Raw genomic sequence first — 144,179 nt, 5'->3', positions numbered from 1 at the left:
CCCCTGGATCCGCCCTTGACTACATGCTCCCTAATTTAACAAATCGCATTCCTATCTGGTGGATATATTTCTACTGTTTTTCCGAATGAAAATCATGCAAAAATTAAGAAATTCGCGCACCGTACCGTTTTCTAATAATTCTTCTTGACAAGCCCCAACTACAATAAGTTTACAATGTAACTTAGTGTTGGTAAATGCGTTACGGTTCAATTCCCCGGAATTTCTTCAATTGATTTTTCATTTACCTGCACGTAAACGAATGGTAAGGAAAGTTCCCAGACGTGTTACACGTCCCGCCATTCTTGCAGTAGGTTGGTGCACAGACTACTTCCCCATCTGTCATGAAAAAACCCAAAATTATCATTGATATTTCACTTCGGCCATTGAAATAACAGAGCAACCAACAGCCGCAGGATTAAAGACAATTGCAGTGGTCAATTGTAATACATATATACAAAGAAGCCGAATGATTAAGGACAATTGCAGTGGTCAAACGTAATACTTATAAACAAAAGGGATAATGCACATCCAGTCAATTTTTAGGCACTCACGGACACTCAACTAAAACGAATAAGACCGAAATTCAGATATATGGTCTGCACTGTGCTGCAATCCAGGACTACATTCTTGAAAAGCCGCTACATACATGGTTAGACGGTTAATGAAATGTACAATAAGAGGTTAATACGAAATGCATATTTAAGATCAAGGCTGCAATTTGCATAGTCCTTAGTCCTCAATATGTTTGTCTACCTGCCCCTTGAGGCAGTATTCGTTTCACACAAGAGGGCGGCCTTCACCCCCAGTCCTGGTTTGTATACATGTGTATTACCGTTTACGATTACAGAATCACGGTTGATGTCGATGACTGTATTGCCGTCACTCAGTGATAGACTGCTTGACATGACTTCCTGTATGGCGACGTTTGAGGGCGCAACGTTTTCAAATGAAGCCACAGACCTCACGATAACACTGCCTTCCTCCATCCACGGGACGTGCACTGACAATACACCGTTGGTAGATGGATGCTCCTTAAGCCTCATCAAAATCTGGAGGAAATGTTTACATACACTGGTCACACTAAAGAATCTCCCTGTCAGTTGATTCCTCAAAAGATGTAATTTTCAAAGTAATGGAAATTATTGTTATCAATTAAGAATGCCTCAGAATTTGTATACAGAAATTGAAAAATGCAGAAACGACAATAATGGGTATCCCTGTTTTATTTTTAAAAGACCAAATTACATTTAGATACATATAGATCGCATATTTTTTATTCCTGAGGCTACGGCCCTCTTTTGAATTTCAAATCATTCACAATAACTTTGATCAGTTCTTCATTTGATCGGCGTGATCGCATCTGCTTTGGCACTTGTTCAGCGTTGTACTTTAAATTGAAGTCCTTTCTTTAGTAAACTGTTCACACCCATGTAATGAAATGATCGTACTTTTGTTTCATTCCTGAATAGAGATCAGAACAGATTAATATTACCGCTCGTTCAAACACAGCAGCTAATCTCTGGAATGCACTTGATGTTGGATTTTTGTAGGTCTGGTTGAAATCCAAATTAGCTGTCAACACAATCTGTTTAGACGGAAGTTCTGTACAGAAAAAAAAGACAACAAAATTAATCATCAAAACACATCATTATCTACATGTGATTTGATCTCCTAATAAGTTAGTTTATCTGTCTTTCTTAATTTTGGAAATCATCAGTGTAATTTTTTTTGTGCATGTATGTAAAAAATACCCTTTAAGCTTTTGCCTTTCAGGTAAAACCTCCATCTTTACTGACTCCATCTACAATGACTTCTTGTTCTAATGGGTTTTGATATTTTGGTTTTGATGGAGATCAAAATGCTACTGAGATTGGAAGGAATTAACAAGTGCGAAATGTACCAAATGCTTAGTAATTTGAATGAGTTGGTTGAATAAAAATAGGTCATGGAGGTTTGCAGGATGTTGGAGGTTTGCGAGTACAGTGTACGACATGATGCGTTCCACTTATGACAGTTTTGGGCTAAAACAAATAGCATTTCCTTCAAGTACTTTGTGGTAACAAATGGCACAAAATCAACTTACGTTGACAAGCACCATCATCTTGCGGGAAAGACCCGTTGAAAACATTGCAAATGCAAGTGAAGCCATCTTGGTTTATATCTGGTAGACAGTAGTGTTGAGCATCAGGGCATCTATTACTAGAGAGACACGGATTCGCATCTGCAAAAAAAAAACCAACGAATGTTTAGGTGATAAAACCTCTAATTGTAGTCACATTATTGATCTTTGAAGACATTCATTGCAGGCAAGCTGAAAAAGTATAGCGAGAAGAACTGATTTGAACGAGTGACGTATACCAAATAGTTTTTGGAACCACCCAAAGCTGCCATCAGTTGCAAAATTACATACACAGATATGTTGGTTGTTGGTAATTAAAATTCTAAGCAGTAGGCAAACGACTGTGTTTTTAGCTTATAAAGAGGCCGCTTCTCTAGGAGTTCTCAGAAGAACAGAATCGTTACGTCACACCATTTGGCAACATTCATGAGTGAGGACCATCAGCAAGAAGAATTGTTTGGAAATATCAACATTCTTAAAAATACTTAATTATAAACAATATTTATGTTACCAGCACATGTTGCTCCTGAATGAGTAAGTGGGCAAACACACTCGCAAAACTCAGCATCAAATGTCCCTCCATTTAGACAGCTGAAGGCCGATAACTGGCAATCTAAACAATGGGCAGAACAAAAAAACAAAAAGTTTTGAAGTTTGCGAATCGGAGCACTTGGTCACTGGACACTCACGGGCCTCAATCAATTAAGAAAACCACAGAGCACGCTACTGTACAAAGTAACTGCCCCAGAGGATTATCTGAACAATAGCTGGCGCAATGTCTTCGCCATTGAAGGGGGCCTTCGTGATAGAAGTGACAGCGTGCCCGGATTGGTCTATAGGATACAATTAGATACAAGATGTCTCGACTACCATAGTATTGAAACTAAAAACAAGCGGTTCCTCTCAGACAACGAATAAAGGAAATAAGCTTCTTGTAACATAGGCTGAAAGATCGCAGCCGAAACCACAAACGAAAACCAAGTATGCATCCTGAATGTACCACTGCATGATATGAGACGAGTTCTATCGATTAAATACCTTCTGTTGTAGGTTCTGCCGAGGTGCGAGCGGTTGATATTTTACTTGTAATTCGCTCAGTCGTTGGATCTAAAAAAAAAAAGTGTTCACAATGTAAGATCGTTCATTTAACAAATTAAAGCAAGTAAAAATGATGAAACACTTAGAAAATTCAATTCTGTGAAATTACCTGCAACTGGTTTTGCAGTTGTCATTTTCGCAGTCGTGCGCGGTTGCTCTGTAAATAAGAAAAGGATTCTTGTCAATACCCGACATTGACTAAGACTGAAGAAATCTTCAAGTAACCTACAAATATCATAGTATTGAAACTGAAACAAATCTATCCCTCGCAGATCGTCAACAAATGGCTATTTACTGCTTGTGATATGTTCTGAAAGATCTCAGGCCACACTGCATTCGCCAACTGACAATACAATTTTGAATTCTGAATCTGCATCAATCTTTTTGATAGTGGATGAGATTTATCGACTCAATACCTTTAGTTGTAGGTTCTGCCGAAGTGCGAGCATTTGAAACTTTACTCGTAATTCGCTCAGTCGTTGGATCTGAAAAAAAAATCGTTCACAACACAAGTTAAACCCTTTACTTGACCAATTAATGCATCCTTTAAAATATAAAAAAAAATGAGACTTAGACAATTCAATTCTGTCAAGTTACCTGCAGCTGGTTTTACAGTGGTCATTTTTGCAGTCGTGCGCGTTTGCTCTGTAAAAAGAAAAGGATTTTTGTCAATGCCCAACATAAACTCAAGACGTAAGAAATCTTTAAGTAACCTACAAATATCATAGTATTGAAACTGAAACAAATCTATCCCTTGCAGATCGTCAACAAATGGCTATTTACTGCTTGTGATATGTTCTGAAAGATCTCAGGCCACACTGCATTCGCCAAATGACAATACAATTTTGAATTCTGAATCTGCATTGATCTTTTTGATAGTGGATGAGATTTATCGACTCAATACCTTTAGTTGTAGGTTCTGCCGAAGTGCGAGCATTTGAAACTTTACTCGTAATTCGCTCAGTCGTTGGATCTGAAAAAAAAATCATTCACCTCACAAGTTAAACCCTTTACTTGGCCAATTAATGCATCCTTTAAAACATAAAAAAAAATTGAGACTTAGACAATTCGATTCTGTCAAGTTACCTGCAACTGGCTTTGCAGTGGTCATTTTTGCAGTTGTGCGCATTTGCTCTGTGAATAGAAAAGAATCTTGTCAATACCCGACATTGACTCAAGAATCTTCAAATATCCTTGGATTGCAACTGAAAAAAATGTCCCTCGCAGATCATGAACAAAAGGTCATTCACTGCTCATTATATGTTCTGAAAGATCTCAGGCCAAACTGCATTCGCCAAATGACAATCCAAGTTTGAATTCTGAATCTACATCGATCTTTTTGAAAGTAGATGAGATCTATCGATTCAATACCTTTAGTTGAAGGTTCTGCCGAGGTGCGAGAATTTGAAACTGTACTTGTGATTCGCTCAGTCGTTGGATCTGAAAAAAGCGTTCATAAGTTAGACCCTTTACTCAACCATTCACAACATCCTATAAAATTTGAGACTAAGACAATTCAATTCTGTCAAGTTACCTGCAACTGGCTTTGCAGTGGTCATTTTCGCAGTCGTGCGCGGTTGCTCTGTGAAAAAAAAAAAAATTATCGACATTGACTCAAGACTTAAGAAATTTTATAGTAACCTAAAAATTATATCAAAGTATTGCAACTGAAAAAAATATCCCACGGAGATATTGATGAATCACTTCTTGTTATATTTTCTGAAAGATAAAAATAACAATCCAAGTTTAAATGCATTTAACATTGAGAAATACAAATAAGGAAACATACCTCCAACCGATTTTGAAGTGGTCATTGTCTCAGTTGTTCCTGATTGCTCTGTGAAAAGAAATGAATCAAGTCAATTCCTAAAAATTACCATAAAGTTATTTGAGTGTCTGTAAACGTTAATGGCCTACATGCAGAGAACGATGGAAAACTGGCTCTTCCTGTGATCTACATACCTTTAGTGGTTGACCTAGTGGTCGAACCAGCACTTGTCGGCACCCTACCGTCAGAACCTGATACTGATACGGTTGCAAAAAGGGAAATGTTCCATTTAGTTTTAAAATTGTTCTACAGAGCAAAACGTGAAGAAAATAGAAAATACTTATTATATAATATTATATTATATAATATTAATATTATATTATTTTAATTCAACAAGCATTCGATGGAAGAGTTTATACGACTGTGGTGTATGAACACAATATTCGAAATCACACGGTACAAGTGATATACCGAGGAGAAAATTTATCGTCGATTCGCAGCTCCCGCGATTTTCTACAAACCGTCCAAACATGTCGAAATGCGAGTCGGAAATCTGCCCAAAATTCCTAAAGATTTTATCGGAAAAATCTTTGTGTATCAAGGAGCTTACATTTTCCTTTTCAAAATGCACATTGTCCGAAATTATTTTTTTTGGAGACTTATCCAAAGGAGGTAGGTTTTTATTTGAAGCTATCCGGAACTAGGAAAAATCCGGAACTAGGAGAACGACTGTACATACTAACAAAAACCCGTTCAATTACCAGATGTCGTTTCTGGAAGGGATGCTCCTGGACTGGTAGTTGGTATTGGATTTGCGGTTGTTTCTAGAAAAGATTGAGATCAAGAGATTCAGGATTATGCAAAATGGTCTACTTTCCACTTTCCTTTATCACAGAGATGAAACTGGCCTTGGCCAAAAAAATCTGAAATTGGACCTTGGGTCTGAGCTGCCACAGCGTCGCGCAGTGCAGTGCAGCACATCAACGTGGGACCCTGTTAATTTGTCCATGTCATAGGTCAGTATGTAACCTTTTCTCCAGCCAGAAAAGGATCTGATCAGCATTGGTCTAGGTGTTTCTACCGTAGAATCACTCCATTCACGACTGGTAAAAGATATTAAAACTACTACACTTGTGAACATTTTTACATGCAGTTTTCATCGACTTTTCATGGACTTTTTTTTGGGAAATTAGAATGAAAAACAAAAATTGTGGAAAAATCATAAAATAATAATTTTTGTGGGATCGTTAAAAAATCTGAAATTTCATTGGAAAGGTTTTAAAAATCTGATTTCAGATTAAAATCTGAAAAGTTTCATCTCTGTTATCATTAATAGAGTTTTGCATAATTTCTTAGGCTGTAAACAATCCGTGGAACAAAAATTTTTTTTCTGTGACTGCTTCTATTTGTATACAAGACCCTTGTCAATATAACCAAAAAGTATTCAACTCTTTCTTGCTCTTAATGGCACATTATAAATGCTTCCTTTCGCACATTATATCAAATCGAACCTGTAGAAGTCGATTTCGAAGTCACTATTGAAGTCAAACCTGCAGTTGTCGTTTTGGAAGTCGCTGCTGGAGTCGCAGCAGATCGCTGAGGGGTCGTTGATGGAATGCCTGTTTAACGGTAAAAAAGAAAGATGATTTTAAAATTAACACTGGCAACATCACAAATGTATTACATGCATTATGTGGATCTATTAAAATAAAATGCATTAGAAAAGGCAAACCTGCAGGAGAGGTGGCCGACCGATATGTCGTTGAAGCTGCAGTCGACATCGGAGCAGTCGGTGATGGCGCTTCTATTGTAAAGTAACACAAAGGATATCGAGGAGCAAATTCAGCAACATTGATTTATCGTCACTGCGGGAGTCATACGACCAGCATCGTACACGCTCAATAATTATTAAACATGTTAATTGGAGAAAGAGGTAAAAAGAAAAGAAGGTCTGCAAGAAGCCAGGGGATGCGGGCAGGACAGACATCAATGGAAGCAGAGCGTGGTGGCCTTATGTGCACTCCCTAACCTAGCTTACAGGGTACGAAGAGGATAGACAGGTAAGGTAATCACCATGAACCACATGAAAGGAATACCACTCTTCTAACTCGATAAACTTAAAAAAATTAATTAATTGGTTTCCAAGACAACAGTTATGACTAGGTCGAAACATAATCGGGAAACACTTATATAACATGTGCCTCCTGTTACTGTTATATGGGATCCGTCAATCGCAGACTAAACAGGCCACAGCAGGGTTTTTTTCTTTCAGGGAATGCAATCGATAATAAAACCGTCTATCTAACGCCTCAAACCTGCGGTAGTGCTCTTCGGGGGATAAGTTGTTGTTGAAGCTGCAGTTGAGACAGCAGCCATAGTTGCAGGTATTTCTGTGAAAAAAAATAACATAACAAAAACAATGAGGGCAATATTAGTGACATCTCCTTTGGGTAATAGAGTACATGTATCTCCGATTGCCCTTGATGTCGAAGAGTTTGTTACTTATTTTTACTAACACGTTTTTCAATTTGCCCGGTAGGTTTATAGTACACGTTACCAGTGGCGTCATTCCGATAGACGAACAACACATCATACAAACTTATTTGCTTTGTGAATGCTTTTTCTCCACATTACACAGTAAATTCAACATTTTGAAGCAATATCAAGAGTTATACACGCAGTGCAGAAGAGTGCAGGCATCATGCGACCACATCCGATTTTGGTAAACATATGAATGACATGGTTGTTCAAAAGGCACCTGCTAAGATAGAAAGTATTTCGACCAAAAAAACCCCGCATTTTCCGGCATGTACTTTAACACCTACCGATGCACCGTCTGCCATCCTCGTGCAGTAAATATCCAGGATTGCAACTGCACGTGAAGTTCAAGAGGATGTTGTCACAGTTTTGATCACAGCCTGGTCCGCCACTGCTAGCTGTTTGGTTTCTGTACAACTCACACTCGTTGATATCTACAGATACATATCAAGACAGTGGACAAAAACAAATACTGTCTCATTCATTGGTGATGACATACAGAATTAAGGAAACAATTTTTTTTCATGTTTACGAAATGCATTCATTGAGTGTTGTTTCTAATCATTGGGGCCTTCAGATTCATACCATCACCTCCAGGTCTCAGAGGATCGGTCTTGTCATATTGGCAAAGAGCTTGCCTTTGATATCTACCCCTTGTTCGATAATATTAGTGAAGCCCGATACCTCATTCAGAGAATGCCCAGAAATGGGTCTATGTCCGAATGTCCAAAAAAAAAAAAGCATGGGGCTTTCAAAATCCCAGACCATCCACCATTCTATATGAACAAACAAGGGAGTTGAGCCGAGTGTCTTGGGTCGTTGCTAGATACAGACTTGAACATTTAAGCGGGGAATGCTAAAGCTTGAAAGCTTCCATGGGGAACATATGGAAAGTCATTAAGAGTGATCTCCACCCTGTTTATCTTTGCCAATGTGACCACTGAGCTAACCATGCGAAAACACAAAGACCTTACAAAGTAGTTGGCGTGTTGTTACCAAAACCTGGCTTTAAATGCCAGCAGCAGCAGCAGTAATAGTACTAGTAGATGATGGCGACGAGGCCAACGAAGACAAATAACAGACAGATAGATCATTTACCATTTACTCCCATTTTGATATTAATGTCAAGACTTATACCTTGGCAGCTCCTGCCGTCTCCCTCGAGTCCTTCAGGGCAAAGTCCGCAGGTGCTGTTGTACGATGGCGGGGCCTCATCAGTGCAAGCCACACCCGTGAAACAAGGGTTGTCGGCGCAGGCGTCATAATCCATATCGCAAGACTCACCAGTGAAGCCCATCTGACACTCACACAACACCACCTGATGAAGATTATTCATAGTCCCTTCATTTGTATGCCGACCTAATTGCTTAGTTATAAGTATTGCGCCAATATATGGGTCAAAATAAGCTCATTGGTTTGCCATACATATCTTGAGGCCAAATTGTCATACTTTAGTATCGGTGTTTAATATAATTATGCAGCAGATTTCTAAGTGGCGCTTTATAGCATATGCAAGGCGTTTGGGCCTGTATTTGCATGTTGAAACCAGATTGTAAAATGCCCTAACTGTCAGAAACTTAAAGGGGCTTAAACAGCTTATACACATAGGTAGCAGTTTTGTCCTGTTAAAAGACCAACGATTACCACAAGCTTTATAATCATCCACACTCATAATACAAGGATTAATCTTTTTTTTTTTTTTACGAAACGACATGTTATTGATGGACAGCAGTTGCAAACAGCTTGCCACTGAGAGTCAGAAGTCGCAAACGGCTTGCCATTGGGGGCTACCAGTTGTAAACAGCTTGCCATTGGGCTACCAGTTGTAAACAGCTTGCCATTGAGGACTGCTAGTTGCTAAAAGCTTGCCATAGAAGGTTACCAAATGCACACATCTTGACACTGATGGCTACTAATTGCTTGCCATACAGCAGCTTGCTGTTGAGGGCCAGCATTTAGAAACAGTTTACCTTGGAGGGCCAGCAGTTGTGAAAAGGTTGCCATTAAGGGCCACTAGTTGCAAAAAGCTTGGCACTGAGGCTATACCATTTTAGTTACACACATCTTGCCATTGAGGGCCATGCAGCAATTGCTTGACATTGAGGGCTACCAGTTACACACGTACACACATCTTGGTACTGAGGGCCAGCAATCGCATGACACTGAGGGAATTAGCATTGGCAAACAGCTTGAAATTGAGGGCCAGCAGTTGCGAACAGCTTGCCGGAGGGCTACCAGTTGCAAAAAGCTTGCCATTGAGGGCTACCAGTTGCACACACCTTGACATTGGGGCTAACAGCTGCACACATCTTGCCACTGAGGGCCAGCAATTGCTTGTCATAGGGGGCTAGCAGTTGCAAACAGCTTGCCATTGAGGGTTACTGTTAAAAGCAGCTTGCCATTAGACCTATAACAGTTGCACACATCTTGCCACTGAGAGCCAGCAATTGTTTGCCATTATATTGAGGGCTAGCAGTTGCAAACAGCTTGCCATTGAGGGCTACCAACTGCAACAGCCCGCCACTAATGGTTAGCAGGCCTGGACCTTTAGCTCATTTCAGTTCATACTGTCGAATGCTCTTCAACAAGAAACATCAGGTTTACTGCATCAGCACATTCATGAAATTACGGACAACTGGTTGAAGAATGTTTTGTAATGAGAACTTACCCCGAAGCGATCCTCCACAAGGTTGGTTCCACTAACGAACTGATCAAACAGACATGTGCCATCATTCTCACAATCACAAAGCTTCACAATGGGTTCAAGCGTTGCATTGGCTCTACCGTCTGTGGCTAGGAAACCAATCGAGACCTTGGACCTGTTTGTAGGAGTCCATGTGAAAAGACCGCCTGGGAAAAGGGGCAAAGATAAAAATTAAAATATATCACAGATGTTAAAGGGGACAGAAGTTTGAGCTCCCTTGTAAAGAAGAGATCAAGCATTTGCGTTCAAATAATAAGACAAAGGTGTAGATTTGAATCAAAGATAGGAATGATATGGGAAAAACCTGTAGCTTTTTCGGAATTTGTTTATCTCCATTTCTTTATTCACATTGTTTCAATCACGACTTCGTTTATTATGGTCACGCTGAAGGACATCAGGGTCTGAATCTGTTTTCGTTCAGCACAAATATCTCGAGAATGATCCTAGCAGAGGTTAAAGGTAATCTTAGTTGATCATGCATGTAACATATGACTTATTACAATGATCTGTGGTATCCATGTTACAAAACCGTATAATTAAGTAGGCTTTGGTATGAAAAAGTGGTAGACGTTGGCAAACGTCCCAAATGAAGGTTCAACCATTGCCAGTAAAAAGCATTGCAATATCAGACGGAGTATATAGTTGTCAAAATCCACCCATGCACACATAATTATTGAGACACAACTGGATGGTATTGGATCTTACTTACCATCTGATGAAATTGATGCCCCTTCTACCGTCTGAAGCAGGTGGTATGTGATATTATCTCCATCTGGATCAGCTGCTTCTAACTGCAAGGTAAAGGTCTGCCCTACAACAACCGCGATGGTCTCCACAAGCGTCAGATTCGGCGGGAAGTTGGCTGTAAGTATATTTCATGCATAAAAGGCTTCAAGTTATAACAAGAGGGGACGCTTTTACATGTAACTTCAACTTCTTTGCTTGGTTGCACTTGAAAATTTGACAACAATGCATAATAACATTCATGAATTTTGTATTTTCACTTTGTTTACTACTTTAAAATACAAGCTGGTCGCTCGATTTTTCGGATTTTAATTTTGTTACTGAGTCGCTTTGCCCGACACAGAAGTAGATAGAATGATCTATCAGAGTAAGCTAAGTACCGCCTACACCTCCGAATAATGATTGCACCAAATGAAGATGGACAAGCCAAAGTTCAGAAGAGAATGTGAAAATAACCCAAATATTTGCTGTTAAATGTTACCTTGTAAACAATATGACTCTGTATGCAAAAGAAATTATCTCCTGAAAGCTGACGTTTGACTTACTTGACAACGCCATGTTAATGGTGTTCATCTCATTGAGTACTAATGTAGCCATACCGATGCTTGTATCATTCAGGGCCAAGGAATCGTACAGACACGCTTTGCTGGACCCGCAGACTGCTTTGGCCTCGTCGATTTTGTCCTGCGGTAATCTGTCAAGCAAATCTTGCAGAAAGTCTGGATTGAAGTTAGGGTCGTTCAAGGAGTCGTAGCTTTCATTAGGAAGCAGGTAGTAGAACAGGGAGTCGGCATCAGTAATGCGCCCTGAAACAGATCACATTATTTACTTGAATTTACTTTGAGTTTCTTTCTAAGATTTATCACAGCTGCGATTAAAGTTTGTTTCCTCAAATGTTCTTTGAAATATAATACTATTTTCTGATTTCGCCGTATAGCATTGACTGCTGAAATTATTATTAAAATAATATTGCAGTTATAACGACCAACAAAGGTGAAAACGTAGGTGGTGGTGAAGAGTTGTTTTTTTCTCTATGACAGTAAACACTTGATGAAAGGGTTTATAACTGGCTTAATTTTATATACAGTTATCTTATTGATAGAAAATGAAACAAGGAATCAGCCAATAAAGAGTGAAAATTATTCAAATGTAGGATTTAAATACTTTGCAAAAGAATCACTCTAGTGAGAATTATTTAAGACAGTTTAAAGCCGATTTTTGTCTTTTCGATTAAAGGCTTATTTCACTCTGAAGCTCCTGCATGTCCCCAATGTCAGTCGGTGGGGTTAATTTTTACTCCATGGAATTTTCGCTCTTTTGCAAAAAAAGAAAACAAGTGCGAATATTGTCTTACACGTTTCGCCAAATTCAAAGAAATCAATCTCCAGCAACTCTCCATTGTCACCAGAGGCTGATTGCAATGTGCCATCACGCCTCAAAGTGTCATTGCTTGGGTCATCATCCCACACACCTAAAGGATGACACATCGGTAAAAATTATTAGCAATAATTCAGCTACTTCCAAATTGAAATCTTGTTACAGCTCAACATTCATTTGAAAATGCCTACAGTGCCTCGTCTTCTGTCATTGACAACTAAATCATACAATAACATTTTCCTGTAAATTACCATTAAAGAGACACGTTTTTCTAAAAAAACCAAAAACAAACGTTATGCACCTTTTAGGAAGACAAGGCAGATTAGGAAGACATTTGAATGTCTGTCTAATGTTCCAAGTTCTGTTTCTAGGCACAATTTACTGTTGCACATAGTCTCAATCGTTTCCGGCTGATGTATAACCCAAATTTAGTAAGTTTGTTGAAGGCAGGGTTTGGGTCACTAAAGTTAGGAATTTGTAAGCACATATCTATGGGAGTGCTTCTATTTGTGCTTGCTTCTGCGTGTATGCTGTACACAACACCCTGTTGACTATCTTGGTACAGTGGGATAGTCCAACAGGGCATCTCTCCCAAAGATACCAGTTCCGTATCATAACATGGAAACATTAGACCAGCGAATTTATCCCCCAGTGTTGGAATTAACAGAGACAGACCATAGAGCAAGGCACGTACATTTTGTAAAAAAAGCTAGAAAAGGTAACATCTGGTGAAGAACAGATACCCACCTAGAAGTCCCTTAGTTCTGCCTCTGAAGTCCTGGTTGAAGAGGATGGTTATGTCGGCCATGCTGTTGTTAACCCTAACAGTAAAGGTGACATATTCCGCGTATATGACGCTCACTTCGATGGGATTATCCGACCTCGTTAGACGAAGACTGTTGAACAGCAATCCTTACGGAGAGAAAAAAAAGGAAATCATATTGGTTCAGGAAACAGAGCCAAAAAGTACCATATTGCCGCACACTATCTGTACAACCTGTATACGGCAATAAGAAGAAGGTCTTACCTTCAGCTGTAGGTGTGACAATATCACCATTGACAGTCGTCACTAAATCCATGGCATCATTACTTAATTTGATCTCAACCTGTATTGAATAACAAAAAAAAAAAATCAAATTAGACCCAGGTGTCAAAATATTTTGATGAACTAATACCATATTTTCGTAGTCACAGAACAAATCATATCTTGACCAACTTAAAATCAAGGATCAGCCTTATTAGGGCATGCCCATATCAAAATGTGATAAAAGTGAATTGTTGTAATGTGATGGAATTTTTTGTTGGGAGGAAATAAAATTTGAACATAGGGTGTTGCCCTTCTTCGATGTATCTTTATAAGCACATGTATATTCAGTGTTGTGCGAATTTTGAAAGGAAAACTGGACAGAAACACGTGACTATGCTATTTTTGCAAAATATCGGACAGCACTGATTACCCCCCAGAGAGTACGATTCCTCGGTGACGTCAAAACCTAATTTAGAGGCCGATTTCAAACATTCGCCATTCTATTTCACTTTTACTTTAATGCCAACGGCACCAGATACAATTAGAGGTTTCTTTTTCATTAACCGTCAATCAAATTAGCTTTTCCTGATATCAATTTGGAAAAGGTATGCTTGCGTAAATGAATGCACAGGTAGGCCTAACGTAATTGGCCGTCTGTTTCTCAAAACCGAATGCACGGACAATGAAAACGATTGAACTTTCGTTGAATTGAAGTGGGATTAAAGACGTGCATTCAAATTCAGACGAAAATGAAAGACCGATTTTCAAAAGTGAATGAACATTTCAGGAAATTGGCCGGGGAAATACTATATTTAAATATTGATATTGTGGAATATTTATTGTAAAAAATAACCGAAATTGGTCTGCAGAAGCATTGCAAGACTGCTTTTCTTTAAATTTATACAGACCCTTCCTTGTCCTGTGTACTCTGCAGCGAAACCAGAGTAGACAGTGGCCTGGCTAAGTTGTCCTGTCTCTGTATCCACGGCCTGTCGTGTACGACCTTGCAGCTCAAAGACTCGTTGTCCATCACCATCTTCGATGAGTACCAGTGTATATTCTCCCAGACCATTGAAGGAGTACTCCAATCCATCGATGGTAACGATATGGGGGTCTCCCCAGCCCCACACTATTTGTAATGAGTAAACAATTTCAAAATAAATTAAAATAGCAGATGTAGACTAGCTGCATTTTGAAGAATTTGTTTTAGATTAGGCCTAATGTTTTTTTTTTCTCTCCTGAAGACGGTCAGAGCATACTGACCGGAACGTCGAGTTTATACCTCTGGTTCTTTTCAGAACCATTCTCTTAGTTGAGAAATTATTCGCACATGGTGTTTCCGCAAACCTTTCATTATTTAGTATCTCCACCATGCAAAGCCTCAAATATTACTTGGTTTTTTTTCGTTTAATTTCGGATTCTTAGAAATCCCTCATAACAGTTTAACGACAAGAAGTAGGAAGAAGAAAGTACAGTAAAAACTTTTTTTATTTTTTTCTACCGAAAGATCATGTTTGTTTTTTTCAACATTCTGCAAAAAGTAAAAAACTATCACAATTCAAAATAATGACCAGATAAGTTGACCAAACTAGGACCCAAAAAGTGGCGTAAGTAGGGTCCAATTTGCAGGGGAGAACGTCAGGGTATAATTTTCTGTAGGGGGGTTTACAGAAGACATCTTACAAATAGCTATACACAAGGTTTACAAAGGTCATTTACCTCTCAAGATGTCACCAGAGGACAGGTGAATTGTACCCACATCTTATCAAAATTTTCATTGTGGACTTGGGTCATAAGAAATTGAAGTTTTGAAGAATAATTGCTAAACAAAGAATATGAAAAGGTCATTGACGTCTCAAAGTTCACAGAGGTCAAATATGACATTCCTCTATATCTGACAAAAAATATATGACATGAAGAACCATCATGCAATATTCATGCTATTATCACAAAGTGCACAATTCTTGGAAATATTGGGACTATGCCGCTCCAGTATAAGAACAGCGTGTAAACAACAACCTTCGATGTTCCCTTTTTAAAACTTTGCTTTGATTTGAAATGCCAACATTACCCCAGGCAAGAGGACGGTACGACCAACAAAACATGGGAGGGCGCCACTCTCTGTACAGATGGCAAAGATCTGATCGCCCACAGCAATAATAGCGAGCCCACACCTCCTCGTCTGAAAAATAAAATGAAATGAATAATTATTTCTTATGGATTTATGAACATCCAAGTTTCTTTTCTATACCTAGTCATACCAGGGCCAGATTAAGTGTTTCGTAGGCCCTTGGCACCAGTGTTCCCAATGCCCTACATTGCCCTATGTACCAGTGCTAATTGCATGTTGATGCTAGGGTATATTAATACTCCAGTAAGTATTGACAAGCCCCTTGACATTTTAGTTAACAGGCAACTTTTGGTGGAAATGTGTTTATTGGGGCCCACAAATCGACTCAAAATGTATAAAGAAAACCGAAGTGACATACACCCAATATGCAGTGCTAAAGCCGCAATTGTTCTTCAATGGGAAGGATTTGTTTGGTCATTGCTAAAATGAAGTGAAGTTTTTTTTATGTAAAGTTTGTAGGGACTATGCCCGACATTGCCCTTTGTACCAGTACTAATTGCATGTTGATGCTAATTGCTATATTAATACTCCAGTAAGAATTGACAAGGCCCCTGATATCTTAGTGAACAGGCAACTTTTGGTGGCAATGTGTATATTGGAACTCACAAATCGACAAAAAATGTATAAAGAAAACCTCCATTGTTCTTCAATGGGAAAGATGTGTTTGGTCATTGTTAAAATGAAGTGAAGTTTTTAATCTAAGGTTTGTAGGATGTTAAAAATCAAACTGTGTCTGGTATTTTCTATCTCCTAGATGCTAAACTCGATTTTAAATTTTTATTTCTACAGTAATCTCTCTGAACCGAGTTAGTAGGATACCCCTACTCCCATTTTTAGTAACATTTCCATGGCAGACAAAACTGGTAATACACCTCTGTGAAAATACGTGACAAAATTCAGAGTAGCATTTCAAACAGAAATACAAAAACTTAAAAAGTTTCTTAAATACTTAAAATCTGGAAAGGGAGATGTTGACAGCAACTTAATCTGTCTGGCTATTATAAAATCAAATTGATATTGATTCGATTAAACTAAATGCATAACTGAGTATGTGGTCATGCAGTTACTACTAATAATTTGCTACGTGCGTTTCAAATGTGTTTTTTTTCCAGGAAGCTGCCATCCTCTCTTCCCGTTTTGGAATCTGATCAACTCAGGTTCACCCTGCATTGGCTAAGCATATGTTCCATTGTTCCAACATGGGCATCTGTAATTGGGTCACAGTAAATTTCGATTTTTTAAGAACTTAAACATTATAGTTCCCCAATGACAAAATCAGTTGAAATTTGTGTGTGTTCATTGCAACCATAAATGATTTTTTTAAAGTGAAAATTTGGTGTTAACTAAAATGTTAAGGTCGGGTACTTCTTACTGGACTATAAGCAAGCCATTCCACACTGATATTTTTGTGGGCCCTCAAGTTGTTCGTAGGCCCCCGAATTTTCCGCAGGCCCTAGGCACAGTGCCTACTGTGCATATTGGATAAACCGGGCCTGTCACAAACCCAGACAGAAATGTACAGTGCGCATGATTTTGCATACCTAGCCACTGTTGGTACAAGTCCTCTGTGTAAAACGCTGGGCTGAGTGGGTAGCGCTCGAAGACTGAAGCGATTCTTGGGCTCCTTACATCGTACAGGAGATCGCAGGTAAAGGTATTGTAGCAACACCGAGGACCTGGAGTTCCAGGCACTTGGAACAGACGCACGAAACAAACAACAGCTGAAATGAGTCAAAGAATAATGAATATCTTTGTCAGTGTCAATGAATTTCTTTGTGGGTAAAAGTGTAGTCGATGACCCTGTTCCGCATAAGGGAACAACAAGACTCGCACGTCTCTAACTGCTAAAACAAAGTCGCCTTTTTTAATCAATAGTTGATCTAAATGAAAAAGTCTGCACGGTTGAGGCTGCAACAGTAATTTCGGAATGGAGTCTTTTGCAAAAATCATTTTTAAAAAGAATTAGTAAAATATAAATGAGGCGTCCTCAATTACACTTTTAGAAGTATGTTCGATAAAGGGTTGAACCATTTGTTGGCCCCAGTGGATATTTGGCCTGCCCGGCTTTTGTTTAGCAGGTGTAAATGTATTTGTTACGGAGGTTTTCTCTGATTGATTCATATAGAATTAAGTCATATTGAAAGTAACGTTATTTGAGGTCGTCCTTTATTCCGCCAGTAAACTACCGTTCACTAAAAGAAAGCCGGCTGAGCCGATATGACGTAGGTTCTCATTATATATCAGCCAATCAGAAACAGCCTCGGTAAAAATAACTTTAATTAACGGCGGCAGCCAACTATCCCATGCATTCATTTTTCTGCAGATCATGGGTCAGAATCGATCATTACATGAGCACATTCATAATTATGCTTTCCTTTTCAATGTCTTTCCTATCGTCAAAATCGTTTTGCTTATATTGCCTGTACCTGACTCATAGGTACAGAATAGAATATGCAATTTCAATTCCGATATAAAAATACAGCCACTCCAACAAAATACATGTACAGTGAATGGGAGGTTTGCGGTAACACCATGTGAAAGATATCTCTCAGTAAGTTGTGTGGTTCTGAGAAGAACCAGTTGGTTTAACTCGACGTTTCAAACAGTATGCTCTGCTGGTCATACAAGTAGGTATATTACATTGAAGGCAATGAGGCAATTTTGTCCATGACAATTGGAAAGAGGAGCTACTTACGGAATCCCGAGTCAAATTGTAGTTCCCAAGGCACATTGTAGGCTGGAACCTCTATGAATCGCCTGTCAAACGAGGCACTCTGCAGACTGCAAGGGCAAATGTCCTGGAAACTAGGAAAGTAGTCATCAAATAAAGGGTAAGGTGACTGGCGATGGTACCAATCGTGGCACTCAAGACGTGGATTGACGAAGCCCGGGCTTGGTGTGTTGAGGCGGAACATCCAACGTCCTGTCTGACCCGTATTGCCTTCGATGTTACCGGGGCGGTACAGCGATTCACTTGGTATGTCCACGTAGACAGACTGAGCGAAAGTCCCTCTGCAGGTAAAGCCCTGGATGACATTCCTGTTTAGTAGGAAACTGAAGTCCCAGTTGGTGCCGCAGGGATCGTAATTGAATATCACAAAGCCATGGATTCCATCCGTTGCCAGCACAGCTTGGAATGTGTTTGTCCCCTGAAATTTACACACAAGTTAATAGTAAAGGTGGTTCAAACAATGCGGTTTATTGTATCGTACCAAATCTCATAGAAATGATTTGTCATTGTGAATTTATGATTTGATATTGGATACCAGACCAAAACTGCCCCTCCCACCGCGGTTGTATGCGTGGCCAAAAGAAACCCGGTTTTAGTGTTAACCAATACGAAATTCCAACACTATCAACCATACCTTTTCTTTCTAAATATTGTCAATGCACTTATATTTCCACAAAATGAATGGTCTGTCTTGAACCGTACAAATCATCAAAATTTGAAGTCTTGTTATTTCTTACATCCGATAACGTAGACGCTAATTTAACGTTACTCCAGGTGACTACGAGTGCCCAGTTTGCTGAAAATGTGCCAAATTTGGTCGACACAGCAGCGCTGATGCTGTCCAACTTGTCCTGGTTGACATTTTCGTCGTACTGATCATACACCTGTCAAAATGAAAAAGACCACAAAAGTAGGGTTATCAATCAATAAAAAATGAAAAGTTGATTCTGTTTGAAACTCTTGAAAATAATCCCTCTTCCGTTTAGAGGGAAAAGATGCTCTAATTACCAGTTTAAAATTTTAGACAACAAATACACATATATTGTTTAATTTACTACAACCTTGTTATGGACCGGCCGTGTACTATGGATTTTTTAAAAATTATTTATCCATGTTGTTTTTATTGCAAAATTTATAAAATCCATGTTACACTACAAAAACACATGTACCCCTATATAAACCTTTTATGTGATGAGTATAGTTGTAGCTACGAAAGCGTATGCACACTTTCATTCTAGCTAGTCGTTTTAAGTGCTACCTTATTTTTCCATTTAATACTACAAAAACAGAAGTATTACATTTAACAAGGTGGTATCTTTATTGGACTACCAGTGCACAGCATTTCCACCAGTCCTATATAGTTCCAGTGCTCCAATAGTGTTAGATTCGACCCACAATATTTGCAGTGTAGTGACAAGTGTTCAAATTTTACCTGCTTAGCTGGGCGCATAGCATACACCTACATGGACACACAAATTGCTGTGCGCGAAGATATATCATAAATAATTTCCTTTAACGGCACTTTAAGCATTCGTGTTTTGCAAACTTTTGAAGACAGTTTAGAACGTTTCTTTTCGTTTTTCAAGTCAGACTGAAGTATAATGGCAAAAAAATCAAGCCAAAAACACTATTAATAAAGGAAAGCAGACCGTAAACAGGACACGTTGATAAAAAATTACCTGCCAGAAAACGTTACTGGTCGGGGTAAAGGCATCGCCTTTAACATCGGCCCAAAATGGCGTTATCATTGCCTCATCGCCAGTGAAGAAAGGAAGTGTAGCACTCGAGAATGCACGTTTGTCCAGACGTCGATCGTTTGAGAGAACAATCACGCCATTGTCAGTGAACTGCAAATGCACAAGATTAGAGTCAGTAATGTTGATTCAGTGGTCCTTGCCAAAAAATTGCCTACGCCAGCCAAATCGCAAATGTTCTTGTAATAGAGAGTTTTGTGGCCCTGCATTTGACAGTTTGTGTCAATGAAGGATCACACTTCTGCATCGGTCCTTGAATTTATTTCAGAGAAATTAGGGATGAAAGGGATCTGAATGTCGCTCTGTTTTGCAATGGAATGGAGGATCATTTTCGACATTGCGACGGACTTCTAGACTACTTTGAGGGTTGAACTTTGAAGGAGAAACTCTCCAAAATGTCCGGTTAACTTTCAACAAGTCGCACTGCAGAAAGTGAAAGAGGGTGAATTAAAGCTTTAATTTGATGGATATCTTAAACACTTGTAAGAGTTGTGAGTATTTTCCCCCGACTTTTTAAAGTGTCATTTATCATTGGTGTCTCTGTGATGTTGTTTACTTCTCTGTACCTCTATACATGTTTTGCCGTGGGTCATGCTCAGAAAGACTGGCACTACATCATGTTTCTCACAGTTCATGATTTGCTAGGTGTGAGTGATGCGTCTGGTACCCAGAAGAACATGTTAACAACATGGTAATAAGATGGGCAAATTACAATGCTGTATGTTTATCATGTTTTACACTATTCTGTGCAATATGGTATCAATCAAAAGAAACAACCAACAAGATCACCATAAACCAATATATAAATATATGGAAATATTAGCTATGGTTATACTTACATACAGTTTCTCATAAAGTTCTTGGCAGAAGGGGAAGAAATTTGGTGGGGAGATGGTGGGTGATATCAAGTCTTTACTTGACAATTGTGGCTGCAAGACAAACGTGAGGAAAAAGATTCAAAATGGTCAGAATGGAGAAAACAATATATCAACTTCAAATGACAAAAAGTCCGCTGATTATTAAAAAAAAACCAAGAAATGTTGTTATTAACAAAGAAATTGACTGGACTGGGCCGAGGTTTCGGCCTGTGACCTCTGGATCACCCGTGCTCTACCAACTGAGGTATCAAGCTCTATGCTGGCGGTTCCCCATTTTGTCAGTGTCTTTGTACAAGGGGCGCTGGTCAGAAGCCATAAACCCGTACATGCCTGCAGCCAGAGAGCATGCCCAGAGTCATGATGCTAGCAACATTAGCAATGCTGCAAACCTTGAAAATAGATAATGTTGATCATTCAAGTCCCGCTCTAGTGAACTCCGATTTTCAACTTTAAATTATAATGCAAGTGGTTTCCCTTTGTGGTTTTTTTGAAGATTTGTATTACCTCTGATGACTGATGACTTGTTTTTATTGACTTATATCAACTTGTCTTTTTCATTATTATGTGATCAGATGGGACTTTTAGCAAGCCATTTGCCTACTCATTAGCTTATTATCTTCTAAAACTGAAATTATTCAGGCCAAGTTATCATTTTTTCCGAGATAAAATGTTTGCACTAAACCAAAACTCTCATAATGGAACCTAGCGAGAAACCACTCGAAAAGAATCGTCCATGCTCTTTAATAGAGTGGAAGTTTCTCTCTTTGAGAGTAAAGTTTTTATCTTCTAGACTGGTTATTCACCATTATGCATTGTGAAAAACTAATCTAAAAACGTAAAACTCCCACTCTTATAATGAGCCATATGGCGGACGACTCGTTTTGAGTAGTTTTTTACTCTTTCGCATTTAGCGAGAATTGGTAAAACATAGTAAATTTGACCTACCTGCTGGGGTACATTTGACAGGAGGAAATCACCAACCTCGGCACCAAACGTGAACAGATGATTCTCTATAAAAAAAAAAAACCAACAGAAAAGTGGTTCAACATCCTCAACTAAGTAAAGTTTGAATGGATTTACATTCAGGCATACTGATATCAGAATACGTAAATACGTAACCAATACCAAACATTGTTCTTCAATGCAATACAATGTATGCATTTGACTTACTCAAAACAGCTCTTTTGCATAAACAACCAACTATACAGCCTAGATCCTATTGAATGCTTTTTCAATGCTTGTATATTTGGGATCCTTAAGGCAATATGTGATTTGTTCCCTGAAAACAGGCTCTTGTCGGCAAAAACTATTTTACAAATCTGGATGACGGTAAAGAGGGCTAGTTCCAGTTGTAAATGGGTAGCCTTCAGGAAAGGTTTTACGCACAGGGGAAAAACATCGCCCATTGACTTGAACCGCTGACACGTAATCCACGCACTATTTTCAATCATGAGAGGTTCTCAGCTCGAAATATGTGTTTACGTGAACAATGAATACCCTACAGAATTAATGTCAATATTAACATCTTTCGGAAAATGATAAGCAAATCTGGTAGGGCCTAATTCTGCAGCAGAGACATTTGCGTACGTTTTCATCGACCCGTACCGTTTTTTTTTGTCGTCGTTGTAAAAAATATAACAGTAAAAACCAGTCATAAAAAGTGTTTACATGTTTGTACCTAAGCTTCTGTGTGGTACAAAAAGGGTCGTACTTTGCGCAAAATTTAACCAGGACAGCAAGAACTGATCCTTACTGTATAGAGTGAAGGTGAAGTTCTTCGAGGTCACACAGCCAACGTCATTGGTAACGATACAGGTGATGGTATAGTTCCCCACTCCAAATACACCTCCTGTAAGATCGACACCGATGCCATCACCAGAATCTGTGCAATCGATGGTGACTTCCCCAGCGTCCATGGCATAAACCTCACTCCATGTCACTGTAGCTGTGTCCATGCCTGGGTCCGTACACTGAGCACCCACTTCCGGTACTGCGAGTCTTGGATATGCTGTATAGGCAAATTTAGTTAATGTTTCGTGAAAATACCTAGTAAAATCTGTTAAAGACTACTCAAGGAGCGCACTTTTAATTACAGGTCGCCAACCACTGCCATTTTTTTTTAAATTAATGGACAAAAGGTATCTGTTCAGATTTTGCTTGAAATGAAATAAATTCTGATCAGCAGGATTCTTGCGAGACGTTCAAGAGCAAAACACATTGAGGGATGACAAGCTGTAATACAATCAACATTATGCCAATTCCGTGCTTCTAAATTATATTGCTATAAAATACTAACTTTTAGCAACATGATGAGCGGCTTAAACAAATGAAATCAAACGGTTCAGAATTCGAGTGCCACTATCTGCCAACATTCATTAAGAGTACATGGGATCACTTGCTTGTCGTGAATGTTTGTGTTGGAAGCCGCTTGCTTAAAGGGAAGATACAACATTTGCAAACATCACAAAACGAAATGATCAAATAATCACGAAATACCTCACTAGATCATTAGGGAATGACAGTCTAAAGCATCCTGTAAAATTGTGGCTCCTGGTGTGCTGACATTTTCAAGAAAAATTGTATTTTTTCAATGCTGGTCGGCCGACCAGCGTTGGAGAAAACTGGCTGTTTTCAAAAACTGATTCTAACTTGTCATAATTAGTTATTCCGCGTTACCTTTACAATTGATTACACACCTGTGAAGGGGTACAAGCCTGCTAGACTAATTCTCTGACCTTACAATTTCCCAAAGTCTTGATTGCTTGGTTTCATCTTAAGTGGGGTCAGGGAACCAGACTACAAGAACATGATTGGTTTTCATGGTTTTTCCAGCATCTACAAGCCCAAACGTGAAACAGGTCATTTCAACAATATTTGCTATAACATACTAATCCTCCAAATCCATTTATTTCTGAAAATTGCAGCATAAACAAATGTTGTACATTCCCTTTAAAGTCTTTTTATAGAGTGCATATTGCAGCTTTATGGATACTGTATATATCAAGAAAATGGAAACAACCTATTTTCTCGTAAGTTTTTATTACAAGCACTCGGGACCGAATTCTTATTAATTCAATTAATGTATTTGAAGTCGAGAACCAAGTGGATGTGTATAATCCTCGCTGTATTCAATGATTAAAAACATACATTTTCAATATCACCTTTGAAGATTATTAACTTCCGAAGGATAGTTAAGAAGCCCTTTTTTCTGTCTTTAAGCCACCAACGGTACCAGTATATATAGGCACAGTCTGGTTTGCGGTTGCGCTGAACTGGTTTCCTTTGTCTGGCCAATAGCACACGCCCAGAAACAGGTGCTATCAGCCAGAAGTTTCTTTTATTTCTTTACGCGGGAAGGATTTGGCCATACGACGGGGCGGGCAATGTAATACATTGTATTTAGGTAAAGTCTGATGGAGTTGCTGAGAAGTCAGCTTTTTCTTTAGTTCGAGAGTTGTTGGCTGAGGAATAAAACAATTTTTATTCTGAGAGTTGGAAATCCTGTGTCTCCGTCTCTCCCGTTAGCGTTTCGCTCCACACAGAGACAAAAAAAACTCACTTTAGTTCACGATACAATACCATTTACGGCGGAATTACATCACAATGTATATGGTACCAGTCCTAAACTCACATCGTGTCAGGAAATGTTTTATTCTCATTAAATCAGTAGGTTCATTTTGGGTTATGTTACCACGTGCATTTAAATGCTAACAACATTTTCTACTCTTTGCATTTTTATGCCTTCACGTAAAAGCTACACCTGGTTCCTTCATAGTAAATCAAAATCATTGTTTTATTTCGACAACCAATACTCATTACAAAATTCACTTACATGAAACACTGAACGAAATGAGGCAATCTGCAAAGGCACCAGCATTTGACGAGCAAACCACGTGGTGTGGCCCTATTCCAAACACTCCACCTGTGATATTCACTGTGGCTCCATCAGTCAAGTCTCTACAAGTAATATCATCCGAACTTGGGTCTAAGTCTGCCGATAGTGTCCAACCGACTGACACTGATGAAACCCCTTCGTCAAGACACGTGTTACCAACCTCGGGACACTGAACTGTGCTGTCTGTTTGATTAAAATAACAACAAAACATTAATTTTTACTTCAAACATTTTCCTGACCATCTGTTATAAGAAATTTCCCACAGCGGGATTTGAACCGGCAACCCCCAGAGCAACGTAGTGGCGTTATAGAGGAATCTGAGCACGTACTCTACACTGCCTCCTTCAATGGCGAAAGCTTCAGTTTGTGCCAGTTAGTGTGTAAATATACTGCCCCATGACGGATTATCCGAACAATAGCTAAGTCAAGGATTTTGCCATTGTTATAAAAATGACAGCGTGCCTGGATTGGTTTACATCTACTGATGAGCTACAGAGCCCTATGTTGGCGGTCGCCAAAAGTTATCAATGTCTCATTTCAATGTTTCATTTCATTTCATCCACAAAGCATCGTGTATTTTGCTTATTTAAATGATGTACAGAGTGTTAAGTATTCTGATTGTTCACTTTACAATGTTGTACAGACCTTTGACCTTTACTGATTGCTCTTGAACCTAAGTGTTTTGTTCAATACTTGCCATGGACAAGTCTAGGCTTATTATGGGTTTTAAACAATAGTATTAGTTATATGTTTAGTCTGTTCCTACTTTTTCTTTTGCTTCTTTTTCCTGCAAATGTTTTTTTATTTTTTCTTTGATTTCTCTCAATGTACACGCTTCTCGATTTTATTTAGGTTTTGCTTCAATAGAAATAATTAATTAAATTGAATATATGCCTTGTAGCTAAGGATTACGCCCAAAGTCACAAAGCTAGCTGCAAATAAAACCAAACAAACTTGTCTGTGTGTAACGGAGAGAGGAATATAATCACGAAAAAAAATTAGACAATACCTTTTGAAATGCAAATCTAAACAAAAACCAAAAGAACTTAAAACAAAGTTAAATGTTGTCATTGTTTGAGAAAACAATCATTAAAAGCCTAGAAAATCTGACAAGTAACCACATCCAGAGAATGCTGTCCAACTCCATTTTTCCGTGCTTTCAGTGATTCGTGGTTTTTCAGTATATGACAGTAAGACAATGATAAAACTAATATACACAATTGATTTCAATAAGCAGAATTTAGGGCTATAAAATTTGAAGAGAGCAACCCTAATCTGAACAGCGTGTTCCTAAAGTGACATAAAAGCAACAGCGCCCCTCAGTTGTCAGGAAAAGCTGACAATTTTTTAATCTTTACAAATTAAAGTGTTCTTTGCAAAAATTTATACCAAAAATTGATGCCTCCTCTTTTTTTATTTGATTCGCTATATTTGCTAGAAAATATGCTCCAGTGTAAAATTCATTCGATGGACAATTTAAAAAATCGCACTAAACTCACCGGCTTCACAGCGTGGCCCCGAGTGCCCTGGATTGCACTCATCAATGTCTGTGCAATTAGGATAGGGCACAGCTGGACCAGTGCACTCAACTCCCTCGGCTGACTCTGTTCAACAAAGTGGACACATTGCGTTACACATTGAAAACATAATTTCCCCAATCTTATTTGTAAAATCAAATAAACATGTGTGTATGAACATGTATTTTGACTATATTTGTCCCGAAGGTCGGAGTTGAGTTTAAAGTTTCAATGCAAGTTATCATGAGGGCGTTGTTTGATACCATTTGCCAAACAATAAAAGTATCACAAAACAGGAATTTTATAAACTTTACTTCAGTCCAAATTTAAAGTCAGAAAAAACAACAACATTTTTCTTTTTTTTTTAAATTAAAGCAAGACACAAACGTGCGAAGGTGACGTCTGAAATGGCGACATCGCAGGGATCTAACTGGCTCAAATGTATGGCCTTTTAAAATAAGGGACTAAATGTGTGCTTCGCCGGTTTTAAACAGTTTGCTTAAGTTAGGTATTAAGTCTGGACACTGATATTGACCCAGGCCGAAGGGAAGTGTTTAAGACCAAGCCGGTATTTTATCAATCGTTTAAGACCGGCCACGTGACAGGCTCTCAACCAATCTGAAAGGGTAAACTACTGTGTTAGGTATTAATTTTATGAATCAAGATTAAAATTTGATTCTCTTTCCCACGTTTGTCATTTTCAAAAGGCAAAAGCTACATTTTTTTAAGTGTCAACTTACGAGAACAATCATGTCCACAGTACCCCGACGAGCAATTGCAATACGGTGCGTGCTGGGGCAGACATATGCAGTTCGTGGGGTTGCCCGTGGCAGTACAAAATGAAGCATCTGTTTATATGGAAACAAAACCGTCATTATAGACACAACTATGTTTGATGAGGCATTTTATCCGTAACCTATCACATGCTTTGCTTGCAGAACTTCATTGTTTGTGGCTGTAAATATTGTATACATGGAATCTATGTCTAGGTCTAAGAATTCAAGTGTCAGAGAGTCACACTTAACACAGCAAATCATCCACCCTGGATACTGCAAAAAATCATGATCGAGCAAAAATCAACAGAAACAAACAACAGCCTTTTCGTTCATAGGTGGATGTATGGAGTTGGCCATTGCAAGACACGTCTGCCCAACCCCTCAAAGAATAGCAGGACAAGGCAAGTCTAGTGAAGTCGGTCCATATATAGCTAAATATATATTACTGGCTATTCACTGGAAGTCTTTCATGCATTTGTGTACGCCGAATTTCATGCATCTGTGTTGGCCGAATGTAGCGCGTCCATTGACTTTACCAGGTAATCCTATACAAAAAGACTGCCCGGCTCCAAGTGACGACACAACGCTGGCCTCTTTGTGACCAGGAAAAAGAAGGTATCCTCTTATTTTTATGGGTCTCCTTTTCACAGCAACAGCGCTAGTTTTCCAAACGCTTGAATGCTTTGTAACAAACAAAACTGTACAAAAAAGCTTGTATTAAATTAAATCGCTCCTGTCTATCATCGCTTCATCATTATGCAATTTAAACATCATAATGTGAACATAAAAGTGGAGAACCTGGTTCATCAGCAACTGTGATGCTCATTTCACACTCTGCATAATTGGCGGACTCATCAGTAGCAGTGTAGCGCAGCAAATGAGGTGAGGCCGAGAGGTCGAGGCTGACGGTGACGGAAGCCTGATAAGCAGACCCGTCCACATCAATCGAGATGGAATATACTCCTGAGTTGTCCGAAGCAAAATCTGCGTCCGGTAGTGACACTGTTGAATAGGTCTTGCGACAGTTTGTGTAAACTGTCTGGTTAGCGGGACATGTGATGTTTGGCGACTGGACATCTGAAGAAAAAAAAACCAGTACAATTGAAATTTTTTTTTAACAATTCAGTGCAAACCTACTAAATGTGTAGAAACAGCCTTTCAGATAAATACTGTTAGGATGGTCACATACTAGTACTGGAATGATGGTGCTCTCTAAATAAGTCTGAGAATTGCTCTCAGTTTGGACTAGAATTACAGCAAAGATCTATCCAATGTACCAATGGATGTTGATTTATAAGCAGCCAGGGCCCGGCAGCGATTTCAACTTGGGGACCGTCACGCATAAGGCTCTCACACGAGTCGCGCGGTTCATGCATGCTACCAAAGATATATGTATATGGCCAAAAAACAAAAGTCTCCGGTTTCTGGTATGGAGCTTGCCCAAAAAGTGGTGCGGCGACGCGGCTTTTTTTTTTTTTACCTGATTTTTTTGCTTCATATGTCGGCTGATGACTGAAAATGGTGCCCGACTAAACTTAGCGCAAATATATGGGAGTCCAGAGAGGCCACATAAAGCTTATTCTCGACCATAACCCAATCTAAAAACACGTTAAAATTGTGCAGCAGCAGGATTCCAGTCAAACCAGTGAGTTTGCCGGTTTTGAGACATCATCTTTCATTGAAAAAAAAACCTTTTTTCATTTTGCCGACGCGCATGGCTACGACGACGCGCGCGCATACCAGAAACCGGAGACTTTTTTTTTTGGCCTATAGAATTTACTTGTTCCAATCTCATGTTCCTCACCTGTACAAAATGTGCCGTTCCCAGCATATCCAGCCGAGCAAGTGCAGATGAAACTATAACGCGTGTCGCTACAAATGGCATTCACATCGCAGTTATGTGACGGCGAAGCTGGATCGCATTCGTCGATAACTGAAATAAGAAATGGAAATACATTCTGTCTTCAGTTATAACCGGCAAAATAACACTAATCACAAATGACTTTAATAAAGTACTCAAGGAATTCACTTGACTATAAACCAAACTTTCAAATCGAAAACTTTTCAATATGTCCAGAATGCATTATGCAATCTGATAGGAAATTATATAAGGGCATTTAATCACCCTTTTCAGCTGACTCTGCTGCACAGACACTGCAAAGTAAATTTAAACTTTAAATGTTGTAGCTGCATGGGCCGCTCCCGGGAATTGTCGCTACTGTAACAGCGTCGACAATCAACCGAATGTTAACATTGCCAGTTACCAATGTTAACATTACCAATGTTAACATTACCAATGTTAACATTACCAATGTTAACATTACCAATGTACCGTCAAATGGGGTAACTTCGGTCATTTTTTAGACATATTTAACTATTGCTTTTTTTTAACAAACAAGGTGAATTGGATTTTCCCAAACATTTAGAACATTTCGACTAAACTCTCTACATTTTGGTTTTGTTTGGTTTCAAAAATAGTATTTAACAAGGGGATGGGGCCCCCCCCCAAAAAAAGATGTGACCAAAGTTGCCTCCGTCCATGGCAACATTAGCCAGCCCTAACAATTGCTATGGACAAAAAATGTCACATTTTTAAAATCGTTTCCTTCCAGGTGAAAAGTAGATAAAATTACCATTTGACCCTTGATTCCTAAACAAAAACCCAATTGTTTCCCCCCAAAGGCCTCCTTAATGCCATTTGCCATTTGACCTTCTTTTTCCTTGACCTCTGACCTCTTGAAATTTGACCTAACATAATTATCCACTTCAAATCCACAAGTGCATTAAACTTTGCATTGGCATTATTCTGAAACTAATCATATATAATTTACTGAGGAAATGTTGTTTTACAAAGAGTTATCTATTTACGTATTACTAAAATATAGGTGCTGACCAAAGTTATCCTACTGACCAAAGATCTTATGGTAAAGTCTCTGACGACACTTCTGTGTTCAGAAAATAGATACCTGCAGCCACACATTGTGGTCAAACATTTTAACGCTGATTTCGATGTTGAATTTTAATATAGCCTTTATTTTTTACTAATAGTCGTCACTTTTCAGGCACTTTTTATTTATAATTCACTCGCTCATAAGCCGCTCCAAACATTTGTTTTTTAACATTACTCTCTCTCTCTCTTTTCAGAGGGAGTTTCTCTTTAACTCCCCAAAATATTATTCAAATGAGTAAATTTTACATTTGCATAATTTTTAGCCTACAGCTATATAGTACCTGGAGGTGTTGTACAGTTGACACCTGTGTATCCATTGACGCATAAGCAAGTGTACATTCTAAAACCATCAGCACATATCCCACCATTCTCACAAGGGTCGGGGTCACAATCGTCAGGGTCTGTGTTTGAAATACAAATTCCAATCATGAAAACAGAGAACATACATAAGAATTACTGAACTATATATTAAAAAAAATACAGTTATCAACAAACCACGTGCATTACAGGGTTGATCAGTAAAGAGGATAAAGAGATTTTTATTACCGCTTCATATGTACCCAAATGATGCAGTTAATTCGAAAATTCAGAAGCACATGTGCAATTGTTCTTTCCATTACATACCGGTATGAACATCTTCATCCCTTAAAAATTCATTAAAAGTCCATTTCTCTATGAAAAGAATCTTTAAGAGATGTTTCACGGACATTTACATGGGGCTTTTATAGGACTAATCCTGTAAGGGTATTTTCACGTTTTTTTAATGACCCTGGCCACTGAGGATTATCATTGGTTAAACATAACGGTACACTGGGTCTATCTCCATGGGTAAACAAAGGACCTTCTTAAGGGTGTTTTTACGGACTCCTAATCTGGCTGAATATGTTGAAAAATCCGTGAAAATTTAGTTAACTGTAATTTCAAGGGAAAATGGCTCTTTAACAAATTTTTAAGGGATGAAGATGTTCATAGTGTTAAGAACTGACTTATTGGAGGATAAAATCATAGCGTACTTAAAAATGTATCAAACACAATACATACCGTGCAATATCTCGCATCCTTGATCGATTTCGCTGATACTGTCAATGCGAAACAAAAAGCGCCCTCTAGTGCCGATGTTTGTCTGTAGGTCAACGTCAACGATCGCATCCGTTCTGGATTCGGGAAGACTGCAGTAATTGACGCCGTCACCACCATTGAATCCAACCTACAATTATTAAATTTAGAGTTCATTGAACAAAATATACAAACATTTATTCTAAAATTTAAATTAAAAAAAATCGTTGGAGAGCCGAACTTTTCGATATACAGCAGAAACGATATGTAGCAGGAAATTAGTCAAAGACAAAGTTGAAATCCACTTTTTATCAGGAAAATTGCTGACGTAAGAACGGCAAGAAAATTCTCCAAACGTTGCTCGGGGAAGTAATCCTTTTGAGCAAGGGGCATGAATCTTTGACAGCATGAATATCAAGTTCCCATTGACGACTATTAGATGTAATGTTAAGCTGCAAAGTTACCATTATTACCGTACACTAATAATAATTACCCTGGATTGGATATTTTGGAGACATCCCCATAGATTTGAGCACAAAATTTTTTAAACTTCAATGTGCCCTAACCCAATATTCCCTTGTCCTTTTTCCACGAATTTCGATATGTTAACTAATTAGACCACGATCAACAAACATAACCTAATACGGGCGATTCACAATAGTGCGCCTCCAAGAGTTTGCAACGCGTTGGCCAATCACAAGGCGCAAAATCTGTTGACCCAATGCGCGTTTGGAAAAGGTCGACTGATTTCGCGCACGGTGATTGGCCAACGCGTTGCAAACTCTTGGAGGCGCACTATTGTGAATCGCCCGTATTGCGACGGCAAAATTGTTACTCTAAAGGGAGCTGTGACATTAGGGAGACATGAAACTGCTACCTAATGAGAGATGTCTCCCATCGTTCGAATAAATTACGATAACGTATACTCCATGTACATGTAGTATACTTTATACCTGAGCTGGGGTACCGCCCCGTCCAGTGGAGCTGCTTCCACCGCTTGCTGTGCCGGTTGTCCAGCGAATGTCCTCATAGTTGTAAATGGCAAAGGAAAGGCTGCCATCGGTCACGAGCACAGCCTGAAATGTGTTGGTCTATGGGAACAAAAATTGTAATAATGGCTTCACATTGTCTTCAAACGCAAGTGCTTAAATGACATTTTAACACATTTTAATTTCATTCACTGAAATAAAATACATGTCATAAAATAGGTATACATATCAATGCCAAAATTCAGGCTATTGATCGGTTTTGTATAGAGCGATATCTGAATCGTAGAGACCTCAACATTGAGGAAAGCTCTAAGGGGCTCCCTTTTACCTGTGCCGTCTGGGTTTAATCGAATAAGAATGCAGGTATCAGATGACTTTGTATCATTACATGTTTGTTAGTTAATTTCAGAAAAGCCCAGAGTTGAATTCATCACTTTATAACTCTGCGGGTCGTCATGATTCTTTGGCTGTACAAGAAGCAAGTGTGGATGAAAGTGGCTCCACAATCCCGTTTTTACAAACCAGTACGTCAAAGTTAACTTCCTGCTTAAATTCACGGCTATTAGAGTGGCCCGTGAGACTAACACCCCTGTGACTAGTTGTTAATAGTATAAACTTGGAAGACTATTATTTCTTATTTAGAAGTATCAACAAAAAAGGGATGTCTGCTATGTCCCGAGTTTTAAATTTATCTAACAGACCAAAGTAAATTTACAGAAAGCTTTCTCTTTTCATATCTTTCTATACAGAAACGTTCAATCAACTGGGCCTACCACAGAAAGTTTACATGAAAAAACTCGCTAAAGTTAGATACAACTGACAGATTCGTTTAGTAAACTGTTGTGTTTTGCTCTGTTCAAAAATATCTCTGTTAAGTCTTCCTTCTCATACGTAGCTTCTTAAATTTACTTACTATTTCACGTCCTGCAGCATTGGCTCCATAAAAAGGTACTTTGTTCCACGTCGCGATGAACATCGAAGATGCTGAAAACCGAGAATAGTCGCTTGAAGCCTGTCTGACGATAGTTTCTGACCAGTTAAATAGCTCCTGGGTGCTGATATTACGATGAAGTTCACGGTAAGACACGCTGCCCCCATACCTGATATCCACGTCTCCCCAGAATACCGCCACCAAGCGTCTGTCTCCGTCCAGCGGGAATGGTAACGGGGTAAACGTCGAGACTTCGACCAGGAAGGAAATCACACCATTTGTGTTCACCTGGAGATCAAACAAAAGTATAGTCATCTTTTTACCTGACAGACTCACCGAATCACTGTCACTGCGAGCTAGGTATACGCAAGCAGTGCTATCATATAGGTGTTGGCGGGATTACGTCAGCTGGTGAAAGCATCTTGCAGTTGCACACTAGTTTTTACCGGTTGCGGTGAGTTACCATTCAACACTCCAGGCTACAGATTATCAAGTTTTAAGTAAAAAGGTATTGGAACTAGCTAGATAAGGCAATGTAAGAAGCTCCCCGATGTTCGCACTCACCAATGGGAATACCCCCTAACGCCAATGATTGGGCTAAATCTGGCCCACTGGGTACACAGATATATGAAATACTTCCGTGTGAATGGCCACTCTGAATCAGAGTTGTAATGAGTCACTGATTTCCTGATATACGCTATCTGGTTTGGCTTTGGGTCTAAAAATGTTTTCCCTGATCGCTGACAACATCAAAACCAAATTGCATTTTTCAAAACTGTTTCTGATTATTTAAAAGTGGGCATGTATCAATTAATTTTTTAAAAGAACAGTCGACATTTAGTCGACATGAAGAGCTTTATAAGAAATCGCCCAAAGCCAATGATGAAAGTCGAGTCGAGTATACTGAAGGGGGCTCGAGTCGAATCGAGTCATTTGCTCGCAGTGACTCGAGTCGAATCAAGTCATTTACTCTTAGGGACTCCAGTCGAGTCACCAAATTTGTGACTCGAGTCGGACTCGAGTCATTAGAACTCTGGTTTAGTGGGGCAGGTACGGGAAATATTTGGGGGAATCGTGCCTTTAATGATACAAGTATGGAATTTGGCACACAGTCAGACTATGTCATGAGAAAGATATTTGGCTATAGGGCCATCGCAGATTTGTCTCTTGAAAGATAAAAATAGGTAGAATAACAAGCAATTTTCACAATTTTCAAACTGGCTGCCATTGCTTGTTTTTCTGCCTATATTTTATTTTGTTTGTCTTGTCTTGTTTTCAAAAGAAGACATCAAACAGAAAAAACATACAAAAGTGGAATTTCAAGTGGGGAATTGTGCATAAAAATCGGAGCAAAATAAGAGAAACATGGCACTAGTTTGCAAAAAAGGAAACAATCCACTAATTTATTACCATACTTACAAAAAGAGAGTTATGGTTGTAATTGTACAAAGGAAAGCTTGAAGATAAAGGAATAGTTCCAGAACTCCTATCGTCATTGGGTGGAAGAAATGTGTCTCCTTCCACGACTCCAAAGGGAAACAAAATCCCTGTCAGGTGAAGCAAAGTCACAATGATACTTAACGATTAAGTTACTCATGGCTTCTTCACTATTTTAACAAAAGTGACATTTATTTAAACATCTTTTTTAGATAGCTCAAGTGCATAAAACTGTTACAGACAATAAATGGTGAGCAACAGGGTGACCGTAAGGTAACAGGCAAAAGCCTGCAAGATGCACTTCACAAATCTGCTAGATTCAACAAAAATCTGCTAAATTGCTAAAACATCTGCAGATGTTATACAATTCCTTCAACAACAACATAAATCATAAATTTCCTTTAAAAAAAATTAATTAAGGCCCCCCCCAAAAATATTCGGTCTCTGGTCAGACCAAAGTTCCGGAATTGACGCGGCCACGCGGCTTTTTTTTTTTTTTTTCAAGCTTGGATTGTACAGACAAGGTGGGGTACTATTTTGCCTTTTTGGTGTCCTCATGTACATTGGTGTCCTCCACATTTTGCCTTGGTGCTTTCGATCATTTGCCTTTGTGCAATTTCCCATTCCATGAGGAGGTGCGGAAATAGAGGGCGCTGTTGGAGCTACCGCGGAACATTTTGGAAAAAAAAAAGATCGACGCGCATGATTAAAATCGACGCGCGTGCTGACCAGAGACCGACTTATTTTTTTTTTTGGCTTAAGATATGTTTTTAAAAAATTGCACGTGTATATAGCCTGGCTTGCAATGGTCTAAAGTACTTTACTGTGTACCAATAAAACAGTCAGGGAACCTCAACTTGAAGCTTTTTTCAAAACTAATCTGCCATATTTTTCTGTCAGATCACCAATTTTACAGAATTCGTCGAGAAATTTGCTAAAAGAATTAATTCTGCTTAGTTTTCTGTCCAACTCGTATTTTGTTCGAAAAATTCTGCAAAATTTTGCCGAAATTCGGCTCAAACGGTAATCCAGATGAGCAAAGAAAGCAAACGTAACCAAACGAATAAATTACTGGTCCTTTATCTTAAAAATGTGACCCTGGATAGTCCTACGTAAGTTGGGCATCCCAATTACGAGGCAAAGGCCACTCAAAGGTGTGGATCTATGGACTACAAACTAAGAAGAACAGCTATGAAAAGAAAAAAGTCACAGTGAAAGAAGGCATCTATTCAAATTTCGCTTAAATTGTGAAAGATTAAAAGTTGAAGGCATAGCATGAGACATTTCCAAAGCAATTAAGGACACGGGGAACTAGAGCAACATTCCAATGCCAGCTTTATTGAGACTGAATACGACTATATAGTTTGGACGATTCCAACTATATAGTTGGGACGAAGCAATAGTTGGATCGCAACCAATCGTCTTACCAGGGTTGGTGGTGTTCATGGAGGTTTGTACCGGAAATGTTGTTGACAATGGGCTGGTTGTTGGTTGTTGTCCTGATGTTGGTTGTCCTGATGTTGGTTGTCCTGATGTTGGTTGTCCGGATGTTGGTTGTCCGGATGGTGGTTGTCCGGATGGTGGTTGTCCGGATGTTGGTAGTCCGGATGGTGGTTGTCCTGATGTTGGTTGTCCGGATGGTGGTTGTTGCGTAGGTGGTAGTTGTGTAGATTGTGTTACAGTGATGATCTGTTCTGAAGTGCTGGTTAATTCTTCAGTTGTAGCTGGAATCGCTGTAAAAATAAGAAGCCACTATTGCAGTCATTCTATTTTTGTGGTTTAAGTTGTAATTTGCAGTTATCTTTATCCCATAATAGCAGCGCTATGGGTTACTTTTCGCATTGTAAAGTCTGCTTTATAAATAATTTTGAAGGTCAAAAATTTTCTCATAAAAAATATACTCCCTCTCCCTCTCTTTCTAGTTACAGTTTCTCTTTAACTCCCCAAAATATTAACAAGAGTAGATTTTTCAGTTGTATAATTTTCAGCTACAGTACCTGGAGGTGTTGTACAGTTGACACCAGTGTATCCATCGATGCAAAAGCAAATGTAGCTTCTGAATCTATCAACACATATCCCACCATTCTCACAAGGGTTGGGGGCACAATCGTCAGGGTCTGTGATTAAAGTACAAGGTTCAATCATGAAAAGAAAGTACATTCACGGGGAGTCCGCTGTGACCCGCCTGGGTGACAGTCCCTACCTTATTCCATGGGTTTTCCTCAGAATATTCCTCTGGGCTTTTCCTCCCACCACTTAAACTGTAATTTCTTCTCATTGTTTTCTCTCTACAGGTTTCTTCAGGCTTTCGGCCTACAGTGCCTTGGGAACTTTTGAGGGATATCCTTGGTTTCATCACCAGAAAGAAATAAACTACATGAAAGCGCTGAACATTGCGAAAACCATTCCACAGCTATTATCAACAAATGCAAGACAGGGTTAGTCAGTGAAATTGATCGAGAAAACAGTGTGTAAGCATGAGGGACTTCCCAGTCACGTAACATTAGAGCTATATTTGCATATGGCATTTTGACCCACACGTACTGAATAGCAATGTTCTCGATGACACTCCCGTCGGCCGGATATGGCTTACATTGTATACATTGCACTTGCAAAGTCTTGCACGTTTTTGGAGACCGTTCCCACGCCTGATATGGCCTTTGGGGTTGCCCTTTCTCTTTCTATAATTTTTGACAAAATGATATCTAACCGTATTCACCCCTAAGAAACATTCAGGTTGGCAACCAAAAAATGATGAGAAATCAGTTGGAAATGGGTAAAAACTAATTTATTTACGACATTTCACATCCAGATGTTCATTCCTATGTCTCCCTGATTGATCACGTGTTTTCAAATCGCGTAAAATGCGTGACAACAAAAATAATAACGACGCGAAGATTTACATACCTCCATCTGATGGATTCTATGTTTACTCGGGCTTGTGTGAATCATGCTTGAATACAGTTCCTATCAACGGTCTTTTTAGATTTGTTTGAAACTGAAAATCATTTTTTCAAGTTTGTTAATTCAAAATTGTGTGTTTCAGAAGACATTTTAGTCTCCTATTTAAGTTAAAAATTTTATACGATGACCGTAACAATATTAGTTCACAAATTTTCATCTTTGTTATTTTGTACGAGTCTACCGAGCTCCACTAGGCCACATGCTTTTTAGATTTTCGGAAGTGAGAGGCCAATTTTTGTCACTATATTGCGTTTTCATGTCATGCGATTGTTCAGTTTCATAAATTGAGATGCAACTAGCAATTTGACAATGGCCTTTTGTGAGGCTGATTTTCTTAAGAAATCAATGTACTAAAAATAATTACAAAAGAAATCCGTTCCAGGGATCCGGAAGCGCGCCACCCTGTGGCGCAACCAAGGCGATTTGTTTTTTAACTCCTAAACAATTTGAAAAAAATATGTGAGCCCCCTCCAAATCCCAAATCCTGGGTGCGCCACTGGCGCCACCATGCAGGAGTCAACTTTCAGGCTACATACCGTGCAACATCTCGCATCCTTGGCCTTCACTGATTTCGCTAGTACTGTCGATACGAAACAGAAAGCGCCCTCTTTTGCCGATGTTCGTCTGTAGGTCAACGTCAACGATGGCATCCGTTCTGGATTCGGGAAGACTGCAGTACTTGAAGCCGTCACCACTATTGAATCCAACCTAAAATTATTCGATTACAATTTATTTATTCAAAATTAAAACCCAAGATGAATATTTCAGAAAAATCACATGGTTTTTCACGGAGTTGCTTGGAACAAGCCACCACGCCCAAATTCGACATGTAGTCCAGCGGATATATGACAAAATAGCGATGAATTGTACACTTCTTCATAAAAGCGTGAAACTTGGCACAGATGTTTATAATCATGCCAGAAAATGTTTGAGATGTGGAGCCATCGCAAATTTACCGTTTTAGGGGTTGGACAGCCATTTAAAAAAGGGGGGATCGACTCATCATGCCCGCAGTGAAAATGGTTGTTCCCACTTGTCACTTAAGCAGGAAACTACACAGAGACATAAGTATATAGATTATACATGTTTCAGATGTGGAGCCACCACATAAGCACCTTTTGTGGGGGCGTGGAGGCCATTTTAAAAAAGGGGGATTTACTTATTATGCCCACCTTGGAAAAAATTGTGCCCACATTTCATAAACGAATGAAACTTTCCACAGACATTTATATTCATGAGAGAAAAATCCAGATGTGGAGCCATCTCGAAAACACCCTTTTAGGGGCGTGGCAACCGTATTAGAAAAAAGGGGCGGGGTTTTCATTATGCCCGGCCACCATGGAAAAATTGTTCTCACATTCATTGAGAAATGAAACTTCCCACGGACATCGACATTCATGAGAAAAAAAATCGAGATGTGGAGCCATCGCGAACACACCCTTTTAGGGGCGTGGCAGCCATTTTGAAAAGGGAGGGGGTCTGGGTTCACATTATGCCCACCATGGAAAAATATTTGCCCACATCTCATAAACAAACGAAGCCTCCCACAGACGTTTATATTCACAAGAACAAAAATCAGACGTGGAGCCATTGCAAACACCCCTTTTAGGGGCGTGACCGCCATATTAAAATGGGGGGGGTGTATCATATAAACATATGTGCCAATTTTCACGCTTTTATGAAAAAGTGCAATATTTTGTCACATATCCGCTGGACTAATGGATCTGTTTTATAGCTGTCCATTTATGATGATCGCAGGGGCCCATAGTGTCCTCATGCATCTCCGCCCCCTGACTGACTATAACTTAGTGTCCATTGTGAATTAGACTGGTTATCTATATCATTGACTGTCACTTGTGAATTAGACTGGTCACTTATCTCACTGAATGACTGTCACGTGTGAATTAGACTGGTTACCTATCTCACTGATTGACTGTCACTTCTGAACATGGTTAGCTATCTCAATGAATGACTGTCACTAATTGTGAATTAGACTGGTTACCTATCTCATTGATTGACTGTCACTTCTGAACATGGTTACTTAATCTCAATGACTGACTGTCGCTTGTAAATTAGACTGGTGATCGATGACCTATCTCATTAACTGAATGACGCTTGTGACACAGAGTGGATACCAGCTTACCGACTGACTGACATTTGTGAGTTAGACTGGTTCCCTATCTCAATGACAGAATGTCGCTTGTAAATTAGACTGGCTACCTATCTCACTAACTGACTGATGCACTTCCAGCACATATCATCCTCCACCGTCGTAACCATTCTCTATACCAACAACCAAGCTCCAATGTCGATGCCTATGCCTACTCTTTCTATCCAAGAACCATCAGGATATGGAACAGACTTCCAGAAGCAGCCGTGTGACTGCATGCACCCTCCATCCGTGCCTTCAAGCCCATAGCACTAAACACCATCAGTGCTATGTCGCCACCGGCCAGCCTGAGGACCCTCTAAACCAGTCTGCTTGATTTTTTTTACTCGCAACTAAGTTTTGATGTACAGCACCATATTTGTTTGCCCCGCACCGACTGTGAGGTCACAGTCACCGATCCAGTTTAGCTCAGAGAGCTGGTATTAGGAAGTCAACCACTGAAGACTGAAGACTGAAGTGACACACAGTGGATACCCATCTCACTGACTGACTGACATTTGTGAATTAAACTGGTTACCTGTGACCGACGAATGACAATCAGTCCCAACTGAGTGGCTGTCACTTGTAAGTGCTGACTTGAGGATTGTAAACAACAGAGACCAATTCAGAATATAAGGGAAAACTTACAAAAACAAAAGTATGTCGGTATCAACCAGCAGGTTAGTTGTGATGCCGCTATATTAAGGATTTTGCGAGTTTTGGCTGCTTTGACCGAAACAAGCACAAAACGACAACGATTATACCTACCCTTAAAAGCTGCATAGCTATCGCACTGCGTAAATTAAACTTCATACCTGAGCTGGGGTACCGCCCAGTCCAGTGGAGCTACTTCCACCCAAATATGCGCCGGACGTCCAACGAATGTCCTCATAGTTGTAAATGGCAAAGGAAAGGCTACCATCGGTCACAAGTACAACCTGAAATGTGTTGGTCTATAGAAACAAATAAAAGGAGTCATATTGGCTTCATATTGTCTCCAAATTCATGTGTTTATAATATATGACATTTGAACACAGTTTAATGAAGTTCACGGCAATAAAATACACATCAGAGATGGGACGGTATATACACTCAGCCAAAAAGGAAAGTCTCTCCACTTAATACTTTTTGGCTAACTCAAAACCTACTTGGCACATCTTGCTCAAATTACAACTGACCAGTACAGAAATTCCTTAGCAATCAAGCCATACTCTTTGTTTGGCCCAATTAACAGTGATAATGTATACAAAATTATGCAATTTAGGACAAATGGTACGGAAACAAAGTTGCACTTTTGTATACGTGCAAGGTGAGTGTGAACCACAACTTGCATGTATACAAACGTGCAACTGTTTTCGGTACCATTTGTCATAAATTGCATAAATTCTAAGGATGAGTCGTTATTTGAGCGAGGGGTGCTAAAGTAGGTTTTGAGTTAGACAAAAAAGTATTGCAAGGGGGACTTTCTTTTTTTGGTTGAGTGTAGTAAGAGATATGAATGCACAAACGATGTTGATCAGTTTGTATAGAATGATATGTCTGAAGAGATGCATCCCTGCGCTATTTTCGAGCTTTTCGTGCTATTTTTAGCAATACGAATTTCGTATCGGCCCTAGTTTAGTTATTGCATATAAATATTACTTTTCAATTTCCATTTTTTGGCTGACAGACTAGAATTATCTTTCTCGGACAGGCTGGTTTCCGCCCCACAATCGGTATCGATCGATGCCAGTGTGCTCGCAAAGATGATCTTCCAAAAGAGGTTTACAGAACTCAAAAAAAGGGGAAAGTGAGGTTTGTTGGTTGGGAAAAATTAATTTGAAAATGTATTAACAGAAAAAAAATTTGAAATTGCTGAAGAGCATGCGGAATCAACTTTAAAGGGGAGATACAACATTTGCAAACATCAAAAAACGAAATGATAAAATTATCACGAATTACCTTACTGGATTGTAAGGGAATGACAGACTAAAGCAGCCTGTAAATTTGTGGCTCCTGGTAAGCTAACATTTTCAAGAAAAAAAATATTTTTCCAACGCTGGTTGGCCAACCAGCATTGGAGAAAACTGGCTTTTTCAAAAACTGCCTTGAAATTTTCATATTTAGTTATTTCGCATTTTCTTTGCAATTGATTACACACTCATGGAAAAGGTACAAGCCTGCTAGACTGATTCTCTGACCTAACAATTCCCCAAAGCCTATGAATTGCTCCGTTTCATCTTAAGTGGGGTCTTGGTTTTTCCAGTATCTACAAGCCCAAAACGTGGAACAAGTCAGTTTAGCAATATTTTCTATGACATACTAATCCTCCAAATCCATTTTTGTCGGAAAATTGCAGCAAAAGCAAATGTTGTACATTCCCTTTAATCATAGCGGCTTGTGCATTGAGGACAGCTCCAACGTGCTAATAACCTGTGAGGCATGGATTTAATCGAATTAATCGCACGACTTTTGTATGATGAGAACTTTGGTGTGTTTTCTTAGTTTTGGAAAGCATAGAGTTGACATCATCACTTTATAACTCTACGGGTGGTCTTGATTCTTTTGATTGCACAACAAGCATGACAAGAAGCAAGTGTGGATGAAAATGGCTCCAGAATTCTATTCTCATAAAGGAATGTATACAAATCAATATAGGCCAAGTGGGCTTGACAGCGAAATTAACGGCTACTTTGTGGGGCCCGTGAGATTGAAGTCGTTGTACCTAGCTTTTGGTACTTTTGGTTTTGGAGTATCAACAAAAAGGGATATCTGTCAGGTGCTGAGATTTAAATTTATCCAACCTACCATAGCAACACTAGAAAGCAGAAATGTTGAATCAATGATAAAAAACACGAAGCTACCGTTACATGTTGATGCAAGCCTTGAGATTCATGTAGTTAACTGTTGTGTTTTGTCCTGTGAAAAGACTCCTTATTTAATCTTCCTACCCTCAGGTAGTCCAAGTAACTTGGACCCAACTTATCGCCTTTTTAACATTTGGACGTGGTCTGGCGATAGTAAGGTCCAAGCTAATAATAGTTCGAGCTGGACAACATCATCCTGTCACTGTCCCAAAAACCAACATTTTCCAAACAAAAAACATCAGATTTCACCCTCAAAACGGCCTCCAAATTACTAGATATGCCACCTGAGGTACAAGTAGACATCGATGATTAAGATGGTTGTACTGAAGTTTACTTACGATCCGGAAGAAAAGTGAAATTTCCCGTTCAATTCTGAGAGCTCCCCTCGTGATCTTGAACACGTATCGATACGGGGACCATCGAATGTACGCTGGGCATGAAGAAGAAATCGCGACGTTCAAACATTAACACGAGTCGGAAATTTAACGTGTTCAAGATCGCGAGGGGAGCTCTCAGAATTGAACGGGAAATTCCACTTTTCTTCCGGATCGTAAGTAAACTTCAGTACAACCATCTTAATCATCGATGTCTACTTGTACCTCAGGTGGCAAATCTAGTAATTTGGAGGCCGTTTTGAGGGTGAAATCTGATGTTTTTTGTTTGAAAATGTTGGTTTTTGGGACAGTGACAGGATGATGTTGTCCAGCTCGCACTATTAGCTTGGACCTTACTATCGCCAGACCATGTTAAAAAGGAGATAAGTTTGGTCCAAGTTACTCCGACTAACCCTCAGGTAACTTCCAAAATCTGCTTACTATTTCACGTCCTACAGCATTGGCTCCATAAAATGGAACTTTGTCCCACGTCGCGATGAACATCGACGATGCTGAAAACTGAGAATAGTTGCCTGAAGCCTGTCTGGTGATATTATCTGACCGATCGAATAGCTCCTCGGTGCTGGTATTACGATGAAGTTCACGGTAGGACACGGTTCCCCCATAGTTGGTATTCACGTCCCCCCAGAATACCGCCACCAAGCGTCTGTTACCACCCAGCGGGAATGGTGACGTGGTAAACCCTGAGACTTGGACCAGGAAGGAAATCAAACCATTTGTGTTCACCTGGAGATCAAACAAAAGCATTGTCATCTTTGTACCTGAATGACAGACTCACCGAATCACTGTCACTTGTGAGCCGGGCAGTGCAATCGTATAGGTGTGGGCGGGATTATGTCAGAAGGTGAAAAGATCTATTCATTTGCACACAAGTTGCGATACTATTCAATACGAAGTCCGGTCCTACAGATCACACCGGACCCCCTCACAATATGTTTATTTATACAAATATCGCCTGGGTATCCTTATGTTTAAATTATGTTTAAGTTATGAAAAATATCTGCTGCCCTGTGAAATGAAATCATTGTTTCAGAGGCATACTATGATAACATAATACCAGATCAGCAGCTAAGTTTCACATCGGCAAGAACTACTTTATTTATTAACACTGCACGACATCAAGGCCCGTTGCTATGGAATAAAATCACTCTAGTACCTTACTTTAGAAGCATGCATGGTTTTTAAAAGTACCTAACTTATTTCCAGTGTAATACAGTTTTGTTTTATCCCCTAGCATTTAGTACATGTATTATATTTCTATCATTATTGTAGATATTACTGGAGTCATATTACTTAGAGTTTTTATTCTCGAGTTGTTCACGTTTTGCATTTAGTCCTTGTTATATTCTGGAATTCAGGTGTACTTTCAGTCAGTTACTTTTTGTATTTTTCCCCCCTTTTCTACCTTTATATAATTATAGGTGTACATGTATATTAATGTGTTTAAAGGGAATATACAACATTTGCAAACATCAAAAAATAAAACTACCAAGTTTTTACGTCTACCTTACTAGGATGTTGGTAAATGACAGTCTAAAGCATCCAGTAAAATTATGGCACCTGGTGTGAAGTCATTTTCAAGAAAATGGTACTTTGGTATACATTTCCAACGGTGGTCGGCCGACCACCGTTGGAAAAACCGTATTTTTCAACTACTCCTCCAACTTTACACTTTGTTCAGTCCAAATTTTGTTTGCTATTGGTTACATGTTCATGAACGGGTGTAGGCCAGCTAGACTGGTTCCCTTACCTTACAATTTTCCGGCATCTATAAATTGATCCATTTTATCTTTAGTGGAGTCAAGGAACCAGACTACTTGAACATTTTAGTTTTTCTTGGTTTTCCAGCATTTTCAAACACAAAACTTCAAACATGTCAGTGTAACAATATTTGATCTATTATACTAACCCCTCAAATAGTTCATTTCTGAAAATTACAGCAAAAGCCAATGATGTACATTCCCTTTAATAAGGAACCAGGCCACGTACAGGCGTGTACTGTTTGCCAGGTATCCACCATTAATCGACACCTGTGCATTTTGTTAACAGCTGTGCTACATTATCTATTGTGTGGTACATGTATTGAAATAAACAATACCATACGATTACCAAAAAGTATAGATAGGTATGGGAACTAGCCTGACAAGACACTGTAAGAAGCTCCCGGATGTCTGCGCTCACCAATAGGAATAGGCGTTTGTGAATGGGCTAAATCCACCCATATTGGGTAGGCATTACATTCACTGTGTGGACTTCCGAGCAAAAGAGGTCCACATAAACCAGGTAGAGGAGACGTTGTGTGGACTTGGGCAAGTCCACACAGTGTTTCCCCATTTCTGGAAAACAGGTTTAGAGGTATTTTTTGGTTAGGTTTATCTGTGGCAAAATGAAGAGAAACACTTAAGGGGATCATAGAAAAAAAATGGGCTGAAAGAGTTTTCACAGTTTGAGAAAAATTAGTTTTTTTCACTGTTTTTTTTCTTAACTACACGAAACCAAGGGAATGTCCACACTTGGTATGTAACGTAAACATGCGTGCGTCCACAGATGGAAGAAGTACTTCCGTGTGTGAATAACCACCTGAATTTTGTGGACCCCAAGACTAGTTTATTTTGTTTATCTTGTCTTGTTTTCAAAAGAAGACATCAAACAGAACAAAAATACAAGAGTGGAATTTCAAGTGGGGAATTGTGCTTATATTTTCGGAGCAAAATAAGAGAAACATCGTGCTATTAAAGCTTGAAAAAAGGAAGGGGAACCACCCATTATTTTACCATACTTACAAAGAGAGAGTTATGGCTGTAATCGTAAAAAGGGAAGCTTGAAGATAAAGGAATGCTTCCGGTGCTTCCATCGTCACTGGGTGGAAGAAACGTGTCTCCTTCCACGACTCCAAATGGAAACAAAACCCCTGTCAAGTGAAGCACAGTCAAAGTGATATTTACGATTCACTTACTCATTAAATTGCTCATTGTTTTTTTACAAAATGTTAAGCAATGTCGCATACACTTGAATAATCATTTTGAATTACATGGTTTAAGTGTGTAAAACTCCCACATACAATGTGAAAAGGTGACCCTCAAAGAAAGAGAGGAAACTAAAAAAAAACGATTCTCGTTGTTCATCTTAAAAACTGTCACGACCCGAATATGGCAATGGCCCTTTAGACCTTTATCAAGCTGCCACCATTTCTTTGCAAAAAGGAAACAGATTTTTTTCCTTCCAGCATCACTTTGGTTACGTTGATGTTACGTTAATTGGGACAAAATCAAGATGGCCGCAACTAGACAATGGTCTATAAACATTTATCATGCTGCCACCGTCATGTTCCCTGTATTCAAATAACAGAACTGAGTGATAATGTGTTTTTGGGCAAAAAAGAACAGACCATTTTCCCCTTCCATCCTCGCTTTGGTTATGTTGATTTAAATGGGGAAAAAATCAAGATGGCCGCGACATGATAATGGTCTATAAACATTTATCATTCTGCCACCATTTCAGTCATGTTCCCTGCATCCCAATCACAGTACTGAATGATAATTTTTGTGTGTGCAAAAAGAAACAAGACTATTTTTTCCTTCAAGCTTCCCCTTGGTTATGTTGATTTGAATGGAAATAAAAAATCAAAATGGCAACATTTTCATGGTCCATAGACCTTTATCATTCTGCCACCATTTCATTTAAATGCTCCCTGTATCAAAGAACAGTTACTGAATGAAAAAAAAAATTGTATGTTTTCCTTCCAGCCTCGCTTTAGTTGTGTTGATTTGAATGGGAAAAAAATATGATAATGGTCTATAGTTGGGACCAATGTCCCAACTTAGTAATCGGGACGATGCCTTAGTTGGGGGCGTAACAAAACCAATTTTGTATTACCAGGGTTGGTAGCGGTTGGCACCGGAATCGTCGGCCGAGTAAAATTAGAATCACCGTACAAAGCCTGAATGCCGGCGATATCATCTTCGTGGAGACTGAAGTTTGGATCGTACCCAGGGTAATACGGATACATCACCGCATCCGTAATGTTACTATGCAGCAGACCCAGGCTATGGCCAAACTCGTGCACTGCTACAAACAACAGGTCGATTCCTGTTTCAAATCGAAAATAATAATAATAATTACCCTGGATTGGACATTTGGGAGACATCCCTATAGATTTGTGCACAAATTGTTTCAAACTTAAATATGCCCTATACTAACCCAATATTCCCTAGTCCTTTTCCACGAAATTCGGTATGTTTACTAAGTAGACCACGAACAACAATAATATATTAATTGCAACGGAAAAAATTGTGCCTCTAAAGGGGGGCTGTGACATTTGGGAGACATGAAAATGTCTCCCTAATGGCCGGTGTCTCCCATCGTGCGAAAAAATTACGATAACGTGTCTCCTTAGTGTATATACCTTTACACGTATATAATAATAACTGTATTTTTATACATGTAGCGCCTTTTTCCAGAGGATACAAAGCGCTGGGGAGAATGCAACCAAAGACAGGTAAATGAAGTATATGAACATATAAGACCCATTATGTAGCACATTTTTGCTAGATCGTTACTATCAATAGTATACTGCTCCTTTTCTCACTTTGAAAGTAAGTTGCTAAATTATTTCGAAAGTCTCAATTATAAAAACGAACAAAATCATTACTCGTGTAAGAAAACAGAATGACCAAAACAGAATGACCAAAACGTGTTGGCGCACGGAGCCCATTAGGCTAGAAGCTCAACTTTGAATGAAACATCGAATGTTTACCTTTGGTGTAATTACTTAACAAAATTTCGAAGTATTTGCCGGCTGACAATCATTCAGTTCTCGCTGGGTGCACTTGTTCTCCCTCCCCCCACCCCTTCAGTATTAACTCTACTCGTAGGGCGTATCTGCGTTATAACTGGAGCTTTTTCAATTGGTTTCAGACGCCTAAATATAAAAGGTATTTTTTTGGTATTGCATAAAGTATTTATCCATTTACCTGGCAGGGGCGATTCATTGATGCTCCAGGTTTCATTGTCATCAAAAAATGATCTACCATCCTCAGGCAAATAGGCGAAAGCCAGAACCCCTCCTGCCCCATCGGACTCTATGTCTAAATCATGGCCCTCTCCATAGAAGTTAATCACGAAGTCGGCAGCTTCGTCCCAAGATGCATTGGTAAATGTCAGTGACGAGACTTCAGCCCAAACCTTAGAGGCAACAATGACAAAATTGAATACCAAATTGCAGGAGATAAGTGGTAAGAGACTGAGGAGTGCATTTATTTTCCATTAACATATGGGGTGCATATGATTCGGCATGTACCGGGTCAGATGTGATCCATAGCCGGGTTTTATTGGCTCTGGTGTATTATATATTTGCCCACTTTTGAAGGTTTCTGCCTCCTTCGGTTGCGGACGGATATACAGACTGACTGGGCTAATACCGCTACATACAGGGTGGGAAAAAAAGAAACCCGTCGGGAACATTGTTTTAGTGAAGTGCTACATGTAGCACTTTCAAACTCTAGGATGTGAAAGCCCAATTCATAAGCTTTCTTTTAGTACACGAATCATTCAAATCACTTATGTACTTTTCAAGTTACGAAATGTTAAACACAACCACCGTCCACGGATCACAAGAAGGTGTTCTTTCGGCAAAACGAAAACAAATCATACAGGGATGTTTGTAAATTGTTTTCGTTTTGCTGAAAGAACGCACACAATTTTTGAGATCCATGGACACAACTTTAAAACGGTGCTTGTGCCTAAAATTCCGTAACTTGAAAAGTACACGAGTGATTTGAATGATTCTTGTACTTAAAGAAAGCTTACGAATTGGGCTTTCATATCCTAGATTTTGAAAGTGCTGCATGCACAATTTTACCAAAACAATAGTCCCGATATTGGGGTTTCACTTTTTTTTGACTCAACCTATATAGCTGATATTATTCTACGTCGTTTCGTTGTCTATCCCCATACCTTTTCCTTATCGCAGACGCCATATAATTTTCAGGGTTTTTCAGCGTCCCTATAGTACATGTACTCACTCGAAGGGCATTGGCAAAAGTGTCTTTCACATGTGATGGGTCGGGAATATCTGGTGTCACGGAGTCGATGCGATAGGTCAAGTCCGTCTTGGACCATTTTGTATGAAACAGCACGTAGCGTTTCCTTCTCTTTGCGTCCATATCGTCATCGAAATCTGGGAAACCACATCGAGGCTTGTTCATCATCGCCTTCGTTGCTGCATCACACTCGCCTGTTTTAAAAGTAAAACGAGATATAGAAAGTTTAAATTTTAATTATCATTCTGATATTGTTTTTGTAAAGCAATATGCAAGGGCTCTGATTAAACAAAATCGATGTTAATTGTTGGCTTTTTTTATCATTTCTTTCTTCTTTTTGGGGCTTGATGATTTTAGTTTCTTTTTCTGTTCGGGTGTTTTTTGTTTGTTTATTTGTAGGTTGTTTGTTTGTTGGTTGGTTTATCGGGGTATTGAGTTGATTCTTTGTTTGTTTGTTGTGTTGGGGTGTTTGTTTATTTGTCTGTTGGGGTGTTGCGTGTTTGTTTGTCAGTTTGTTGGGGTGTTTGTTTGTTTGTTTTGTTTTTCCATGGTTAGACAAGACTACTATCCGATTTTTTCTTAAATAACTTTTGCCTGATTGTAAAGATTCAAGAACGAAATAAAGCGGCACGATATTATCACGTTCAAATAATCACACCTATAATGGGTGCACAATTAAATATGCTAAAATGAATATACAACAAAATGATACAGACCCAACTGTTTATAGAAACCTTTCAAAATATTTCCTCCTTTAGCAGTTGCTCAAGTAATTCAAGATCGAGGGGTTTCAGTCCGATGTCTTATAATTCGTGGAATAATATGTGGGTCAAACCTTTCAGAATAGACCAATTCTGCCTGAGGATATTAAAGTATTTGCAAGCTCGGTAAGCACGTATACTCTTTGTTACTGGTTAACAATAGTACAACCTGGCGCCACGGACAGCCTATAGTGGCGACAGTTTTCTCACAACCCAGCTATAATTACACGCCAAAAATAAAGTCTGATAAATTGATAAGACGTTAGTACGTGCCCCATGGTTTGGATTCGTTCTTTGTCATAATAAGGGAATTTCTATGACCAATTTCACGGCAACAGGTTCGTCGGCCGGCCAACCGACGGATCAAGTAAGTGGACAATGAGACCCTTCAAGGTGTTTGGACGATAAGCCCTAACGCACAATGTTTCATTAATTTTCTTGCCGAATTATTCTCCGAGGCGTTTGGATGAACTTGGATGAACTTGAAGCTTGGCACAAACAACCCTAATGCCCAGGTGTGCATATTACCCCCAACGAGAAGCCATAAGGTATCAAATTACCGGCGCCGTTTATTTCGTAAAAAGATAACTGATGAAACGAAGCCTGTTTTTATGATTCTCATTCTGACTGACAATATCTTCATAAACATATATTTGGAAAGTCATTTCACCTTAACCTCCGGAGTTAACGGAAGGACGAATTAATTGAAATTGAAACTAAAAGCCTCAAATCAAACTCAAAATTTCTTCCAAACGGGTACATGGAATGAACATGAAACACGGTACGAACATAACTCTGATCTGTGACGTCATACCGTGTCGTCCTAAATAATTTTATTTTAAATGTACAAGCAATATAGAACAAGCCATCTCCCCTTCGGTGCGCCAATGCTCGTTATGAGCTGAAAAAAAGTTTTTTTTTCAGACTTAAACGGTAGGTTGACAATGTTACCTTTATTTTTCATCATACCCGGGCAAGGCCGAATTTTTAAGTATAGTGGGTATTCGAAATTGCGCAGCTAAAACAATTTGAATTCGGGTTGGCGACATTATTGCTACTATAGACAAACAACCACCATAATACACTGTACCATTATTCAACAAGAATATTACAGATATATTGAATACAGGGGGAGTTAAAAGAAAAATTCGAAACCAAAATGTCGGGACTATTGTTTTAGTGAAGTTTTGCATGTAGCACTTTCAAAATCTAGGATATGAAAGCCCAATTCATAACTTTGTTGTAGTACAAGAATCATTCATATCAAGTATGCACTTTTTACGTTACGGAATTTTAAACACAACCATCGTTTTAAGGTTCTGTCCATGAATCACTAAAAATTCAGTGTTCTTTCAGCAAAACGAAAACAAATCACTTAGGGATGTGTGTGAATTGTTTTCGTTCTGCTGAAAGAACACACACCTTTTTATGATCCGTGGGCAGAACTTTAAAACGGTGGTTGCGTTTAAAATTCCGTAACTTGAAAAGTACATTATATGAATGATTCTTGTACTAAAGGAAATCGTATGAATTGGGCTTTTATATCCTTGATTCTCAAAGTGCTGCATGAAGAACGTCACTAAATAGATAGTCCCGACATTTGGGTTTCGGTTTTTTTACTCACCGTGTAGAGTTCGTATATCGCACGACGAAGAGAAATTTCGGGTTTTCCTAAATCCTCAAGATGTAATGTCAGTGCTCTTTTTTGTTCTCCTAACAAGTTTTCAACATGTTTTTTACCCCCCCCCCAAAAAAAAGAAACCCTACCTCTTTTCATTTTGGTCGACAGTGCAACAATTAGGAAAAAAACCTTTATTTTGGGTTGCTTTTGCAACATGCATTTTCCGCATTGCGAGTAGACTGGCTTCCGTATCCTACACTCATCGATTCGGATAATGGGACGGTAACCAGTCTACCCTGCAAGGACACAGTTTTTGTTTGGCCTTAAAATGTCTCATTCAAAAGAAAATCAATTTTGTAGATTGCTAGAAAAAAAAAATATATATATCATTTCAAAAGGAATTCAATTTTCGGGATTAAAAACGGATATAAGATCATTTGCCATTGATGAGTTTTGCTCATTTCCAATACATAACACCACTCAAACTCCAATGGAGCATGTTCAACACCAAATCCGTTGAGGTTTTAGGCAAGCTGGTATAAAACTTTTTATGGAAGTTTCTGTTCATCACTCTTTTAGAGGTTTTTTGTCATTAGGCCAATAAAAGTGGGGGGAAATAAATCATGTATACCACAAAATCTAAAATGAAAGCTTCCACGCATTTGTAGAGCCATTATGGTGGACAACTCTTTTCACTCTTTTACATTCCTGATATTGTAAGGCCGCCTCTGGATCAATAAGGTAAGTTCGCCTCTGGCAGTCAGGATATTGCAAAGTTTGCAATTAGGGAAAAAGGACGTAGACCCTATAGACTCTTTGTTACCGCTTCACAATGGTGACGCCGACTCTGCACGTGGGCCATTGTGGGCGTAACTTTATCTTCTGGAAATATTAGGGTCATTACCGTGAAACCAGACAAAACTAGGTCGAAAAGAATGCATTCAAAAACAGACTTTACAGTAGACTCCGGAGGTTCTCATGGGTTTGGCATTTTGTTCTGTCATAATACCGGATTTGGCCCATACAAATTTCAAAGGAAAACTATTGCCAATGAACTTTACGTGACAAGTTAGTAAGTTCCTGACGCAGGACAGTGAAGGGATTTTCGGTGTTTTTTTTTATTTCACTTGTAACCAGGATTGAAGCAAGCATTTTGCATGTTACCTTTAGGGGATATAATAATTATGGACGAAAGCACATAGTTTAGGTAAAATTGAATAAGTACAAATTTACCCCAACCAAATACATACAGTATAGCTAAAATCAATGGCAAATATTCAATTGACGCTACTTGCATACTTAAAGGGAAGATACAACATTTGCAAACATCACAAAACGAAATGATAAAATTATCTCAAAATACCTTACTGGACTGTTAGGATATGACAGTCTAAAGCATCTTGTAAAATAAATCGTGGCTCCTGGTGTGCTGACATTTTCAAGAAAAATGGTATTTTTCCAACGCTGGTCGGCCGACCAGCGTTTGAGAAAACTGGCTTTTTTTCAAAAACTGCTCCTATTTCTTCATAATTAGTTATTTCGTGTTTTCTTTGCAATTGATTACACAACTGTGAAGGGGTACAAGCCTGCTGGACTGATTCTCTGACCTTACAATTCCCCAAAGTCTATAAATTCTCCGTTTCATCTTAAGTGGGGTCAGGGATTCAGACTACAAGAACATGAATGATTTTCTTGGTTTTTCTAGCATCTACAAGCCCAAAACGTAAAACAAGTCATTTTAACAATATTTGCTGTACCATACTAATCCTCCAAATCCATTTATTTCTGAAAATTGCAGCAAAAGCAAATGTTGTACATTCCCTTTAAATAACACAGTTTAAAACAATCATAATAGCCTCACGTAGACCGTGTATGAGGCGTATTTGGAGGTAAATGCCTCTGAGTGCGTTCGATTACTTCCCCCTCGCTTACTCGTGCAAGCGCGACAGCGTTAAATCGAACGCTGTCGCGCTTGCCTCACGTGACTTCTCGCGCTTTCACGAGCCTGGCCCATGTAACCGACTCGCCGAGCCAGTTACTTGGGTAAGTATTCCATAAGGTAGCAGACCAGTAAATAAACTTCCATAGACCCCAATGGTAAATGCTCCCACTTCAAAAATTCGGGAAAAATACTCACAACTCTCCAAGGTGTTCGAGACACACATCAAATTAAAGCTTATTTCATCATCTTTCATTTTCTTTTCAATTTTCGGGGAGTCAACTGATGACTTTTTGGAGAAATTTCCATCTGAAGATGATCACCCCTGAAAATAGTCCTGAAGCCCATCGCCATTTTGAAAAACGATGCCTACACTCCATTGCAAAATAGAGCGCTTTTAGGGTCCAAATTACATCAAAATTACACAGAACTGCAAGCTCCCAGTCCTGTGCACGGCTTCCACCCATATTTTTTACAATCCCTCAAGTTCATGTCCCACAGCATGCTCAAATACCGAAGATTTTGAGGGCATGCAAATCGTGATTTGGCCGGCGCAGGCAATTTCGGACCGATTTACTGGTCTGCACCCTATAGAGAAGCGAGGTTTTGAAAAATTTACCCAAACAACTTGTACGGCACGAGGAAGGATGGATGACTCATATTTCATCAAAAAATTGCAAGAAAAAAAATCTCTGACTGCGATTTCTGGCCTGAAAACAAACCCTCTGTTTGCGGCTACCTTACTGCAGGGCGCCCCCAACGGGCGTTAATTGAGTTTTTGCTCCTTCCGACCCCAAATTACCCCCCCCCCCCCTTGTTCGCTCGAAATTGCTGTGATCGGACGACGGTCCATCGGCCCTATTCAGATTTTGGGCGCATTTGTTTTGGAACCGCCATTGGTGACCCCTTTTTAAACGCTGCCCCCCCCCCCAGGTTCCGCCCCCCTGAAAAAAAAACACTCCGCAAACATTTGACAACAAACGACGGAAGGCGCCATTTTGAAACTATAGGTAGCAGACCAGTAAATAAACTTCCATAGACCCCAATGGTAAATGCTCCCACTTCAAAAATTCGGGAAAAATACTCACAACTCTTCAAGGTGTTCGAGACACACATCAAATTAAAGCTTATTTCATCATCTTTCATTTTCTTTTCAATTTTTGGGGGGTCAACTGCTGACTTTTAGGAGAAATTTCCATCTGAAGATGATCACCCCTGAAAATAGTCCTGAAGCCCATCGCCATTTTGAAAAACGATGCCTACACTCCATTGCAAAATAGAGCGCTTTTAGGGTCCAAATTACATCAAAATTACACAGAACTGCAAGCTCCCAGTCCTGTGCACGGCTTCCACCCATATTTTTTACAATCCCTCAAGTTCATGTCCCACAGCATGCTCAAATACCGAAGATTTTGAGGGCATGCAAATCGTGATTTGGCCGGCGCAGGCAATTTCGGACCGATTTACTGGTCTGCACCCATAACTTGCCATGCAATAAACATGGCAGCCAACGTGACATCCGGCGGGCGCCTCAGTCCGTGTCCGAAACGGGCTTCCAGAGCTACGGCCGGCTACTGTCAGCGCGTCCCCGCGTATTTTCAATGGGCGTGGACCTAGACCTACCTCTGACACTTGATTCGGATGCAGCCTCAGTGTCATGTCAAAGTTCAACTTTGGCAGCTCTTGCATGAAACTTTTGTTTATTTAGCTCCACTGTGCATGTCTGTCATCGCGCGAGGAGCCAGGCGCGAGTAAGTTGGGGGAAGTAATCGAACGCACTGCACGAAACGCTTGCAAAGGTATGTGTAAACTTAAAGCTCGGCGCACACCTTTCCGATTTTACCGGTTTACCGGATTTTCCCTTCACCACTACGGTTTTTTTTCCACCGTTGCAGTTAGACCGCTACATAATGCTATAGTTCACACATTCCCGAATTATGGCCACGAATACCCGAAATTCTATTTTCGGGACGAAACACGGATATACAGGGTGAGTAAAAAAAAAGGGAACCAGAACCCCAAAACTTATATTTCATATTAAAAAAAAATATGTAGCACCAACAAATAATAATGACTGCAAAGTCAATTTCGTAAGCTACTTTTAGATGAAACAATATTATTGCTAAAATTACCCAATCCCTACAAAGAATGTCATCATTTTACACGCAGTGACCCTAAAACCAGTTTCGTCTATAAATAAAGCAATTTATTGTGTATTCTGACTGTTTGGAACAACACAGAAAAAGACACAGAATACTTGTTTCAACAACTGTAATACACAATATCTTGATTAACAACCCCGCTTGGGCAAACAATATGACTTAAAATCCACTTTTTTCGAAAGACTTGTTTTCGAAAGACGGGCCTTAAAAGGACTTTGTTGAATGGTTTTAACTTTTAAACTGAGATTTTATCGCCGGTGATATTTGAAGACAATTGTGAATTGTGATCGCATTTTACGACGAAAGGGGTTTTAGGTTCATTGTGTTTAAGTGGTGAATTCTTTGAACGGATTGAGCAATTGCAGTATTTTTTTTCATCTAAAAGTAGCTTATGAAAATTGGTTTCCCAGTCATTATTATTTTTAGTGCTACATATCTTTTAAATATGAAATATAATTTTTTGGGTTTAGTTTCCCTATTTTTGACTCACCCTGTAAGATCATTTGCTTTTCATGAGTTTTGCGCGGTTTTGAAACATCATCTTGCATTGAAAAAAAAATGATAATAAATTTGCCGCCGCGCATGGCTACGGCGATGCACGCGCAGACCAGAAACCGAGACAATCTTTTTCCAATATTTTACATGATATTGTAAGACCGCCTCTGGATTAATAAGGCCAGCACAAAGTTCCTCTTTGACAGTCAGGATATTGCAAAGTTTGCAATGATGGGGAAAAAATACATAGACCCTAGAAGACTCTTTGTTACCGCTGCACCATGGCACGTCCGACTCTGCACGTAGGCAATTGTAGGCGTAACTTTTTCTCATGAAAATATTAGGGTCATTATCCGTGAAACGAGACAAAACCACGTCCCACAAAAATGTGTTATGACAAAAAAAAAACCAGACTAGAAAGTAGAGTCCGGGGGTTCTCCGGGATTTCGGATTTGCCCAACAAATTTCAAAGGAAAACGATTGCCAATGAAATCCACCTGACGAGTTAGCAATGCTGGGTTCACACAGTCCCAAATTATTGCCGCCAAACAAAAATTGGAAATATTTCTCGATCCCAGATTCATGTCTGTGTCTTATCATTTTTGCAATGAATGACCTTCATTAAGATGATATATGAAGAAAAAAGTGGCGTCAGGTTGCAACATTTTTTTTCTGCCTGCGTCATGTCAAAATTCAACTTTCCAGGGCGTCGCGAGGGGGGCGCAACCCCCCCCCCCTCACCCCGGAAAAGCCACACAAAAAAGAAAAAAGAAAAGAAAAGAAAAGCAGGCGAGTAGTCATATTGGTGTAAATTTTATGGATGGGGGGGGGGGGGGGCAAAATGTCTCTGCCCCCTCTAAAACTGATAAATCGATAATATGTTGAGAAATACAGGAATTTTTGGGAAAATATGTTTTGCCCCCTTTAGAAAAAATCATGGCGACGCCCATGTTTCCAGGCTTTGCACGAAACTTTACCAGAAACCGTTCCTTTATTTAGCTCCACTGCGCATGTCTGTTCTCACGCGAGGAGCCAGGCACGAGTAAGCTGGTGGAAGTAATCGAACGCAATCCACATAGGTTAATATACGGTTAGATCACTTGATTTTCAGCGCACACCTCTGTGGCCCAGTGGTCCGATTATTAAAATCGGAAAGGTGTGCGCCGGGCTTTATGCGCATTCTTTGTCACTAAATTAAAATAACAAAGAACTCCTTCTGAGATACCTGCCAGGCGGCCACGCACGAAGAAAACCAGTAAAAGGTTTATTCCCACCTGAAGTCAACGAAATATGAATGCGTCACGGCGGAGTTAGAGGAAATATTTTTGTCTCGCGGCATCAAAAGAAAACCCTGCAGTCATTGCCACTGAATCAAAATCACAAAGAACATTCTCTGAACTACCTGCAACACAGAGTCTTTAGAAATGCGGATCCGGGTTTACGGTAAACCCATTTGGGTTTCGATTTTTGTGAATCACCATGTATATAATTTTTCCATTGATTGTATTGGAAACTATCTCTCGAGTGTCCCGTGAACAGTGTTTTCAGATGCAACGCCCAAGTGCATGTGAAGTTCATCTGACCGTGCATAATTCAAGATACAGCAGCCGGCATAAAAGGCTTATAAACAGATGGTAAAACTAAATAATATGAAAATAATTTAAATCCAGGAATAGCTATGAAATGGCAAAGACAGGCCCACTCTATTATCACGGTATAATTCTTTTTTTTTTTCATTACTGCTCCTGCACTGAATGAGAGTTTTCTATTTCATTGCGCAAAATTAATGCAGAGTTGCGGTCAGTCTGCCATCTTTGTTCTTGGCGTTCTTTCTACTAGACTGACCTTTTTACTTATAGATTCGTGATGCGCACGAAACGGTAACAATAGTTGATCTGTTTTTTATAAAGTTTTTGGCCTGGTCAACCTGTACATATAATCACGCGGACGATTTTCAGGAATTTGGATAATTAATCACAAATGGAAGGCAGCAGATTCGTGGACTGGTCGAAAACAAACGTGACTAATGATCAATGGATTGGAATTATAGATTCACAATAAGGCCTTTTTGTAAATTTTATTATTGTTTCTCCTAATGAAGTGAAGAAAGAACAATGCCTTTAAACACACATCTTATGAACAAATAGAAGATGAAACCGATTTATAACAGATCTGGTCTGAAAAAAAAACACCGATCATAAGTGACTGTCAGTGAGTGAGTCAGTCGATGGGATAGGTATCCAGGACCGGCACAAAAAAGGTGCAACTTCATGGCTGAGGGCAAAAAGGACATAGACCCAGACTCTTTGTTACCGCTGCATAATGGCACGTCTGAATCTGCACGTAGGCCATTGTTATGGCGTAACTTTTTTTCATGAAAATATTAGGGTCATATCCGTGAAACGAGACAAAACCACGTCCCACAAAATGTGTTATGACAAAAACAGACTAAAAAGTAGACTCCGGGGGTTCTCCAGGATTTGGATTCGTTCTGTCAGAATACCTGATTTTGGCCAACAAATTTCCAAGGAAAACGATTGCCAATGAAATTCGCCTGACAAGTTGGTAATGCTAGGTTCACACAGTCCTGAATTATTGCCAAGAAAACCCAGATCTATCCCGAATAAAAATGATTCTTGATGGCATCGGGGGAAATTAGGCCCGATCAAGGGCGGATTCAGAACCCATTTTTTTTTGGAGGGGAGGGGGCCAAAAAAATTGGTCCCCAAAAAGTGTGTCCAAAACAATTACTGCGTGGGGTTTGGGGCCCACTTAAAGGCCCTGAAAATCTTTTGGGTTCTAGATGCTCTGTGGTGTGATCTGAGGCAATTTCTGACCATTTTAACCATAGTTTTTTGAGGAAAAGATGGTGGTGTACTCATTGCCTGCCTTTAGTGCGAAGTCACTAAAAAAAAATATTTTGATTCGTTTTTTTGTTGGGGGGGGGGGGGGGGCTATGGCCCCCTTTGGCCCCCCTGGGTCCGCCCTTGGCCCCGATTCGCAGTTTGTAAGAAAAACTTTAGAATGAAATATTAATAATCAAGAACTAGATACGAATGAGAAGCCGAATCAGACCAAACCTAGCCGAATGAATGCGATTTAGGGCAGAATAAAAACTTGGTCTTGCCTAATTAATCAGCAAATCTGTTCACGCGAAATAGGCTATTACATAGACTAACGCTGAAGGGCTTTGACGGCGCATTGTTGGCGGGTTGGGCCACAGGTGCGCTGACCTGGTTTTGGGTCTGCCAGCGCGCGCTCCAAAAATAGGTTCTATAAATAGGTTGCCTAAGTGGGTTCCTATTGTTTTTATGCGGGTAAGGCTTGGCTAGATTTCAGGGTTGGGTTTAAGTTGTAGCATTGTAATACATTTTGTAAAGCTGTGCTTATCCAAGCTCAAGCTGGGAATCGATCTGTTGCAGTTCTGAGGGCGGTGTGGAGTTGCCCGCAGAATCCACTTGGCAAAATAAATTAGATCTTCCTACAGATATCTTTTTTGTGTGTGTCCCCTTGTCTTGCGTTTTGCTCGATTAGTTTGGCGGACAAGAGCCCAATAGAATCCCGCTTCAGTATGCAATATCGTCGTTAAACTTACCAGTTTCCGCAATATGAGCCATGCTCTGGAATTTGTAGATGCCCGCTATTATATCTTCTTCGTTCATGTTAGCGCCTTCGGTGGTGGGGCGTACATAGCCGTACTTCGACAAGTACATCTATGGAACAAAAAGATGATATCTCATGCTGAATTTTCAGGTTCATTTTGCTGTGTGTGCATCAGCGGGGCAGCCGTTGTGCAGTTCTTGGTTGTAGATAACAATTAATTTAAAGGTATATCATTTGCACAAAAGTAGAGTATCTAATTATTATCAAAAAGCTCACTCGGATACAAGATCGGACTAAGATCGGACTGGTACAAAGCACCCCCTGAAATTATTCCGTCTGGCTTGCTTTCATTTGGAAGAAATCCAAAAAAGCTGATTTCCAACAAACAGTGAATTGACCGATATTTGGAAATAAAGAGTGCTATGGACGAAATTGTATTTCGTGATCAAAAGATTGTGCCTGGCTTTTCACTATTTCCTCGAAAAGTGTAATATCCGCTGAGCTGAAAATTCAACAGGCTAGGGTTTGAACAATCTTCTTTGGATTGTGAGTGGTGTTATTATTAGAAACGAACAAAATGCATGAAAACCAAATGATTGTGTGCCTTTAAGCCAAAGCATCAAACTGTGCTGACTGCGCACTTCAAATGAGTATTGGATTACCAGTGTATTGGATTACCAGTGTATTCAAGTCCAAGGCCTGCAAATTATTGGGCAAGTCAACATATCCTTTTTGGATCCAAATACTCTGATCAGTGATTACTAATATCCAAAGATACAAATCTCGAACCACTCAGTCTATGTTATCAAGTTTAATAACAACTGTAGCAGCTTATGCAAGGAACTCCACATGCAACGCCTTCTTGGAGGCCGCCTCCTTTTTCTTTTCTTTTTTTTAACCGAAAAAATAATAACTTTTAAACGTTGACACCATTTAGGCCTCTTTGCCTGTTGCATCTAGCCCATATAAAGCCGGTATGTCATTTCCTGAGTCCAAGTGGCGGCCATTTTGGAGGTAACAAAAGAGCCTCCTCCTTCCCTTTCTTTTTTTAAAAGGCAGGACGCTAAACATGTTGTTTTTCTTTTGGCCTTATAGGCTATAGGCCTGTGCCATCATATCGTGCAATCATCCTACTCATGTTGCGGGGGAGGGGCAATTGGCCGGTCAGCCGTTGCAAATTAAAAAAAAAGGGGGGGTGGCTCAATCACATTGCTCTGACTCCATGCAGCACATTTTCCCTGTTTTTCCTACGATTCTTTTTCAAGAATCCGTAGCGGGAAATCCTATTCTGGTTAAATTACTGACACTTGTTGGGGGTGGGGTGGGGGCATAGCCACCGCCCAAATCTGGTAGCAAGTCAAAATATGTTATGAACAAAGTCGAGGACGAATTGTTCAAGTCGGTCATTGTACATGATTGTAATTGACGCACATGTATATCGGGGTAGGGGATGCACAGAAGCGTCTGGCGTGTAATGCCAGGTTCACACATTCCCGAATTATTGTCACGAAACACGAATACTTCCGATTTATTCCGAATCAAGATTCTTGATGGCATCGGGAGAAATTTGCCCCGATTCGCTGTTTGTCAGAATGACTTAAGAATTAAACAAAAATAATCAAGAACTAGGTATGAATTGGAAGCCGAATCAGATCGAACCAAGCCGAATGATGGCGATTTAGTGCAGAATAAAACAAAATTGTAGCAATTTTGTATGGAATAACAAAATGATTCGTAATGATTCGGCATGATTCTGGACTGTTTAACACCAAAAATAACTCTACGATACTTGTAAGAATGCTGTAAAAATATCCAAGTACTGTAAGAATATCCAGAATTAGTTATGAATACAACAAGAACAAACCAAGAATTGAAATTGGTTCCGGAATAACCCTGACAATTTTGAACATGTCCAAAATTGTCGGGGCGCTTCCCGATCTTAAACGATCTTTCACCGAACTATATAACAGAATAATCCCGAGGCAGCCAAGAACCATCCCCGATTTAATTAAGAATTGCGGCGATTCGGATTCGGAAATGTGTGAACCTAGCATTATGCTCTTAGCTCTTGATTATTTCTGTTTCATTCTTGCAAACAGCGAATCGGGGCTAATTTCTCCCGATGCTTACATATTGTTTATTCGGGATAGATCAGGGTATTCGTTGCAATAATGCGGGAATGTGAACCTAGCAATAGTGCCGCATGGTAATACTGCATTTGAAGCCCGGGAAGGTGGGTGCATACCTATGTTCCCCAATACCGATGTTCCCCAATACCGATGTTCCCCGAAATCCTTAACCTATAACCCTAACCCTAGCCCTAACCCTAATCCTAACCCAACCCTAACCCGTATCCCAAGGATTTCGGGGAACATCGGTAGTGGGGAACATCGGTATTGGGGAACATCGAGTAGACCCCGGGAAGGTCGGGCCATAGAGGGGCCTATGCGATGTCGGTATAATCGCAGCGCATGGCAGATGAACAAAACCGGCCAATTAACGGAACATTTGATTTAAGCCTAGTCATGAATCAGTGCCGCTGTCAAACTTTTATTAACTTAGCCTTACCTTCCTGCTCTATACCCTGAAGTTCGTCTTCTAAACCGCACCTACCAGCCAATATATCTCAGCATTTAAATCATTTAACTTAACACATTTGCAATCCCTATACTCCCAAACACTCAACCAATAACTTATGTAACAAGCCAGGCAACAGACAACTCCACTTGTCGTCTCAATTCACATCTTACCCAGCCCCCATACCCGTTCACCCTAATCAACCCATTCACAATCTACCCCACTCGAACTAGCCACATATTCCAATACTGAGTTTTAATCACCACAGGCCGGAAACCGGGAGTGGAGAATCCAGGCGAAAGAAAGACCCACCTCAAATTCAAGAACGAAAGAAACATTTGTTGCGACTTACCATACAGTCGGCAGTTGTCTCTATTTTGCCCGAGTGAACCACCGTGATGGAACTGACAAGAAGCACCGACAAGAGAAGCATTTTCCCCGCCTTTATTTTCCCTTTTCCCGATAGTAGAAGCGGCGGCGATATCCGTTTTGGTAAAGTTCGGAATTACTGCGGCTGATTAGGCCGCGTCTGAATGAACCCTCTTTACAGAATGTCTGTGCATGCAGACACCACTGCGTCAGTAAGTAAACTGACCCAACCAACCTAAAAGTTATTGACTGAACCTCGCCAAACAAATCGTGTCTATGACCCTACCTAACCAAAACGATTCGTACGTACCCAACCTGTAACAATTAAAGCAATGAAACGTTTATTTGGCCAACAGGATTGTGACATTGCAGGATATCAGTCTAGGGGAAAGCGCCGTAAGCGCGTCTTTGTTACAGTTTCTTTAAAGCTGACCCGATCGCAACTTTTTTTTCAAAGAAAACCAAAAATAACACAAAGTTAAGGACCGTTTAATAATAATTAAAGTTCTTGATGCGGATCAGGTGACCCAAAGCATTGTGCTGAAGCAAACAAAAAATTATACTCGTGACTAGCCAAACAGAAAACGTACTTCAGATCCAGTGATCCAGAAATCCGAGCGAAATGCATAGAAGGCGATCCCGAATCCAAATTTGTAAAAAAAAAACACACTTTAAATAGACGCTTTTGAGAAACATCAGTGCGCATAATGCGTGTGTGGCGTAGACTCTACTCGAAGACCACGTAGCAATAGCTTTAAATACAATGTTAACGCATTATAATTTTCTTTCAGTACACCAAGACCTGAAGACCATTGCTTGTAGCATTAATTTCGGTGCAATACGATTGCTTGCAAAGCATCAAATCCCGACGAATAATTAACGGCTAATTGAAAATTTGAAGAACAAAGATCTGCCGGAAATAGCAGTGGCCAAACTTGGTAATCAACCGCACACACTTTTCTTGAAAGGAAGGACTGTAGGCCTAATAGTTCCCCAAACCACGACACAATATTCCCATTCAAAACAGGAAATTCAATGCCATTCACTGTCAGAATTGTATATGTACTAGATATGGGCTTTGCGTGCACAAGTACCCCATCAACGGCCAGAAAAGGAGAGTTGGGGGTGACCTAGACAAGTTCCCGACTAGTTCCCGACTGCGCATTTTGAATGTACCCAGCCTCGACTCCATGGGCGCGTGCGCGTTCCTTCACTAACTCGCAAGGCATGATGGGAAACAACATGGCGCAGCAAGATCTCGTACCCATGGGAACGAGGTTGGAATGTACCCAAAGTTATTGGGGGCGTAGCCTTGGTCAATGCTGTCGTCGTTATCCGTCCCGTACGCGGTAATCAATCAGCGGCAAATCCTCGCTCGTGCGCAATTCATGTAAAAATACAGCGCGAACAGCGACCTCATGTGGCCACTTATAACTGATTTGCTTAAAAATAGTAGCCGCATGAGGTCGCTGTTCGCGTTGTATTTTTACATGTATGGATGCATACCTGCAAATAAACTCCCATAGACACTAGTGCTAAATGCCCATACTTCAAAATTATTTTAAAAATACTCAAAACTCTCACAGGTATTCAAGCTGCACAGAAAAATGATGATCAATGTGTCATCTTTCATTTTCTTTTCAATTTTTGGTGGGTTGACCATTGACTTTTCGAGATATTTTCACGCAAAGAAGACGACCCATATTTTCCCCAAAGCGGAAAAGTAGCCATCTTGAAAAACGATCCCTCCACAGCATGGCAAAATAGCGCCACTTTCGAACCCAATAGCATCCAAAATGCTCAGAATTGGAAGCCCCAAGTCCGGGCCAGAGGTTCATTACCATATCTCTTCAATTCCCCAATTTTACGGCGCTCAGAACTCTCTACTTTTATTAATGAGCTTGGCGGATCGATTTACTGGTGTGCACCTGTATAGCGCATTACCGCGTACGGGATCGGGAAGAATAACGACGACAGCATTGACCAAGGCTATTGGAGGCCAGGATTAGTCTTGCTGACGACGCATGACGCTCACACAAAACGCGGTGGCTATAGCTTTTTGCCTTATCAAACGAACATGACTCGCTGGCACCATATAGATATAGAATAAAAGGACCGGCTGGCACCGACAGTCACAAAAACTATGCCGAGGATAGGTTTCTAAATTGCATAGAAATATGTTGGCCATATGGATGTAGGTTGTTGTAATTATCGATTGATCAGACTGAGTTGAAGTAACTTACCATGCGCAAGGCAACGAAGTTCGTCGCTGCATGATGAAGTGGCTATCGTTAAGGCAGCCGTTACACGATTTCTAACTGCTTTCGATTCAGAAACGCCTGGTTCCATGACGTTAAATATTCAATGTCAGTTGTATTGGCTGCTGGAACCAGACTATTATTCGAATGGTTCTCGGATTTATTTCCCCTTTTTAACAAAACTCTCGGAAAAAAATGTTGCAACCGCACATCACTTCTGTTTTCAAAGTACATGGAGAAGTATCTACTAACAAACTTTGAAATATTTCTCAGTCCCAGATTATTTTCTTATCATCATTTTGCAATGAATGGCATTCATTGAGATGATATGAAAAAAAAAAGTAACTTAACGTTTAGGACAGTGCGCCCTGTCTGTCGTCAGGAAACTGATGGCAAACGCCTGATGCTATTTAAAGGATGATGCTTGATTCTAAGCGATTACGTTCTCTCCTAACGTTTATCTGGGTTAGTTTATTAGCGGCCATTGTGCAAGACTATATTTAGACTGGTCGATAGAGGGCGTTCGACCAACTATCGTTACACCTTTCCTTCCATGAAAAGAAACAATTTTTTAACAGCTTTTTAAAACTATGAATCGGTACACTTTAGAGGTACATTAACTAACAGAGTTAAACTTCAACTACAACAACAAACAATGTTATGATAATAATAACACTACCTTTGTACTATGTCTTTTCTTTCAAGAGTCCAGTGTCCTTACGTTCTTATTTTGTGACATACTGTCCGGGATATGTTGGAGCATGGAGGAAGGAATTCCTCCATGGTTGGAGTTGCTTAGATTCTGTTGCTTCTTCTCAAGATGGTTGGCTCTGTGTTAGGTGGTGAACTGGCTGAATTGGGCGTTGTTAACAGAGGCATGTGAAGGGATCAGTTGCTGTAGATCTTTACAAGACTATATTGAGACTGGTCGATGGAGGGCGCTAGACCAACTATCGTTACATATTCCAATGGTGATATGGGGTTATATGGAAGTGGTGAAGCCTGAGAGGGATGCAAACCCTGGGTACTCGTGCAGGCCGTGGAATTATTGTTCACCAGTGACTTTTGGTATCATGGTAGACTTGTTGACATAAAAACATCCATTAATATTTTGCCAACATGATTCGACCATGATTGGGTTTTTTCGGGATATTTCAGCGCCTTCGAACCCTTAGCTGATACAAAAGTGAGCGCATTTAACGTGATTCAAATCAAGTTAAAACCGATTCACAATATCTAACAACTTCCTTCTTTTAAACTCATGAACCCCATAACATTGAATACACGCACTAACGCCTATAAGTGCAAATGTACAATGCATTATGACGCTTAAAAATACTCTATTACTGACAAGCTTCAATATTCATTTTAATTGACAGGAAATCTACACACAGCCATAATATTAGACACTTTTAACGCATTCACAATGAATTATAAAATGTGTACAAACACTTTCAAACGTAATGTAAGGGATAATTCAACATATCGGCAATCAAATGACAACTGATAAAGTCAAATATTTGACAGCTAACGCTAGTCACTCATTACCTAACATTTCAAATCAACAGGACGTTCCTAATGTAAAATCTCATTTTGTGTTACACAACAATTTATTAAATACCAAGTCTACAAAGTATTTACATTTGTACATTTTGTTTTTAGCCCCTTTCCCCTTTGGGATTTACATTTGAAAAACATTTGGTACACTGACTTGCTCAGAATGTTCGGCACATTTTGAATTTGATCTTCTCCAGACCGGACACTGTTGCTAATCACATGTTTCGGGGCAAGCTCTTGCATAGTTACGTAAGAGACGCTCAGCACCAATACATTAATTGTTCACAATGGTTAAGAATGGCACAAAGACACCAGACCATGCTGGAGCTGGGGGTTGCTAGCATAAGGCTTGCCCCGAATCACGTGATATAGTAACAGTCTCTTTGGTCGGGAGAATGTGACAAGCATTGGATTAAGTCAGCATTCCAGATTTTATTCTAATTTAACTCGCAAATGAATTATTACACATCAATCTCAAATAGGTCAGGCGAATTTACAAGCAGACTTGGCTGTAGACCAACTAAAATTCCTTCTCTATCTTCATATCCACGAAAGTCAATTCCGATGCAGCGAGGTTTTTGTTGTTGTTTACAAAGTCTTTTTTTCCCAGCAAGTTCAATTTCAGCTTCAACTTTGCAGATGTCTCTGTTATTGTACCCTTTTTTTAATGACAAGCCGTTACACACAGGAAAATCAGATAGCTTGTACAGTATTGTTTAGATGGCATATTTTCTTCATTTCTTAAAATGTGGAAAAAGTGACACCCAGGCACCTCGACGCAGGCCGAGTCACAGGCGCACAACACGTTTGGTGACGAGGCTCCTGCGTTATGTGGTCAAAGAGGCAGGTTGAGTTGTGAACGCGGCCGTGGGTGTCGGTAGAGATGCATTAGTGACGGAGCTGGATTAGGCCGTGAGTGCAAGCAGCTCGACGAATGCAAAAAGCCAAATGCGGATGCATATTGTCACAGCTAGCGTCATCCATCTTGTCATTATGTCTAGCCGCTATTTGACCGCAATCTTGATCGTTGTCATTATTATCTGGTTGCCCAGCATCCCAATCCAGGAAGGGCTTTCTTCCTTCCTGACCGTCACACACCCAGGTTCCTTCAATTTCCTTGTCATTACAAGCAATCCAGACGAAGTAGTCGCCAGTGTCGTCCATTTCTCGTGCCTTATCTGTCATGAAATTCATTTCCTCCAGCGAGCGAGGAGCAGCCATCTTGCCACCCATATCTTGGCAAGCCGACTTGGCCTGATCCCAAGTTTGAGCTGTCAGAGGAGTGAGGCGATAACACTCGTTTGCCAACAATTGCCACTGTGGCGGGCAAGAGCATTCCACAGTGAGCCGAGAGTGGCAGGAACTAGACCGAAATTGAGCATTTATCACTGAAGTGACAGCAACAATGCCAAACACTTTGAACAAGAACATGTTGATTCGTTTTAATAGGACAACGATAGCCGAGTTTAACGAGAATCAAGTGTGTTCCAAAGCGCTAACGTCGAGTGTCTCCACAGTGGGGTCGAATAATGGGAATGAAGACTAGTGGTCGTGGCAGAAGTTTTCTGAGTTGTCTGACGCAAAATGATATTGATCAAATGGGCACACAATGCATCTTGTTGCTATGGTTACATTTAATTCTTGGCGTTATGAGTACAAGGACAAAAACTAGTCTCTATGGTAACACTTCTGTTTGCTTGATCTAATCAACAATAAAGGAAAACGTGTTGTCAATTTAAACAATTATGGTTTGATGTGGGGACTATATGCCAGGCGAGGTATTTAATATTGCTTGCTGGACGACTAAGCAACAGAGGCTTACGTGAGTTGTCTGACGCAACAAATATTGATCCAAGCGGCACATATTGGATCTTGTTGCTATTATCCCACTTTTTCGGCGTACAAGGGGAAGCGGAGAACTAATCTCTATGGTAACACTTTTGTTGACCAGATCAAATCAACCATCAAGATTTCAGTTTCCAATTTTAATAAGCGTGGACACAATGCTTCGGGCGTGGCATTTGCTGCTGGCCGACTAATCAACCGGAGAGGCGTCTAGTCATGACCTTTTAATTATTTTGTACCTTATTGTTGGCGACCAAGTTTTTGTTCACAAGTGAGAATATTTTTTTTTTTACTACTGTCCGTATAGTATTCTTAAGCTTGAACGGACGTGCACGTCTGGACTAACAGAGAAATAGTAAGACAAATAATTTGACGGCAAGTCTTTAATCCTTTAACATTAGTTAAGGTGCACGAACACGGATGGTGTGCAGAGTTGCAGACATACACGGGCACAATGATACATTGCACTGAATACCAGACAGGTGGAAGGTCGATCAGGACAGTGAAAACGTGAACCTTATTTATAATTCCGATTCAAGGGAGTGGGGAATACCATTCTTACCACTGAATCGGACGGTACCCAAAAATGGCACTCAGGCAAACAAAAATATAGCACTTATGCAAAATGGCACTCGTGAATAAAACAATTGGGGGATAGGGAATACCCTTCTTACCAGTCGGATGGTACCCAAAAAATGGCACTCATGCAAACAAAAATATAGCACTAATGCAAAATGGCACTCAAGCATAAAAGCAATTGGGGGGGGGGGGACGGGGAATACCCTTCTTATCAGTCGGATGGTACCCAAAAATGGCACTCATGCAAACACAAATATAGCACTTATGTAAAATGGCACTGAAGCATAAAAGCAATGGGGGAAATACCCTTCTTACCAGTCGGATGCTACCCCACTCAGGAACCACTCAGTGGCGCACCCGGGGGGTATTTTTGGGGGGTCCCACGATTTGGCCTTGGTGATATGAATGTGGCCTGTTTTCGAGTAGTATAATAGGGGTGTAAGTGGCGCCACCAACGTCAAAATAGGCCGCTCCTAAAAAAAAGTTCTGCGGCCAATACTTTTGGGCAAATTTTTTTGAATAAATGAACTTTTAACAAATTTGTAAAAAAAAAAAAATTGAGCCTCCCCCCCCCAAAAAAAAACAAATCATGGGTGCGCCACTGGAACCACTGCTGGTATCGTTGAAATGCCCTTTTTGAATAGTCGATATGCCAATAATAAGTGCCTTCTCGCAAATTTGAAGCCGATGGATAGAAAAAATGTTCTGTTAATAATATTATGAGGGAGAGATTTTGTTCCAAAAGTGCTTTAAAGGGCCGCCAACCTCCGTCAATATATAATCAATACATGACTGTACATCCCATCACTTTCCCGTAGATCACTTACGTCACTTGGGTTTCCTAAAAATAACAAGAGACTGTGAGGTCTACATGTTCTGTACCTCTAACACCAAATAATATTTTATTATGACCAAGACTTAAGTTGCTTCCGAATTAATAACATCAGTTTTTAAAATCACAGGGGCAGTCTCAATAAAAATAACACTAAAAGCTTAAGCATAATGTATAAATGCATAACCTTAAATAAGAAAACAATTCGGGCAAAGGATGTAACTTAAATTCTTTTCAATAAAGTGCCTAGATCATTACTTTTTAAAATTAATTACGAGATTTTCAAATGCGAGTCCTAAAATATTTGCAATCGCTGAAGAATATTTCATTTTGTTTATCTGTGAAATGAGATCTACAGGAGTAGGCCCCAGACAGCAGAGGGGGCGGAATCATAAACACTCTCTCTCGGGTTGTCAAACTGTGAGAATATCAAGATTGATTTTAATCTTTTGTTAATCAGTGACTATTTTGGTAGCATGGTATAGTTGTTGACATAAAATTATCCATACACATTTTTCCAACATGATTCGGCCATTGTGGTTATATTTACGGATACTTCACCGCTAACGAACCCTTTGCTGATACTAAAAGTGGGTGCATTTCTTCTCAACGAACGTGATTCAAATGCAGGTTCAAACTAACTCCCAGGATGTCTATGAACTTCCTACTATTAAAATAAGAATCACCTGAAAATCGCGTGATCTTTAATTGACACATCACTTTCAAAAATTGGTACTCACATCGATCATACATGTTAAAGTGGCGTTCCCCGATGCTGTTCAAAACATTCGAGATGCGTTCTTATTAAAACATATTCAACTTGTATGTTTCATTCCAACCCTCTGAAAGGCCAAATTCGCCGTCTCCTATTTTTTTCTTTTTGTGGACAACTGCAACAATTGATTTGGGCACAAACAGATCCGTTTTCTGAGCAGACTGGCTCCCGATACATGTATTATGAACGGGTAGTGTGGGGCGTGAACCAGTCAACACCTTGAAACTGAATTATTGTCTGGCAGCCGATAAATCGAAATTGTCTACTAATCAACCAATAACTAAAAATATGGGCCGATTTTTGTTTTCCGCCGATGTCTCATTCAAAAATGAATAACTTTGTGTATTACTAGAAAAAGTACAATCCATTTTTTTCGGGATAAAAGTCTGGAATAGCCTCGAGAAACGCAAATTTAAACATGCTATTGTCACTACATTAGAATGAAAACTCTGAGTACATGCCCTTAACCTCATGCATTTAGGCCTATAAATTAATGTACAACTGAATAGCAGTGTTGTAGTACTTGTACTCGGTACTCGTACCGAGTACTACTTGAGTCCTTTTTTAAGTACTCGCACTCGTACTCGAATGTCAAAGCACTCGTACTCGAAATGACGGTACTCGTACTCAGGCAGCAAAGTAGGCCTACTCGTACTTGATATGTCGAAATTGTACTATATTATCAAAGTACTCGTACTCGAAAAGCAGTACTCGGAAAAAAATGTTATAACATGACTTACCACGGCCTTATTGTATCGATTCTTTCAGTTTGAAATGGTTGATTGGCTTGCAGAGAAATCGATGTTTCCCGATTTCCCTCTGTGCACCATTTGCCGTGTGGTCGTATTCGGAAATAGAAGTACTCGTACTCGTACTCGGAAAACAAGTACTCGTTCTTGTTATCGTAGCCTACTTGGAAGTACAAGTACTCGTACTCGGTTAACCTAAGTACCTACTTACAATTAAGTACTCGACTACAACACTGCTTCATGACTACGTAAATGATATGTAAATGGCAAGTGCCAATGTAAAGGTTCAGTTTACAGGAAACCTACTTACAATTAACCATACTTTTTTTTTCAACGAATTCACAATTAATGAAAACACGAATTAAAACAATGAAGACATCCCTCTTAAAACCGGCGCATTTAGGCCTAATTGCAAATGTACAATTCGGTTGCGCCTTACAGATGACTCAAGTTTACTTTTCCGTTTACAGGATAGCTAGACATACAATTAACTATTTTATCATAAATTGTTCAACGAACACACAATAAGTGGAAAAAGATATTCAAACTCCTTGAAGTGTAATGAGTATTGTCAATGAACATCGGCCATCAAATGACTTAACCATTATTGTAAAAATTACTTTTTAGCTAACGATTGTTATACTCCTACCCTGTTTTTTTTAATTAATCATCAATTCGTTCATGATGCAAACTCTCAATTTGTGCATGATATACAATAACGACCAAACACCAAAGTATTGAATTTGTATATTTTGTTCTAAGAACTATACACAAATCTCATATAATCTCAGGCGAATTTACAAGCAGACTTGGCTCTAAACCAGGTAAAATTTATTCCTTTTTCCATATACAAGAATGTAACAATCTGACGAAATGAAGAACCTGTACGTTTATTCGTATATCTAAGGTTGTCATTTCAACACTTTTAGTACTGTATGCCAATGTACATGACAGAGAAACTCAGTGTTTGTTTTCCACATAACAAGATTGAACTGCAAAACGCAGTTTATCAATAAAATTATGTTGTATTCTAATTGCTATCTCGTTCGTAATGAGAACAAAATATTTGCTTATCATGATTACTTCATTATCCATCCTGGCTATTTAATATTCCGAGTAGACAACAATAGTAAACTTAAATATCCACCTTTTTTTTATACGAAACGTCCCAATCACCAATAATCAATATTTATAAACATTGTACTCTGCCATGCCCTTTACTCTCAGCTGTTTGCCTGTTTGTTTGGGAGTTTGAAAATTTGAATTCGTCTCAAGAAATTTGTTTCTCTGCTGTGCCAAAGTTCGGAACATACTTAGAACATTCATACCAATAGGGCTAAAGTCGTCGTATATTCAAGTATAAAGATATATATTTATTTAATTTTTTACTCTGTGTACAATAAACTTAATGTTGTTACAATGTACTAAATGTTATAACACAATAAACCGCTGGAATAATGATCTCCGAGTTACAATATTGAGTTTTTATTAAAGCTAATGTATTTACGCCTTGAAATTACTTGGTCTAGGGTTCTTAAATGTCTACTGGAAAACAAACCGCCTACTTTAGCATGTAAATATTATGGACAAACATACCGCTAATGTTAGCTGTTTCTTTTTACAGATAACACAATATATTTTCCCGGGTAACATAGGTATAGACATTAGGCACTCATTAGGCACTTGTCTGAAAGGACAGTGAATAATAGAGACAAAGGAAGACAGGCCTGTGATATTTAAGCGCGCTGTCATCAAATCAGGCACTGCAGAAGGAATTTTCTTTTCAACGAAGCATTGTCAACTTACAAACATATTATCTGAAATATGAATTGAGCACAGAACATCAAAGGGAATCGTTGGCGATGAATTTTAGATGGCCATCGGATTGTGCACCACACGTCCTGCATACTCGGCCTGTATATAAAAAGAGATTGACTATCTATTAACGTTGCATCGGCAACCCTGTATCTAATGAAAATACGCTGTCCAAGTACGCTGCCTTAAATACCAACACCATACATACATGTATAACCACTATAACTTTACGGATGTACAGCTGCAGAAGATCACGCAAAAAAACCCAGTAATTTATATATTTCCATCTTATTTCTCGCCGTTGGTTGAAGAACTCTTAATTAGGAGGAGCAGGCTATTTGGATTTAGTATAATCTTTCAGCCCACTCCGCATATATGGGGGCAGGCCAGTAAATAGGCCTTAAATTGCCTACGCTGGCCGAATCACAATTTGTGCGCCCTCATATTCATTGCGAGGGCCATGAACGTGAGGGTTTGTAAAAAAGGACGGTGGAAGCCGTCCATTGGACTGCAAGCTCGTATTCGAGACTCGTCTAACTCGTACGAAATTAGGCCCTAACAAAGGCTATCTGCTTTTTTGGGCAATGGAGCGTAGGCGTCCTTTTTCAAAATGGCGATTAGGTGAGCATCTTTGGATAAAATTCTCTCCCGAAAGTTATTAGTTAGCGCCCCAAAAATTGAACGGAAAATAAAAGATGATGAATTAAGCTTTAATATGATGTGTGTCTCAAACACCTTGGAGAGCTGCGACTTATGTTTGATACTTTTGGGTTGTACTGGTCTGCAACCATGGAGCTCTCTAATTGTGTCCGCCATGCTCAGATGCACATTTGAAAAGAATGGTTGCTAAGTTTTGCCCCCGTGAAGGGCAATAGATACTTTTGTTGATGTAATCCCAACCAGACACAAAAATCTGTCAAACTATAACAAAGATGCCTGCAGTATGTATATCTCTGAGCTTGTTAATTACTCACGCGAGGATCTTGACGGTACGGCCCTTCCATTCCTGTTGCTATGTAGGGTCGGATAAACTCCTCTTGGCCCGGTAAACCCTTTACAGACAGAGAAAACAAAGCATTACAATAATCGTTTTAAATTGTGGTTCGCAATCGACCTTTCTTTCATAAAATATAACACATTAAAGATAATCGGATCATCTGTTTTTTGTGCATTTTTTCGCTTGAAGCAACAAAATTGATCAGAATCTTAAGTGGTGTGCATAACAATTGACCTGTTCACGTTTCCATACACTTTGAGCAAGCAGAGAAAAGCTATGCACAGTTTCTTTCGTCTCGTAATTGGATTCAGTTGCTATTGTTTCCTATTTTAAACTTGTCGTTTCGTATATTGAATTGCGTGCACGGAGCACGTGAATCCCTAAATTAGCAGTCGGGCCATCATTCACAACCGGTTGGTAAGTGTTCGTGTCGTCGAGGTCCCCGTGAATGGGTAATCCTAGCTGTGCCACCTTTAATAAGAGAATAAATATGTGCTCCGGAGGTTTTTATCACTATGTTTAAGACCGCTTAGAGTCTGGGTGCTGATAATTACCCGAGCCGGAGGCGAGGGTAATTATCAGCACCCAGACTCTAAGCGGTCTTAAACAGAGTGATAAATACTGACCGAGCACATATTTATTCCCATTCATAAATACCTTTTCGGTAAAAAAATCTAATAATTCGTACAAAAAATCCCGATTTTGTTCAACAAGTTCACTTCATGCTTTTTGAAACATCCCTCTAGCAAAATAATGGAGTGTTCAGCTGGCGAGTAAGATGTAAACAACCCTTTTATGGAGATTGACGCGAGCGTAGCATGTTTTTGAATTTTGAAGTGTGGGGTGTCGTGGCATCGTGGGCTGGAGCATTGAATTCGTGGTCTGCGGGTAATTCTGCAGGTTGTGGGTTCGAGTCCAGCCATGGACTTATGGTAAGTGTACCTTTGAGCAAGGCACTTTGTCACTCATTGATTCTCCCCACCCAGCAGTAAATTGGGTACCTGTGAGGGCATAGATGGTTATTGCGGTTGATTCTGGCTGCTTTGCGCAAACCATGGCAGCGTCGAGCAGTATACTCCCCAGGGAGCTGAGATTGTATTTGGAATGTTTCATGGGCCCAATGAGCAGGGTAATAATGATGTAGCAACTTGAGCACCAATACTGGTGGATACATGCGCTTTATAAAAACATTAAACATTATTATTTTGTTATTCTTTTCAGGGGAATCACCAATATTCCTTTGTGCCTTTATTGCCTTTTACCTGCTGTAGGTAGGGAGAGCGTCTCATGACGTGCATCAGACGACTCATCCTATCCTCCTCATCATGGAAATATGCCATGCGGGGGACATCACCAGACTCCGTGCTCAGATCAGGAATGCTCCGGCTTTCTCTAGGCACACCCGACCGCTGTCTGTGGTCACGGTAAGCAAGTGGCTTGGTACGTTGCCTCCAAACCAGACGACACATGCAGAGCAGCATGCACGCCGCCACGAGAATAAGCACAGCACAGCCAACGATGATGAGTACTAAAGCAATGGTGGACTGACCGCCTGAGCCGGGCTCTGAAGGGGAGACCGATTTAATACAAAAACTATTAGATTACTAACTCATGGTTAATAGGTTTTGTATGCAATTATGTGAAACTCTATAAGTAACGACAGAAAAACCAGAGTGACATAGAGAGCTTTGTACACGAATGAATGAGCTTTCGCAACAACTTCACGCTAACTTCATCGGATGCAATGATCAAGTAAATATGCTTGGCTAATGTGCAACTCATGCATTTAAGGTTGAAAATTGGCCGTTAAAGTGGAAACCTGACTTGTGTATACACTTAATTAGTTTTAATTTAGTGTAAGTGATGTTAAGGATTCTATTTGCCTGTTCTACAATGCAAACAGGTGCAAATTAATTTGGTTGTACAGCGAACGTCACAATGACTATTCGTTGACGTCGAGAAATTCTCTTTCGGTAAAAGTAGGAGCCGACCCGACATACACACATCTTCTTAGCTATTCCTTTAGCTTTACACTGGACTATACAATTTTCAACGAGTTTTTACCGTCGATTTCTGTCTCGCAACGCTCCCCGGTATATGAAGCTTGACAGCTAAAAAGGAAAAAGAAAGAACAATAAACACTGTGGTTTATTACGTTTGAAATGTGCAAGGGATCGTTACATACTCCCTAGTTTAACCAATCGCATACCTATCTGGTGGATGTGTGACGTTTTCCCGAATGAAATAATGCACAAAGAAAGAAATTCGCATGCACCGTATTTTAATACTTGTTCTTGACAGGCCGTACCTACAACAATTAGTTTACAATATCAATTTGTATTGGCAGATGCATTACCGTTCAATTCACCGGAATGTTGTGAAATGATTTTGGATTTACCTGCACGTAAATGAAATGTAAGGGAAGTTCCCAGACGTCTCACATGTCCCGCCATTCTTGCAGTAGGTTGGTACACAGACTACTTCCCCATCTGTCATGAAAAAGAAAACCCCATTTTCATAGACTATCGAATTAACAGAACAACCAATGACCGAAAGACAAGGACATTGGTAGAGATCAATCGTAATACATTATAAACAAAAGGGATAGTGCATATATCCAGTCATTTTTTAAAGCACTCACGGACGCTCAACTAAAATGGATTAGACCGAAATTCAAACATACATTCTGCATTTAGCTACAATCTATAGGGCTATATCCTTGAATAGCCACTCCACAGTTTATGAAATAACTGAATGTATGATGGGAGCTTAATACGAAATTTATATTTAAGATTGAGGCTGCAGTTTCCACAGTCCTTAGTCCTCAATGTTTGTCTACGAGGCTGCCCCTTGAGGCAGTTATTCTTTTCACACAAGAGGGCGGCCTTCACCCACAGTCCTGGTTTGTATACATGTGTATTACCGTCTACGATTACAGAATCACGGTTGATGGAGATGACCGTATTGCCGTCACTCAGTGATGGACTGCTTGACATGACTTCCTGCACGGTGATGTCTGAGGGCGCACCGTTTTCAAATGAAGCCACAGACCTCACGATAACACTGCCTTCCTCCATCCACGGGACGTGAACTGACGATACACCGTTGGTAGATGGATTGTCCTTAAGCCTCATAAAAATCTGGAGGAAATGTTTACATACACTGGTCACACTAAAGAATCTCCCAGTCACTTTGGTCTCTAATCAATTAAGAACACCTCAGCATGAGTACAACGAGTTTGTATAGAGTGAACGCCAATAATGGGTATCCTTGTTTGTTTGTTTTTAGACCAATTAGATTTAGATACATATAGATTGCATTATTTTCATTCCTTAGACTACATCCCTCTTTCGAATTTCAAATATTAATATTTCATTTGATCAGTTCTTTTATTTTTTTTTGATCGGCGTAATCGCATCTGCTTGGGCAAGTGTTCAGCGTTGTACTGTAAAATGATGCCCCTTCTTTAATAAACTGTTCACACCCATGTAATGAAATGATCACGCTTTCGTTTCATTCCTGAATTGAGATCAGAACTGATTAATATTACCGCTCGTTCAAACACAGCAGCTAGTCTCCGGAAGGCACTTGATGTCGGATTTCTGAAGGCCTGGTTGAAATCCAAATCAGCTGTCAACACAATCTGCTTAGACGGAAGTTCTGTACAAAAAACGATAAGATAACCATAATTAATCATTAAAGCTTATCATCATCTACATGCGATTTCATCTGTATAAACGATGGTTTATCTGTCGTTGTTTGATTTTGTTTTGAAATCATGTAATTTCTATTTTGCGTATATGCAAAACATTATGGCCTAATCCGTGAACCCTCTTTTAAAAGAAAACCCGACAAGCGGTCTTATATTTGGGTTTTCACCATTGCTGAACCAGGCTTTCTTATCTCAATTATCTCAAGATGTTATCACCTTAGGGCAGTTCAGCACCAGATGAATGCCTATCACCAGCAGGGAACAATTAGTATCACTTGACTTAACGACTTATTGGGCATGCCTGAATCATTCTTCAGTAGTCTAAACACACCGAGATGTTTCATAAATTAAATATCAAACGAAATAGACGTTTTTGTCGGGTACTGAAACCTTTGTTTTTCTTTCTTTGATCATTGACATTGATGCACAAACAATGACAATCATGAATTTGTCGGACTATGCCTGTACATGTAACATGTTAGGGGTTTAAAAAAAGGTTGATCCAGCAGAAAGTAAACTGTTCCGTTTGAACTGGCCTCCTGTGGCGCAACTAGTTGCCTTAAGGGATAACCAGATAATGATACACTGGACTAGTGAATAAATGATAAACATCGAAAGCCTGGTATGAAAAGGTTCAGATTTTTAACAGGAAAATTCACCTCATGCGCGCTAAGTTTTTGCCTATTCAGGTCACACCTCCATCGAAAACAATGACTTTTTGTTCTAATGGCTATTTATATTTTGCTTTGTATTGAGAAAAAAAATGTTTTTGATATTGAACAGAATTGACGAGTGCAAAATGATTTAATGAAACACTTAGTTGTTTGAATGAGACGCTTGGAAATACAATGTAGATATGCTGTTGAAGATTTGCAGGTTGTTGGAGGTTTGCAAGTACAGTACACAACATGGTGCGTTCTAACGGCAGTTTTGGGTTCAATACAAATTCAAGTTGGCGATGTCTTGCATATTGCCTACTCACATCTTCTGCAGGCCTAATGATTTATTTGACCAATATCGAATTCACATTTAACACACAATCATGATAATTTGAGGGAAGGCAGTGATATTGGAATGCCATCCCGAACGTTTCAGCAAAACGCCTATAGAAATAAATGACACAATATTGACTTACGTTGACAAGAACCATTATCTTGCGGGAAAAACCCTTCGAAAACGCCTATAGAAATAAATGACACAATATTGACTTACGTTGACAAGAACCATTATCTTGCGGGAAAAACCCTTCGAAAACATTGCAAATGCAAGTGAAGCCATCTTGGTTTATATCTGGTAGACAGTAGTGTTGAGCATCAGGGCATCTATTACCAGAGAGACACGGACTCGCATCTGCAAAACAAAAATGAATTTTTAGGAGATACAACCTCCGATCGTAGTCAAATTATTGGTCTCTGATGACATTCATTGCATACGAGCTAAAAAAGTATAACGAGAAGAACTGACTTAAACGAATGTCGTATATATACCAAGTAGTTTTTGAAACGACCCAAAGCTGCCATCAGTTGCAAAATTACATGCACATATATGTAGGTTTATTGGTAATTAGTATGTTGAGCAGTAGGCTTACGACTTGGTTTTTAGCTGATGAAGAGGACGCTTCTCTAGTTCTTAGAAGTACACAATCGTTGCGTCATACCTTTTTAATTTTGTGAGTGACCAACATCAACAAGAACAAAATGTTTGGATATATCGACATTTAAAAAAAAAAATGCTTCATCATAAATAATATCTGTTACCAGCGCATGTTGCTCCTGAATGGGTAAGTGGGCAAACACACTTGCAAAACTCAGCATCAAATGCCCCTCCATTCAGACAGCTGAAGGCAGATAACTGGCAATCTAAGCAATGGACAGAAAAAGAAATTGTAAAGATTACGAATCGGGGCACTTGATCACTGTATATTCACGGGCCGCCTTCGCGGGCCTCCATAAGCACGATACTGTACAAAGTAACTGCCCCCTCACATGGAGGATTACCAGAAAGGAGTCCTTCGTGATAGAAGTGACAGCTCACCGTGATTTTGTCTATAGGATACAATTAGATACACCATATTTCTCCATGGATACACGAAATCCCGTACCATACTACCATATTAAATACATACTATTGAAACTAAAAACAAATGGTTCCTCCCAGACAAGGAATACAGGAAATAAGCTGTAACAGTTTCTGAAAGATCGCAGGAGAAACTGCAAACGAAAACCAAGTTTGCACCCTGAGTGTGCCACTGCACGACATTATACAAGTTCTTTTGATCCAATACCTTCAGTGGTTGGTTCTGCCGAAGTTCGAGCGGTTGAAACTTTACTTGTAATTCGCTCAGTCGTTAGATCTGAAAAAAAGTGGTCACAAAATTAAACGTTTATTTTACCAATTTAAACATCCTTTAATATAGAAATCAATTTGCGACAATTTGCAAGTGGTTTTGCAGTGGTCATATTCACAGACGTGCGCGGTTGCTCTGTGAAAAGGAAAGGATTCTTGTCAATACCCAACATGGACTTCAGAAATCTTTAAATAACGTAATAACATAGTACAGGGTGAATAAGTAAAAAAAGAAGGAAACCCAAATGGTAGGATTATTTTTTTTAATAGAGTTTTGCATTATGTACCACCTTTAAAATCTAGAATATGAAACCCAATTAATCAGCTTTCTTTTAGTACAAGAATCATTCACATCACTCAGGTACAAATATACTTTTCATGTTTCAGTATTTTTAACACAACCACCGTTTTAAGTTCTGTCCACGGATCACAAAAATGTATTCTTGCAGCAAAACAATTCACATAGGGATGTGCGGAAATTGTTTTCGTTTTGCTGAAATAACACTTACTAATCGATTTTGTTATCCATGGACAGAGCTTTATAGCAGTGTTTGCGTTTAAAATCCTGTAACTTGAAAAGTACGTTAGTGATTTGAATGTTTCTTGCCCTAAAATAAAATTCATTAATTGGGCTTTTATATCCTAGATTTTGAAAGTGTAACACGCAGAATAACTTCATTACAAAAATGGTGCTGCTATTTGGGTTTCCTGATTTTTGACTCGCCCTGTATTGCAACCGAGAACAATGTCCCTCGCAGATCATGAACAAAAATCAATTCACATCTTGTTGTATTTTCTTTACAATATCAGGCCAAGCTGCATTCCCCAAAATGACAACCTAAATTTGAATCTGAATCTATCTGTTCGATAGTCTGTAGATGAGATCTATAGATTCAATACCTTTAGTTCTAGGTTCTGTCAAAGTGCGAGCTGTTGAAACTTGACTTGTGATTCGCTCAGTCGTCAACTCTGAAAAAAAGGTGTTTGCAAAGTAACAGATCATTTTACTTAAAACATTAATAAAAATAAAATGCATTACACATTTCGAAATTAAAATTTAGGGAACATACCTCCAACTGATTTCGAAGCGGTCAATATCTCAGTTGTTCGCGATTGCTCTGTGAAAAGAAATTAATCAGGTCAATTGCTGAAATTGACCACAAATTCGTCTTTTCATGGCCTACATGCAAAGTTTAATGGATAACTGGCTCTTCCTGTGATCTACATACCTTTACAAATGTGCAATAGTTCGACCATACAAATATGCAATTAGGGAACATACCTCCAACCGATTTCGAAGTGGTCATTGACTCAGTTGTTCGCGATTGCTCTGTAAAAAGAAATGAATCAAGTCAATTCCTGAAATTGACCATAAAGTTAGTTGCGTGTCTGTAAATGGCCTATAGTACGATGGATAACTGGCTCTTCCAGTGATCTGCATACCTTTTGAAGTTGAGCTAGAAGTCGAACCAGCGCTTGTCGGCACTCTGCCGACAGGACCTGATAATGATAGAATAAAACAGTTCCTTTAATTTTTGAAAATGTTCAATAGAGCCAAACTTGAACAAAAAATAGAAGTAATTCATATATAATTAGAAGGAAAATGTAATAAGTTGACCAATGAAATTTCAACATCTAATGTCACACTTAAACAAGCATCCTTGAAAATGCTAAGGTGCCGATTAATCCGATACAATCAGTGCCATACAGCATTGGTATGCTATATGTAAAGAAAAGAAATTGTTCATTTACCAGATGTCATTTCTGGAAGGGATGCTCCCGGACTTGTAGTTGGTACTGGATTTGCGGTTGTTTCTGGACAAAATTGAGATTAAGAGATTCAGGGTTATGCAAAGTGGCCGACACTCTTCTTTATCATATTAGAGTTCGGCATTTCAGGCTATAAACAATCCGTGTAACAAAAATATTCTTTGACTGCTTCCATTCTTATTTAAAAGACCCTTGTCAATATAGGATGGGAAGATCAGTCAAGCCTTTGTTACTCTTACAAATTATCCATTTCGAACATTATATCAAATCGAACCTGTAGAAGTCGATTTTGAAGTCACTTCTGAAGTCAGACCCGCAGTAGTTGTTTTCGAAGTCACTGCAGGAGTCCCAGTTGATCGTTGAGGGGTCGTCGATGGAATGTCTATTTGTCGGTAAAAAGAGGGAAGATGATTTTAATGTTAACCCTGACGACATTAAAACATGGAAGCATTCAAATAAAAATGCATTTGAAAGGCAGACCTGCAGGAGAAGTCCTTGAAGCTGCAGTTGACATCGGAACTGTCGGTGATGGCGCTTCTGTTGAAAAATAACACACAGAAAATCAGGGAGCATTTTCAGCAACACTGATTTATCGTCAATGCGGGAGTAATCGGACCAGCACCGCACACGCTCAATAGTTATTGAACATGTTAACTTGGAGAGGTACCTTAGAAAAGGAAAGAAAGTTTGCAGGAGGCCAGGGGATGCGCGCGGAACAGACACAGATGTAGGCAGAGCATGATGGCCTTATGTGCCACAGTGCAGGAGGGGGATAGGTAGGCAAGGTAATCAACTGGCCATATTTCTACCCAATATTGCAAACAATGTAGCCAGTTATGTATTTATATCGTGTACTTGGTACTTTTAATTCAAACGTTTATGAGGTATGTTAATTTTCATTGTGATTTATTACATCCAATCTACCTCTAACAATCCTTCTCTTGCATTTTGCTGATAACTATATACTATCCTATGTTTGCAACAACAGGTATCAATCTGCAGTATGCAAGAGTGTGATAACAATTGAGTTGGCACCAGCGAATGCACCAACTACTTTTTGAAAATGCAAAGGTGTCATTTCACCATTATCTTTCCTTTGTAGATTAATGCTACAGACGGATTTGCTGAAAATGATAAATGTACAGTTGGAATACTTGGTTGCGAAGCCAACAGCCATGATTGGTCGACACAGCAATCGGGGAGCACCTTCAATTTACACAGACCTACTATTAGTATTTTTGGAACCGTCAATCAAAGTTTAGACAGGTGACAGCAGCCTTTTTTCTCTCTCAAGGAAAGTATCAACTAAAAACGTCTATCGAAAGTGTCAAACCTGCGGTAGTGCTCTTCGAGGGATAAGTTGTTGTTGAAGCTGCCGTTGAGACAGGACCCATGGCTGCAGGTGTTTCTGTTAAAAAGGATAACATAACCAATTCAATGAGCGGCAATATTAGCGACATCTTCTTTGGTAGACAGAATGCATGTTTCTCCAACTGTGCTTGATGTCGAAGAGTTTGTTTGATAGGTGATCATTCAAAATGTTTACTAAAACGCTCAAGCTTTGTTGTCCAACTTTCCCGGTACTTTTTATAATCCACGTTACCTATGACGTCATGTCGACAGACGAAAAAACAGGTAATATAAACATAATCAGAATGCTCTTTTCTCCACATTTAACAGTCAATTCCATATTTCGAACCAACATCAAGAGAAACACACGCAGTGCAGAGCAGTGCAGGCATCACGTGACCGCATTCGATTTTTTAAACATGAGTAGCACTTTTTTTCAAAAGGTACCTTTTTATAGAACAACAAAAAGTTTGACCAAAAAAACGTCAATCGCAGCCTTAACAAGAGACAAGAAATATAATATATATAACTAGTTTGACCAAAAACCGTTGATCGCAGCATTGACAGGTGACAGCAGTTATTTTCTCCCTCTCAAGAAATATAATATAGGCCTACTATAAATGTCTAACGAAAGCGTCAAACCTGCGGTAGTGCTCTTTGAAGGATAAGTTGTTGTTGAAGCTGCAGTTGAAGCAGTAGCCATAGTCGCAGGTATTTCTGATAAAAAGGATTACGTAACAAAAACATAAGGGGCACTTAAAGTGACATCTCCAGCTTGTTTTATAGGTGGTTATACAAAAACATCTACTAACGAAATATTACATTAATGACTTGTTTTGGCTTTTGCACCGAATAAGTTTAAATTTTATTTTGACCGAAAAAGTATTCATGAATGGGAATAAATATGTGCTTGGCAGGTATTAAACACTTTATTTATAAAGACCTGTTGGAGTCCGGATGCTGATATTTACCCTCGTCTTCGGCTCGGGTAAGTATCAGCATCAAGACTCCAACCAGTCTTAAACAGAGTGTTTAAAACCGGCCTAGCACATTTTATTCCCGTATCAAGAGTTACACACGCAGTGCAGAACAGTGCAGGGAACACCTCCGTGACCACATCCGATTTGTTTTAAACATGAGTAACATTGTTTTTCAAACATGAGTAACATTGTTTTTCAAAAGATACCTTCCTGTAAAAAACATATTTGGACCAAAAAACCTCACATTTCTGACATGTACTTTAACACCTACCGATGCACCGCCTGCCAGCCTCATGCAGTAAATATCCAGGATTGCAACTACACGTGTAGTCCATGAGGATGTTGTCACAGTTTTGATCACAGCCTGGTCCGCCACTGCTAGCTGTTTGGTTTCCGTACAACTCACACTCGTTGATATCTACAGAAACATATTAAGACAGTGACAAAAAAGTATTGTCTGAATAATTGGAGATGACTTACAGAACTCAGGAAACGATAGTTTTTCATGCTGCGAAATTTATTCCCCGTGAGATCGAGAACTGCCATTTTCAGACACAGGACCTTCAGTTTTATACAATCACCTCAAGGTCTTAGAGGATCGGCCTTGTCATATTGACAGAGCTTGCCTTCGATATCTACCCCTTTTCGATAACATTAGTTCAGCCAGATGAATCTTCTAGAGATAGCTGAGAAATGGATCTATGCTCGAATGCTTAAAAACACAACACAGGGCTTTTAAAATCCCAGACCATCCACCATACTCTATCCGAAAAAAAAACCCAATGGAGCTGAGGTAAAGAGCACGAGTATCTTGGAACATGGCTTGATACAGACTGGAACATCTATTAAAGCAAGGAAGGGGACTTTAGCTTGAAAGCCTCCATGGGTACAATATGGAAAGCAATTAGGAGTGATCTCCAACTAGTTCATCCTTGCCTCATGGATCACTGAGCTAACCACGCAGATACACGAGACCTTACTAAATATTTGGCGTATTGTTAACAAAACATGGCTTTAAAATGCCAGCAGCAGCAGTAATAGAAGTAGTAAACGGCGATGCAAACGAAGACAAATAACAGACAGATAGCTAATTTACCATTTACTCTCATTTTGATATATTAATGTCAAGACTTATACCTTGGCAGCTCCTGCCGTCTCCCTCGAGTCCTTCAGGGCAAGGTCCGCAGGTGCTGTTGTACGATGGCGGGGCCTCATCAGTGCAAGCCACACCCGTGAAACAAGGGTTGTCGGCGCAGGCGTCATAATCCATATCGCAAGACTCACCAGTGAAGCCCATCTGACACTCACACAACACCACCTGATAAAGATGAGACACAGAATGTCCCTTTATTTGTTTATGACGACATAATAATTGCTTAGGTTTAAAAATTGCGCCAAGGGGTCCAATAATATGGAACGCCAAAGAGGCATTTAATGTGATCATCGAATCGGTGATGGACTTTTGCAATCGGTGATGCATATTCACGATCGGTGATGGACTTTCGCGATCGGTGATGGACTTTTACTGGTGATGCATATTCACGATCGGTGATGGACTTTCGCGATCGGTGATGGACTTTTACTGGTGATGCATATTCACGATCGGTGATGGACTTTCGCGATCGGTGATGGACTTTTACTGGTGATGCATATTCACGATCGGTGATGGACTTGCGCGATCGGTGATGGACTTTTACTGGTGGTGCATATTCACGATCGGTGATGGACTTTCGCGATCGGTGATGGACTTTTACTGGTGATGCATATTCACGATCGGTGATGGACTTTCGCGATCGGTGATGGACTTTTACTCAACGACTGGTCATCGCAGCTTTGATCACCGATCGCGAAAGATCATCACCGATCGCGAAAGTCCATCACCGATTAAATGCCGCTTTTGGCGAAACAGGAACGCCAAAGAGGCATTTAATGTGATCGCCGAAACGGTGATGGACTTTCGCGACCGTCGCATCTGTGTGTTGCGTCGTAATCATTTGCACGTATTATACTTATCTATGTTCCTTGCTCTGGAGCAAGTTAAATTTAATTGCAAATGCGCAGAACCTTTATTTTGCTCTTCTGTTTTTTTAATACCTTTCGCGAAAATCTGATAAATTTTACTTCCGCGTAACCGATGTAATTTTCGAACCATGGTGTGTGTGTTTGATAAGAATTAAATTTAGAATTTAATCATTTTTAAGATTAGAAAATATTATCATTGTTTTTTCAAAGAGCAATGATTGGATGTGTACATTTTTGTAATGCAGCATGGTACTCAATCTGCTAAGACCACTGTGGGAAATAGAGCTAGCTCTATGGTTTGTGCCAGCCATGTCTTCTTTGGCAATCAATCACCTTGTCCCTTTAGCCCTCGCAACAACACGTGCTTCAGGTCTCCACTTACCAGCTACCATTTTTTTTTGCAGTCGTGGAATTGGGGCACGATCGAGGTCAATCGTTTTTACATGGGGGCTCACAAATTGGGTGTTCCACATGCAAACGCGTTCCATGCACCAACTGACGTTCAGCAAAATAATGGAATCCTTTTCAATTTTAAGAACATACCTTTTCATCATGTACATGATGTATAGGCTACAACGGTCTACAATCGAGCCGCAACTTCCGAGATCTTTTCGAGCTTGTCTTAAGTGGCCTGGTCAATTGTATAGTGCACAAACAGAACAGACATTCGCTATATTTAACCCAATTGGTTACATTATTCTTTAACTAAATAATAAATTATTCACCGGTGTGCACAGTCTTTTTAAACATCGGAGTTATCAAAGGAAAATATTGAATAATGTATAAATAAAAACACACTAAAATTTTCCAATAGGAGTACAACCGCAACAGTTACCTATGTACCGATAACCTAAACAAAGCTTAGTCTGCCCATGACGCCGGCAGCCTCCGTCGCCCAGAAATCACAGCATATTTAAGTTGAAGAAAGTGGGTTTTTTTTTTGGGGGGGGGGGTTGGCTGGGATATTTTCACCCACTTACTTTGATAATATAAAACAAAAAACTCTGCACCGATAGCAAAAGTCCATGGAAGGTTGATCACCGATCGTGAAAGACCATCACCCATGGGCGTCACAAGGGGGGAGCACGGGAGCACTCCCCCCCCCGGAAAAGCCCCCCCCCCCAAAAAAAAAAAAAAAAGATGGGGGAAGAAGACAGAAAAAGGGGCGCGAAGTAATATTGTTTGAAAAATGCCCACCCTCGAAAAATGATAAATCGTGAATATGCTGGAAAAATCCAGGTATTTCGGGGAGAAAAATGTTTTGCCCCTCTGCAAAAAAATTCTGGCGACGCACAAATCACGGTGTTTTATAGCCACATTACCAATGATAGGGAAAACCGGTCGACTTATCAATTGTTATGGTTATATTAATAACGGCAACACCAAACCGTAGTGGGCAACAGCGGAGACTCCAAGCCACGACATACACAATATGCTTGACAATAAATGAAATACATGAACATGAGATATGTGGCAATAATAACAACAAATGAAAATCATACTTGAATTACAAAAAAATAACTTCCCACATCATAGCCTCGTGACACTTGAGAGCGCTACGGCAAGTATCAAATTAGCCTAACAAAATAGAAAAACAAGGGATTGAATGGTTTCATTTGCCCCATAAATATGAGGAGCAGGCTGTCTGTATCCTAAAAATTGCGAACATTTTAATCCTTGTAATTGATATAGTCTCTTGAAACCTTGGAGCACTATAACTGGCGGATGTAAGGGGTGGTGGTGGAAAAACATTTGCAAGGAAAGTTCCTCTGTGTACTGTCCATCATGTGCTCGCTTAAGTGTGCTTAAGTGACCAGAGGCCCCACATATCTATACCAAGATTGGCTATTAGATGGATTTATGATGATGATGATGTGATTGCATTCCTGTGCCCCCTGGATGCCTGCTCAGACCCCTCAATAACCCCGCCATAATGCTGTCTCCAATGACCCACACATCAATCATCATATTATGCAGAACCTTTTATCACGTATTGGTAAAAAAATACTCGGACTCAAATTTAAGGACATGAGAAACACATTGCTGAGATGATTGGTAAAGCTAATAGAAAATTATTTATGTTCAGGAAACTGAAAGAAACTGGTTTTACTCAAAGAACTTGTTACCCTATGTTAGACCAGTCCTAGCAAACGCATCGCCGGTTTGGCACTCAAGCATTACACTCAAACAGACCAATCTAATTTAGTCGATCCAAAAGAGTTTGCCGTATTACTCTATCTCTGGATCACCTTTATGATAGAAGAACCACTATGTGTACAAACTTTGCTCTAGGTGCTTTTAAATCAGGCAAATTTAATGAGTGGTTTCCTCAATCAAAAAGTTGGCACACTATGAATCTTAGATCGAGTAGAACACTCAAGGAGTATCCCGGTTCATCCAAGAGATTTCGAAATAGCCCAGACTCATCAATAGTTCAACATAGGATTTTCAAATGTATACAATTTTAATTGCTATTATCCGAGTATATATGTTTTTGAGAATAATGGATTGTTGTTGTGCATTTTGTATGTGTTTCGATTTCTCGTGAAATGTGTTTATTTTTAATTCATTTTAATTTTTACTGTAAATCACTGTGCAATTCAGCTTCTGAGCTGCTTGATGGTGATAATCAACCCAAATAATAATAATGTTAATAATAATGATAAAAAAACAATAACTTATAATAACCCATAATTGGCTATTTGGGGAACATTCCCATAAACTAGTGCACACATTTTCCCCCCAACTTTAATGACCCGTAACTCCAATTTTACCTTAATTCGCCGGGTAATTTTTACTAATTCGACCACGAGCAATCGAGTCTATTTGCGACGATAATATTTTGCCTCTAAGTGTGTGACGCTAAAGTGTCTCCCGAAGGGTATAGGCCTATTATAAAACAAATCATTCTGTTCATGCCACATTCACAGAGGAGTGTTTTATTCCGGATACCTGTGATATGGCATATACCGTTTGAATTGTTAATTGTTATGGTTATGTGAATATGTGAATATGGGCAACACCAAAGGCCCAAATCCACAGCGGCATACACTAACTGCAAACATTTCACGGACATTACAAAAAATGGAGTTCGCAAGTGAGAACGGACATATTATAAAACATATAACCGTATTAACACAATTTAGGGGCAACACCAGGCCCGACCAGTAGTGGGCAACACAAGAAACTCAAAGCCACGGCATACACAATATGCTTGACAATAAATGAAATACATGTAGGCCTATATGAAAATGAGATATATGTGGCAATAAATGACAACAAATGCAAATTAAACTTGAATAACAAAAAATAGCTTCCCACAGATGTACATTCAGTCAGGAAAACATCATAGCCTCGTGACACAGTGAGATCGCTACGGCAAGTATCAAATTAGCCTAACAAAATAGAAAAACAAGGGATTGAATGGTTCCATTTGCCCCATAAATATGAGGAGCAGGCTGTCTGTATCCTAAAAATTGCGAACATGTTAATCCTTGTAATTTGTATAGTCTCTTGAAACCTTGGAGCACTATAACTGGCGGATGTAAGGGGTTGAATCCCGGGACATACCGTTATTTCGTTTTACCGTTTTGCATTTCCTCAAAAACAAAAACAGTAAACGCACCGTTGACCGTTTTTTCGTTTTACAGTGTTGTAAAACGGTCAAACGGTATTAGGTCACAAAAAACAGTGACTTTTTGTTGTTTTTCTTGATTGTTGAAAGCGATAAACGGTTAGTTGCTTCATTTCAGAGTGTTGTTTTACAAGAACATGACAATGAAAAACGGTCAATAGTCCTGTCGACCATTTTTTGATTTAGGTTCGGCAATTAAGCAATGCACCTAGGAATGTTAATGCGTCCTCATGGGATCGAGTCATTGCCTAGGACCCAAATTACCCTCCTCACATTTCGTTCTCGATCACGACATAGTTTTCGAACTGGCTATTGAAAAGCCGCGCCGAACTTCAATTTCCTTCAAATATCTGTAACTTCTTCAAACGTGTTACCACCCTGTATCCATTGTAAAAAGTAATGTCCCCCCTTGAAGTTTTCCAGCGCCATTTTTGCTTGCAACTCTTAAACCCCACCAACTGAATCGCGTGAGAAGGGGGTCAGGGTCACGCCAGGAATCACACCACGCATTATGCCGAGGTAACACTTTTTCATGTAAAGCATGGTCCCCCTCCAGCCCCCTTGCCCAGCACCACAAAATGCACCACGGACTGCTCACTATGACACTGAAATAAAAAAAAAAAAACAATTCAATACTGACCGTTTTGCTGTTTTTCAAAGTTATTTGTGTAAAACTGTAACACAAAAATCATTGATCATTATTATTAAACTTATAAAACAGAGAAACCGTACTTATCTTAATACCGTTTGACCGTTTTACAAAACTGTAAAACGACAAAACGGTCAATGGTTTGTTTACTGTTTTTGTTTTGAGGAAATGCAAAACGGTAAAACGAAATAACGGTATGTCCCGGGATTGATTGGGTGGTGGTGGAAAAACATTTGCAAGGAAAGTTCCTCTGTGTACTGTCCATCATGTGCTCGCTTAAGTGTGCTTAAGTGACCAGAGGGCCCCACATATCTATACCAAGATTGGCTATTAGATGGATTTATGATGATGATGATGATGATGTGATTGCATTCCTGTGCCCCCTGGATGCCTGGTCAGGCCCCCCAATAACCCCGCCATATGCTGTCTCCGATGGCCCACCCATCAATCATCAGGTGCAAAAACCTTTTTACCATTTATTGGATAAAAACAAATCATAGTGTTTATGCCACATCCACAGAGGAGTGTTTTTATTCCGGATACCATCGATTGGGCATTTACCGGTTGCAATATGGGCAGCACCAAAGCCCAAAGCCACAGCGGCATACACCAACAACAAACATTTTACGCACATTAATTTAAAAAAAAATGCAGTTCACATATGAGAAAGACACTTTCAAACACAAAAACACCGTAAACAAATATCACCGTCAGGGGCAACACGAGAAACCCTAAGCCACAGCGGCATGCACGTTCAATAACTGATGCACTTTGGCGATCGATGATGGATTTTGCAATCGGTGATGGGTCGTTGATCATCGGTCGCAAAAGTCCATCACTGATTGCAAAAGTCCATCACCGATTGCAAAGTTGATCACCGGTCGCGAAAGTCCATCACCGATCGTGAATATGCATCACCAGTAAAAGTCCATCACCGATTGCGAAAGTTCATCACCGATCGTGAAAATGCATCACCAGTAAAAGTCCATCACCGATCGCGTAAGTCCATCACCGATCGTGAATATGCATCACCAGTGAAAGTCCATCACCGATCGCGAAAGTCCATCACCGATCGTGAATATGCATCACCAGTAAAAGTCCATCACCGATTGCGAAAGTCCATCACCGATCGTGAATATGCATCACCAGTGAAAGTCCATCACCGATTGCGAAAGTCCATCACCGATCGTGAATATGCATCACCAGTAAAAGTCCATCACCGATCGCGAAAGTCCATCACCGATCGTGAATATGCATCACCAGTGAAAGTCCATCACCGATCGCGAAAGTCCATCACCGATCGTGAATATGCATCACCAGTGAAAGTCCATCACCGATCGCGAAAGTCCATCACCGATCGTGAATATGCATCACCGATTGCAAAAGTCCATCACCGATTCGATGATCACATTAAATGCCTCTTTGGCGTTCCATACAATAAGCTCTAACTGAATGACTGCATTAAAGGAAGAACACAATCATAATGGCCATTGTATTGCCATATATATGTTGAGACCCGATTGTCATATTTTAGTTTCGAAGTTTTGTAAGAGTTTTAGTGGCCGTAGCATACGCAAGGTGTGTCGGTGTGGAAATTGACGTTAGGCCAGTATTTGTATTTTGAAACCAGATTTTATAATGTCCTAACTGGAGCAACTCCAAGGAGCTTAAAAAGCTTATACGCAACGCACTTAGGTAGCACAGCTTCTCTTGTTAAAAGACCACTTGTATGATCATCCACACTCATATAACAATGATTAATCAGGTGTGTTAGCAACCAGCATGTCATCATCCAAACAGCTTGCCCTTGAGGGCCAGCAGTTGCAAACAACTTACAATTGAGGACAAGAAGTTCCAAACATTTTGCAATTGAAGGATACCAGTTGCAAATAGTTTGCTACCATGCTAACAGCTTGCCATTTGGGTGTACAAAATGCAAAAAGATTTCCATGCAGAAATAGCGGTTGCCCAAATCTAGCCCAAGTCGAAGTCTACCAGTTGCAAACTGCTTGCCACTGAGGGCTACCAGTTGCAAAAAGTTTACCATAGAGGGCTACCCGTTGCAAAAAGCTTGCCGTATGGGCTATCTGTGGCCAAAATCTCGCCATTAACGGCAAGCAATTGCTTGCCACATAGGACAACCGGTTGCAAAAAGCTTGCCATTGAGGGCTACCAGTTGCCCAAATCTTGTCATTTAGCCTTGCTTGCCATTGTGGGCTAGCGCAGTTGCAAAACATTGTCATTGAAGGATACCAGTTTCTCTTGCTATCTCTTGCAAACAGCTTGCCATTGAGGGCTTTCACTGGCAAAAAGCTCGCAATTGAGGGATCGCAGTTTCAAACAGCTTGTCATTGAGGGCTACCAACTGTAACAGCTTACCATTAAGGACTATCAGTTGCAAAAAAAGCTTTCCATTGAGGGCTACCAACTTCTTACTATTGAGGACTGTGAGTGGCAAGCAGCTTGCCACTGAGGGCTACCAACTGCAAGAGCTTACAATTGAGGACTGTGAGTTGCAAGCAGCTTGCCATTGAGGGCTTCAAATTGCAACAACTTTATACCATTGAGGAGTATCATTTGCAAAATAAGCTTGCCATTGAGGGCTACCAACTGCAAGAGCTTGCCATTGAGGGCTACCAGTTGCAAACAGCTTGCCGTTGAGGGATCATAGTCACAAACAGCTTGCCATTTAGGGGTACCGATTGCAAACATCTTGCCACTGAGGACTATCAGTTGCAAGCGGCTTGCAATTTAGGGCTACCAACTGCAAGAGCTATCCATTGAGGACTGTGATTTGCAAGCAGCTTGCTATTGAGGGCTACCAACTGCAACAGCTTACCATTGAGGAATGTGAGTTGCAAACAGCTTGCCATTGAGGACTATCAGTTGCAAGCAGCTTGCCATTGAGGTTTATCAACTACACATCTTGCCATTGAGCGCTTAAGTGCAACAGTTTGCCATTAAGATGTAACAAATGCAAGCAGCTTACCATGACTATCAGTTGCAAAGCAGCTTGCTATTAACGGCTACCAATTGCAACAGCTTGCCAATGATGGCTAGCAGGCTTGGACCTTTAGCACAATTCAGTTTACCGTCAAAGGTTCTTCAACAAGAATCATCAGGCAGATGTATAAAATTATCGACAACTGGTTGAAGATGTTTTGTACATGAGAACTTACCCCGAAGCGATCCTGCACAAGGTTGGTTCCACTGACGAACTGATCAAACAGACATGTGCCATCATTCTCACAATCACAAAGCTTCACAATGGGTTCAAGCGTTGCATTGGCTCTACCGTCTGTGGCTAGGAAACCAATCGAGACCTTGGACCTGTTTGTAGGAGTCCATGTGAAAAAACCGCCTGTGTACAAAAGTGAACAGGGACGAAGACAAAAAAAGGTATAATACATCAAAGACTTCAACACGTCGTGATTTGGAGCCACCTTTGAAGACGAGGTCAAGCTTTTGCCAAAAAAAATAATTAAACTATTTGTAGATTTGAATCAAGGAATGGGGTCAGATGGAATAATCCTCAAACTCGTTTTTTTTGGGGTGATACAAGTTAATTTGTATAAAATCGTCAATGCTTTGACAATGGAACAGACACGTCATTGATGTCATTTCTTTCATTTCGATTTCATATTTTATCCACTGCAAGTCGATCATGCATGTAACATATTACTAATTCCAATTATGTGTGGGCTCCATGTTACAAAACCGTGCAATTAAGATGGGTGGAAAACATGGTCATCACAACTCAGGTAAACGTGACAAATGATAGTTCAAGCATTTGCCAGTAAATGGCACTGTAATATCTGACGGAGTTTACAGTCGTCAATTAAAAATTTCATCTAAATGAAATTTAAAAAACACAAAGATTCACCGCACAGACTTATTAAGACACAATTGGATGATATTGCATTTTACTAACCATTAGATGAAATTGACGCCCCTTCTACTGTCTGAAGCAGGTGGTATGTGATATTATCTCCATCAGGATCAGCTGCTTCTAATTGCAAGGTGAAGTTCTGCCCTACAACCACCTCAATAGTCTCCACTAGCAGCAGATTCGGCGGGAAGTTGGCTGTAAGCAGATTTCATACATAAAGGTTTTAAGTTATAACAAGAGGGGGCACTTTTACACAGGAGTGGCGGAACCCCCCCCCCCCCATTTTTATAGACCAACAAAACTGCCCCTTAGGCGGTCGTAAATGTGCCCCCAGAGATGAAAACAAAACTACCCCTCAAACGCACACAAGAAAGCATTATGATCATTGTCTCCTCTCTAATAATGCAAAAGTGCCCCTGAAAATCACAAATACGCCTGGCGAATTAACAGTCAGAAGTCTGAAAAAAATGTAAAAACAACATCTGCTGTTAACTTTTACATTGTAATATTATGACACAGTATTCCAAGGAAATAAGTCATGAAGGCTGACGTTTTACTTACTTGACAATTCCATGTTAAGCGTGTTCATCTCATTGATTAGCAATGTAGCCATACCGATGCTTGTATCATTCAGAGCCAAGGAATCATAAAGACACGCTTTGCTGGGCCCGCAGACTGCTTTGGCCTCGTCGATTTTGTCCTGCGGGGATCTGTCAAGCAAATCTTGCAGAAAGTCTGGATTGAAGTTGGGGTCGTTCAGTGAGTCGTAGCTTTCATCAAGAAGTTGGTAGAAGAACAGGGAGTCCTCTTCGCTAATCTTCCCTGAAACAGATCAGATTATAATGACCCCTCTCTTAGACTTATCACAGCTGAGATTCAAAGTTTGTTTTCTTACAGGTTCTATGAATTGTGACGCTGAATACTGACATTATAATTAAACAAACTTTGCAATTATAACGACCACCAAAGGTGAAAAGGTGTGTGGAAATTATTCAAATATTGGATTAAAATACTTTGAATCGTTGGGTTTTTTTCCGACAAAAGTTCTATTTCATTCTAAAGCTCCTGCATGTCCCAAACGTCAGTCGGTTGGGTTTATTTTTACTTGCATGGACACTTTCACTTTTTGGCAATAAAGAAAAACAAAAATTGTGAATAATTTCTTACACGTTTCACCAAATGCGAAGAAATCCCTCTCCAGCAACTCTCCATTGTCACCAGAGGCTGATTGCAATGTGCCATCACGCCTCAAAGTGTCATTGCTTGGGTCGTCGTCCCATACACCTAAAGGTTCACACATCAGTAAAAAATAACAATAATTAAGCTACATGTGCTTCCTAATTGAAAACTTGTTACAACTTGGTGGCATGGGTGGCTTGTGCGTAAAGCGCTCGCCTCTCACCAAGGTGACCACAGTTCGAATCCTGGCCGCGGATCGCATGTGAGTAGAGGTGTGCATTGGTTCTCTCCTGTGCCACGAAGATTTTTCTCCGGGCCCTCCGGTTTTCCTCCCTCCGGAAAAATCAAACACTTTCGATCTCAGGCTGTGCTCCGTGGTCATAATTATATGGGTCGATGTGGCCGGCAGTCATAGGCGCCTTCACGTGCCAGCGGCCCGACCACGTTGTAGCCGCGTCCTTCGCAATTCAGCATACCAGCTGCGAGTAAGGATGATTAGCCTCCCAAATTATAATTATTATTAATATAAATTTGAAAATACCTACAGAGTCTCATCTACTTTCATTGATAATTTAGATTATAAAATAACATTTTCATGTAAATGTACATTGGAGAGACATTACACAAGCACCTTAGGACAGCAAGGCAGATTAGGGACACATTCGAATGTCCTATTTCTACAGGCATCATTTATTTTCGCCTTAGTCGGTTCCTCGTGATGTAAAACCAAAATTTAGAAAGTTTGTTGAGGGTATGTTAAGTTAAAATTAAGCGATCCCGTAAGTCCCGCCCCAAGGTTTCCTGACCAATCACAGCCATAACTGATGTCCGACCTGCGTGCACAAACGTCCGACATGCTTGCACGTGCGTGTTACGCGCGTGGCTTGAAACTGCAGTGTGGCATTGGAGAGAAGCAGGTGCTAATAGACCGCTTGCAGATGCGTTCGATAATCGACGCGCAAAGGCGCGCGACGCCATGTTGTGGGACAAGCGTATATCTATCTATGCACATTTTGTCCCATAACATGGCGTCGCGCACCTTCGCGCGTCAAGTATCGAACGCGTCTGCAAGCGGTCTATTGCCCACGTGAGCGGTGGGCGGGGCTTACTTGATCGGTCCATTAGGGTTAGGGGTCATTAAAGTGAGGAACCTGTATGCACGTGTCTATGGGAATGCCCCCTAAGGGTGTCAAGTCTGTATTGTTACAATAACGTAGTAAACATTAGACAATAATAATAATAATAACACGATTTATAGCGCGCATTTTCGCAAGTATCAATGCGCGACTAAGGACAAAACCAGAAGACAAGTTACAGATTATGTGGAGAGAACAGATCAGTTTTCAATCTACCCTTAAAGTTGTCAAGAGAACTGATGTTGCGGATGTTGTGTGACAAGGAATTCCAGCATCGGGGACCAGACACTGAGAAGTCCCTGTCCCCTGCCTTTTTGAATGTGCGTGGAACTCTAAGGTTGTTACTGGAGCGGAGGCCACTACGGCTGGGTGCATTAAGGTTGAGTGATCCCATTATGTACTGCGGCATTGTGTTATGAAGTGCTTTGTGCATGAAAACTGCTGTTTTGAAGTTGATGCGTTGTCTAACTGGTAACCAATGTAATTGTTGAAGGAGTGGAGAGGCATGTGTGTATTTGGGTTGAGATAATGTGATACGAGCGGCATTGTTTTGAAGCCGTTGGAGTCGATCAACCTCATACTGATTAATACCATTGAGAAGAGAGTTGCAATAATCGATTCTGGATAGTACAAGTGCTCGGACAGCGGCGTGGCATGTGTTTGTGTCTATGTATTTACGAATCTTGGATATGTTCCTGTTGTGGTAGTTGATAGATTTGCATATGTTTGCTCATTGTCATGGAACTGTCGAAAACAACACCCAAGTTTCGGACTGTCTGAGACGGTTTGATTGTTGTGTTACCTATCTGTAGAGTTATGTCGGTTAAGTGTTTCTGATGATGATGAGAAGATGCGGCAATGAAAAATTCAGTTTTATCCTCATTTAACTTGAGTTTGTTTGTTATCATCCAATTCTGCACATCGGTGATGCAATTTGACAATCTGAAAAGGGCACAAGCGAATTCATCCTGAAAAGCTAGAAAAGATAAATTTGTGCGAAAAAGAAGACCCACCTAGAAGTCCCTTAGTTCTGCCTCTGAAGTCCTGGTTGAAGAGGATGGTTATGTCGGCCATGCTGTTGTTAACCCTAACAGTAAAGGTGACATATTCCGCGTATATGACGCTCACTTCGATGGGATTATCCGACCTCGTTAGACGAAGACTGTTAAACAGCAATCCTTACAGAGAGAAAAAGAAAACCGTATTGGCTCATTATTAAAGGATACAAATCCCGAAAACTACAATATTGCTGCACACTCTGTTTACAACCTGTATTCGACAATGTGACTGCCCAACCTGTAGAATATTACGACGGATTACCATGTGATAATGCACATTCTCTGAACTTGCAACTGATGCAGGAGAATTAGCGATCCGTCTTACCTTCAGCTGTAGGTGTGACAATGGTACCACTGACAGTAGTCAGTAAATCCATGGTATCGTTACTCAATTTGACTTCAACCTGTATTGAATGACAAACAAAACTAACGCAATGACACACCATCAAAACATTATCAAATTAGGCTGGAGTGTCACAATAATTATTTTGATCTAAACTATTACCACCTTTTCATAGCCACCTAACGTATCAATTCTCGACCATCTTAAAATCAAAGGATTAGCCCTCTTAAGGCATGCCCAGAGCAAAATGTGAATGAAAAACAGATGCTTTCATACAATGGCATTTTGCATTGGAAAGATAAAACATTTGAAAATTCAACGATGTAATTTTATAAGCACATATTTACTCAGTGTCATCCGAGTTTTGAAAGGAAAGGCCCAAACACGTGTGAGTATTATAGTTGCAAAATCTCGGACAGTATTGAGTTAAACCTGATAATAAGATAACTCCGGCGAAGTCAAAACACGAAGTCAATATTAAAAGATCACCTTCGATCTCAACGGCCGTGTAATTCATCCTTCCTTGTCAGTCAGAAACTTAGGAGTTGTTTTCGACCGATACATGAAGATGTCGGACCACATCACTCAACTCTGCCGATCCTTAAACTGGCATATCCGTAACCTCAGTCGGATCAGGAAGTTCCTTGACTTTAATGCCTGCCATAATGCAGTCCGCTTCTTATTTCTCTCGAAATTAGACTACGGCTGCTGCTTACTTAACGGTATCTCAAAGAAAGATCTTTCTCGTCTTCAACGGCTTCAAAACAGATGTGCTAGGCTCATTTTCCAGATGCCCATTTACACACATACATCTCCCCTTCTTAACCAGTTACACTGGCTTCCAGTTGCACAACGCATTCAATTCCGTACTATGGTCCACACTTACAAATCTCTCAACTCCTCTGCCCCTGATTACCTCTCTTCTCTTCTCTCAATTCGAACCGGGTCTCACTCCCTTCGCTCTTCTCATGGGAAATCTCTTGTTGTCCAGAGGACAAATAAACTCGCGGGTGATCGGGCCTTCTCTATTGCTGCTCCCCGATTGTGGAATAGTCTACCCATCCCTATCAGAAACTCCTATACTGTGCCAACCTTCAAGAAGGCTCTCAAAACCCATTTTTCCCCACACCATAGCTGGTCGTACGCCCTTGTTGTTTTTCTGTTGTTCTTTCTGTAGTTCTTCTTTCTTTGTTTCAGCGCCTTGTATCCTTTGGCAATTTGGCGCTCTATAAATCCAGTTATTATTATTATTATTATGTATTGCTCACGAGAAGCACTCCAAGACTGTTTTTCCCCCTTTTTTTAAAAATAAATGTTTATACAGACCCTTGCTTCTCCCGTGTACACTGCAGCGAAACCAGAGTAGACAGTGGCCTGGCTAAGTTGTCCTGTCTCTGTATCCACGGCCTGTCGTGTGCGACCTTGCAGTTCAAAGACTCGTTGTCCATCATCATCCTCGATGAGTACCAGTGTATATTCTCCCAGACCATTGAAGGTGTACTGCAGCCCGTCAATTGTTGCGATATGGGGGTCTCCCCAGCCCCACACTAGTTGTAATGAGTAAACAATTTCAAGATATAATAAAACTACAGATATAATGTAGACCAGCTGAATGTAGAATTTGTTTTAATGGTTTGTTATTTTTCTTTTAATTTCGGGTTTTTAGAAATCTTTTACATCAATTTAAAGTAGGAAGACGTATAGGTATAGCTATAATTACTTTATGAATAATAATAATAATTGTAATAACAACCAGGACTGGTGCTCAAGATGCTATGGCATTATTACCCATGATCATTGTGCCCATGAAACATTCTAAATACCATGTCAACCTGGGGAGTATACAGCTCGATGCTGCCTGTTAGGCGCAAGAAAGCTAATTCAATAATAACAATCTCTGCCCTCACAGGTACATATTTACTCCTGGGTGGAGAGAAGAAACGAGTGACAAAGTGGCTTGCCCAAGGGCACACGCACCATGACGACAGGCTGCACTTGAACCCACAATGTGCAGCTTTACCCGCAGATGAAAATAATTTTTCATATTCATTTTGTTTCACAATTCAAATTGTCTGTAAAGGGAACTCCATGGGTTTTGAACAATAATAACAATCATGCCCTCACCAATACCCTGAGCATACAGGCACAATACTTGAGGGGGCTTGTAAAGGCCTCCAGCATATGGGCACATGCACACGTGCCCTCCCCCCTTTTAGTTACGCCACTGATTTTGAGTCATCAAAAATTGAGCCATGAAAATTTTAACCCAAGGGACAAATCAGTAACTGCTACTTGTTGCAGCAACTACAAAATATAATTATTGATTGTGCATAGTTCATAAGAGCAGAACGTACACGGTAAGATATAAGAAGGTCCCTATTTAAACTTGTTTTGATTTGAAACAACAATATTACCCCAGGAGAGAGGGATGTACGATTGGCATGTCATGAGAGGGCGCCACTCTTTGTACAGATGGCAAAGAGTTGATCGATCACAGCAGTAAAAGCGAGCCCACGCCTCCTCATCTGAAAAAAAAGTAATTACATGTATTGTTTTTCAATTAATTTATGAACATCGAAGTTTTTCTATACCTAGCCTTATAACCCTCTTCTCGGGTCTATATGGCGGTTGGCATTTGGAAAGTAAAGTGCCAGCTACTTTTTAGCTAGATATAGTTCGTGGCTGGTTTCGGATTGCCTTTCGCACCCTATGCCATTCCTTGTCTCTCCACAGAAAAGAAAAATAAGGCAATGATTCTGTTTGCGTCGAAAATGTCGTCCTAGCGAAGTAACTTAGCAGTGACAAAGTTCTTGAAAGCAATTTTGCTTTTTTTTTTCTTTAGTGAAACGATGGTTAGCTCAGCAAAGGGCATTACTTGCTTTCTGGCCAGATGTTCTGCGGTGCAACTTGGAACTAATATGGAAACGAAAAAGGTTTCCATATGTCATGTAATAAACAGCGGTCAAGGTTCAAACAAGGTGATATGCATATTTGCAAGAGCAATAGCAAAAATAGTCGGGATCTTTTTAATTTTGGGTAGATATAGTTGTAGGATGTCTAAAGGGATGGGGACTACGTTTGAGACTGCGTTTGAAGCAACAGAATATATTATTGTCATGTTGCAGCCATTTGATTTGTTCCCATTCAAATCAATAAAACCAAAGCGAGGCTGGAAGGACAAATAGTCTGCTTCCTTGCACAAACAATTATCATTCAGTACTGTTATTGGATACAAAGAACATGACTGAAAAGGTGGCGGCTTGATAAAGGTCTATTGCACGCTGCATAACAACTAGCCTGTTAAAGTTTGAGCTCAGTGGATTCTTTTCATTCTCAGACATTCTCAGAAAACAGAGAAAACGTTTGCACAATCGTTTGAGTATCGCAATGGATTCGGTGGCTAGCTATGTCTCTTTTTCCATTTTATTTTACAGAGCACACGTATTATTTCAATTACAAAGGACAAAAGGCAAAATGGTCCAGGTACAACTCGGTAAAAAGAAGAAGACAGGTTTAGCTATTTGAAAAAAAGAGAAATGTACAGTGTGCATGATTCGCATACCTAGCCACTGTTGGTACAAGTCCTCTGTGTAGAACGCTGGGCTGAGTGGGAAGCGCTCGAAGACTGAAGCGATTCTTGGGCTCCTTACATCGTACAGGAGATCGCAGGTAAAGGTATTGTAGCAACACCGAGGACCTGGAGTTCCAGGCACTTGGAACAGACGCACGAAACAAACAACAGCTGAAATGAGTCAAAGAATACCTTTGTGAATATAATAGCATAGAGATAAAAGCGTTGTAAAAGCAGTCATTTCGGAATGGAGTTCTTTGCAAAAGTCATATTTTTAAAGGAATAAGTCAGAAGCAATTAAGGTCTCCTAAACTACATGTTTTCCAAATAAAAGTATGCATTATGTTTAATAAAAGGTTGAAACTATTTATTCCCCAGTGGATATTTTACCGGCCCTAGCTTTCTTTTAGTAAACGCTATTTTTACGGAGCCTTTCTCTAAATGACTTTGGTAATTAAGTCATATCTGCCGCGTCGGCTTTCTTTTTAATAGTAAACGTTATTTGGTCAGAGGTTGTCTTTGATTCCTTTAGCAAATACCGTTCACTAAATATAGCCGGCGCGGCCGATATGACGCATTTATCAGCTAATCGGAGACAAAAAATAACTTTAATTAACGGCGCCAGCCAAGTATCCAACGCCTTTATTTCTCTGTAGATAATTGGCCTGAATCAGGTGGAATCGATAAAAATACATAAGCACAATCACATGCTTTCCTTTTCAATGCCTTCCCTATCGCGAAAAATCAATTTGGCGATTGCCTACACCTAGCTTTTATACGTTTCGAATGGAATATGTAATTTCAATTTCAATATTAAATACGACCACTCCAATTAATAAACATTGAAGCAATGGTACAATTTTGTCCATGACATTTGGAAGAGCAGCTACTTACGGAATGCCGAGTCAAATTGTAGTTCCCGAGGTACATTGTAGGCTGGAACCTCTATGAATCGCCAGTCAAACGAGGCACTCACCAGGCTGCAAGGGCAAACGTCCTGGAAATTAGGGAAATAGTTATCAAACAAAGGGTAAGGTGACTGGCGATGGTACCAATCGCGGCACTCCAGACGTGGATTAACGAAGCTCGGGCTTGGTGCGTTGAGGCGAAACACCCAACGTCCTGTCTGACCCGCGTTGCCTTCGATGTTACCAGGGCGGTATAGCGATTCACCTGGTATGTCCACGTAGACAGACTGATTAAAGGTCCCTCTGCAGGTAAAGCCCTGGATGACATTCTTGTTCAGTAACAAACTGAAGTCCCAGTTGGTGCCGCAGGGATCGTAATTGAATATCACAAAGCCATGGATTCCATCCGTTGCCAGCACAGTTTGGAATGTGTTTGTCTCCTAAAATGAACACACAAGTAAAAAAGTATACTTCCAATTAATGTGGTTTCAGCTGGAATATGCCTGTGATTTCTCCTGCAGGGATTGGTGAGGATATTTCAGTTTGTAGCGACACGTAATTAAAACACTTTTGTCCGTTTGGCTGACCATACCTGCGTGACACTTTGGAGACACATGTCGCTGCACAAACAAACGCACATGCATGTAAATATCGCCATCTTTGTTGTCGTTGCATTCAGTAAAGTTAGTACATCAATTTCATCAAGTTTTCATCTGTTTTATCGTGTTCTACTGTATAATAACTGTATAACATCGTTGTTAGTAAGTATCTTCGTCCATTTCGTCTTCGTCAGCTTGAACTGTTAGTCTTCGTGAGCGTGATTCGGTGGAAAAAATCCGAACTGTGGTTCGACGGAACGCACGGCTCCGACCAAGTCGCGATGCACCGCCGTCGGACTATACCACGCTACAGGCCCTCCATCATCGGAGAGGCGTAGGAATCAGCCATAAGAGGTGAGTCGACGTTGGCAAATAACCTTAGAGATCCTTTTGGATATCCTAATACCTTTACTAAAACGGTCCCGGTAGAATCTGCTCCTTACCGTAAACATTATCGATATTATCGCTGTGTAACTTTTTTTTCTCAGATTGATGTAAGGCGAAGGTGTGACACCGATTTCATTTAGATTTGATATAGCGTTGTGACAAACTTTCCAGACGGGGGATTGGAATGTTATATTCGGTTTTGTTTTCTCCGCATATAGGAAAAGGCGGGAATCCACGGATCGAAGCGTGGACTAACAATGATCGCTCAGGTCAAACTCTGCATGTGTACTTATTAAGCAGGAACGTATGTAGGCCTACTATATTCCCGTTTCAAGTTGTGGGTGTTTTTAGATCGATGTCTGGCCTAGTGTGATACCGATTTCAGTAAGATTGGATATAGCATTATTAGAATCTTTCCACGTGAGGGCTCGGAATGCTATATGTTTGTTTTTTTCGTATTAAGAAAAACACAGTCATCCAAGTACTTGATTTCATTTTAAAAATCGATTTGTCCATTCCCGAGGCCACATCAGCAAGGTGCTGTCATTGTCCATGTCTGATTATATACTGGATACCAGACCATAACTGCACCTCCTACCGCAGCACAAACAAAGATTCACTTTTTGTGTTAACCTATACGGAAATCCCAACCATAAACCCAATACTCTTGTCGCTACACAGTGAGACAATTATGGCGCCGCTCCACAGGCGTGGTTCTAGAACCAATATTTTGGGGGGGGCTAGCACGGTGGATTCAGAATTTTTTTCAGGGAGGCATGCTGAAATGTTGACCGGTTATTTTTTCCAGACAGGGGGGGGGGGGGGGCTCATGTCATATTTTCAATGGGGAGCGCCAATAAAATCCTAAAATCATTCACAATATATTAACTAATGCACCCTTGTCACGGCTATTTCTTCTTTAGGGGGAGACCGTTCGCATGTACATCACAATCCTTCTTTTTGCTAATGCAATTTTTTTTTTTACGGAATTTATTTTGGGGGGGGCTAGACAAAATTTTGGGGGGGCTACAGCCCCCCCTAGCCCCCCCCCCCGTAGAACCGCGCCTGCCGCTCCATAAGCTCCAGAGAACCCAACAGTTATTTTCGAAACATTGTTAATTCAAGTAAATTTCGGAAATTAATAAAACCGCTACAAAATGCTCAGTACTGACCTTATCCCGAAACATATAAATTAGTAAATAACGAGGGCTTGTTATTTCAACACTAACATATTATTTTTTATGATTGTTTATTCTTGTGTTTAAGTCAAATTTGATACTTACATCCGATAACGTAGACGCTAATTTAACGTTACTCCAGGTGACTACGAGTGCCCAGTTTGCTGAAAATGTGCCAAATTTGGTCGACACAGCAGCGCTGATGGTGTCCAACTTGTCCTGGCTGACATTTTCGTCGTACTGATCATACACCTGTCGAAATACAAAAGGCCACAAAAGTAGAGTTCTCAATCAATACAAAATTGAAAGTTGATACTATTTGGAATTTTTGGAAATAACCATTGCAAACAACAAATACACAGATATGCCTTTATTTATTTTCATTTTCTTTAACTTTGTTACGAATCGGTCGTGCAAGCTTATGGCTATATCTTCAAATATTTATCTATGTTCCTTTTATTGCAAAATTAACAAACTCCATACTATTAACAGACAGGTAGACTACCAAAAGAAAACAGTGGTGTTCAATTTAAGAAGGTGGTATCTTTAATAAGACTACCGGTATACAGCTTTTATACCAGTGATCGTATATAGCTCCAGAACTTGTGTCCAATTCACACCACAATATTTGCAGTGTGGTGACCAGTTTTCGAATTGTACCTGCTTTAGTTGGGCGCAACACATACACCTACATGGGCAAACGTGTGCGCAAAGACATGTCGGAACACCAAGGGATGTGATCAAGTGATGTGATGAAGTGGCCCTAGATTTTGGCCTGAATCTCCAAATGAAAGTTCCAGACAAACAACTCATTTAGCTTGATCGCATCATATGTCACGAATAGTTTCCTTTAACGGGACCTAAGCATTCGTGTTTTGAAGACAGTGTATACAACTCTTTTTTTCGTTTTTTTTTTTTATAGTCAGACTGAAGTATAATTGCAAGTACTCAAGCAAAAAGAAATGTGGGCAACTGGCCCTTATAACCCATACGTTCAACAGTTCATTTCGCCTTCACTTTGTTCGGTAGCAACGAGTAGTTTGTATACTGTATACTTCATAGTGTTCCCGAGCCTGTAGGGAAAGTAGTTCCTTAACCACTTTTTCAAGTAATACTAGTTTATACACATTTGAGTCAGGATACCTATTTGGTATTGTTTTATAAATTGTCCTGAATATGTTCTTGATATTGATTCCATGACAGGTTTAATTAAGGTAACTTCTACGAATTATTTGCGTATTTTACCGCGCACGGATATGCAAACTAGCCTACCCTGTTATTTGGTTTAGCGGGAGCTTGTCCTTTTTTCCCATGATGACTGAAGCTGTAAGATACACGTTCTGGCAGCAAATTACATTAAAATCTGAGCTTGGAGACCCAGGGTTAACTTGAACCAATAAAAACTCCTGCCCAGCCCATTGTGTCTGGGTGAGTAGGATTTCAGTGTATTTTATATGTCCTTGCGACATTAATTTGCGTTTTTTTCACGCTAATATATATTGCGTGTGACTTTTTGGCATGCAGTGATTATACGTAACGTGCTGTGTGCTTGCTGCCTGCTTGCTGCCTGCTTGCTGCCTGCGCCTGTGCACACAGTACAGTGCTGCTCAAAATAAACCTTCCCCAATGATTGCGAGGGTGCTCGCTTAACAATCTCATGCGTGCTCGATAATCGCGCGCTCGCTCAACGCTCGTGTGCTTACTTGCTTCCGCGTGGTGCTCGCGCGCATTTTTCCAGGTAATGACGGTTTCATATTATTGTATGATACAATAATGTAATTAATTAAGACTTTGGTTTTGTATTGATTTATATGGTGTTTATCCAACGACGAACGAACGTGTTTATTTGATTGTTTGTTCGTTTGATTGCATGATTACTACCTAGAGTAATAAGGCTTTGGAGAAATGCACAGTGCGTGTAACATCTTGTGTAGATCCAGTCCATCCCTTACCGGAGATTCATTTCTCATACCTCGGAGGTCCAGGCCCCGTCACCTGCCCGGCATGCAAGCGCTGTCGCTACAGTAATGAAGGAAAGCAGACCGTATAGGACAAAGTAGACAAAAATTACCTGCCAGAAAACGTTACTGGTCGGGGTAAAGGCATCGCCTTTAACATCGGCCCAAAATGGCGTTATCATTGCCTCGTTGCCGCTGAAGACAGGACTTGTAGTACTCGAAAAGGCGAATTTGTCGAGAGGTTGATCATTTGAGAGAACAATCACGCCATTGTCAGTGAACTGCAAATGCACAGGATAAGAGTCAGTAATTTTATTTCAATGGTCAACCATATTATGGTTGGCTTAAAGTTGCCTACGTCAGCCAAATTACAATGTTCTTGTTGTAGAGAGTTGTGCGGCCCCTACACTTGACAGTTTGTAGCAATGACGTATCTGGATCGACTTCTGGATCGGTCTTTGAACATGTATGTCTGAGTAATAAGGGATGAAATTGGATCTGAAAGTCGCTCTATTTTGCACCGGCATGGAGGGGCATTTTTTTTCGAATGGCGACTGCATGGGACTTCTAGACTACTTGGAGGGTTGATCTTTGAAGGAAAAAATGTCTAAAACGTATCAAGGTAACCTCAACAAATTACACAGAAAGTGAAAGAGGGTGAATTCAGATACATTTTGATAGATATCTTGAACACTTGTTAGAGTTGTGAGTATTTCGTCAATTTTTTGAAGTGACATCTATCATTGGTGTCTAGGTGATTTCATTTATGGTCTGTACCCCTTCACATGTCCAGCCGTGTATCATGATCCGAGGGACTGGCTCTGAATCATGTTTCTCACAATTCATAACTCGCTAGGAATGATGCGTCTGGTACCCAGAAGAACGTGTGACAACATGGCAAAAAGAACAGCAAATTACAATGCTATACATTGAATTTTTTTACACCATTCTGTGCAATATTCATTCAAAGCAACGACCAAGATCAACATAAAACCAATTTATAAATAGATACAAAAAACTGCTTTGTAGGATACTTACATACAGTTTTTCATAAAGTTCATCGCAGAAGGGAAAGAAATTTGGTGGGAATATCGTGGGTGATATCAGGTCTTTATTTGGCAATAGTGGCTGCAAGGCAAACGTAAAGAAAAAGAGTTAATGTGGTTGGAATGGAAAAATAACATACATTGACATCAAATGACAAAAAGATAGTCTGCTTTTGAAATTATCTTTCTTTCGAGTACTCTGCTTTTGAACAATTATTTTTCTTCATAAAGAAATTTATCGGCGTTGGGTTAGAACCTGCGATCTCCGGATTGTCGTTCCAGTTCTCTACCAACTGAGTCATCCAGCCCGTCTATGTTTGCGGTTCTTCATTTTGTCTTTAAGGGGCGCTATAGCTGCCATTACAATGCTGCAAACCTTTGAAATGGCAAATGGGGATCACTCAAAGCCCGCTGTAATGAACTCCGTTGTTGAATTTTGAATTATAATGCAACTAGTCGGTTTCCCTTGGTGATTTATTATTGAAGACGAGTCTTTACTGACTGGACCAAATTTCCTATACATCATGATTATAAGCATATGAATATATATGAGACTTCGGGCAAGCCATCTTCCTACTCACATTGGCTTATTATCTTCTCAAGCTGAACTCATTCAAACAAAGTCATCATCTTTTTTTTCGAGATTAATCTTTTTGTTACTGCACCACAACTCTCTAAACGTAACAGGATGAGAAACAACTCGACAGGAGTTGTCCAACATATCGCTATTTAAAAGAATGGACGTTTCTCTCTTTTTAAGTAAAGTTTTTATCTTAGTTTTCACTATTGCCCATCATTAAAAATCACTCTAAGTAAAGTAAAACTTCCACCTGTTATAAAGCCATACGGTGGACAACTGATTTTTCACTCTTTTTGCATTTAGCGAGGAAAAGAAGTAAAACAAAGTAAATTTGACCTACCTGCTGGGGTACATTTGACAGGAGGAAGTCACCAACCTCGGCACCAAACGTGAACAGATGATTCTCTATGGAAAAAAACATACAAGTGGTTGAGCACCATCTTCTAAGTAAAGTTTGAATGTATTTACATTCAGGCATATTGAAATTAGAATCTGTACATACGTCACGTATACCAAACATCGTTCTTCAATGGAAGATGCATATGTGACTTACTCGCAAGAGCTCTTTTGCATAAGCACCCAGCTACATGCAGCAAAGAGTCTAGTGAAACTTTTCAATGCTTTTTTATTTGGGATCCTTGAAGTGATATGAGAATTTTTATTTCCTGAAACCAAGCCTTTTCCCCCGGTAAAAAGTATTATACAAATCGGGATAGGGGTAAAGAGGGCTAGTACCGGTTGTGAATTGCTAACCCTTAGGAAGGATTTATGTACGGGGGATCATAACGGCCTATTGACGTGAGCCGACTGACACGTAATCAACAAACCATTGTCAATTATTAATAGGTCCTCACCTCCTAATATTTTTTGTTTACGTGATAAATGAAAACACTACAAATGTAAATGTTAAGTCTTTAAAAAAATAACATGTTACTCTGGCAATTATGCAGTACAGACATTTACAACAAAAACATGTGTAATGAATACGCCTATGCGTTTATTTAATATTAAAAAAAAAATGAAATGAAAACTTCCGCCATGTGAAATGTGCTATATAAGTGCGTCTCAAAAAAATGCACACAAAATATATGCCATACGTAGAATGTTTAATCGCGACATAAATAATATAGGTATGGTTTGAAAGATACGACTTTCCACTTTAAAATGAGACATCGAACGTTAAAATCTGGTACTTTTTGACAGAGTTATGACTAATTTTCCAAGAGGGGTCAAATGACACCATGGGACTAAGTTTTCAATATAAGGCATTGGGACAAAAGGTAGCATAATTGCTCTGTGTGGATAACTGCCTGGCCTACAAGAAAATGTGTTTAGCGAGTAAACACAATTCTAAAGACTTTGGAAATATGCTTCAAAGCAGAAAGGCGTATCTTTCAAACCATATCAATATTATTTATGTTGGTTACAAATTCCACGTCTGGCATTCCGTTATATTTTGGTTGCATTTTATTTGAGACATACTGTAAAGGTATTGCATCACATTAGGTGCAAAATTTGAACACAGAGAAAAGTAGAACCGATTATTTTGGTCCTTACTATAGAGAGTGAAGGTGAAGTTCTTTGAAGTCACACAGCCTAGGTCATTGGTAACAGTACAGGTGACGGTATGGTTTCCCACTCCAAATACACCTCCTGTAAGATCGACACCGACGCCATCACCATAATTTGTGCAATCGATGGTGACTTCCCCAGCGTCCGTGGCATGAACCTCGGTCCATGTCACTGTAGCTGTGTCCGTGTCTGGTTCAGTACACTGATCACCCACTGCTGGTACTGCGAGTCTTGGGTATGCTGTGTGAGCAATCCAATAAGTATTTCGTGAATTAAAACAAAATATGGAATTGAATTTTTAGTGTTTACATGTATGGCGTCTGCAATGGGGCATTTTCTAATGGAGTTCGCCAACCTCCAGAAACTAAATTTTGAAACATGCAATTTAGGGGATAAAAAAAATATGCTGACATTTTGGTTGAACTGAAATATATTCTGAGCACTGCAAGATTTCGGTCAGATATTCCACAGTGACAGGTTTTCGCCCATCTCATAATCAGTACTTCATGCCTCATAGTTGAATGTTTAAAATACACTCAACCAAAAAAGAAAAGAAAGTCCCCCCTGAATACTTTTTTGTCTAACTCAAAAACTACTGAGCACATCTTGCTCAAAATACGACTGATCAGTACAAAAATTCCTTAGCAATCCAGCCATACTCTTTGTTGGCCCAAAACAGTGATAATGTGTACAAAATTATGCAATTTATGACAAATGGTACCGAAAAAAGTTGAACTTTTGTATATGTGCAAGGTGAGTGAGTGTGAACCACAACTTCCACGTATTCAAAAAACTGTTGTCGGTGTTATTGTCATAAATTGCATAAATTCGTACACATTATCACTGTTTTGGGCCAAATAAAGAGTATGGCTGGATTGCTAAGGAATTTCTGTACTGATTAGTCGTTATTTGAGCGAGAGGTGCTCAGTAGTTTTTGAGTTAGACAAACAAGTATTGGAAGGGAGACTTTTGTTTTTGGTTGAGTGTATGTACAATGTATGACGGTTTTCTTTGATATTTATGTGATACATGTGTACTTGTATATGGAAGACTTTATGTTCGTCGTATTATTATCGTATATGTTTTACCAATGCATTGTCCTTATGAGTTTAACTTTACTTAACATTATTCAATAATGTGCTATGTATGCAGGGCCCCAATGGAAACCAGCTTTGAACTGTTTGCACGGGCACACCCCTTCTCCACGTAAAAGCTACCCCTGGTTCTTTCATCCTAAATCAAAATCAAGTGCTCGACAATCACTACGAAGTACGAATTATATCATTATAACATGCTCAAGGGAGATTTACTTACACGAAACACCGAATGAAATGAGGCAATCTCCAAAGGCACCAGCATTTGACGAGCAAACCACGTGGTGTGGCCCTATTCCAAACACTCCACCTGTAATATTCACTGTGGCTCCATCAGTCAAGTCTCTACAAGTGATATCATCCGAACTTGGGTCTAAGTCTGCCGATAGTGTCCAACCGACTGACACTGATGAAACCCCTTCGTCAAGACACGTGTTACCAACCTCGGGACACTGAACTGTGCTCTCTGTTTGAATTCAATAACAATTAGCATTTACTGAAGACAAAAAACATGTTCCTGACCACCTGTTGTAAGAAATTGACCGCATGCATCAATGCAGTCTGCGTATAACCAAAATAGAGGGCCCATGCAATGGATTTTTTAATGCAATCATTGAAAATTACCGTTGTGCTCCATTTAATTTAACTTAATTTTAAATCTTCAAACTGCTTTTTAAGGCGTATTTGGTGCATTTTTGATTTTATGCTAATGCCAATTCCATATTCATGAGCAAACTGTGATGTCATTCGAGACTTTGTTCAAGGCTCCATTCATGTGCACGGATCTGCTTATTAGGCTTTCGACACTGCCAACCTCAATTTGTCGGCTTCAAATCCATTAGTGCGCTTCACTGTTGTGGTCATATGCTTTTAGTGAGACAAAGTTAATACTCTATGCACAATTGTTTTTCAATAAGCAGAATATTGGGTATATAATTTGAAGAGAAAACCCACAATTAAACAGTGTGTTCCCAAAGTGACATCACCGTAACATCGCCCTAAGTTGTCAAGAAAAGCACGAAACATTTCGAATGTTAAAAACAAGTGCTCTTTGCAAAAATAAAATTACCAAAAAAGGGGATGTCTCATAGTTTTTATACATTTCAGGGGAATGTAGTTTTGCTACAAAATGTGCTCCTGTCCTGTGTATAATTCATTCCCTTTAAAAATAGCACTAAACTCACCGGCTTCACAGCGTGGCCCCGAGTGCCCTGGATCGCACTCATCAATGTCTGTGCAATTAGGATAGGGCACAGCTGGACCAGTGCACTCAACTCCCTCGGCTGACTCTGTTCAACAAAGTGGACACATTACGTTACACATTAAAAACATAATTGACGCAATCTTTATTTGTAAAATCAAAACATCAAATAAGCAAATGTGCATGAAAATGTACTTTGACTCCTTTTATCAAAAAAGTTATGTAGCAAATTTTAAAGTTGAAATCAAATTATCATGAAAAAAGGAATGCCAACAAAAAGCTGTTTCTGAGCACAAAAGGGCGCTGTTGCGACGCCATTTTGTAGACAAACAATTAAAAAAATATCACATTAAAGCAACAATGTAAACTTTACTTCAGTCTAAGAATTAAAGACAGAACAAAAAACAATGTTGTTGAACTAAAGCAAGATGCAAACATACAAAAATATATTGAAATGATGTCTTTTTATACCACAAAATGGTGACGTCACAGGGATCTCCCTGGCTCAAATTTGTGGCCTTTTAATCAAGATTAAAATTTGCTTATCTTTCACATGTTTGCCTTTTTCAAAATATCATTTTTTTCAAGTGTCAACTTACGAGAACAATCATGTCCACAGTACCCCGACGAGCAATTGCAATACGGTGTGTGCTGGGGCAAACATATGCAGTTTGTGGGGTTGCCCGTTGCTGTACAAAATGAAGCATCTGTGTTTTGGAAACAAAACAGGCTTTATAGACACAACTCCATTCGTTGAGGCATTTTATCCGTAACCTATCCCATGCTTTGCTTGCAGAACGTCCTTGTTTGTGGCTGCGTTTATTGTATACATGGAATCAATGTCTAGGTCAAGAATTTAAGTGACACAGAGTCACACTTAACACATCTAAGGCAAAATAAAAAAAAACATGTTTAGCGTCCTGCCTCTTTGACAAAAAGGAAGGAGGAGGCCCTTTTTTTTTTTTTTTTTTTTTCAAAATGGCCGCCCGACACATTTTTCAAGACAACGCGGCCGGGCTATTTTTCAAGATGGTTACCAGCTTTTTTCAAAATGGCCGCCACTTGGACTCATTGACTATTTCCACAGCTTTATACACGGTATAAAAGTCTAAAAATATGATTTCTTTCGTCAGAGATCGTTAAAATTTATCAATTTTTGTCTTTAAAAAAAAAAAAAAAAAAAAAAAAAAAAGGAGGCGGCCTCTAAAAAGGAAGCGGGCGGGGACGCTAAACATGTTGTTTTTTTTACTTCGCCTAATCATCCACCCTGGATACTTCAAAAATCACGATCGAGCAAAAAATTAATCACAGCAGAAACAACAGCCTTTTCAATCCTGGCAGGATGTATGGAGTTGCCCATTGCAACACATGTACGTCTCTCCAACCCCTTCACATATCAGGACAAGGCAAGCCTAGTACGTCCAATATCTTTAACAAATACACAGGGTGACTAAAAAAAAATAGAAAACCCCAAAAGGTGCCCCGTATTTTTTTTTTTACAGACGTGTTGCATGTAGCACTTTCCAGAGCTTTAAAATCGCTCATATGCTTTTTTCAGTTATGGACTTCAGAACACAGTGTTTGTGTTCGAGATTCTGTAACTGGAAAAGTAAATGAGTGATTAAAATTATTCTTTCTCTAATAGAATGCTTATTAATTGGGTTTTCATATCCTAGATCTTGAACTAGCTACATGCCGATTTTCTTAAAAAAAAAAAAATTGGGGGCACCATTTGGGTTTCCTTGTTCTTATTCACCCTGTATATTAAAACTGGCAATTAAATATTGTATATATATATATATAAGTACGCAGATAGCCCGTCCGTAATTGGCATTATTTATTTAATTCCTATTTTAGCTGGGTAGCCCTTCGGTTGAATCCACTGGTCGCCCATAGGAACCAGTATAGAGAAGACAATGTGAAGAAATTACACTTTCAGATGTGAGAGGAAAACCCCCGAAGAATATTCTGAGGAAAACCCATGGAATCGATTAGGGACCAAAAACCCAATCCACATAATGTCCCAGGCAGGAATCGAACCCGGGTCACAGCGGTGGAAGGCGAGGAAAGTGCCGCAACGCCAAACCGACTCCCCTATACAATAGGACTGCCCGGCTCTAAAGAGACAGTGGGTCAATAAGTTAGTCAATAAGGCACAAAGACAACAATAGGCTGGACTGTCTGGTACCGGCAAAAAAAGAGAAGGTATAATCTAATTATTATAGGTCTCCTTTGCTTCACTTAAGGGACATCAAAGTTCTTTTATTGCTATGAAAAAAATAATCTCCACAGTTTGAATTTTGCAACAAACTCATAATTATTGCACACCTTATTATTATTATTACACCTTATTAGTTATTGCATGTCTATCGATGCTCCATAATTTCTGCAATTTTTAAAATAATGTGAACAGAAAAGTGGAGAACCTGGTTCATCAGCAACTGTGATGTTCATGTCACACTCTGCATAATTAGCTGCCTCGTCAGTAGCAGTGTAGCGCAGCAAATAAGGTGACGCCGAAAAATCGAGATTGACAGTGTCGGAAGCCTGATAAGCAGACCCATGCACTTCAATGGAGACGAAATATACTCCCGAGTTGTCCGAAGCAAAATCTGCGTCCGGTAGTGACACTGTTGAATAGGTCTTGCGACAGTTGGTATAAACTGTCTGGTCGGTGGGACATGTGATGTTTGGCGACTGTACATCTGCAAAAAAAAAACATAACTGATTTGTCTTTAAAATCTGGAAAAAGTTACTACTATATACTGTGCATAAACCGCCTTTGAGTTCCAGAACATGAAATAATACTGCAATGATGGTGCTCTGAAAAGTGGTCTGAAAACCTATTAGTTCTCTCATTTTTCACTTCACATCAAAGCTCCATCGAATATTGGATGTGGCTTTTTAAGCAGCCAGGGTTCTCTTACAAGCCGGCCTACATCTGGGTACCGGAAAGTCAGCGCCGCCATTGTAGTAGGCAGAAAATGGCATAGCGCACCGCGCAGTAGGTAGCAAGCAAGCCTCCAAATCGTTGGCAAGATCTATGTGCACATCTTACGATTTTTGAATATAAATTGTTGGGGTTTGGGGGGGGGATTTTTTTTTTGGGGGGGGGGGGGTTGGTATGGCTGCTACCAACAATAAACTTAACCATTAACCATTCATCTCACCTGTACAAAATGTGCCGTTCCCAGCATATCCAGCCGAGCAAGTGCATATGAAACTATAACGAGTGTCAGTACAAATGGCATCCACATCGCAGTTATGTGACGGCGAAGCTGGATCGCATTCGTCGATAACTGAAATGAGAAATGGAAATACATTCTGCATTCAGTTTCAGCTAGCCAGTAGACACTAATCACTACCTCGGTTCCATTAATATATAGAGACGAAAAGCCTGTAATATCATAAAGTGATCAAGAAATTCACCTGACCAGACAAAACTTTCAAATCGTATATATGACCGAATTGAAGTACATGTATGTTACGAATGAAATTATGCAATCTGTGTTTTTCCAAACTGAAGGGTACAAAAGTGTGACATGGGATTGGAAAATGAAGCAGGATAATAATATCTAGTTGTTTGTCTTCTTTTCCCGAACCCACTGTTGAGGAATTGTGCTCACCAAGAATGTTAGACTTTTAAGGCAAAATGTACATGGTGGCTTGAATGTTACGTTTAACATAAACGAAACGTTTAATACTGAGAGAACGTTATAATTACGATGTATTTATCAAATATTGTGTTATGGGGGGGGGGGAGGTGCTGTTCAAATCCGACGATTATCAACACTACATTGCAGAACAGTGTACAAATACCCCCTAACCAAGCTGGCTCTGTCCGTATTTTGTGCACAGGCGGACATTATTACCAGTTTTGGGTGTCAGAGCAGAAGGGGGAGGTGTGCATTAATTTCAATGAATTTCTATGACAGAAATACATTTTTGACAGAGCCAAGGGGGTTTGACCCCGCCCCAGATCCGTGCCTGTTTTGACGTGAAAATGTAAAAGCCTTTCGTCAAACTGAGCTGCTATATAAATGTTGTTATAACATTACTCTCTCTCTGTCTTTCCAATTAGTTGCACTTTAACTCCCCAAAATATTATCAACAAGAGCAATTAGAATTTTCAGCTCACAGCTACAAGTACCTGGTGGTATTGAGCAGTTGGCACTTGTGTATCCATTGACGCATGTGCAAGTGTACATTCGAAAACCATCAGCACATATCCCACCGTTCTCACAAGGGTTGGGGTCACAATCGTCAGGGTCTGTGATTGAAAAACAAGTTTCATTCATGAATACAGAGTACAAACATGAAAGTACTAAAGATTACAATAACAACTAGCCACGGCTGCCATACTGTCAGAACAACTGATATAAAATACTCGCATATCCACTGGACTTCAATATTTATTTGCACATTCCACACTCCCCCTTAGTAAAAAATGGTCTAGTCCATTGACCTGTTGATTTCAATGGTGTGTGCAATATGCGCTCATAGATTTCACGCTGCGTTACCCACACACGTCTCTGCACATAGTCTAAACCTAAAGCACATTTGCACATACAGCATGGTGAAGAATACTTAAAATAATCCTGCATGCAGACGCAAATCCGCGGATTACTTCCTCAGTCTAATTGATTTTGTACTTAAAGACCACCCCTAGAAAAGATCATGAAAATCCATCCATAACTTTTTGAGTTATTTTGTTAACAGACAAACTAACCGACCAACCAACGACGATGAAAAAAAATCCTTGCCAGAGGTATTTACAGTTATCAACAAACCACTGCATTGTATGGTTGATTAGTAAAATTGATGAGGACTTTTAATTACAGCTTCATAAGTACCTAAGTGATGGAGTTAATATCGAATACTCAGAAGCACATGTGTAAGTTCTTTCCATTGCATATCTTTTGTGTGTTACACGAACTGACTAATTTGAAGATAAAATCATTGCGTTCTTAACAATGTATCTAACACAATACATACCATTCAATATGTCGCAACCGTTATCGATTTCGCTAGTACTGTCGACACGAAACAGAAAGCGCCCTGTTGTGCCGATGTTTGTCTGTAGGTCAACGTCAACGATCGCATCCGTTCTGGAATCGGGAAGACTGCAGTAATTGACGCCGTCACCACTATTCAATCCAACCTAAAATTATTCAATTAAAAGTCAGTTGAAATTAATATGCAATCCTTTGTTCTAAAATTCGAATAAAAAAAGGCTTGGAGGGCCGAACTTTTCGACATACATTAGAACTTTTCGATATGTCCTTTGGACAATTTCTCGTACGTCTCCCACAAAAATGGAAAGTTACAAGGTGTTCTCTTCAGCCAACATTCGATCTGGGTATTCACCACATTCAGATCAAAATGTCACTGATATCAATCCGTGCATGCAAATGATACAGGCCTTTCTTTGTGAAGACCCCAAAACACTAATGTTCAGAATAATCCCGCTATTGACTCAATTACATCAATGCGCCTCGGGACAAGGAATAAAATAACAGAAAAGTTCATCAACTACATGGAATTACATTTATCTCAATTACAGATAAGGTTCACATTCCGATCAATGCACACTTGTTCCCATGTCCTCATGTAATAACTTTGCGAGCCATGCGTGTTCTTTTCAGCTGGGGTTGTTTGGCACAATGCCGTACACCCGGTCCTTGGAGCACCCCCAAAGAAAAAAAAACACAGGGTAAAATCTGGAGGTATAAGGGCCCCTTGACGTTAAATACCCCCAACAAATAATTAGGAAACATTGTGTTGGTAGTGTTTTTGGTAATCACAAAGAAAATACGTATCCTTTGCATGCATGAAACAAGAATGGTTGGGGAAAAAACAACAAGAATATTCTCTAAACTTTGGTCGAGGAAGTAGTCGTTTTTAGCTAGAGGCATGAATCTTCAGCAAGGATATCAAGTTCACTTGGACAAATATAGATGCAATGTTATAAGGTGCAAAATTGTCATTATACGCTTTTATAAGACTTTTATACCTGAGCTGGGGTACCGCCCAGTCCAGTGGAGCTTCCACCGCTTGCTGTGCCGGTCGTCCAGCGAATGTCCTCATAGTTGTAAATGGCAAAGGAAAGGCTGCCATCGGTCACGAGCACAGCCTGAAATGTGTTGGTCTATAGAACAAAAGAGTGTTATATTATCTTGTGTTTATATGATCTACAAAAAAGTTTAAAGGATTCCAAAAAAAAAGGGAAAAGGGAGGTCTTTTTTGGTTGGAATAAACAAATCGGTTGAAAATGTATCAATAACAAGAAAAATCAAATCGACTTTTGTTGAAGAGCATGCGGAATCAACTGTAAAGGAAGAGTATATCATATCGTTTTGTCCTGTGACGTGAAGGTAGGCCTATCCTTATTAAGTCTTTAGTTACACTCAGGCCACTACGAAAATCTACTTACTATTTCAAATGCTGAACTAGCTCCGTAAAAAGGTACTTCGTTCCACGTCGCGATAAACATCCACGATGCTGAAAACTGAGAATGGTCGCTTGCATGTCTGATGATAGTATTTGAACGGTCAAATAGCTCTTGGTTGCCGGTAGGATGAAGTTCACGGTAAGACACGCTTCCCCCAGAGTTGGTATTCACGTCCCCCCAGAATACCGCCACCAAGCGTCTGTCACCATCCAGCGGAAATGATAACGGGGTAAACCCCGAGACTTCGACCAGGAAGGAAATCACACCATTTGTGTTCACCTGGAGATCAAAATAGATCAAACAAATTCAGTTGTTGGCTCAAAATGTTTCCCAATAAAGGAAAACACAAAGTACTCATTATATTACCGTACTTACAAAGAGAGAATCATGGTTGTAACTGTACAATGGAAAACTTGAAGATAAAGAAATGCTTCCCGAACTTCCGTCGTCATTGGGTGGAAGAAACGTGTCTCCCGCCTCGACTCCGAATGGAAACAAAACTCCTGTCAAATAAATCACAGTCATCAATGATATTTTACGATTAAAATACCCAATTAAAAACAAACAAAAAACAGCTCAAGTAAAAAAATCTGTGGCAGACACAAAACGGTGACCTCTCCCAGAAAGAGTTTAAGACGCAACCAAACGAATACACATCAGCTAGTCCTTTATCTTAAAAATGTGACGACCCGACTATAACAATGGCCCTCATTATAGTTTAGACAGTCCAACGTAAGTTGGAGGCAGCCCTATCATGAGGCAAATCTAGGCCACTCAAAAGTGTGGACTATAAAAATTACAAAGAACACAAACAGAAAAAAAGTCGTAGTGAAAGAAGAATCTCTAATAAATTTGGCTTGAATCGTAAAGAAATATAAGTTGCAGGTAGGAATGAGAGATTTCCAAAGCGAGGAATACGAGGGGGAACTAGCGCAGTATTCCAATACATGTACTAGCTTGATTGGGACTATTAAGACTGTAGTTTGGACGATTCCAACTATATAATAGGGACGAAGCAATATAGTTGGATCGGAACTAAACTAATCGTCTTACCTTGTCCGGGTGGTGTGGTTGGTGGTTGTGTGGATGGTGGTTGTGTGGATAGTGGTTGTGTAGAAGGTGGTTGTTGCGTTGTTGGTAGTTGTTGTGTAGATGGTGGTTGTGGTGTCGTTTGTGGTTGTGTAGATGGTGGTTGTTGTGTGGATGGTATCTGTGGTGTGGATGGTGGTTGCGGTGTGGATGTTGGTTCTGGTGTGGTTGTGGTTTCAGATATGGTTGTGAACCCTGTTGTGGTTGATGATTGTGAAGTGCTTGTTGGCCTAGGAGTGGTCGTTGGCTCATTTGAGGTTGGCTCCTGGCTTGTGTCTATGGTGATAATTGGTTCCGAAGTGCTGTTCAATTCTGCAGTTGTATTTGGAACTCCTGTGAAAATAAGAATCTAACGTTATATTCAATTCATGGATACCAGTGTTGTTTAATTTGTTGGAAATGTCTTTCTGCGGACGTGCAAGAAGCAACATTTGTGTATTGGTAATGTACATGTACGTGTGTATTATGTACCACACACACAACGTGTACGCTGCATTGAATAGACACGATTTGAAACACGTATTGGTTTGTCACAACCGTTTTTTTTCTTTTCTAAGGCACGGAGAGACATTCGATTTATTTTCTTTCAACCAGACCTTTGATATAGTATCAAGTAAACAATTCAAAACATGAACTTTCGGGAGTTAAAATTTTCAGTTAAAGGCTCATAATGCACCAAACTTTTTTTGTTGATTTATGTAATCGAAAATACATGTATACAAAAAAAATCATTGGTCGGATCACAGACTGGAAACTATTAACAGTTGTTCAGTTGACTTTTATACTTCCATTACATGCGTGATGTACAGAAAGGATATCTAGAAGTTCTCATTTTTTTTCTAAATGGGATATATAGTGCTATCGTTTGGTGTACTCTGAAAAAAAATAGAAAAATTACTTGATTTGCATTTGTCCCTCTAAACTGACCGTATAAAGCCTGAATGCCAGCGATGTCATCTTCGTGAAGACTGAAGTTTGGATCATACCCACGGTAGTAAGGTGCCATCACTGCATCCGTGATGTTACTATGCAACAGACCCAGGCTATGGCCAAACTCGTGCACTGCTACCTGGAACAGGTCGACTCCTGTTTCAAAATTGCAAATAAAGACACTGCACTCGTTGCCTTGAAGGTACTGTATACTCGCTCTTTTTCACTTTAAAAGTAACAACAACATTCTTTAAAAGTCCGAACTGTAAAAAGGAAATTGCTGGTTGAGAAAGCAAAACAATCAAGCAGAAAACCAATCACCAGTGGGTTATTCACATCCGCGATTCTTTAGTGCTCATACATTGAGTGGACTGATTGAATCGTAAAAACAAAAATCGATAAAATTTCTTGTACAAGTCTAGCGGAATGCAGCTCGAACACACAGAGTACAGAACTCTTAATTACGTTGGTACTTTTGTTGAATCAGTTTCGAAGGGCGTATCTGTAGGTGCATCCAAAACAGCATATGTAACTTGATAAAAGCCCTTTTCGTCGGGTCCATCCGCCTAGTAGGATGTGTTGCATTATAAAAAGTTTTGTCTATTGCATCGGTTACCTGGGGGAGAATTATTAATGCTCCAGGTTTCATTGTCATCGAAAAATGATGTACCATCCTCAGGCAAATAGGCGAACGCCAGAACCCCTCCTGGCCCATCGGACTCCACATCTACATCATGGCCCTGTCCATGGAAGTTAATCACGAGGTCGGCAGCTTCGTCCAAAGGATCATTGGTAAATGTCAGGGTCGTGACTGCAGACCAAACCTTCAAGGCAACAATGACAAAATGGAATACAAAATTGTAAGAGACTGAGGAAAATATTGCATTTGGTTTCGATGAACATCGGGGCTCACTTCATTCGGCATTCTAAGAAGTACCAGGTCGGATGTGATCCGGAGTTTGGGTTGTATTGGCTATGATGGGTTATTTTTTGGTCCTCATTTGAACCTTTCTGCCTCCTTTAGTTGCGGACGGATCTTCAGACTGGGCAATTGCCGCTACATACTACAGTATGTCCCCCGAAAAGTGTCCGCCCCACTATTTTTGAAATAACTACAAAAGTCAATTTCAAATTGTTTTGATTATGCAGATTCTACTTATTCTTGGTCTAAACCCCTATTATGAGTTACATTTAATTTCAGTCACGCATCACTACACAATTGTCAATTGATCAAAACAACATTTTTGGACACTGTTACCATAACAAGTTCATGCCTTAATGAATTTCAGTGCTGTGTTATGTAAGCTGGGTAAAATCCTGAATGTTGTCTAACTATCAGTTGTCAAGGCAAGACCTCAGTTTAATGCTCAAGGGCAAATGATTCCAATCCTAAGCCACATCACCCTTTTTTTCACAACATGCAGAATTTTACACAGCTTACACACAGACCTGAAATGCATTAAGGCAAGGAACTTGATGACAGTGTCCAAAAATGTTGTTATGATCAATGACCATTGCACAGTATGTGTGACTCAAGTAAAATGATACTCATAGGGGTTTAGGCCAAGGATAAGGAGTATCTGCTCAATCAGCAATTTCAAAATTGACTTCATGGTTTTGTAGCTATTACAAAAATATTGAGACGAAACCTTTTTGGGGCGACATACCGTACAGCATATGCGTTATTTCCGTACCCGTTCCCTATCACACACAAGATCAGGTGTTGTTTTTAACGTCACTAGTACTCACTCGAAGGGCATTGGCTAAAGTGTTTGCCACATGGGATGGGTCGGGTATATCAGATGTCACTGAGTCGATGCGATAGGTCAATTCCGTCTTGGACCATTTTGTATGATGAAGAGAGTAGCGTTTCTTTCTCTTTGCGTCCATATCGTCATCGAAATCTGGGAAACCACATCGAGGCATGTTCATCATCGCCTTCGTTGCTTCATCACACTCGCCTGTTTGTAATGAAATATCCAATACTCTTCTTGATTAAACGATAAAATTATAAGGGCTGTGCTTACCAAAAGAAAAACCCTCCCTCCCCGGCCCCCGCCCCCCCCCCCTCCCGAAAAAAAACTACCTTTATTCTATTTTGATTGTCACTGCAACAATCTGAACATAACGTTTATTTTGGGTTGCTTTTGCAACAAGCAGATCCGCATTGCGAGTAGACTGGATCTCTTATCCTATACTCATCGATTCTGGTAATGGGGCGGTGACCAGTCTACCCTGCAAGGTCTAAGTTACTGTTTGGCCGCAAAACTTCTCATTCAAAAGAAAATCAATTTTGTGTCGCTGGGAAAAAAAATGTCCATTTAAAAAAGAAATCGTTCTTTTTTTCAGGATGAAACACGGATATTATAAGATCATTTGCTTGTCATCCATTGTGCTCGTTTCTAATATATAACATCACTCAAACTCCAATGAAGTTAATGAACGGTGTTCAAAACCAAACCTGCTGAAGCGTTAGACCAGTTGATATTACACTTTTCGGGAACACACTAAAAAAAAACATGCACAGCCTTATGATCACGAAATACCATTTCGTCCATCACACTTTAAATAATAAAAAAAATCAGTCAATATTGACTGATCGTTGGAAATCACCTACATTTTCTTGATGTCTTTCTAAATGACGGCAAGCTTTGCTTGTCACTGTGGACCATAATTGTGGGGGTAAAACACTCTAAAGTAAAAAAAAAGGAGAAACATCCACTCTTTTATGGAGCCATATGGCGGACAAGTCTTTTTTGCTCTTTTACATTCTTGAGTAAGATCGGATCGGATCTGGATCAATAAGGCCAAAAAGGTCTCCGGTTTCTGGTATGCGCGCGCGTCGCCGTAGCCATGCGCGTTGGCAAAATGAAAAAAAGGGTGTTTTTTTTCAACGAAAGATGTCTCAAAACCGCCAAGCTCACTGGTTTGACTGGAATCCTGCTGCTGCACAATTTTAACGGTTTTTAGATGGGGCTACGATCGAGAATAAGCTTTATGTGGCCTCTCTGGACTCCCATACATTTGCACTAAGTTCAGTCGGGCACCATTTGCAGTCATCAGCCGACATTTGAAGAAAAAAAAATGGTAAAAAAAGCCGCGTCACCGCACCACTTTTTGGGCAAGCTCCATACCAGGAACCGGAGACTTTTTTGGGGGGCCGAAGGCAAGCACAAAGTTTGCCTTAGGCAGCCACAGCCAGGATAATGCAAAACTTGCAATTAGGGAGTTTGCAAGTACGTAGACCATATAGACCATATTAGGGAGTTCGCAAGTACGTAGACCATATACACTCTTTGTTAACGCCGCACAATGTCATCACCGACTCCGCACGTAGGCCGTTGAAGGCGTAACATTTTGTCATGGAAATATCAGCCATGTTCTACGGAAGCGTATTTAGGACATGACCGAAAATATTTTTAAGGCCCACTACTTCGCCCGGGCGGATTACTATTTCGCCCGGGCGGATTACTATTTCGCCCGGGCGGATTACTATTTCGCCCGGGCGGATTACTATTTCGCCCGGGCGGATTACTATCCCGCTCGGGCGGATTACTATTTCGCCCGGGCGGATTACTATTTCGCCCGGGCGGATTACTATCCCGCCCGGGCGGATTATTATCCCGCCCGGGCGGATTACTATTCCGTCCGGGCGGATTACTAATTCGCCCGTGCAGACTACTTACTCGCCCGGGCAGATTACTTATTATCCCGGCCGGGCAGAATACTAATTCGCCCGGGCGAATAAGTAATCTGCCCGGGCGAAATAGAGGGCCGGAATTTTTTTTTTGTGGTCATGTCCTAAATACACTTCCGTAATGTTCTGTAGATGGTCCGTGAAACGTGACAAAACCACGTCCAAAAAATGCATTCTGATAATAAATAGATTGAAAAGTACACTCCAGGGTTTGGATTTTGTTCTCTCAGAATACTGGATTTTGCCCAACAAAGTTCAAAAGAAAACGACCGCACGAAGTACGTAGACCCTATAGACTCTTTGTTAACGCCGCACAATGGCACCACCCACTCCGCACGTAGGCGTAACATTTTCTCATGAAAATATCAGCAAAGATCCGGTAGATGATTCGTGAAATGTGACAAAACCAAGTCCAAAAAATGCATTCTGATAATAAATAGATTGAAAAGTACACTCCAGGGTTTGGATTTTGTTCTCTTAGAATACTGGATTTTGCCCAACAAAGTTCAAAAGAAAACGACCGCACGAAGTACGTAGACCCTATAGACTCTTTGTTAACGCCGCACAATGGCACCACCCACTCCGCACGTAGGCGTAACATTTTCTCATGAAAATATCAGCAAAGATCCGGTAGATGATTCGTGAAATGTGACAAAACCAAGTTCCAAAAAATGCATTCTGATAATAAATAGATTGAAAAGTACACTCCAGGGTTTGGATTTTGCTCTCTCAGAATACTGGATTTTGCCCAACAAAGTTCAAAAGGAAAACGACCGCCAACCAATGAGCCTCTATACTGATGTTGTGACACTTTTTTTTACCTGTGCGCTTTTCTTTGGGGCTATGAAACAGTCATCCCCACTAGGCTCCCATAAGAAAACACGTGTAAACAAAATGTGACGTCATTAGTACAGAGGCTTATTCTAACAAGTTACTGACGAAGGACAGTGAAGGGATTTGCGGTGTGGTTTTGTTTCACTTGTAATCAGGATTGGCGCAAGAATTTGTCATGACCCTCAGTGGCGGTTCTACGGGGGGAGGGGTGCTTGGGGGATTTAGCCCCCCCCCCCCAAAAAAAAAATTGATGAGCCCCCCCCCAAAACAAATATTCCATAAAAAAAATTGCACTATAAATGCTAGAATGTGACGTTAATGTGAACGGTCTCCCCCTAGATAAATGAGAAGGCTGTGAAGGGTGCATTTGTACACTTTTAGTTAATATAGTGTGTCTAACTTTGTAGGATTTTATCAGCGCTCCCCATTTCAAATATGGCGCGAGCCCCCCCCCCCCCGCCCCCACCACTACCTATTGATTTTCGGAGGCCGGAGAAAAATAACCTGTCTACATTTCAGCACGCCTACCTGCCAGTGAAAAAAATCTCTGGATGCACCCTGCTAGCCCCCCACAAATATTGGTTCTAGAGCCGCGCCTGATGACCCTTTTCGGGACATGACGTAGAAAATTGTAGAGCGTTATTTAGAATGGGTAAATTCGAGTAAATACAAATTTACACCAACTAACTACATTGGCTTAATATCCAATTGACACTACGTTACATTCGTAAGTACCAACTGTAAAACAATCACAATAGACTACAGCCTTACGTAGACGTGAATGGACGCATGTGCACTATTTGGACCGAATTTCCGATCTGACTTGCGAACTCGTAGTCCTGTGCACGGCTTCCAACAATATTTTTGTAACAAGCCATAAGGTACTGATAGCAACAAATAATTGAGGACATATAAATCATTATTCGGCCCGCTTAGGCAATGTTAGGCCTCTTTACTGCTGTTCTGCACCCTTTATTATACCGGAAATGCTGCTATTTTTTTCCAACACGAGCGATGATCCATGACTCACATTTCATAAAAAAAATTCGGAGAAAAAAAGTGATGTCCGAGTCGTCTTTCATTTTCCGTTCATCTTTTGGTGGGTTGTCCAATGACTTTTTGAGAAATTCTCACCCAAAGAAGACCACCCCAAGCACGAATAACCATTTCCCAAACTGGAAAATAACCATTTTGAAAAAGGATCCCTCTACAACATGACCAAGTAGCGCCACATTCAGGCTTTATTGCATCCATTAATGGCCTATTATTGGGGTGCACACTTTAATATATACCCCAATAATAGGGACAAAGGAAAGGTGCAGTGCCAGATGTCCCCAATCGCCAGACTCCGTGACTCTAAAAACTTTCTATAATAATGTGAACTTTCATTAGCTTGGCGGACAGATTGATGGCCTATTTACTGGGGTGCATCCTTTATTCTACCAGGAATTATGATATTTTCCCCCAATTTACTAGTTTATAGTAATATAAGAAGGATGACAATTTCCATATTTCATCCAAACAACTGGGAGAAAAATATTTGACTGAGGCTGATAACCTGAAAACGGGCAGCTTGTATGCGGATTCCGTAGAGCGCCCTCATGGCGTAAATTGAGTTTAAGCTCCTCCCAACCCCCAAACAACACCCTACTTTTTATCTCGAAATTGCTACAATCGGTAGATGGGGTTAGAATGGTGGCAAAGTTGATTATGCTTGCCAGGATTTTTTTCATTCGATCTTCCAATAGGGGCAAATGTTCATACCTTTCCCCTGAAGGTTTTTCTTTTCATTTAAAATCTTAGCTGGAGCGTGCTGGCTGGTATTAATCACTGTCACCGTTTCTATGTTTTATATTGTCCCAGCCACGTGGTAGCCATGCCCCGGGTCATCTATCGTTAGAGCCTAGTATGGATCATGGTACATCCACCGGAGGGGGTGTCAGTCTTATGATCCAACTGGAGGGTTGAACATTGGCGGGAAAACCTAGTGTGCTTGTGCAAATTTACATAGGCTTGTGTACTGTACTGTTCACATAGGGATTGCCTCGATCACCCCTGAGACCAAAATGGAACTGTCAAATGGCATTACAATCTGTGGTTGTAATGGCTGTTTGGGGTCTGAAGGATACCGGGGTGAATCAGGGGTGAATGGTCTGGCTGTGAGGGCCAGGTGGAAGAAATTACATAGTGTCATCGAATCATTCCCACCAGGCACCTGATATTGTGCATTATTAAGTGCACGCTTTATTGACGTCGCTAGCATTCACGGTACTCAACATTAACAAATAGCAAGGGTAACTAGTCATGCTTTAAGCCAATTCCAGTGTAGAGTTTCGTTTTAATAAAAGAGCTATTCATGTTCTACCCTCTGCAAGTTTTTCCTCATTCAAACTCAGTAGACCAATAAATCCTTGCCGAGCCCAAAACTTGCATGAAAATATCAGCAATGATCCGGTAGATGATTCGTGAAACGTGACAAAACCACGTCCAAAAAATGCATTCTGATAATAAATAGATTGAAAAGTACACTCCAGGGTTTGGATTTTGTTCTCTCAGAAATACTGGATTTTGCCCAACAAAGTTCAAAGGAAAACGACCGCCAACCAATAAGCCTCTATGCTGATGTCGTGACACTTTTTTATCTGTGCGCTTTTCTATGGGGCTACGAAACAGTCATCCCACCAGACTCCCATAAGAAAACACGTGTAAACAAAGTGTGACGTCATCAGTACAGAGGCTTATTCCACCTGACAAGTTACTGACGAAGGACAGTGAAGGGATTTTCGGTGTGGTTTTGTTTCACTTGTAATCAGGATTGACGCAAGAATTTGTCATGATCCTCAGTGGCGGTTCTACGGGGGAGGGGTGCTTGGGGGGATTTAGCCCCCCCCCCCCCTAAAAAAAAATGATTAGCCCCCCCCCCAAAAAAATATTCCAGGCTGATAACCTGAAAACGGGCAGCTTGTATGCGGATTCCGAAGAGCGCCCTCATGGCGTAAATTGAGTTTAAGCTCCTCCCAACCCCCAAACAACACCCTACTTTTTATCTCGAAATTGCTACAATCGGTAGATGGGGTTAGAATGGTGGCAAAGTTGATTATGCTTACCAGGATTTTTTTCATTCGATCTTCCAATAGGGGCAAATGTTCATGCCTTTCCCCTGAAGGTTTTTCTTTTCATTTAAAATCTTAGCTGGAGCGTGCTGGCTGGTATTAATCACTGTCACCGTTTCTATGTTTTATATTGTCCCAGCCACGTGGTAGCCATGCCCCGGGTCATCTATCGTTAGAGCCTAGTATGGATCATGGTACATCCACCGGAGGGGGTGTCAGTCTTATGATCCTACTGGAGGGTTGAAAATTGGCGGGAAAACCTAGTGTGCTTGTGCAAATTTACATAGGCTTGTGTACTGCACTGTTCACATAGGGATTGCCTCGATCACCCCTGAGACCAAAATGGAACTGTCAAATGGCATTACAAGTCTGTGGTTGTAATGGCTGTTTGGACCAGGGGTGAATCAGGGGTGAATGGACTGGCTGTAAGGGCCAGGTGGAAGAAATTACATAGTGTCATCGAATCATTCCCACTAGGCACCTGATATTGTGCATTAATTAAGTGCACGCTTCATTGACGTTGCTAGCATTCACGGTTTTCAACATTACCAAATAGCAAGGTTCACTAAGGTTCAGAGTCATGCTTTAAGCCAATTCCAGTGTAGAGTTTCGTTTTAATAAAAGAGCTATTCAATATGTTCTACCCTCTGCAAATTTTTCCTCATAAAATCTCAGTAGACCAATAAATCCTTGCCGAGCCCCAAACTTGCCATCTACCGATCATAAACAAAAAGATGCATTTGGTCTTTTAGTCTTTTATATTTGCCATTCCCTGTAACAAACAAATAACATTGCAAATATATCGAGAGCTACATCGTTTGGTAAGCTAGAACTATGTGAATATTTTTATGAACAGACATTTGTAGCATTTTCAGATTATCAATTTTTAATTATCAATTCGTCTTAATTCTTAGTTAATTATCACACTCGAATGATCAATGTTCCTTTTGAACTTTTTAATGATTAATTCTCCTGAATGCATTACTCATCGTTTTCCTTGTATACACATACACCCACACAGCGCCTATGCAGTGTGTAGTCCCTATACTTTTATACAGAGCAAATGACCTTCAGGTTACAAACCAGTAAATAAACTTCCATAGACCCCAAAGGTAAATGCTCCCACCTCAGAAATTCGGGAAAAATATTCATAACTCTCCAAGGTATTCGAGACACACATCAAATTAAAGCTTATTTCATAATCTTTCACTTTCTTTTCAATTTTTGGGGGGTCAACTGATGACTTTTAAGAGACATTTCCTTCCGAAGATGATCACCCCTGAAAATAGTCCTGAAGCCCATCGCCATTTTGAAAAACGATGCCTACACTCCATTGCAAAATAGAGCGCTTTAAGGGCCCCAATTTCATCCAAATGAATGGAACTACAAGTTCACAGTCCTGTGCACGGCTTCCACCCATATTTTTTTTACAAACCCTCAAGTTCATGGCCCACAGCATGCTCAAATACTGAAGATTTTGAGGGCATGCAAATCGTGATTTGGCCGGCGTAGGCAATTTCGGACCAATTTACTGGTCTGCAACCTTCACTACCCACACACAAGTCATTGGTCAGTTTCTTAGTACAACCAAGTTACTTTCAAGGTCATTGTTTTAAAGCTATAGTCCATCATTTGTAATTAGTGCATTTTGTTCGTTTGAAGCAACAAAAGTGTTCAAAATCTAATGAAGGATACTAAGCAACTAACCTGATGAAGTTTCAGCTAAGCTTCAGCTGTACATTCCGAGAAAATCAGTATTCTAAGATCGCAATTTCAAATCAAAAGTTACTGAATCATGTTTTGAATTGTTTTGAATTGCAGCTATACGCGGCGTCGCGCACTGATCCGACGAATTATAACAACCGCGCGCGCGTGTGCGTCGTTCCAATACTTGTGCGCGCTGCGCTGAATAACAAAACGAACTACTAATTAAAATTTTCCTACGGTGCTTCTTAAGAATCACCGTTGGAAATGCCTTCTTTCGTTGATTACTTCAAAATGACAGCTTCCCAGAAGGAATAATTTCACAGGGAGTTTAGTTCCATTACTGTCTTTCAACCAAGTTTGTTTTTCAACAGTAATTACGCCAGTTACTTTTCGGATGGCTGCAAATGATGGACTATAGCTTTAAGGAACTATATTACTCATTCCTAGTCATTTTTCTGAGACCCAAGGAAACCACGATATGACTACATTTTCCCATTCTTAAGCATTTCTTATTCCCAAGACTTCCTGTTTCCACCAGTATATAAGTGCTACTCCACTAGCAGTTCCTCATTCTGTTTCAATTCCATTTCTATTCCATTTCCATTTCGATCATCGATCTATTCTAGTCTATTTCAGTTCATTCAATTTAATCTTTGTCTCAGTTCGCTCTAACCAGTTCAATCAATCAATGTGTATTAAAATATTGTTGTGGAATAAACAGTCACGGTAAATACAGTCCTCAACCAAATTGTGTATCGACCTATCCTTTCCCCAACACATTCACCCGCTTCCAGTGGAACCATTTTGTTTTAACTTGAACCAAAAAACATCCTTTCGGGTTTTATAAGTTTCAGTATACTTCAGTATATTTCATCGCAGTGCATCCAGAATCCAACATTTTCCGGGCCCTTAAAGCGGGCCCCTGGCCCTGTGGCCCCACGCCGTTAGGGCTCAGAAAATATAACAAAACATACACGACGGAATTTACTAAAAGTAAGAAAGCAGCCTTGCAACAATAATATTTACATGCGATGTCATGCATAATGACAATTTTTCTTTCCAGAATTAATTGCAACCAAAAATGGAGATAAAAATACAGGGTTCTCCACTTTTCAGTACAGTTCAACGTTTTAAGAGCAACAGTATATTCCAAACAAAATAATGAAATAAATTGTCTTTTTTATCTCAAAAACACTTTTGCAAAAAAAAGTCAAACGAAAGCGGCCAGGAATCGCCTCAGATTGCACCACCGAGCTTCTATAGTCCAAATTAAGCCTAAACGTAAGGGCTTATCGGTCCGCTTTCGCATTAATTTTGTCCGTCCTTTATTCCAGCACCCCCGGCAAAAGTTTGTTCCAGCGGCAGTGCATTACAACTGCAATTTGTTTCAGCCGAAACCGTTTTACCGTTGTTATTATGAATATTGTTTAAAGAACAATTTTAATTCATTATTTTGTTGTTGCTCCGTCCATTCCGTGAAGCCACAAATAACCCAACGGCCCATCCGCTTCCCTTTTTTGAGGCTGCATCAAATTTGTATTACTTTTTTTTTATTTCAGGCATAACATTTTTTAAAGATGTTTCAGAAGTTCAGATGCTCCACCAGATGCCACGCACTTATATCATTTTTGAAAACATGTTACCCTGAGATAAGAGTTCTGTGGTTTAACCATCAAATCGATGTTTAGCTAAATACATAACAATGTTAATTAACATTCGATCTTAAATTTATAACATTTATGATCATTTCATGTTGGACAAAACTGTAACGGTGATATTTTTGCATTCCGATGAGAAATAACAAAAATCTAGAACACAATATGAAAGAAGTGTCATCTAGACTATATATAGGAAGCTTAGAAGAACTCATTGGCCGAGTTTGGGCCGGTCTTAATTGTTCTTGACACGGGACCGGGTATATCATTCTTGCAAACAACGACGGATAGGTGCATGGTGTGAGATCCTGTTCCGAGTGCAGTGTTCGTGGGTCGTGTTCCCGCCGTTTGAGCGCGAAAACAATAATAAATACTCGCGTCAGACCCACTGATCTCTATATAAAGACCGCCCGAACTCGGAGTCGGACGGCCATTGCGTGAAAAAAGGTTTCTGACTGTGTCAACATGTAGGGGGCACTGTTTCTTATGTTGTTTTTTTTCATGTAGAATTTTCGGCGTTTTTATCCCAGATTTTCTCATTCCCAAACAAACTGTGGATCGGGGAACAAAATTTGTTCGATATGTTACACCATAATCTACATGTCTGTGAAGTTTTATAAAATTCGGCGAACCAGACCGCGTGACGAGCGAAAAAAAGGCCTCGTCCCGCGGACTACTTGGTGACCCCTTTGACATGCTCTGCCCAAGGTTCCGCTCACTGAAAAACACTGTCGCGGCCTATGCATAGCGCATGCGTGGCGCAGCGTCCGTTTTTGTGTCTTTAGGGTGCTACCAAGTGAATACATTCCCAGCAGGGCGGATCCAGAATTTTTTTCAGGGAGGCTGAAATGTATAGGTTATTTTCTCCGGACACTTTGGCCTTCGAAAATCAATAGGGGGGGGGGGACTCGTGCCATATTTTCAATGGGGAGCACTGATGCCATCCTGCAATCAGGCACACTATATTAGCTAAAAGTGTACAAATGCACCCTTCTCACGACTAATTATTTAGGGGGCGACCGTTCTTACATTTTGCTATTGCTTTTTTTGTATGGAATTTTGTTGACAAAATCTTGGGTGGCTAAAGCCCCCCTCAGTTCAACACCCTGCTGCCAAATTCGTCTCTTTGTGAAAACGCTGACGACTACACGTCTGCCTGACCTTTGTTTTCATAAATTATGGCGTACCGTGCACCCTGAGAGTGACCTTGTATCGCTTGGAAAAGTCCTCGTGCCTTCAATGACAAAGAACTTCCTCTGAAATACCTGCAACTCATGACGTCCATTAGTCAAAGCTATTCCCATCCTAAATCAACGAAAATTGAATGTGTCACGATCAGGTGGAGTTTGATACAAGGGTATTATGGTTGCATGACCGTGACCAAAGCATCCCCACTTTTATGCGCGTCCATTCACACCGAAATAACCATGAAATAACAAAGAACTTCCCCTGAACTGTACCTGCAAGGCATTCAGAGACGTCAGAGACTGTGTACGTCACACGACTTAGTCATATCTTTTGTGACTTATTGGGCGTATTCGAAACCTCGCTCTCGATCGAGTGACCCGTAAACAGTGTTCGAATGCATGCGCCATAGCATGGCCGTGTATAATTCAAGATACGGCAGAAAGGAAAGGGTAAAAAATGATGGGAAAATTATGATATTATGAAAATAATTGAAATCCTGGAAATAGCTTTAAAAAATAGCAAAGACACGCCCACTATAAAAAAAAATAGCAAAGACACGCCCACCCTATGCTCACGTAGAATGTTTTTCGTCCATTACTGCTCATGCACTTAATGAGCGTTTTCTGTCTGATGTACAAAATATAACGCAAAGTTGTGGTACATCCGCCCCTTTGTTCCTGGCGTTCTTTCATTTACTCCCCAATATAATTAAAGTGGGGAGTAAAATTCCTGTTCGCGAACACCGTTCGGTTGTTGGTTCTGGTCATTTTAAACCCCGTTCTTGTGTTGAACGAACACGACAACGGCTTTTGAGTACGCTCTATTAAAAAAATTGATCCGTTTTGATAACTGCGCCGTGTCCTGGTCAAACTGGACATCTTAGCCATGTTGAGGATTTTCACAAATTTGGAGAAGTTAGTCATGTAGTAAGAAACAACGATATTTCAATCACCGAAGGCAAATGTGACTAATTATCCGTGGATTGGAGTTAAATTCACAGCAAAGCCTTTTTCTTGAACTTCATTTGTGTTTTCTCTTTATAAAGTGAGGAAAAAACATTCGCTATAAATCGAATAGATCTTATGTCCGAACAGAAGAAGTGACAACCGAATTAAAGGGAACATACAACATTTGCAAACATCGAAAAATAGAACTACCAAGTTTTTACGAAAAACCTTACTAGGATGTTGGTAAATGACAGTCTAAAGCATCCTGTAAAATTATGGCACCTGGTGTGAAGTCATTTTCAAGAAAATGGTATTTTTGTATAAATTTCCAACGGTGGTCGGCCGACCACCGTTGGAAAAACCTAACTATTTTTCAACTTCTCCTCCAAATTCACCATTTTTTCAGTCCAAATTTTGTTTGCTATTGGTTCCAATCATGTTTATGAACGGATGCAGGCCAGGTAGATTGGTTCCCTTACCTTACAATTTTCCGGCATCTATAAATTGATCCATTTGATCTTTAGTGGAATCAGGGAACCAGACTACTCCACCATTTGTGTTTTTCTTGGTTTTTCAGCATTTTCGAACACAAAACTTCAAACATGTCAGTGTAACAATATTTGATCTATTATAGTAACCCCTCAAATAGTTCATTTCTGAAAATTTACTGCAAAAGCCAATGATGTAAATTTGGTCTGAAGAAAAACCGATCATAAGGGGGAGTCAGTCAATCAGTCAGTCAGTCAGTCAGTAAGTGGGATAGGTATTAAGAGGACACTGGTCATCTAGGACCAGCCAAGAAAAGTTGCTAAAAACTTGATGGAGGCATAAAACGTCAAATTGTAATTAAATAATACGTAAACAAAAGGAATCGTTTTTGGAAACTGTTTCGGGGACATAGATATATGCGATATACAAAATATCTAGCAAAATGTTTATTGAGCTCTTAAAAAGTCCCACGGATTGTAATAGTCGTTGAACTTACCAGTTGCCTGAATATTGGCCATGCTCTGGAATTTGTAGATGCCCGCTGTTATCTCTTCTTCGTTCACGTTAGTGCCGTCGGTGGTGGGTCGCACATAGCCGTACTTCAACAAGTACATCTATGGAACAAAATCATGGATTTAAAGGCAGATCTTTAAGATAATCTGCTCAAAGGTAACCTTTCGAGTTATTATCAGAAAGCTTATACTTGAATAAAAGAGCGAACTGGTACTAAAGAGCCGGTGAAATTATTCCATCTGGCTTTTTGTCATTTAGAAAAAAAATAAAGAAATATGCGATTTGACTACTTTGGGGAAATAAGAGTCTTCTTTATCGCAAGACTGTGCATGTTTACACTATTTTCTTCATAAAGGTGTAATATCTGCCGCCGAGCTGAAAATTTCCAAAGGTTTGAACATTCGTCCTTGGATTTTTAGTGTTGTTATTATTAGAAACGAACAAAATACATGAAAGCAAATGATGTGACTTTAAGCCAAAGCACCAAAACTGTGCGAATGCGCACTTCAAAGGAGTAGGTCTAGGATTTTACAAGCGTTTGGCCACACATCGGAACACAAGCAATGTACAATGTGTACACAATTCCAACTCCTTTTGCAAACTCTTGATTTCAACTTAACCCTTATGCATCCAAATACTATTCTGAAGAAACTCCAAAGATACAAATCTCGAACCACTCAGTCTTGCTCATCAAGTAAAATAACTACTGTAACCGGGTTTTTTTTCGGGGGTGGGAAAAGTGGCCGGTCAGCCATTGTGAATAAAAGGGGGGCTTATGGAACGCCAAAGAGACATTAAATGTGATCAACACATTGATCGGTCTTTTAAGTCAATCAATTGGCATTTTCCATCCATCAATCGATCTTTTCCATCAACCGATCGGTTTTTTTCCCAATCGATCGATCAGTCTTTTCCATTGATGGGTATTTTCCATCGAAGCCTGTATTATTCAGCGGTGCGCTGAGTCTTGCTCAGCGGCGCGGAGAGTGTTGTTCAGCGGCATGGTGACTGGTGTTCAGCGGCGCGGAGAGTGTTGTTCAGCGACATGGGGTGCGTTTTGGCGGTCATAACCAAGACTTGGTTCGGTTGTTTCTTGTTGGAGAATTTCTTTGGCAATATTAATTTGGTAAGAACTACGCATGATGATTTAGTACTAAAATTCCCAAACCAATTACCCAAAGAGAAACAACCGAACCAATTCTTGGTTATGACCGCCAAAACGCACCCCAGCGGTGAGTCGGTGTTCAGCGGCGCGGAGAGTGTTGTTCAGCCACGCGGCGCGTCGCGATAAGAGTCGTTTAACCGCGCGTTGCGTTTACGGTCTCACTTAGCCCTGAAAGGGCCGGGGCGGAATCCGTCCCCCTCAACTTTTTCCAGGATAGCCTTGAAATTGTTTTCGCGACCAGAGCTGTCCTGACTTTTAGCCTCGAGCCTTGCGCATCTTTTGATACAAAAACATAAAAATTGGACTACGGGTTGCAGTGGTCCGATATGGACTACGCGCTGTGAAAACTGAATTTACGTCGTGTACACATTAATTAGCCATAATTCCAAAATCCTTTGACCTATAGTCATGACATTTCTTGGGTGTGTTAATGATGAGTTGCTCCATGCATGAACCGAGTTTCAAATATTTTCGTCACTCGATGGCCGAGATCTTAGGGGAGCGGAACCCCCCCCCCCGGCTGAGAGATGGTCAAATAACCCGGCCCTTCATTCTGATCAGTCAATTTCAAATTTAGTGAGCAGCGGTCTCCACAAGACTTCATAGACTTCAACCAGAGACCTAGCTCTATCATTCAACTTCGAATCTACTAAATCAGACCGAAGTAAACCTTCAACGGCCAGGAAGGGAGAGTTGGGGGAGACTAGACTGGTTACCGGTTCATCCACTGCGTATTTCGAATGATCCAAAGTTATTTGGCGGCCGGGGATTAGTCTGGGAGACCAGATCTGTGATAACGACGCATTATAAAGAGACAATAGAACTTAGTTTACAGAATATTTGTGTGATTTGTAGCTTAACCATAAAGCGTGAGAGAGAATAAGATAACTTAACTGCAGAATTATCTGTGCCAATTAGATAAGTATATGGGTAAACTGAGAGCTTCAACTTTAGAAGACAGTGATTGGAACATAAGTTCGAATCGGATCATTGAAAATATTAATTGTAAATATTAAACTGTACATAGATTAATTGAAGATTATTTGTGTCTGTTGCTCACATTCCTTTCTGTCTGATACTTCTTTGATCATTGATAAGTTGAGCCTGAGTTGAGCCATTAATGAAATTATAACAAGTCGGGTCACCGTTAATAAATTCAAGTCGATAGAGTTAGAGATATAGAAAAGGATAATGGTGACAAAGTACATTGGTGGATCCGAACCCCCCCCCCCCCCCCGCCCCAATCTGAGCCGATCTGAGCACTCAATGCGCTGCTGTACAACACTCACCGCGCCGTCTTAGTACACCGTACTTGTCATCAGTCATTAACACTAATTGATGGAAGACCGATCGATGGAAAATACAGATTGATGGAAAAGACCGATCGATCGGTGGAAAAGACCGATCGATGGAACAGACTATTTGATGGAAAAGACTAAATGATGGAAGACCGATCGATGGAAAAGACCGATCGATGGAAAAGACTAATTGATGGAAGACCGATCGATGGAAAAGACCGATCGATCGATGGAAAAGACCGATCGATGGAACAGACTAATTGATGGAAAACACTAATTGATGGAAGACCGATCGATGGAAAATACCGATCGATCGATGGAAAAGACCGATCGATGGAACAGACTAATTGATGGAAAACACTAATTGATGGAAGACCGATCGATGGAAAAGACCGATCGATCGGTGGAAAAGACCGATCGATGGAAAAGACTAATTGATGGAAAAGACTAATGGATGGAAGACCAATCGCTGGAAAAGACCGATCGATCGGTGGAAAAGACCGATCGATGGAAAAGACTAATTGATGGAAAAGACTAATGGATGGAAGACCGATCGATGAAAAATACAGATTGATGGAAAAGACCGATCGATCGATGGAAAAGACCAGTCTATGGAAAAGATTAGTTAATGGAAAAGACTAATTGATGGAAGACCGATCGATGGAAAATACATTTTGGTGGAAAAGACCGATCGATCGATGGAAAAGACCAATCGATGGAAAAGACCGATCGACTTTATTTAATATTTGTAACTTTCAAACTGAGGTTTTATCGCTGTGATGGTTGAGGACAATTGTGACGTCGATTCTTGAAATCGCATTTTTGGACGAGAGAGGTTTAACCCTAAAAGGGCTGGGTTATTTTGACAATCTCTTAGCCGGGGGCGGGCATATTCCGCCCCCCCCCAAGATCTCGGTCATCGAGTGACGAACAATTATGAAACTCGGTACATGCATAGAACAATTATTCATGAACATACCCAAGAAATGTCATGACTATAGATCAAGGGGTTTTGGAATTATGGCTAATTAATTATTCATATGCACGAATGGTGATCCTGCTCTGTGTACACTATGTATATGGGGAAATTCAGTTTTCACGGCGCGTAGCGCCGGAAATTTTTTTGCTACGCGGCAACCCCTCGTCCGAATGTTATGTTTTTGGTTTCAAAAGATGTGCAAGGTTCGAGGGTCAAAAGTCAGAACAGCTTGGGTCGCGAATATTTTTTTCTTAAGGCTATCGCGGAAAAAAAGTTGAGGGGGTGGGCGGATTCCACCCGGCCCCTTTAGGGTTAAGAGTCGTTGCGTTTAAATGGCGATATAGTTTGAACGGATTGAGCAGTTTCAGATTTTGTTTGTATAAAAGTAGTTTATGAAAGTAGTTGTTATTTTTGTCGCTAATTTTTCTGAACTAGGAAATATATTTTGGGGGGTTTGGGTTCCGCTTTTTTTAACACAACCTGCATTAGCCTACACCTGTGTCTTAAGCATAGAAAAAACCCCGAAACTAATTACAACAATACTTTCGTTGTAGAAAACGATTCCCGTCGATTATCGACGTTTTGTAATGAAACTGTAACGTGCATAATTATGAATCAAACTGCTGAAAACTTTGACGAAGTTCCTGCAAGTAATATAGAAGTGTTAGGCCCTCTCGTTTTTCCAAAATTAATAAAGCTTTCAGATACATGAGTTGTAATTCACAAGTCAATACCCAACCTATCTCAAAGGAGATATTTGACTGAGCTTATAAAGGTGGGGTGGTCTAGACCCTTTACTTTATACTAATTATTTTACTTCATGCAGCTTTCGAAGAAGAAAGCATGGCTACTTTAAGAACCCCCAAATTAACATGGCCCAATGAAGAATTAAATGTTAAATGTATCGCTATTTTGTGTCGTATTTGTAGCGTCGTTCATTTCCTTTAAAATTGAGGAATAATAAAGGTCAATTTACATGTAGTTCTATGTTCATCCGCCGTTTTCTCTATGAAGAAAAGATAAGTTGTAATAAGTCAAAAAAAAGTCTCCGGTTTCTGGTATGCGCGTCGCCGTAGCCATGCGCGTCGGCAAAATTAAAACTTTTTATTTCAATGTAAAATGATGTATCAAATCCGCCAAACTCACTGGTTTGACTGAAATCCTGCTGCTGCACAGTTTTAACGTGTTTTTAGATGGGTTTACGATCGAGTATCAGCTGTATGTGGCCTCTCTGGGCTCCCAAACATTTTGCACTTAATTTAGTCGAGCACCATTTGCAGTCATCGGCCGACATTTGACGGGAAAAAAAGTAAAAAAAAAAGAAAAAAGCCGCGTCACCGCACCACTTTTGGGGCAAGCTCCATACCAGAAACCGGAGACATTTTTTTTGGGGGGGGGGGGGCCTAAGTGAATCAAAATACGGAAGAAATAGTTTTTTGTGACTTACCGTACAGTCGGCAGTTGTCTGTATTTTGCCCGAGTGAACCACCGTGATGGAACTAACAAGAAGCACCGACAAGAGAAGCATCTTCCCCGTCATTATTTTCCCCCTTTCCCCGATAGTAGCGCGCGGCGATATCCGTGTTAGGTAAAGTTTAGCTTTCCCATCCAAATCTAAATGTGCCAACTTCACCAAAATTTATGTTCATGCAGAAGGCACTGCGCCAGTAAGTATACTAACCCAACCAACCTGAAACTTACTGACTGAACCTCGCCAAATTGTATGAATGGCCCCACTTAACCAAAAGATATATCTACCCCGACAAAACCGTACCACGTACCCAACCTGTAGCGCTATTCAACTTTAATTGCGCTGGTGGCATTGACACGGCAGCATAAAAAGCAACGGCAAAGTCGCAGACTCTTTGTTAGTGTCGTACAGGCACCACCGACCGCCAAAAAAATAGCTTTAAATATTTAAGCCTGTTTAATGGTGATTAAATTCTCGATAGAGGTTCAGTGGCCTATAGCATTGTGCTGAAGTAACCAAGAATTGATGCGCCTGACTAGCCAAGTGGAAAGGGGTCCTTGGACTAAGTTTACACTATGTTCCCGGCGGTCACGGCAGCCCCGTTTGCCCGAAACGTAGTGCGCCGTGGGATTTTGGAGAGAAAAAAATTTCTCCGTAGTCAAGTTTTTTTTTTAGGTCCTGCTAAGTTTTCTCACGGTCTATCACGGTATCTGTGATGGGCCGTGGGAGGAAAGGGGCTGCTGAGTCCCGGAGGCTCAAAGGCGTACTACGGTTCGGCCCGCGGTCTACCACGAATACCAGTACGTTCCCTCCCGGCCTGTCACGTTCTGATGGGTCCCTCTGGGGTCCCTCACGTTCCTCACGTTCTAATTAAAGTCTGACACGTTTTTCGCGTTCTGTCAAGGCTTTCTACGGATGAAACGTGTACGCCGGGCAGCTTCGGAGCAAGTGTATGCCCGCGGTATGCCCGCGGTATGAAAAGAAAGCCTCCCAAGCAATAGCAATCATTGTATGCTTTTATACTCCCTCCCAGACCGCGCTCGCCGTATCAGACCGTAGTAGAACGCAACTCGCCGCATCGCACCGGGCCTGTAAACCGTCACACACTGGACGCGCCGTGATTGAACGCGACGAAACGGCTACCGTACACCCTAGCATGCCGTGAGAAACGAAGCAAAACGCGACAAAACGCGCAGCAACCGTGACAAAACGCCCGCTAAACGCGGCAGAACGTGACAAAACTTGACAAAACTTGAAAGGACCGGTAAGATGCTAGCCTTGGTCAAGGCGCTAGTTGTTATTCATCCGGCCGTAACGCGGTAAACAATATCTTCGCTAGCGCTTTGCATGCAGTCATAATGTCTATGCATGCAGTGCATTAAAAATACAGCGCGAATAGCGACCTCACGCGGCAACTATTTTTATGCAAATCAGTTGGACCCAATCTAGCGCCTTGGTTCAATCGTCCAGGTGGGGTTTTGGGGGTGGTGCTCATTATGTTAATAGCCTTAGCTGACTTTAAATGTCGTTTTCTTATTGGTCGATCGTTGCGTGGAAACTTGCATAGTGAAACGTGGCACCGTACATAATCCATACACGTACACGTTGTGTGTCTCTACACACGGCACCAATGCACAAAAACTGTGGTTCCTGTCACGTCCGCAAAAGGCGAAAAGCTGCAAATAATTTGATGACGTCCGGATTTACCAAGGTGTGATTGGACACTCCACATATTAGCCCCGCCTACACCTATCTGTATTGAGGTCGTGCGCTAGAAATCCAGCGCAAAATAAAGAAAAACATTAAGCTTTTGCCGACGATTGAACCAAGGCGCTAGATTGGGTTCAACTGATTCCCCCCCCCCCTCCCCCAATTCTTGACCATCAGGGGATGATGTGCTGTTGAATCATCAAGCGTTTCTTCGTGAAGCTCATCTTCATAACTCAGGGGAAAAAAATGCTACATTCAAAATTCGTCTTTTTTTGTTATAGTAGGCCACAGATATCTACACGCAATTTCGTAAAACTTGTGACGTCATCGTACGATGACGTCTTCAAATTGTGTATTTTTGAACACTTATGAGGGAATGTCCGATTGTTATGAAACTTTGTGGGTTGGTAGGCATTGATTATAATATTATTCAGAACGTAAAATGACGTCACGATGACGTCATCAACTGATGCTAGATACCACTAAAACTATTACCGAAACAGCTGTGTTCGTTAACATGACAAACACATCTCTAGTTTTGGATGTAAAGGCCAGATCATTATTTGTTATAGATTACGAGATTTTCAAATCAGTGAGGTGATTTCCGAAGTATTTAGAAATCTTTGAAGGAAAAGTTGTCTTTTAGAGTAGGTTCTAAGTAGAGGGAGGGTACACTCTCTCGGGTTGTCAAACTGTGCGGATATCAAGATTTATTTACTATGTATTGTTCACCGGTGACTTTTTTGTAGTGTGGTATAGGTGTTGATATAAAATTATCCATCAAAGTTTTCTAACATGATTCGATCATTTTGGTTCTATTTTGAGATATTGCGGCGCCTTCGAACCTTTGCTGTCACTAAAAGTGGGTATTTTTTTTCTTAACAAAGTGAACGTAGTTCGAAATCGAGTCTAAACATATTCACAATGTCCAACAACTCAGAAACACCTGAAAATCAAGTGGATCTTTAACTGATATACTTTTAAAATCGGTACTCACATCGATCACACATGTTAAATTTGCGTTCCCCGTGCTCTTCAATAAATTCGTTTGTTTGTTTTCTATTGTTAAATCTTCAATTTTCATTCCCACTAAAAACCTCATTCATCTTTATTTTGGACGTCGGCAACGCTCTGAAAAGGAAGGCTTTCGTTTTGGGAACATGAGATCTGCTTTGCCAGCAGACTGGCTCCCAGTCAGTGGCCAACATTGTCGAGACTGATTGTGGGGCGGGAACCAGCCTACTCCGCGAGAATGAAATCCAATTATTGGAAATCGTAAGGTAATAATTCAATAACTAAACGTGGGCCAATTTGTTTTTGGTCGATGTCTCATTCAAAAAATACATTATTTTTGTAATTCTAAAAATAGGAATATTAGCAGTTTAAAAAGGAATGTATTTTTTTTCGGGATAAAACTCGAAAACAGCCTCGTGGATCATGGAACGCAACAGGCTTTGTTTCTTACATTTTAAAATAAAACACTGAATACTTGTCCCAAAATTCGTGTAATATATAGGCCTTATTGCAAATGTACGATTCGTGTATGCGTAAACAAATGACTACATAACTGACAAGCTTAAACTTTCAATTTCAGTCTACATGAAAGCTATACAATTTTCAACGAATTCTCAATAATTGAAAGTAAAAGATGTTCAAACACTTTGAAGTGTGATGAGTATTGTCAATCAGCATCGGCCATCAAATGGCTCTGCCATTCTTGTAAAAAATACTTTTTAGCAGATGTTTGTTACTCATAACCTAAATATCAAATCAGCAGTACGTTCCTGATGTAAAATCTCAATTTGTGTTCTCAATCTCAATTTTTTGTTCAAAATTCTGTTAAAGAACTACACCTTTCCTTCCAAACTTATCAGTCCTAAATACTCGTAGGCGAATTTACAAGCAGACTTGGCTTTAGACCTAATTAAATGCATTCATTCACTTCATATTCACACAAGAAAATGATATATTATAAACAATCAAGAAAAAAAATGTACATTTAGTCATATTTGTAAGGTTGCGATCACACAGTTTCAACACTTTTTGATAATGTAGGCTTATTGATAAGTATTAAATGACAGAGAAACACATTTTTTTTTCATGCACATTCCATAATCAGGCGCGTATCTGGGGGAGATTCACCCCCCAGCTCTATCATTTTTTCCCCACAGAAATTCATCAAAAATATTGCTACCAAGCGGAGTATTTAGAAGAAGAAGCAACCAAAAACCAAGTAGTCAAAAGTGAATTACTGTTGTGTCGCTAGAAAAATAGAAATTTAGAGAAAAATATATTTTTCGGCATCAAACTAGGAAATAGTAGTCTATTTGCACCGCTCTGTTGTTTCGGGCTCCAGCTTCTACATTGTTCAGGACTGGGTGTGAAACGATTGGAGAGTAGAAACCGGAGCCGGCGCCATCTTCCTGTGTTCCCTTGTGGGGTGGGTGGGTGGGGAAAGCTGTTGCCGAGCCCTCACCAGTGCACTTGCCGACTCAAAGAACCGTTGCTTAGTCAACCTCGAACCCCGTCTGGCAGAGTCGCGACTGATGTTGAATCATCAGTCGCCCTCTACGGCCAAGGCAATGCCAATAGTAGTCTATTTGCACCGCTCTGTTGTTTCGGGCTCCAGCTTCTACATTGTTCAGGACTGGTTGTGAAACGACTGTTCGCTCCAAAACTCCTAAGTCGGCTAGAGGTTCTGCACCAACCTAGGGGAAATCGCTAGTTCTCCACCCATATCTCACACCAAATCTGAGCCTCCATGACGGGTCGCTGTCAATGCCTCCAAATGTTTAAGCTTGTTAACGATCGGGACCCTTAAATGCGCTTTGCGCTTTGAAGCCAGAGTTTAAGGTCCGATAAAAGACCCCCGCCATGTCTGCTAATGGTACCTGGTCACTGCCATCGGCGCTGACCGCGTCCTTCAACATCTGTACCGTGCTCCGACGTCTGGATATCCTTTCGGCCTGAGTATAATGCTTATAGGTGCGGTGCGTCGCCCACCTACAGTGGTCCATTATTTGCTGATCAGT

The 144,179-nt window shown here is 40.1% G+C and overlaps 3 protein-coding genes across 13 annotated transcripts in view; all 3 read right to left on the bottom strand.

Moving 5' to 3' along the window:
• LOC119720271 overlaps nucleotides 1-62,501 on the bottom strand; it is a 67,209-nt gene extending 4,708 nt beyond the window's left edge. The window contains exons 1-57 of one of the 11 annotated variants that reach the window (XM_038189900.1): nucleotides 62,326-62,501; nucleotides 59,389-59,506; nucleotides 48,798-49,009; nucleotides 47,748-47,958; nucleotides 46,651-46,863; nucleotides 45,558-45,685; nucleotides 43,195-43,500; nucleotides 40,349-40,486; nucleotides 37,921-38,092; nucleotides 36,418-36,537; nucleotides 35,848-36,153; nucleotides 34,403-34,530; nucleotides 32,966-33,271; nucleotides 32,017-32,154; nucleotides 31,049-31,214; nucleotides 30,289-30,408; nucleotides 28,862-28,990; nucleotides 27,856-28,134; nucleotides 27,022-27,129; nucleotides 26,264-26,368; nucleotides 24,702-24,947; nucleotides 22,623-22,877; nucleotides 21,815-21,879; nucleotides 20,831-20,920; nucleotides 19,917-20,084; nucleotides 18,975-19,121; nucleotides 18,202-18,655; nucleotides 17,048-17,227; nucleotides 15,447-15,557; nucleotides 14,284-14,504; nucleotides 13,376-13,454; nucleotides 13,096-13,260; nucleotides 12,326-12,442; nucleotides 11,517-11,777; nucleotides 10,937-11,089; nucleotides 10,192-10,373; nucleotides 8,661-8,841; nucleotides 7,811-7,957; nucleotides 7,301-7,375; nucleotides 6,718-6,789; nucleotides 6,497-6,604; nucleotides 5,747-5,809; nucleotides 5,180-5,242; nucleotides 5,007-5,054; nucleotides 4,752-4,799; nucleotides 4,589-4,657; nucleotides 4,304-4,351; nucleotides 4,122-4,190; nucleotides 3,815-3,862; nucleotides 3,634-3,702; nucleotides 3,327-3,374; nucleotides 3,158-3,226; nucleotides 2,631-2,732; nucleotides 2,084-2,221; nucleotides 1,493-1,602; nucleotides 833-1,049; nucleotides 246-336 (exon numbers count right to left, since the gene is read on the bottom strand). In XM_038189900.1, the coding sequence (XP_038045828.1) occupies nucleotides 246-336; nucleotides 833-1,049; nucleotides 1,493-1,602; nucleotides 2,084-2,221; nucleotides 2,631-2,732; nucleotides 3,158-3,226; nucleotides 3,327-3,374; nucleotides 3,634-3,702; nucleotides 3,815-3,862; nucleotides 4,122-4,190; nucleotides 4,304-4,351; nucleotides 4,589-4,657; nucleotides 4,752-4,799; nucleotides 5,007-5,054; nucleotides 5,180-5,242; nucleotides 5,747-5,809; nucleotides 6,497-6,604; nucleotides 6,718-6,789; nucleotides 7,301-7,375; nucleotides 7,811-7,957; nucleotides 8,661-8,841; nucleotides 10,192-10,373; nucleotides 10,937-11,089; nucleotides 11,517-11,777; nucleotides 12,326-12,442; nucleotides 13,096-13,260; nucleotides 13,376-13,454; nucleotides 14,284-14,504; nucleotides 15,447-15,557; nucleotides 17,048-17,227; nucleotides 18,202-18,655; nucleotides 18,975-19,121; nucleotides 19,917-20,084; nucleotides 20,831-20,920; nucleotides 21,815-21,879; nucleotides 22,623-22,877; nucleotides 24,702-24,947; nucleotides 26,264-26,368; nucleotides 27,022-27,129; nucleotides 27,856-28,134; nucleotides 28,862-28,990; nucleotides 30,289-30,408; nucleotides 31,049-31,214; nucleotides 32,017-32,154; nucleotides 32,966-33,271; nucleotides 34,403-34,530; nucleotides 35,848-36,153; nucleotides 36,418-36,537; nucleotides 37,921-38,092; nucleotides 40,349-40,486; nucleotides 43,195-43,500; nucleotides 45,558-45,685; nucleotides 46,651-46,863; nucleotides 47,748-47,958; nucleotides 48,798-49,009; nucleotides 59,389-59,506; nucleotides 62,326-62,406 (8,261 nt within the window). In that variant the 5' untranslated portion in view covers nucleotides 62,407-62,501. The remainder of the gene's footprint in view (nucleotides 1-245; nucleotides 337-832; nucleotides 1,050-1,492; nucleotides 1,603-2,083; nucleotides 2,222-2,630; nucleotides 2,733-3,157; nucleotides 3,227-3,326; nucleotides 3,375-3,633; nucleotides 3,703-3,814; nucleotides 3,863-4,121; nucleotides 4,191-4,303; nucleotides 4,352-4,588; nucleotides 4,658-4,751; nucleotides 4,800-5,006; nucleotides 5,055-5,179; nucleotides 5,243-5,746; nucleotides 5,810-6,496; nucleotides 6,605-6,717; nucleotides 6,790-7,300; nucleotides 7,376-7,810; nucleotides 7,958-8,660; nucleotides 8,842-10,191; nucleotides 10,374-10,936; nucleotides 11,090-11,516; nucleotides 11,778-12,325; nucleotides 12,443-13,095; nucleotides 13,261-13,375; nucleotides 13,455-14,283; nucleotides 14,505-15,446; nucleotides 15,558-17,047; nucleotides 17,228-18,201; nucleotides 18,656-18,974; nucleotides 19,122-19,916; nucleotides 20,085-20,830; nucleotides 20,921-21,814; nucleotides 21,880-22,622; nucleotides 22,878-24,701; nucleotides 24,948-26,263; nucleotides 26,369-27,021; nucleotides 27,130-27,855; nucleotides 28,135-28,861; nucleotides 28,991-30,288; nucleotides 30,409-31,048; nucleotides 31,215-32,016; nucleotides 32,155-32,965; nucleotides 33,272-34,402; nucleotides 34,531-35,847; nucleotides 36,154-36,417; nucleotides 36,538-37,920; nucleotides 38,093-40,348; nucleotides 40,487-43,194; nucleotides 43,501-45,557; nucleotides 45,686-46,650; nucleotides 46,864-47,747; nucleotides 47,959-48,797; nucleotides 49,010-59,388; nucleotides 59,507-62,325) is intronic. The other 10 variants (XM_038189901.1, XM_038189904.1, XM_038189902.1 and 7 more) reach the window with 10 other exon arrangements.
• A 6,954-nt stretch (nucleotides 62,502-69,455) lies between these two features.
• On the bottom strand, nucleotides 69,456-112,619 carry LOC119720561 (mucin-like protein). The gene is made up of 38 exons (XM_038190277.1): nucleotides 112,511-112,619; nucleotides 111,895-111,999; nucleotides 110,931-111,176; nucleotides 109,602-109,856; nucleotides 108,385-108,449; nucleotides 107,457-107,546; nucleotides 106,532-106,699; nucleotides 104,566-104,712; nucleotides 102,283-102,736; nucleotides 101,380-101,559; nucleotides 100,232-100,342; nucleotides 99,144-99,364; nucleotides 97,800-97,878; nucleotides 97,430-97,594; nucleotides 95,269-95,385; nucleotides 94,663-94,923; nucleotides 94,144-94,296; nucleotides 93,392-93,573; nucleotides 85,045-85,225; nucleotides 84,179-84,325; nucleotides 83,570-83,644; nucleotides 82,911-82,985; nucleotides 81,852-81,959; nucleotides 81,560-81,622; nucleotides 81,251-81,307; nucleotides 81,090-81,137; nucleotides 80,878-80,925; nucleotides 80,708-80,776; nucleotides 79,746-79,814; nucleotides 79,219-79,320; nucleotides 78,674-78,811; nucleotides 77,300-77,409; nucleotides 76,673-76,889; nucleotides 76,148-76,238; nucleotides 75,814-75,860; nucleotides 75,012-75,313; nucleotides 73,727-73,804; nucleotides 69,456-72,851 (listed from the first exon to the last, which is right to left on the bottom strand). The coding sequence occupies exons 7-38, from the start codon at nucleotides 106,598-106,600 to the stop codon at nucleotides 72,807-72,809; spliced, it is 4,209 nt and encodes a 1,402-aa protein (XP_038046205.1). The 5' UTR covers nucleotides 106,601-106,699; nucleotides 107,457-107,546; nucleotides 108,385-108,449; nucleotides 109,602-109,856; nucleotides 110,931-111,176; nucleotides 111,895-111,999; nucleotides 112,511-112,619; the 3' UTR covers nucleotides 69,456-72,806.
• Nucleotides 108,121-139,506, bottom strand: LOC119720369. The gene is made up of 18 exons (XM_038190025.1): nucleotides 139,414-139,506; nucleotides 134,508-134,625; nucleotides 122,131-122,342; nucleotides 120,998-121,205; nucleotides 120,379-120,537; nucleotides 119,416-119,784; nucleotides 118,738-118,865; nucleotides 118,345-118,641; nucleotides 117,925-118,059; nucleotides 116,907-117,072; nucleotides 116,062-116,181; nucleotides 115,082-115,210; nucleotides 114,338-114,616; nucleotides 111,895-111,999; nucleotides 110,931-111,176; nucleotides 109,602-109,856; nucleotides 108,385-108,449; nucleotides 108,121-108,138 (listed from the first exon to the last, which is right to left on the bottom strand). Exons 1-18 carry the CDS (start codon nucleotides 139,504-139,506, stop codon nucleotides 108,121-108,123), a joined length of 3,102 nt encoding a protein of 1,033 aa, XP_038045953.1.
• Between the last annotated feature and the right edge of the window lie 4,673 nt (nucleotides 139,507-144,179).

Source organism: Patiria miniata, unplaced genomic scaffold, assembly GCF_015706575.1.
Source record: "Patiria miniata isolate m_02_andy unplaced genomic scaffold, ASM1570657v1 HiC_scaffold_9, whole genome shotgun sequence".
Taxonomy (NCBI): domain Eukaryota; kingdom Metazoa; phylum Echinodermata; class Asteroidea; order Valvatida; family Asterinidae; genus Patiria; species Patiria miniata.
Note: the sequence above shows the minus strand (reverse complement) of the source record. Positions and strands in the feature narration are given on the sequence as shown.

What these genes read in the sequence shown, in the direction of transcription:
- LOC119720369 (XM_038190025.1), bottom strand. Translation starts at nt 139,506, where the DNA reads ATGACGGGGAAGATGCTTCTCTTGTCGGTGCTTCTTGTTAGTTCCATC. An exon ending in CACAGTTGCTGATGAACCAG is followed by an intron (nt 112,000 to 114,337) that starts GTTCTCCACTTT and finishes TTTGTTGAACAG; the next exon opens with AGTCAGCCGAGGGAGTTGAG. An exon ending in CATTTCATTCGGTGTTTCGT is followed by an intron (nt 109,857 to 110,930) that starts GTAAGTAAATCT and finishes TTGCTCACACAG; the next exon opens with CATACCCAAGACTCGCAGTA.
- LOC119720561 (XM_038190277.1), bottom strand. Translation starts at nt 106,600, where the DNA reads ATGATAACGCCATTTTGGGCCGATGTTAAAGGCGATGCCTTTACCCCG. An exon ending in CTTGTACCAACAGTGGCTAG is followed by an intron (nt 100,343 to 101,379) that starts GTATGCGAATCA and finishes CTTTTTTTTCAG; the next exon opens with ATGAGGAGGCGTGGGCTCGC. An exon ending in GACAGAACCTAGAACTAAAG is followed by an intron (nt 79,815 to 80,707) that starts GTATTGAATCTA and finishes ACTTTTTTTCAG; the next exon opens with ATCTAACGACTGAGCGAATT.